The 141996-nt window shown below is 37.6% G+C and overlaps 11 protein-coding genes and 1 long non-coding RNA gene across 20 annotated transcripts; 8 read left to right on the forward strand and 4 right to left on the reverse strand.

The window, feature by feature from the left end:
* The first annotated feature begins 5593 nt into the window (after positions 1-5593).
* On the forward strand, positions 5594-13653 carry LOC116266008 (calcineurin B-like protein 1). Of its 4 annotated transcripts, none has more exons than XM_031647044.2 (10): positions 5594-5835; positions 6384-6443; positions 6520-6686; positions 8978-9060; positions 9837-9896; positions 10131-10239; positions 10359-10411; positions 11133-11213; positions 11660-11772; positions 12879-13653. In XM_031647044.2, exons 3-10 carry the CDS (start codon positions 6608-6610, stop codon positions 12940-12942), a joined length of 642 nt encoding a protein of 213 aa, XP_031502904.1. In that variant the 5' UTR covers positions 5594-5835; positions 6384-6443; positions 6520-6607; the 3' UTR covers positions 12943-13653. The 4 variants fall into 4 exon arrangements, with proteins under 4 accessions (XP_031502904.1, XP_031502907.1, XP_031502908.1 ...); XM_031647045.2 differs by lacking the exon at positions 5594-5835 and adding an exon at positions 5877-5958; XM_031647047.2 differs by lacking the exon at positions 6384-6443.
* Positions 13654-16918: 3265 nt separating this feature from the next.
* Positions 16919-17600, reverse strand: LOC116266009 (cysteine proteinase inhibitor A-like). Its single transcript, XM_031647049.1, has 2 exons — positions 17374-17600; positions 16919-17265 (listed from the first exon to the last, which is right to left on the reverse strand). The coding sequence occupies exons 1-2, from the start codon at positions 17584-17586 to the stop codon at positions 17080-17082; spliced, it is 399 nt and encodes a 132-aa protein (XP_031502909.1). The 5' UTR covers positions 17587-17600; the 3' UTR covers positions 16919-17079.
* Positions 17601-28075: 10475 nt separating this feature from the next.
* Positions 28076-31972, reverse strand: LOC116265177 (rac-like GTP-binding protein RAC2). 4 transcript variants are annotated; one of them, XM_031645723.2, is made up of 7 exons: positions 31461-31969; positions 31198-31285; positions 30095-30204; positions 29919-29982; positions 29265-29329; positions 28717-28782; positions 28076-28426 (listed from the first exon to the last, which is right to left on the reverse strand). In XM_031645723.2, the coding sequence occupies exons 1-7, from the start codon at positions 31566-31568 to the stop codon at positions 28328-28330; spliced, it is 600 nt and encodes a 199-aa protein (XP_031501583.1). In that variant the 5' UTR covers positions 31569-31969; the 3' UTR covers positions 28076-28327. The 4 variants fall into 4 exon arrangements, 2 of the variants coding, with proteins under 2 accessions (XP_031501583.1, XP_031501582.1); XR_007574831.1 differs by lacking the exon at positions 28076-28426 and having other exon boundaries at positions 29265-29982; positions 31461-31972; XR_007574832.1 differs by lacking the exon at positions 28076-28426 and having other exon boundaries at positions 28728-28800; positions 29265-29982; positions 31461-31972.
* A 2788-nt stretch (positions 31973-34760) lies between these two features.
* On the forward strand, positions 34761-47317 carry LOC116265176 (NAD-capped RNA hydrolase DXO1). The gene is made up of 13 exons (XM_031645721.2): positions 34761-35413; positions 36277-36527; positions 36621-36686; positions 36938-37016; positions 38220-38299; positions 39241-39264; positions 39440-39564; positions 41792-42008; positions 42076-42129; positions 44595-44641; positions 46528-46612; positions 46814-46877; positions 46969-47317. The coding sequence occupies exons 1-13, from the start codon at positions 35038-35040 to the stop codon at positions 47070-47072; spliced, it is 1572 nt and encodes a 523-aa protein (XP_031501581.1). The 5' UTR covers positions 34761-35037; the 3' UTR covers positions 47073-47317.
* Positions 47318-49898: 2581 nt separating this feature from the next.
* On the reverse strand, positions 49899-54216 carry LOC116265360 (uncharacterized). The gene is made up of 3 exons (XM_031645924.2): positions 53948-54216; positions 50920-50996; positions 49899-50270 (listed from the first exon to the last, which is right to left on the reverse strand). The coding sequence occupies exons 1-3, from the start codon at positions 54093-54095 to the stop codon at positions 50223-50225; spliced, it is 273 nt and encodes a 90-aa protein (XP_031501784.1). The 5' UTR covers positions 54096-54216; the 3' UTR covers positions 49899-50222.
* Positions 54217-57715: 3499 nt separating this feature from the next.
* Positions 57716-59349, forward strand: LOC116266459 (uncharacterized). Its single transcript, XM_031647695.2, has 2 exons — positions 57716-57933; positions 58349-59349. The coding sequence occupies exons 1-2, from the start codon at positions 57792-57794 to the stop codon at positions 59125-59127; spliced, it is 921 nt and encodes a 306-aa protein (XP_031503555.1). The 5' UTR covers positions 57716-57791; the 3' UTR covers positions 59128-59349.
* Positions 59350-59639: 290 nt separating this feature from the next.
* LOC116265330 (pentatricopeptide repeat-containing protein At5g48910-like) lies at positions 59640-61427 on the forward strand. The gene has a single exon (XM_031645879.1). The coding sequence runs from the start codon at positions 59640-59642 to the stop codon at positions 61425-61427; it is 1788 nt and encodes a 595-aa protein (XP_031501739.1).
* Positions 61428-68163: 6736 nt separating this feature from the next.
* On the forward strand, positions 68164-79713 carry LOC116265554 (putative casein kinase II subunit beta-4). Its single transcript, XM_031646234.2, has 6 exons — positions 68164-68318; positions 68552-68945; positions 74991-75209; positions 77833-77942; positions 78357-78522; positions 79271-79713. Exons 2-6 carry the CDS (start codon positions 68684-68686, stop codon positions 79399-79401), a joined length of 888 nt encoding a protein of 295 aa, XP_031502094.1. The 5' UTR covers positions 68164-68318; positions 68552-68683; the 3' UTR covers positions 79402-79713.
* A 1261-nt stretch (positions 79714-80974) lies between these two features.
* LOC116265555 (gluconokinase) lies at positions 80975-84380 on the reverse strand. Of its 2 annotated transcripts, none has more exons than XM_031646235.2 (4): positions 84196-84380; positions 83922-83964; positions 82531-82610; positions 80975-81694 (listed from the first exon to the last, which is right to left on the reverse strand). In XM_031646235.2, exons 1-4 carry the CDS (start codon positions 84212-84214, stop codon positions 81303-81305), a joined length of 534 nt encoding a protein of 177 aa, XP_031502095.1. In that variant the 5' UTR covers positions 84215-84380; the 3' UTR covers positions 80975-81302. The 2 variants fall into 2 exon arrangements, with proteins under 2 accessions (XP_031502095.1, XP_049936734.1); XM_050080777.1 differs by lacking the exon at positions 84196-84380 and adding an exon at positions 84071-84168.
* An 18249-nt stretch (positions 84381-102629) lies between these two features.
* LOC116266261 (uncharacterized) lies at positions 102630-108152 on the forward strand. Of its 2 annotated transcripts, XR_004175307.2 has the most exons (4): positions 102630-104070; positions 106138-106396; positions 106520-106859; positions 107846-108152. XR_004175307.2 is itself a non-coding variant. In XM_031647407.2 (3 exons), exons 1-3 carry the CDS (start codon positions 103019-103021, stop codon positions 106685-106687), a joined length of 1479 nt encoding a protein of 492 aa, XP_031503267.1. In that variant the 5' UTR covers positions 102630-103018; the 3' UTR covers positions 106688-107077. The 2 variants fall into 2 exon arrangements, 1 of the variants encoding a protein (XP_031503267.1); XM_031647407.2 differs by lacking the exon at positions 107846-108152 and having other exon boundaries at positions 106520-107077.
* Positions 108153-116239: 8087 nt separating this feature from the next.
* LOC126410641 (uncharacterized) lies at positions 116240-119007 on the forward strand. Its single transcript, XR_007575080.1, has 2 exons — positions 116240-118042; positions 118542-119007. It is a non-coding gene; the product is annotated as an uncharacterized LOC126410641 (long non-coding RNA).
* Positions 119008-128007: 9000 nt separating this feature from the next.
* Positions 128008-131998, forward strand: LOC116265966 (metacaspase-1-like). Its single transcript, XM_031646987.2, has 5 exons — positions 128008-128979; positions 129292-129622; positions 130413-130533; positions 131366-131572; positions 131665-131998. The coding sequence occupies exons 1-5, from the start codon at positions 128592-128594 to the stop codon at positions 131722-131724; spliced, it is 1107 nt and encodes a 368-aa protein (XP_031502847.1). The 5' UTR covers positions 128008-128591; the 3' UTR covers positions 131725-131998.
* Positions 131999-141996: the final 9998 nt, after the last annotated feature.

Below are 141996 nucleotides of genomic sequence, written 5' to 3' on the forward strand. Positions count from 1 at the left end.
AAGGTTACAGCTTATCACCCTTCTCTAAAAAGGTAAATCAAAGGCATCCTTTTTTCTAGAAGTTATGTAATCATGTTTGTATTATCTTACACTAATTGTGATGAACCTTACTTTTGTTTGTCTCCAATGAGGTTGGTGCAACGGACAAAGAAGTGATTTATAGGCAATCAGTTTGAAATTCTCGAGGTGTCAACTTTCTATACTGCAAAAAAGGAGTTACTAACATATAAGTTGAAGGGTGGCGAGGGTGACACCACAAGACACTTAAGGTTGACCTAACTTTTTTTAACAAACAAATGCCTTTAAAATGTTTTCAAATGTACACCACACACACACACACACACATATATATATATGAGACCCACAAGGGGTGACAAGTCTAACTAAATTCCTTTGAATATGTTATTGAATATTAGTTGTATAAATTGTAGAATGTTGGTAATGAAGTTATGATCTCATTCAACTTAAAAGTTATTTAACTGACAATTTAAGTGTTTGGAGGCTTGGACCATTGTAAAACATACAAATAAAATATTGTGTTCATATTTCATAACAATTTTAAAGTGTCCACAAACAATTTCTTATTCCAGAAAAAATATGGCTTGCAAGGCGGAGAAAATGGCTTGTAGATTTTGCTAACAAAGGGTTTGTTACTGGTCATTCTCTTTTAGCAGTGGGAACTCTTCCAGGTACCTCCCTCTTTTCCTCTGCTTAGGGCTGCAACTTTGAGGGTTGGGTGTAGTTATAGAGCATCTTCAGTTCACCACAGAGGCTGACTTTAGAAAGGTAATTTGATAGTATGAATATTGTGTAAGTGTCTTCAGAATCTGTCAGAAACGCGGCAAGTCATTATGAAAATTAAAAAAAAACAAAACAAAATAGTGACCTAATAAAAAGGTAAAAAAGTTTGACAAAAGTTCTTATTTTTTAGAACATTAGCCACGTGGACTATAATGGTAGCATTTTATATGTCTTGTTTATTTTATTAGCATCTATAAAATGATCATAATCTGTGTTTTTAACTTTTCTGCTGCTGGTAATATTGATCGAAGCAAATTGTTTGTTATGTCATTTCCCATGTGATGTGACAGTGAAAGAACAAAGAATAATTGATCGAAGCAAATTGTTTGTTATGTCATTTCACCTGTGATGTGACAGTAAAAGAACAAAGAACAAGATGTTTTTCATGGTCAACCATTTTTATCAAAGCATAGAAATAATTAAGCTCATCGGCCTTTCTTTTAATTGGGATCAATTGGACTCTACGCAATCTGTTTTAGATTTGGATTCTAGCTTGAATTGATATTTTCATATGACTTCGGCTTGATTCGGATATCATATACTCAAATTCGAACTTAAATTTGGTTATTGAATTGCTTGCTGAATTTTTTCAATGATTAGGAGAAGTATTTCATCCTACTGCTTAAGAAAAAAACCGAAACTTATATCTAACCCCTTGTCTTCCTAAAAAATAAGATTGCTTATTGAATCTCAATTCGATGAAAAATTGGATCCACAGTTCTTCATCAAACCTAACTAAGCAAATTTCAAATTAGATCGGCAAACGGATAATACCCAATTCATTTACATATTTAACACTATCCAGTTTGGACTGTTTGATCACAAAACTATTATTTTGGGGTTAAGTAACCTCAGTATTAGCTTTGTTAGTAACTTCATATACACGTCTAAATTATTTTTTAATATTAATAAGTCTTGCTTCTTAGTTTTGCCAATTTGGAAGAAAAGAATCTCATCATTTTATAATGTTTTATTGAAAGTCAAGGATTTTTAGTCCACGTATTTGAGCTTGCTTGATTGCACAAGAGCTAAAAACTGAATCTGTTAATTTATTAAACTAAGCATCTCAAGTCGGACCTATGGCCATGCGTGCTTAAAAATACTTATTTTCTCTATGTTTTAAAAAGTCTTAATCTAAGAGTAGAGGGAGAGCGCGTGACAATGAATAATTGAAATTTTTAATATTATTTCAAATTGGAGATATCAAAATTCCTTTTTCTTTTGAGAAAAAAAAAAGAATTTTTTTTATTGTCTTGGACGTCTTGAATTCTTAGAGTTTTAAGATTCAGTAATTATTGTCTCCAAGAGCATAGCTCAATCAAGCCGTCGTGATCATTGTTATGCTCTGGTGTGTTACTCTAATTATATATTGTAAATAGTAGCAAACACGACACCCAAGTTAAAAGATATACTATAGATCCATCCAAACTCTGAAGCAAAAACCTTACATATATATAATGGTATGGCTTTGGGGGTTTTACTTTGAAAATAGTTTTCCTTAGTAAACATTAAAAAAAAACACCCAATGATTATTTTTAAAGTCAAAGTCATGTTTAATTGAGAAGAAGACATTTTTCACTTGAGTTTACCAATGTCTCCTCACTTTGAATAAGTTATATGCTATGTCCTCACATGACTATGACAAAAATTTTCTTCACTGTTAAGTTGTTCATTGTCTTATGTCTCATGTCTTAGACCATTAAACGGTAGTTTGACAGTAAGGACACTATGCAACTGCATCATGAAAGAACAATAGTTCTGGTGTTCTATGAACATACCTTAATCTTTAAGACAGATTTATGGGATACTCACAAAGTGCTCTGCTACCAAACAACCCTTAAAGTTAAGTTTGTGTCCCTCGTACAAGTGATCAGATATCCATGCATGACATGCATCATTTAAATTAGTAAATTGTGGATTTCAGCTTCTCACAACATCAATATAGATCTTAGATCCAAGCAGCTTCTTAAAAACCTCCATGGATTTTGAGGTTGGATTGGGGGCGTTCAAACCTCAAATATGTGGAGTTAACATCTAGGATAACGTAATATGAGGTGTTCCATGAATTTAGTAAACTCTTTGAGACAAATTCATCAAACACTTTATTAGTGTTCCATACCCCTTCAAAGATCTCATACACATGAATGTAAGGGTCCGTTTGATGCGCAAGAATTTTCATGTGCATCGGTTGAAATCTGTACGGGCGGGTGAAATTTCACCCGCTCGTCTCACGCCGTATCAAATGGCGTAAAATTTCACCTGTTTAAATGTTATTTGATCGGGTGAAATTTCACACGCTCAAAAGTTCAACCTGTGAGGTCAGACTTTTGAGCGGGTGAAATTTCACCCGATTGACTGCTCTCGATTTTTCCCTCTCACGCATATTTTCTCCGCTCGCGTCTCCTCCTCCCTCGCAGTGGAGAACATCTCCAACAGCGTGTGTTCATTGGCAGCATCCCATCGCCACTGTCGGCGCAGGGCCAATCCGCCACCGCCACAATTGGGATATTTCGAAAGTGCAAGCTCTATTTAGGGTTATACCCATATTATATTTGGAAACCGAGCTTAAACTCATAGGAAGAAAAGCCTCTACCACGGAACAGTGGGGGCCTGGTGCTGCATCACTGTGTTGTCCATGCCATCCTTGTCCAAATCCTTCTTCTCCCTGCCCACCCACACAAACACGGAACGCCGGAAAAGTAAAGTACGACTCCTTTCCACAATTTTTACTCGTGGACACTGCACTCAAACCAAGAGATTTAATTGTTGGCTCACTAATGTAAAGCTTTGGGGTTAGTACTCTTGCCTTTAAGATCGATGTTTGTTTCAATATGTATAGCTTGAGAGATGCAGTATAGCTGGTTGGTCCGAGTAACATGTAAGATTCTTGTTGATGCTATTTTTTGAACTACAAAGCATGTGCGACACTCTAATCGAAGTGTGTAGTGAAAGATCACCCAAATCCTGAAACTCTCTTGATCTTAAAGTTGGAAAAACTACTTTCCCACCTTACATACCATGATTTGTTTGAACATGGTGGAAATCCAACCTGCCTTCATACTAGCCGCCGTTCCACCCAACTAAGTCAAACTCGTTAGGGCGCATAGGAGAGTTGACCCTTCTATAATATATATATTTTTTCTAACATATAGTGCCCATTTGAGATACATATCGTTGCCATCCACTATGTCATGCACAATGTGAATTTCAAATGAAAGGGCACTCTTTTGATGCATATTGCGTACCTAATATTGGTTTACGTGTCAACTGAAAGTGCAATTAATAGGTCATGTTTGACACACTCTAGCATGCCATGTTTGTGTTTGAGATAGATAATGAGTCAGAAACTGAACCTCCTATTCACTAAAATTATCAATACTCATGTTCCAAATCTCTAAACTAAACCTCATGGGTGAGAGAGAGGGTCAATCCCACCGCCCGAAGCGAAGCCTGAAGGCCCCCCATTCCCCCTGCCTCCGATGTCCTGAGTTGCGTCGATGTTAGTGATAGAATGAGACATTCTTTCAACTTGGATACCGCGCTCTATCGCCTTAAGACACAATAACATAACATCCACGGGAATCGAACTAGAGACCTGCCTTTTACAAACCTCTAGCCCGACCAGCTACATTATGCCCCTTGAAGCTATACGAGCGTACTTAAACTCAAAATAAATTGCTTATTTATATATTAGTATTTTCATAATCAATTAGTAATTTAAATATTAGTTTTTCTTTAAGAAAGCCTTTGACAGATAGAATATGATGTGAGTGTTTCATGATTCTGCTCTGAGCCTTAGAATAAATTCATGATTCATGATACACTCACATCCAATCTATAGGATTAGTGTTCCTCATCTCCACTAGAAAACAAGTAAATATTATTTTGAATGTATTCAAGAATCTTAGTTTACAAATTTTAGATTAAAATTTTATCAATGCTAAATGAAGATCGCATAAAATTCTTAACTTGTTTAACGTTTTATCAATGCAAAATCAAGATCACACAAAAGTCTTAACTTGATGAACAGTAAATTTTAATAAATGAGCAATTAGGCACAAGGGCATGCTGGGTGTCGGGTTCCAACCGTCCATCCACCTGCATGTTCGGCCCCTTCGACATTGCATGAGGATTGTTGCTGTTTTTTTTTTCATTTTTCATTTTTGCCCTTAAGCCACCTTTATCATGCAAGGTCATTTTAATATTTTTAAACTTTGAAAACACATTTTCAAACTCAAACATATGATCACCTTCAATTAAGCACATGCAAACACATTTAGAAAATTGAATCATTTAAAAACAAAACTTATTAAATAGAGCCCATGTACAATATCAGAGCTACTTAAGTACTATCAAAAGTAGGAAGAAGAAGAAGTTGTATCTTAAAAAGAGGAAGAGGAAGAGTTAGGTGACATTTTGAACTCTTTTATGGACAGTATTATTCTGTTATTTATAAAAATTTTATTAATTTTTAATAAGTTCTCTTTAAAATTTGAAATTTAAACTTAGAGTTCTAAATATGTACAAGTTTTTCGCCAGTGCTATTATTTTATAGAAAAAATAAACAAAAAAATAACACATACAAACGCCATTTTGTTAAAACGAGAAAGTAGAAGACATTGTAGAATATGCTTAAGCTGGGAGGGGCTAATTTGAAAGGAAAATACATGAAATTGACGCGTGGACATATTTGTCCTTGTTTCTTTGCTTAAGGACGCAATGGTAATTGCTCGTTTCACCCCCCTCGTACTTAAAGGCGCGATGGCGGTGTCAGCAGCATCAAGAGCGAAAGGCGGAAGGTGGCGAATCGTTGCTGCCTTCTCTCTTTCTCCCTGATTTATTTTAAAAGCCGAAATCTCGCTTTCCCTTTTGAGTTTGAATCCAAGGAGGAGGGAGAAAATTTTTTGGCCCGGGAATCTCGATCCATGGCCTGCTGATTTCTCTCTTTAGAAATGTAAAAGAAAAACTGCGGGTCGAAGCAGTCGCGTCGCCGACGAGTCCTGTTCGGAGTCCATCATCGTCTTCTTCTTGTCGGTGAGCCTTTCCCACCGTCTTGTTTTAGCTTAGCGTATCATTTCGAGTAGTTCCTTGGGCGGATTGGTCGTCTCGGTTACGAGGAGACCTGGTGTGCGAGGGTGTGGGTTTTCGGGTTGTCTTGTAAGTGTCGCTTGCTTCTCGTTTCTTTCTTGTTTCGTAACAAACTGTGTTAGCTTTTGTGAATTTTAGGTTTTCATCATACATTGTCCGTTCGGTTGGTAGTTTTCTTTGAACGGGGTGTTCAGTACTTCTGTCTTTTGTTCTTTTGTTACTCATTCGGTCCGCATTAATCAGGCTCGAAACGTGTTCATCATTTGGTTTCGGTTGCGGGGTTTCATTTCGTAGATCTTCCTTTTTCTTCCAAGAATTTTAAGTTTATCTTTTTAGTGCTTCTTACGTGAGCCTAGTCGATATAATTTTCGTGGTTGCTTTCGTGTATTGGCTTAATTGTTGCCGGAAAATATTTGTGGTTGAATTTTATTTAAAACTGCAGTGAGTATAATCATTACAGTTTTCTCTTTTTTTTTTTTTTTGTTGATTCTTAGGTGGATTTTTTTTGGACTGACTCTACGTGATCTTCGTTGATTGGTTTTTTCGTGATGATGGTAAGATGATTTCTTGCTTCGTTCGGAAACTCTCGTTCTCTTTTATCATCTGACTGTTTGCTGTTCTGTTTAACAGGTGGAGATGTTTTTGGGGCATTTTCATGTTATCTACGTCTGTTGGCCGCTTCGAGTTATTTAGGCTCTAAGTCACTTCTTTACGCCAAATGGGTTGCTTCCAATCAACGGTTAGGAGACAATTTCCAGGATATGAAGACCCCACGGTTCTGGCGGCACAAACAGCTTGTGAGTTTATTCTGAGCGATGTTTTCCTTCCTTTTATTAATTTCATGGCTTATTTGGTCTTCTTTGTTTTTCATATGAAAATGGTCTTTGACCCCGCGCTATAGATTTGTCGTGAGGTGCTTCCTACCTATGTGACCAGTTCCATCTATAGAGTGAAAATGAAATCGTAAGTTTAGGGGGTTCTAATGACCCCGTGCGGTGCAAGAAATTAAAGGTTTTGGTCCCAGGCATTAAATATGGTAGTTAGATTGAATTACTGAATTCAAAGAATGACGCTGCCTTACCTAAACCCCATTAATAGCAGGAACAAAAGAATAGCACCTAATTTGTTATCTGCTTTCTGATTGGAGTGATTCAGATTCAGCGTCTATAGTTTGTCTGTCCAGTTGATCATGCAACTTAATAGAACTGAAAAGTATGTGATTTTCTTAGCTCAATAACCCTAAATTAGGATAAATTTATTCAAAGGATTCAGATGGTTCACATCATAAAGCGTTGTGTATAATCTTGTGGCTTTGCAGTTTAGACCTAATGAAAAAAATAGTAAGAAGGAATAAGCAATGTTTGTTGAACTAGATGAACCTGGAGTTGATATCAGCTTTGGAGAAGTGTTCTATGTCTGTACAACAACGATGTATCAAATCCGTAAGGACCACTTATGAAGTTTCTTCTTTAGGTTTTGGGCCAGTGTTAGATCAGTGCTCGTACAGAAGTCAAGAGAAGTGTTTGTATAATTGTCACTTGAGGTGCAGGAAGTCTGTTTTTCATAATGGCCGCAGGACCCATTTTATAATATTGGCCATATGATTATTCCGTTAATCCTTGTATGCTTAATGCTTTAATTATGTTGTTTTGATTAAAACAATTAATGTACCCTATTGTTGTTTGTATATATTTTAGTTGGATATTGTGATCCATTACTAATCGGTCTTGTCATGTCATTGTCTATGGTATGAGGGGATTATTTTTATTTATCTGTCCAACTATAATGATATGCTTCCTACTCAAATTGTTGTTTATTTTGTTTTCTTCTGTTTTGCTAGATGCGGATATTTTACTTAGATTACCTTTGATGCACGTGAACAATATGGTGAATGCATTCAGTATGAGGGAATAGCAACTGACAAGCATGCAACTTACCATTCACTTTATAATATCTCCATGTACTGCTAGTTTAAATTATGATAATCCTAATGCAGTTTGTCACAACGATTTTCATTGAGATTATCCTTTGGTGAAAGCAATACTTTCTTAGTACGCTTGATTGGCTTGTGAGATGTAGGATTGCTTGTAAACAAAGAACTTAACAAAACACGAACTAGTATGTTGGTGCACTTTACTATAGAGAAGATGACATTACAATATTACATCTTTCATAAACTGATATGCACTTCCATGTAAATGGGAAATCTAAGGGGTTGTGCCCTCATATTGAATATTGCTGTCTGACAAAGCCACGACAATGTTTAAATCATGTTCTGGGATGTGTAAGTCGAAAGCAATAAGGGGGTGTTAGTCGAAAATAATAATGGGGCTACCAAATATATGAGAGAACAGGATTAATTGGAAGTTGGTAACACATATTTGCGCTTATTTTCAGGTCTGTTTCCTGTTTTTCATTTTGTTTTTATGATGAACGAATGGAAAATAATACTCTTTTTCTTGTTATTTACAGTATCAATTTCTCTGGAAGCTTAGATGGAAGCATATCACCTATGACCGATATTTTGAAAATTCCATGATATTATCATCATTTTCAAGCTGGCTGGAAACCCAAACGAAAATTTGAGCATGAATGTTGCCATTATTAACATGAGATAATCCTGTAGCTTTCTGTTGTTTTCTAAAGAACCCACGTTCATATTTTTAAGCACGTTATTTCTTTCTTTTAGCTTCTTCTATGTTTTCAATCCTTTGTGCTTGTTTCTTTAGAATTTTCTTATGACAAAAATACTAGAAAAAGTAGTATTTTGTGAATGTATGACCTGTTTTCATATTATTTGCATGTTAAACTTTTTTATTTATCTTGGAAAAAGAAATCCTGAAACAAATCTTGCCTAGAAATTGCCAATGACAATATTTGTCTGCTGTTAGAAGTCCATGTTTTCACATGAAAATGCTTTTTCTTTTAGGTGTTGCTCCAAAATTCTCTACATTTGGTATTTTTTATTTCAGTGGATTTCCTTGTTCGGTATTTTTTATTTCAGTGGATTTCCTTTTGCAACTTTTCTCTGTGACTTGTGCCTGATGCCTTGCTGGTGATAGCTGATGTTTCATGTTCTTGTTCACAGTCAGTGTTAGTGAAGTGGAGGCTCTTTTTGAGCTGTTTAAGAGTATCAGTAGTTCTGTTGTTGATGATGGATTAATAAACAAGGTAATCCACCAGCACTTACGCCATCTTATTTGGACATTTTGCTTTCTCTTATATGCATCTTTTACTAATCATGCATTTGGAAATTCTGAATCGCATGTTTCATGTGATCTTACCTGTTTGAGTACTGTTAACTTCATTTTTACGCTTTTGTCTCTGGAGCATTTATACCTTTTGTATCCTTGGATGCTTAGAAAGGCATTGTGGATAATGTCAGAAAGATTCTTGAAAGACTAGAGATATGGCCATGGGTAAGGTTGTATGTACTACATAAGCATGTCCCTTGCGTTATTGGGATCTCAGTGGTCTAACCTTAATAAAGGATCAAATATGATATGCTCTGTCCAAGTGATGTTGACAGTTTAATGTAACTAGGGTGCTCAATCTGCTTCATTGGTTGGTCTGAGACTCTGAAGAGATATGTTTATGAGCCCATCAGCAAGAAATCTAAAATCATGTCAGTATCCACATGATTCCACAAATGTTTGCTTAGAAGTTGTGAAGTGGAACTGCTTCACATCCTCAAATTAATAACCTTTGTGCTAGTCTAACATGTGTCCTCGGTCCTTCTAGTCAGGTGGTTCACTTTATCAGAGGTTGCTTCTCTTTTCTTTTCCAAAACATTTTCCCTGGTTTGGTGTTTGTGTGGTGCCATTTAGTTCTTCAGAGGTCTGCATAATCATTCTACAATATTCTTTTGTCCTGTTTAGCTATAAGCAACTAGGCTGATCTCTTGATAAATGTTTCTTTTACATTACCTTATTTGTGTTTGAATGTAGGAAGAGCTCCATTTAGCTCTCTTCAAGAACAGAAAGAAGGAGAACCTATTTGCAAACCGGGTAACCTTGAATGTCACTTTAATTTGTTTAATTCAAATTTTATTGCAACAATTGTCATCCATGCTTGATAAATATTCTGCACATTTTACACACTTTGTCTCCCTTTTTGTGTGGGTGTGGGTGTGTGCTTTGAATGCTCCTGTCCCACTTTTTCTTGTTGATTAGTTACGTCTAGTGCGTTTCTTTCCTTGTACTGTCCTATGTTCTGAGGTATAGTTGCATTGTCTGGAACAGATCTTTGACCTGTTTGACGTGAAGCAGAAGGGGCTCATTGATTTTGGTGACTTTGTTCGCTCTCTCAGTGTCTTTCACCCAAATGCATCAGAACAGGATAAGATAGACTGTATGTTGATCGCACGTCTTGATACATCTGTATCTTTCTTATTGTGCCACTGCTGCATTTTTGTGTCCCATTTTATTTTCAGCTTCAGAACTCTTTAACTTGTTTTTATCATGTTGCAGTTTCATTTAGACTTTATGATTTGGATGGTAGTGGCTTCATCGAGCGGCAAGAGGTAAAACAGAAGTTTTGGATTTGCAATTGACTGAATGCTGTTTTTTGAAATAACTTAAGACTATCGATTTTGTTCGTAATGCTTCTTGTATGTTCCTGCCCCTCTTTTCCAAATTTGGTACAAAGGAATAAATTTGTATTGATGAATATGTGATGCCTGACCTCTTGACTGCAAAAGCTTTAGAAAATGAAAGTGCAAATCTTTTATGCCCGATGGTATGTATTGAATATGATAAGAAATTCTTCCCCTTACGTTCTTGTTTATCAGAATATGTACCTATTAGTTGGTTTATATTCGTACTTTCTTTTACACTTACTGCACTAATTTCACTACATCCATCCTTTATTCGGCAAGCAGATCGATCTTACCAATGAGTAGCTACTATTTTTGTAGAGGACCTAATTCTTTTAACATGGGCCCTGAAAACCGCTAAAGCAATGGCAATGAAATAGGAGTGTCAGAAAAAGGAAGTTGGCTTTGAAGTACAACCTTGTACTTTGTGTTAGCTTCCTTTTCAGTAAATGATAATGAAATTAAAGGGTGAAGAATGTCTCTTTCAGGAATATGAAACTTTTATGCCAGAATGCCAAATTTCCTACTTTTTTGCTTTGCTTCTGTATTGAAGTATGTCTTTGGAACAAATTTTTGTGTAAGGTGTCATCAGTTATCCATTCTGCTGTGTACAGCTCTTTACATTTACATGATTCATCTTCTTTTGCAGGTTAAGCGAATGTTGATTGCCCTTCTATGTGAATCAGAAATGCGATTATCTGATGAGACAATTGAAGTAATACTTGACAAGGTAAGCTTCTTTCTGTTATATTATCCGGTCATAAACTGCTCTATTAGAGTTAAGGAATTGCATAATTGCATTTTTGTCCATATGTAAGAGTTTGGAATGGATAGCTGATCCATATTCATTTCACGTGTGCAAGTTGATCAAAATGGCAAATGTTGACTGATTGATTTTTGCAGTAAAGAAGCATCCGGATCCTGTTTATCAATTTTCCCTGTATTCTAGTTGAAATGGTTTTGTATTCAACTGTGTTATAGGTTTATTCAGTGCTTTAATGTAGTAATTGCTACCACCTAGTCAGTTTAAGCTTTCAAGCTACAAACACAATAACAAATTTAAAACTATTTGGAGCTCCATCTTGCATAAGCTTTTCCGTTTTTCTTTCTGGGCTTCTCACTGCAATTATGTTGAACAGTTCAATAATATATCACTGTCACTCTTAAAATTGCCAGACATTTTTGGAAGCTGATGTCAACCAAGATGGGAAGATTGATAAATGTGAGTGGCAGAACTTTGTCTCTCGGAACCCATCACTGATGAAAATCATGAATCTTCCTTACCTCAAGTAAGTATTTCTTCCTAGTTTAGTCATGGCTACATCCTGGTTTTGTGTGCTTGTTTTCTTGCGTTTGCACAAATATGTGTATTTCTATATTCAAGTGGCTCTCATCGTTCTTGCTTAGCATGATATAACAGTTTGTTCATGGTTGTGATGTCGTATGTGTTATGTATGTGGCGATGAACTTTCTTCAATTTGGTGGAATAAAAAATGTATGGAGGATGCAAAGTATTGATTTGATAATGTTTAGAAATTTTAAAAAATTGCAGCACCATAATCAAGAGATCTTGATCAAACCTTGGGTTTACGGGTATGCTGTTGTCTCCAAATAATTGCCTTGAGGTAAATGCCATGGTATAGATGAATCAGAATCTGCTAAGAACTGATTAGTAGGATTAGTAGGTACTAGATATGTCGAACTTGAAGAACATGCCCAATCAAAGCTGCTTAAAACTATTCTGTCAAACAAAACAGAGATTTTCTGTCAGAAACAAGTACTAGGTCAAAGGGAACCATTGGAAGAAGCATCTTGTCTTTCTGAAAGCATTTTTTCCCTTTTTTTCAATTGGCAAACATGGTTAGGCAGATCTTAGCAGATTCTGTTGATAACCTCACCTGAGTTAATCTCACCTGATTGTTGAATTCTTGACCCCCTTGAACTTAAATTGTCTCAAACCCAACCACCTATCTATTAGCCAAGTGCATGGAGCTGACTACTAAGTTACAAGGGTACTAGGGTGATGGAGTTCCCTTATCTGGGTTATAATATCACAGACCAGAATTTGGATATGGAAACCAGTCCTTGAACAGTAAAAACTGTTATTTAGCAAACAAAACTTTGATGCACGTCAGCACTAATTCAACAGGTACTATGGGATGCGCTTTGTCTCACTCTCATCTTATAATTTTTTGCATTCCAAAATCTATGCATTAGATTGTTACTGATAGTGCATAACTAGAATCTTTGAGGAATGGTGATGCTAGGAAGAATTTTAACCGTCTGATGCTCTTGGAATAGAGCTAAAAGACCATTTCTTTCATGCTCAGAATTCTTTAAGTTCCTTTTCTTACCCTTTAGCTTCTTTTGACTGATATTTTTCTTTCTCATGCAGGGATATAACCACTACCTTTCCAAATTTTGTGTTCAATTCTGAAGTTGATGAAATTGCAACATGAGTATTATGCAAAAGCTACTTTCAAGTGTATACTCTTATTTTTTTCCCCCTTTTCACAAAAGAGAGAATGGCTTGGAGGGAGTGAGAGAGAGGGAGGGAAAAGTTTTCCGATTTATTGATTCGTAATATTTTGTGATTCTGGGTGGCAAGTGATTGTATTCTGTAACAAGATTGTCAAGGGTTCTGTAATTGATCAGTTCTTATTGTAAATGTTTTTAGAAGTTCAGTGTGTTCAAACCATGGCCATGAAGATGAAAGTTTCTGAACTACATCCGCCCAAGCCTTTGTTCTCTTGGATTACTTGAAGATGTACCCTGTGCTACTTGCCCACAAGGACTCTTAATATCTGGCTGATGAAGCTTCCAACTTAAAGCGGCCTATTCTTAGATACCTTCGATGTGTTTGCCATGACATGGAAGCAGTAGAAAGAGTTCTCACAGAAGGGGAATGGGTACTTGGGGTTTTGCAGTGTAGGACAACCATAACTGGATGTGGTAAATATGGAGCCTATTGCCTGCTCCTATGATGCTAAAACCGTGTAAAAAACATGTTCAGTCTGGAAAATTTTCTTTTAACTAGTTTTGATGTATAGGCTTCTATGATTTTTTTTTTTCAGGCGTGTTGTTCCCAATCTCCCCTCCGCCTGTTTTCCTTTTTTCAGCTACCTTCATGCTACAAGCATTGTTGATCCGACTGATTGAAGTCTTCTTCTTTCCTAGACTAGAGGGTTGGGAAAAGGGGTCGTCTTTCTTTCGTTGCCAGCAATTCGTATTTCCTAGTGCTTTTTTAAAATAGGCCTTTAATGGTCAACACTGGTATTTTTAAAATTGGCCTATCAAAATGATCCGCCCAAATGCGTGTGACAAATCAGGTGCTGTAAATTTATGCGTAAGTGAATATGTACGCCGGAGGCAGGTTTCACTTGTACAATGGTTCACAGCATTGAGATCGACTCAAGGTCCAAACATATAGGCCTGTCAAGCGATGACTTGCAGCAGGAGACGAAGAGTAAGAGAGACATGAGGGAGATGGGAGAAATAAGCAGCGGAAGAGACAAAAGAAAGAAAGGGAGTATGCCGGGAGGTGATTTTCCCGAATTTATTGACCAAAAAACGTATTTACAGAGGCAAAAAAAAAAAGAATGGGAGAATGCAAAGCAAGAGTAAAGATAAAAGTTTGTGCGCCTGTGTCATCTTCAGTCTGTCTTCTTTTCGTTTTATGAACTTTTTGGGAAAATATGTTAGGGCCAGATGTCTATTTTGTATAAGTGGGTCCATACATATATGTGTTGTTTATAATGAAAATAAACAGTCTAGTAGTGTTTTATGTGGTTTGTTCTAGTATTATAAACATCTCTTCTGCCTATTGTGCATTAAAAAAATTGAATTAAAATGTGAAATGTGACAGTGTTGGTATCAGTTCTCTTTGATTGGCCCACCACTTGGGCTGTATATTTCAAGAGTGACTAGAAGATATTTGTTCTGCATACCAGAAATCCTCAAATTTAGCAGGTTTAACTACTTCCGGTGCATATGTGATGGTGGAGTGGCACCTAGCAGGTTCAAGTATTTGATTTTGGTCACGCAACGAGGCCCACCTGTAATGCCAAGGATCAGCCATAAGGTCATTTACATACTTGAGACATATTTGAGAATCATTGTTCTTCTCAATAGGCCTGTTCTTTGAAAAACTCCATGCAAGCTTTGACTACCATACTTCACAACAACAATGCAGTTGGAAAAGATTGAATGCTGTGATAGATTTGAAGGCTTGGCATCATTCAGTAGATCTACAAGTACAGAAACTTAGAGACCGGTGGGTAACAAAGCTATAGATTGGGGGGAGCACGTAAAAGAAATTGAGTTAAAGTAGCAAAGGGAGGAGCATGTAAACGAGGCATGCTCATTTTGTTCCTAAGAATAATGTTAAAAATCAAATATTTGTTGGGGACTTGTATATTCGTCAAAAATTGAACCTGCCAAACTCATGAAAAAAAATGTGTTTATATGTGTGTGTGTTTGGGTGGGGGGTGGAGCGCACACACACATACATCTGGTATCATCAGTAACACTGGGAGTGAGATGATCATTGGAAAAAATGCCTGGAAAGGGTTTTCGTATGTAAATAAAGAGTTTGGTCTGACCTAAGTGTCGACTATATATGTAGCGTCGAATGGTTAAAAATTAGTTTGCTAAAACAGTTAATATATGATAGTGATATATGACAACAGTTTATGATGCGGTTATAATGCTTTTACCGTAATTTTTAACCTGCATCTAGCGTATTTGAATCTTCATAACAAACATTCATACACAATCTTTTTTAGGACATGAGTATGATTTGCTTTCCAGTGAATGGCCCGGCCAACATTTAAAGTTGGTCAAACCTCGCGGTGGAAAGCTTAGCTCTAGCCGACAGGCTACCTGTGAGAGAGGCTGCGAAACAGCAGTTGCCAAGCGCGAAAGAAATGGCTTTCACCAGCCACTTGATCGTTTCTCGATTCAGATTGTGGCGCAACGATCTCAAGGAAGTTGGCCTACGAAAAGAGTTATCCACAGCGTCTTGAGATGCCTTCTGTGCTGACTTTGCGGGGATGGAGGCTCCGCCAACCTTGGCACTGATCGACGGCGGGAGAGAGTTGCATGTCGGAAGACAATGTGAATGTATGCCAAAAAAAAAAAAAAAAAGGAGCGGTTTAACTTTTCAGTTTTCATTTTTCAACAAAAACAAAAAGTGACATTTTAGTTATTAACCATACTGGCGCAAAACAAAGTGTGCATCGGCAACCGTGCGTATAACCAGCTGTAATCGAAAGTAGACCTGGGCAACGGGCTGGGCCGGCCGGCCTAGTAAAACCCGGCTCAGGTCCCCGTCCAATAGCCCGGGTCCCGGCCTTGGGCCCAATTCGGTTCAGCCCGTTTGGTAATCAAATTTATTTTTTTATTATAAAATAATTTTTTAGTAATATAAAATATATTTTTAATAATAAAATACATATTATTAAATTTTAAAAAATTTAAAAATTTATATTTTAAATTATAAACGGACTGGATCGAGCTGAGCCGGGTCACATCAGGCCCTGGCCCGAACCCGGGTACCCGATGGGTACTTGGCTGCCTAGGTCTAATCTAAAGCAACTTTGGTGAGGGCAGCAATGAAGGGATCCCTGATCAGATATTGAGTGTCTTCACCCTGCGATCAAGCATGCCATTCATGGCCGCAACTATTTAAGTCTCATTCTCTAGGAATTTTTCTCTAGACTAACTAAACTATAGTTTCAAATTTTTAACAGGTATTAAAATATAATTTTTAAAAGGCAAATGAAAATGTATTAAAATTGCATGTAGTTTTTTTTCTTTTCTTTTTTTTTCGGTCGGAAAATTTGAGGAGGGCCATGGCCCCTGGTTGCTCGTTCTCCATGGAGGCCGTCTTTGGTGAAGCTCCAAGTGGGTTCATTGAAATGACTTTAAATATGAACCATCGTCTTTGGTGAAGCTCCAAGTGGGTTCATTGAAATGACTTTAAATATGAACCATGTAGGAGAAAATACTCCTAGCCTAAGTGGGTTCTTTGGAATCATGAAAATACAAACCATGTAAGACATTAAAATGGTCTAAATCCAAGTGGTCCTTTGGAACCATGGAAAATGAGAACCATGTAAGAGAAAATAGTACGACACCGAGTCGTGTTCTGGAATCATGAAAAATATGAAACTAGAGAGAGAGAGAGAGAGAGAGAGAGAGAGAGAGGGAGAGAGATCTATCCAAAATCGTGAGTTCTAACTTATAATTAACTATTGGAAGTAAAAATGCGGCGAACTTGATGTTTCAGTATCTTTATTAAAAAGCTTCAAATGCATCTGAATATGTCATTGCTGCTTATGATCGATAGCCACAAACTATTCCAACTACGATTCCTCAACTCGTAGGCATTAAATGAATCCTACAATAAGATATACAAAAAAATGTGCACAAAACTTGCAGTTAAGATCTATATCACTTTATTCTTTCCAAGTAGGAGATAGGGCAACAGTTATTTGCTTATTATTAGATCTCACATTGAGATCTTTGAATTGGCAGCTTCTTTAACATAAAAATCTAGTGTTATAAACAACTGATTCTTCACCATATGTGTTGCACTAGATCTGCTTGAACTCCACAATCTGCCTGAAGTTCTCCCAGGGCTTGACCCATATCATGGCTTCAAACTGCTCTATTTCTCCTTTGTTGTCAACCGCCTCAATGACCAAGTAGTATATGATTCCTTCCACCACTTGAGTCCTTGCAGATACGACCCTCGAGAACTTGATTGGTGCTGCAGGCGTCTACAAGAACACGATAATGATCAATGAAGTCTTCTCATGATCACCCTTAGCCTTAGGAAGAAGATTTGCTGAAAGGATAAACGATTTTCTGGAAAGAAGATCAATTACCTGCTGGCAGAATTGTTCAACTGCAAATATAGCAAGCTGTATGATTTCCACGTCATGAGTGGGATCGTCGCCGTCGCTACCGGAGTCAGAAATTCCTCCAGGAGTATCCATCGCGGTGGTAGTATCTGGATGGAAAACCAAGAGCATTAAGTACGTGAGCACGACCATCTTGAGAAGAAACTGCAACCATTTTCCCTTCCACATTGGAACCATTTTCCTCTCTCTAGCTTGCCACGAAGAATTGCTTCTCATAGGATTTTTATAAGCTAAGAGACCTCCCTCTCTCTCTCTCTCTCTCTCTCTCTCTCTCTCGTAACCGCAATACTTTCTCATGAAACATGCATGAGCATTAGAGTCCTTACCAGCAACGAAATCTCTCTTTCTTGTATATTTTGAATGTCAAGGGCCTAGTGCTTGTGTTACTATTTCCCCAACAAGTTCCAAGGAAAATTCGGATGGAGCTCTCTTTAGAACAGTGACCGAAACTCTATGTCTGCCCCAAAGACACATAATATTACTTGGTTTAGAATATGTTCATTTGTGATTTAAAGCAGATCATGGACAGTATGTTAAGATAATAGATTATCATTGAAAAAGGAAGGAGAAATGAAAAGAAGATGACTCAAAAATTAACGTGGTTCAGAATTCAAATTTGAATTCAGTCCAACGTTTTCAATTGGATCACAACCTTCGCTCCTTTTGTTCAACGTCATCCTTAAATCTCTCATTTCTATCAAGATTCGTTTTTTCTTTCTTGCCTGATATGTATCCTTGCAATATTGGTGGCACCTGATTTTATGGAATGATGAGCTGCTATGTTACCATGTTCTGAGACGTTAGCTCTCCTTACCTAATTAGTTCCCCTTTAATATTGTTGACGTAAGCCAAGGTAAGCGAAGGTAGCGAATAAGGAATGTGAGCTGGTGCTGAGGTAGTGGTTTGGTAAACATATCAGCGAGCTGACCTTCGATTGTCACAAATTGTGTGTTCATATTGCCCAGCGCAGCTTGCTCTCGAACGAAATGATAATCAAGTTCCCAATGTTTCATATGTGAATGAAATACTGGCTTGATAGTGGTATGTAATGCCGAAATATTATCACTCAATAGAATAGGTGCTTTGGAGAGATAGACGCCAAAATAAATGTAAGCCACTGAATTTCAGCAGCAGCCCCAGCGAGAGCCCTATATGACGAGCGGGCAACAGTTGGTTGCTTCTTTGAACTCCAAGATATACAATTTGGACCAAGAAATGTACAATAGCCGGAGGTTGATCACGAGTATTCGGGCAGCCAGCCCAGTCTGCATCAGAATAAGCCTTGAGAGTCAAATATTGGGATTTGTAAAACTGAATGCCACATTGACACGTGCCACGAACATATCGGAGAATCCGTTTCAAGAGCTGGAAATGTTTCATCATTGGAGCATGGATGAATTGGCATGCAAAGTTGACTGCATATGAGAGATCTGGCCATGTAAGGGTCAGATATTGTAATGCCAGATATTGTAATGCCCCTGCTAGACTTTGATATGTTATAGCATCTGAACAAGGAGGATCAGCTTGTGCAGAAGATTTTGATAGGGCAGTAATAGGTGTGGTCACCGTTTTACAATGTTGCATTTGTGCTCGAGAAATAATATCTTGAGCATATTTAGACTCATGCATGAATAGGCCAGCAGAAGTGCGTACAACTTGAATTCCCAAGAAATGATGCAGATCACCTAGATCATTCATAGCAAATTGTTGTATGACAGTCGTTAGAAAAGATGATATGAATGAATGAGAATTACTCGTAAGAATAATATCATCAATGTACAATAACAAAATAGTGACAGATTTGTCATGTCTGCGAATGAAAAGAGAGGGATCGGTGACGCTAGCAATGAAATCCATAGAAAACAGGATGTGAGCAAATCTGTCATACCATGCCTGAAGAGCTTGTTTTAATCCATAGAGAGCTTGATTCAAACATGATGTGGCTTGGATGGATCCTTAAATCCAGGAGGCTGCTCAATATACACTAGCTCATGTAAATGACCATTCAGAAATGCATTCTTGACATTTAATTGTTTGAAAGGCTAATCAAATGCAAGGGCGAGACTAAGAACAATTCTTATAGTAGCAGATTTTACCACTGGAGAGAAAGTTTCCAAGAAATCCAGACCTTGAACTTGACTATATCCTTGTGCTACAAGTTGGGCCTTAAGACGTTCAAGCTGTTTGTCACCTTACAGTTTGGTTTTGAAGACCCATCGGTTGCCAATCACATACATATCTGGTGTAGGAGGCACAAGATCCCAAGTGTGATTTCCCTATAAAGCAGCCATTTCCTCTTTCATAGCTTGATGTCACCCTAGGTGCTTGAGAGCAAGAGTATAATGTGACGGTTCGATTGGAATGGGTGAGACAGTAAATACATACTTAGGATTAGGTTTGACAATGTCTGATTTGGATCGAGTAGTCATAGAATAAGTGGAAAGAGAGGGATTCGGGTTAGGGAGAGTGAGAGGGGAAGGTAATGGTATTGATGAAGGTGGCGGTGAAGGAGGTTCTTCGAATGGCGGTGAAGGAGGATCTTCGAGATTGTGCATTTGGGCTAGACGTTGAGATTCATGATGATAGTTAGTGGACGAGTCTAAAAATGATACAGAATCAGCATTGGAGGTGATGGTTCTAGGAGTTGGCATGGTATTTTGGTAAGGAAAAATGGTTTTGTCGAATATGACATGGTGTGAGATGTATACACGTCCAGTGGGAAGATACAGACATCAATATCCTTTATGATGGTATATCCGAGAAACACACATGGTAGAGACTTGCGCTCAAATTTATGATTAGTATATCCTCTAAGATAAGGATAGCATCTAGATCCAAAAGTGTGAAGACAAGAATAATCAGGTTGTTTCTTGAAAAGCAGTTCATATGGACTTTGCATGTGTAAAATTTGTGAGGGAAGTCTGTTGATAAGCCATACTGCAGTGGAGAAAGCCTCGACCTAATATTGAGTTAGAAGATAGCTATGAAACAACATAGCAAGTCTCAATTCAGTAACCGACCTATGCTTGCGTTCCACCGTTCCATTTTGTTTGGGTGTCTTAGGACAAGACTTTTGATGTTTGATGTCATTCTCCTTTAAGTAATCCATGAGAACCAAACTATTAAACTCACCTTCCTCATCACTTTGAAATACCTTGACCTTCGCATCAAATTGAGTTTGAATCATTTTATGAAATTCAAGAAACTTGGCAAAAATTCAGATTTTCTTTTCAAAGGATAAATTCAGGAATATCTAGAGAATTGATCCACAAATAAAGCATAATATTTGATATTCTGACAAGAAACAATAAGAGTTGGTCCCCATAAATCACAGTGAACTTTAGCAAATAATGAATCACACTCATCTTCAACAGAAATAAAAGGGAGTCGGCACGCCTTCCCCATCTGACAACTAGAACAAGTAGAATGTTTAGGCACACTTTCTGTCATAGCAATCAAATTATTTGCAGTCATGAACTCTAATATTTTATGTTGTTGATGCCCTAGACGTCCGTGTCAAACTTCAAAGGGAGCTGATCGAAATCTCGTTGAAAAGAACACGTTCTTTGGTTTTGGCTTGAGGGCACACAGATCACCTTCTCTGGACCCTGTTGCAGTCACTTCCTTGGTCTCCTTGTCCTTAATAGCAAAGAAATTGGAAGAGAATTCAAATATGTAAGGCATAGAAGAAGTAAGTTGAATGACAGAAATAAGATTTTTTTTAATATCAGGCACTACAAACACGTTGTCGAGAACAATCGTTTGGTTCCCTATATGAATGTCAGCAACTCTGATATGTGTAATATCAAGATATTGGCTATTTCCTACCATAATTTTTTTTGTTTTTCTATATGGAATACAGCTTTTGAGTTTACCTGGATCATCGATCACACGAGAGCTTGCTCTGGTGCTAGGGAACCAATCTTGATAAGTAGGATGAGCAATTTTCATAGCAGCAAATGCTTGTGGCATATCACGTGGCTGATAAGTATGATCAAATCTGTGATAACATTTAAATGCACTGTAATTATTTAGGCCACAAATCTGACACGGTACCTTAGGTTTATTTGTTTCTCCATTGGACGATCCTTGTTGATTTCGTGTCTGGGTTGCAGGATTGAACCCATGTCCCTTAGAGTTGAACCGACTATTGTTGTTATTGATATTGCGCCCATTATTGTTGTATCGTTTTTTGTTGGTTTGATTGTTGGATTGTTGTGTGAAGAAGACCATTTGGTTGTTCAACTCCAGCATATAAGTCCTTCATCGTTTCATGTCCTTGAAGTAGTGACACTGCATCAAGATATGAGGGAACCTTCGGCTTGAGGATAGAAGTCATGAACAACTCATATCCTAGTTCGAGACCATTAACAAGCCAAAAAACTTTGTTGTCATCCTCAAGAGGCTTCCCAATCACTGCAAGTTCATCAAATATGGCCTTAAAACCAGTAACATATTCAGTCATAGGTTTATCTTGTTTGCGGTGGAGTTGTAGCTTTCTTGTCAGCATGATTTTTTTGTCCTTTGACTCACGAGCGAATGCTCTTGTCAAGGTTTTCCATACTTGTTCAGAGGTTTCAAGTCCCACGACAAGTCCAAGGACTTTTTCTGTGAGAGACCCAATGAGCCATCCTCTTAGAAGATAGTCTTATTTTTTCCAAGCAGAATAATCAAGGTTTGGTCGTCTCACAATTTCACCATTCTCAATGGATTCAATGGTAGAAGATGGCATGAGAATCGTTCCATCAATAAACCCAAGCAGATCTTGGCTTTCTATGAGACCAAGAATTTGCGTTTTCCATAACAAGAAATTTTTGTGTGACAGTTTGATTGAAACAAAATTAGCCACATTCACGGTGAAGGGATAGGGGTACTTAGCTGCAGATGTCGACATGTTGAAGACCTGCGACACTTGTAAATCATGTTTCTCTTCAAAGGATTGTCCAAAAAATCTGAAAATTTGTCCAAAAATAGTATACACTTGCCTGAATCCAACGCCACCTAGCTCGACCTCTGAATCGCCTCCAATCAAAAAAGTGCCCTAGAGAAAGTCACACCTGGAAGACCCTTTCTGGCGAGTTTGCATGGGGCGACCTCCTTTGACAGTAGCTGTGGCACTTGTAAAATGTCGGCTTCTCGACGAGCTGACCAATTTCCGGTGAAAGCTTCTACAGCTCTGATACCATGAAAAAAAGAAGGAGAAAGGAAAAGAAGATGACTCAAAAATTAATGTGGTTCGGAAAAATCCTACTCCACAAAAAGAAGGAGAAAGGAAAAGAAGATGACTCAAAAATTAAAGTGGTTCAAAAAAATCCTACTCCACAACTCAGTCATCAAATCTTTGATGATTGGTTCCCTTACTCAAATACGATTTTATACATAGTTTGGATGAATTCAAATTTGAATTCAGTCCACCGTTTTCAATTGGATTACAATCTCTTGCCTTGATTCTCTCCTTTTGTTCAACGTCATCCTTACCATGTTCTGAGACATTAGTACTGGCTGGTGGTGCATTATCTCCTTGCCTGATTCATTCCCCTTTAATATTTCTGATTTCTGATTTGGAGACGTTAAGATTGTTGATTGCTGATTGCTGATTTGGGCCAAACTATAGTTTCAAAATTTTAACAGAAATTTTCAAATTTTTTATATATATTGAATTAGAATTTTTTAGATTTACATATAAATTTTTAAAGTTTATAAATTATGAGGAGGCCAAGGCCCCTGTCGGCCCCCTTCTCTCCACCCCTGCCTACATGTTATGTTGGAGATTTGAGTTTCACATCAATGGCAAAGCCAGAAGCTTTTAGCTGAGGAGCACTAATTTAATGTGGTTATGACCGAGGCAGAATACTTAATAACTTTGAGCTAGATCCAGGGAGGCATGTTCTCACGAAACATTAGAACAACTATTGTTCCATTAATCTACTCCAATCATTAAGACAAATTCATGGACTCACATAGTATTTGTGCTTCTTGAATTGATTCCTTGTGGCTGAAGGCAAGGCCATTGCGGGAAACATGTGGGTCTTTGTAGGCAGATTTTTACACCTAGCTTCTCAGCCACTGACTCAAATGATATATGCATAAAAAACTAGTGAATGAGATGAACTGAACTGCCTTCGCGGCCTGCTCCATCATCAACATGTAGTTAAAACATATCAATTAAAAATGAACCTTTCCTTCTCATTGTCACCATATGGTTAGGGGAGGAGTCAGAAATTTTGTTCCATACAACACTAAATATATGGTTAACAAATTTTTAATTGATCATGAGACAATGACCCAGATCTTGTAGGGCTATCCCATATAACTAGACCCAAGTTTACCCTAACACTAAATTAAGCTTTCAAACAGTGGGCTATGTGGGGCATATGCCCTAGGGAGACCCCACCGACCTGCCGCAGCCCCTGCATATGGCCAGTGCTCATATGATTATGTGAAGGGATGTAAAAGTTGGTTCACTTCTTTTTCAAGCTTCCTCATGAAAAAATTTGGCTTAGTTGCATCCATGGGACCATTGTTCATAGTATCACTGTGTATCGGTGTGTATCAATCTGTACTAGTCTTCGACTTGCATATTTGCCCCTCATTGAAATGAGCAGGGGCTGATAAATATTTTACAGACCTGCCGACAGGGGCGGAGCTAGGAATTTTTTAAGTTTTTAAAATATGAGGAGGCCAAGGCCCCTGCCGGCCCCCTTCCATCCACCCTTGCCAAAATGTTATGTTGGAGATTTGAGTTTCACGTTAGTGGTAGAGTCGGAAGCTTTTAGCTGAGGAGCACTAGTTTAATTTGGTTAGGCCCCAAGGCAGAATACTTAATAAGTTTGACCTGGATCTAGGGAGGCACAATCTCATGAAGCTTTAGAACAACTATTGTTTCATTAATCTACTTTAATATTTAAGACAAATTCATGGAACACTCATATGGTGTTTGTCCTTCTTAAAATGATTCATCATGGCCGAAGCCAGGCCATTGCGGGAAACAGGTGGGTCTTTGTAGTAGATTTTTACACCTAGCTGCTCAGCCATTGACTCAAATGATATATGCATAGAAAGACTAGTGAATGAGATTTACTGAACTGCCTTCACGACCCGTTCCATATGGTTAGAGGAAGAGCCAGAAATTTTCTTCCAAAGATACTAAATATATGGTTAACAAATTTTCAATTGACCATAGAGCAATAACCCAGATCTCGTGAGGCTGTTCCATATAACTAGACCCAAACTTACCCTAACTTAATTAAGCTTTCAAACAGTGGGCTCTGTGGGGCATATGTCTCATGGAGACCCCACTTATGACCTGCCGCAGCGCCTGCATATATATGGCCAGTGCTCATGAGATTATGTGAAGGGATATAAAAGTTGGTTCCTAAGTTGAACTTAAATTGGTTCACTTCTTTTTCGAGCTTTCTCATGGCAAAATTTGGCTTAGTTGCATCCATGGGACCATTGTTGATAGTATCACTGTGTCTTGCTGTGTACCAATCTGTATCCGCCTTCGACTTGCATCTCTACCCCTCCATTAAATGAGCATGGGCTGATAAAAATTCTGCAGACCTGCTGCCAAGGGCGGAGCCATGAATTTTTTTATCGCAGGAGCCAAACTCTAGTTTCAAGATTTTAACGGGGCCGAAATAAAGATTTTCAATTTTTTATTTATATACTAAACTAATTTTTTTTAGATTTATATATAAATTTTTTAAGTTTTTAAAATCTGAGGGGGGGAACGCCCCTGTCAGCCCCCCTTTCCCTCCACCCCTGCTTGCCGGCTGATTTTGTTACAGTGTGTAATGTGTTTTTAATAAACTAATAATACATACATAAAAATTCTATACATTTAGAAAAAGAATTGTCGGAGTTGACACAGTAGATTGACCTTGTGTTGGTTGCCGGTCGCTTTTTTTCGAATTTCGATGCATCAAATTTTTTTGTCTTGGTCACCGATGCACAAGTTGAAGCATGGCAAGACACTGAAAGTACTTTAGAAAACGGAGGGTTGGGTAATGGCCTCAGACTTCAGCATTATGGTGGGTCTCTTCCGCTCACCCAAAAAGAACAAAATCATGATATTTTGAAAAGATCATCATGCATGATCCCCTTATTCCTGTTATCGGTACGAAAACACAATTTTATTAGAACTGCGTTAGAAATGTAAGAAATTCATAACTGAATGGTGTCCATTTAATCCATAGACCAGTTGCAAATGGATCGGATTGGAAGGTTGGATTAAAATCAGATCCCCTGCAATTGGAAAACCGTAAACAATATCCGGCCCATGCTGCTGCTAGAGGACTGCCAATGAAACAAAACGAGAAGCATGCGAGAGAGACTGGTGGAAGACAATAGAAGAATACTTAATCTTACATTGGCCCATTAAGGTACAAGTACAACATACACGGCTGGACCGAGCCATGATTAGCCCAGATCCGCACCTGGCTTATAAAGCAACAAAACTGAGTTCAAATGTGAATCTGTGTAGATCCTAGAAATTGGAGTTAGATCTGAATCTAAATCTATTGTAGTAATAAGGCCAAAGCTCGGAGGCTAGAAAAGAATTTTGTGTACCCAAAAAAGTAAATGGTTCAGATGTTCATAAGACAAATTAAAAGAAAAACAGTCTTTGTCCCTGAGAGGCTTGGTGGAACTGTCGAGACATGGCCTCGCAGGCAACCAGTTCTTGTTTTGAATTTTTGGGGTGTCAACTCTTTATGTTGCTTGACGCATGAAAAGAGACCTTGTACCCAAAAGGACAAGGGGTTAGGTGAAGGCTTGGGCTCTCATCTAGGTAGTAGGATGAAATACTCCTCCTATTCCTCCAAAAACAGTCTTTAACAAATCCAATCCTGATCAATTGAAATGGAAATGAATATTAGTTTGGACCCCCTTATAACATCCATATGATTTGAAGACCCAATGATTAGGCTACAATGTCATAACCCTGGGTTGAGACCACTGAACTGTAAAGCCCCAACTTACCCATCTGAAAAAAAAAAAAAAGGAGGGAGGGGAGAGGAAAAAAAAAAGTAGGGAGGGAAGAGAGAAAGATGCCTCAAGGAGGATGAGCAAGGAGGATGAGCTGGACATGTTATGGAGTGCTTCTCTAGTTCAACCTCAAGGGGTTGTGCTCCTGCATTGTAAAAGGGGGGTAAATCCTATGTGCAGTTAAAGCACGTGGAATCTCACCGACCCAACTCTGAACCCTAAAACAATGAGCACTTATTCCGGTAGTGGGATTAATCCTCCTGCCCACCCAAGAAAGGGAGAGACAGCCATATGCCCAATTGCATACTTGGTAAGGACTCAATTGTCAGTATACGGATGAAAGCTATCATGGTTAGGCGACACATGAAGTGAAATGAGTAGTGCCCTAATCGCCAATCTCTACCCTCATTCCTAACTGGATCCTAAAACTGCCAACCATAGATGCTGCTAGACGGGCCCAATCCAAATCCAGCAAGGCCACACTCAGTGGCAGACCTAGGTGTTGAGCTTGGCTACCGTGACCCACATCATTTAGTTGATTTACATATTAGTGCCGCTATATAATTTAATTTATTTTTTATTAATACCCTTTGAATATAAGATTTCGTTCTTAAGCAATAAATAAAATTTCTGGCTCCGCCACTAACCACACTTCATCATTCTACTTATCATAAAAAATTGACTTTCTTTCATGCATGAGTTAAATGTAATGTAAATTTAACTTTCTCTCATAATGTAATATGAATTTGCCAATGTTAATCTGAACATTTACCTAAATATTTGTGCATGTGTTGGCATGCTGATCACAGGAGCACTCGTTTTACGTGCACTCCTATCACGTGGTTGGATGGATTCTTGTGACAATGTGCGTGAACATCGCTTTGCGTACACTGGGGCCATGTGTAGGGACATACTTGTTTGACTGCGTGCATGTGCAGCAGTGTGTGAATGCCGCGACTTTTAGACATGGCCGAGTCACGGATCAGCAACAGTTTCAAGTAGGACCACTGCTCACTTGCTTTGAGCTCACTCTTGTTGATTACTCCCCATGTTGGGGATCTTGTTCTTTCAACAATTTGGGGGGACAAGCAAGAATGATGGCAAAGAGCAGGACAGATACCTCTTTGTCATCATTTTACTTTCACAATTTACAAAAATGATGGCAGATCATGTGCCTTCACACTGCTCAACCACCCACAAGTTTGAGTCAGTGGGAGATCTTACAAGCTCAAACAAAACCTACCCACTGCCATGGCTTGCCTTCTCTTTTCCTTTTTCCCCTCTTTTCATGTGATGACTGTGATAAAGAAGACCCTTGTACCACTTGGTGCAGTTGGTGAAATCCATTAATGTCCCACATGCAGATCTTAGTACTGGATTTTAACCTTGAGAACAGGAATGCCTCTTACGGATTTTGAACAATGGGCCTCCTGTGTCAGGTCATAGGGCCAAGTACTCCTATGGACTGTCATGCAACAAAGGAACAGGAGTATCGAGAATGACCAACGAAGACAACTCATGCCCTGATGAAGGACGGAGACAACTCATGGCCTGGAGAGAGGAAACGACATATACTAACCAGGTTGAGAGTATCAACTTGGCAAAGTGGTACAATGTAATTTTCCGAAAAAGTAAAACAAAAAAAGAAAACATTCTGAAAGAATTTGATGACATTAAGTTAAAAAGGAAAAAAACACGACCTTGGCATTAATTACTCATTCATTTAGAGCTTACAAGCAGGATATGTCTCAGAGCAAAAGGAAATTATTTGAAAAAAAAAAAAAAAAGAATCTTCATATAGATTTTGTAGATCCAAGCACATAACGCCTACAATAGTTAATATTAGAGCCATACTGAAGGACTGCTGATTAATCCAGGGAAAAGCACAAGCATTAAAGTTAACTGATTATATCATCCATCCTCGACCAACCTAGAGAATACGGCAAAACCTTTGGCGTTTCCTCTGTTTCATTGGCTTTGGTGGCTGAAGAACTGCTCTTATAGCAGCATCAAATACACTTTTAACATTCTGCAGCCAAACAAATTTCACATAATTATGCCCTGCAAAATTTTTAGCCAACAAAACAATGCACCAATTATCTCATTAATCCATTTCTCTACAATGAGCATTGGGCATACTCCTCTTATGAACAACAATGGCTATCACATATTAGAATGAGCTTTTAATGTTTGAAAGTTGCCTCTTTTACCATGCATTGTTTACCAGTTCTTATGCGTGCCTCTCTATAATGCAAGACACACAGACACACACACAAATGCTCCTTGGAGAATTAGAAACTATGTCAGCAACAGTAGTACCTGTTGAGTCTTGGAGCTGCACTCAATGTATGCCACTGCACCTATATTCTTCTTGAGCTCCTCACCCTAAGACAAAATTGCAATCTGGTGAGCAAATAAGATAGCACAATCAGGGGACAAGCATCAGCAGATCTCATCACATAGTAGACTCATGACATAATTTTGCAACTGAGGAATAGCTGGCAAGATGACTGTGATAAAGATTGTAACAACCCGACCCTCGAGCCCCTGGTTCGGCGGATCCCAACCCGCCTCCTAGCAGTCACTGTATGTAAGACTAGTCCCTGGCTTGGAGCAGCTGATGGTTACTCAAGCTACTAATTTACTTAAAGCAGCTCATGATGGTCAAATAATGACTGAAAACAGACACCCATTCAGGCTGAAGAATTCACGCAGTCAATCAATAGGAGTTGTTAGAATCTGCAACCAGGTACACAATTTTTCGACAGATGTTTCCAGCTTTACAATGGGATTCTTGTTTTGGTATTGGCTGCCAGAGCTGAGAATGCAAACTCTCAAGTTGGCTTATGAAGATTTCAAACACTAACCTGCACTGTAGAGATAGTAGCTGCACCAGGATGATCAATAAGGAACTGCTTATCATCTCTTAGGTCTGTTCATCCACATAAGTCAAGGTATCAAATGGTCATTAATGCTTCAGCTTGAGAACCTATTTCTTCAAGAATCGCCAAATATTACTCAAATTTCCTGACTCATCAAATGTATGTTATTTAAACTTTTATCAGGATATCACTGCATCTAAGCGAAAGTATTTAAAGACATTTTTTATGATATCATATCCATGCAACACAAGCCATGTTTGAAAAAGTATCAGGTTTAGACATGTTCGTATTACAAAGAAAAATATATATATGAATTCATGTCATTCAAATTAAGCTATTGAAACTGTCAAATTTAGTCGAATGTCTATTTGGTTGGAAGCTTAGAACATCAAGGTAACAAGAATTTTGATGCCTCACACAATGAGAAATCTTCCAACCTAGCAAAGAAACTGCACCTTTCCGTGAAGAAACAAAAGGGAAACAGAAGTTTGAGTAGGACAATGAAGTCCTGGGTTTCTATGGTTAGATAATAGCCGTAAATGAATCTCCAGTTTGTGCAGGCATCAACATTAGTTCTCCAGCAACATTCTATACCCAACATTCTGGGAAACTGCTCAACGGAAAAGGAAATAGTAGAACCTTGCTTGGTGCCCACCAAAACAATTGGAACCGTTGGAGCGTAATGCCTCAGCTCAGGAACCCACTGCTCACAGCAAGAAGGAAGAGAGGGAGAAAAAGGAAAAAGACTTTAAGAATAGCACTTACCTTTAGAAGGGGAAAAAAAGGAAACGAAATTCATAACAACTTCATAATACCTTCTTCATCACATTCTCAAAACTTGGACGACTGATGAGAGAGAAAGCAAGAAGAAAGACATCCGCTCCTCTGTAACTAAGTGGCCTGAGCCGATTATAGTCTTCTTGGCCTTCATCATGAAGTTCAACGCATTTCATTCAGTTTCATTGCAATGAGAAATAGAAAAATCAAGAAAACGAAGGAGCAAAAGAGTACAGGCTCTTGGACTAGGTCCAAGCGAACAGCAAAAAAGAAGATGTTAAAGACAACTACTTTGCACAACAAACTGGATTATTGGAACGAAAGAGACAACAACTACCAAGGGGGAAGCTACGGTAAATTTGCAACGTCAGAGAAGTGGTCCTATCTTTGGTCTACAAAGACATCTAGTAGAGGCAGTTGCCTAGTCACTGGTGCCTGATCCTTCACTAAAAAGCAGGACTTGAGAGAGGAAAAAGAACAGAGTAAGATCCCATTTCTCCTTGTATATGTCTTGAAGAAATGTAAATTTTACCTAATGATTAAGAAAACAAAATTAAATTGCTCTTGTCAGTTGCAACAGGAACTCTAGACTTACAAAATTAACCAGAAAAGAGGGATAAGCTAGGAGACCGTCCTGCTCCATAACCGGATACCACAAAATCATCTTTGATTTTTCTGAATGAGTGGAGAACTAGTGACAAGGGAAGAAGAAACACCTCAATGCAAAACTTCTTCCAACAGCAAGTTCTTACTTCTCGATTCACCATTAAATTCGTTAAACTATCTTCTGTTTTCATGTGAAAACCATAAACAGATGGTGTTTCCACCAATCTCCACACTGCAGAGCCGCAAGCCAAGAAACGAAGTACGAACCATCTTCCAAAGCAAGAGAACTAACATACTTTTTATCACCTATTTGAACAGCCAAAAAAAAAACAAGAACAATTTGCATGGTGCTGTCCAACGTTCGACATAATACTTTCAAGTTTTTTTTTAGATTAATTTGATACCCAAAAGACTCAAAAAAAAAATCCATCCTTTCCAAGCACAGTCATAGTCCATTAAATAGTTTAGAATAAGAACACACTGTGATCAAGCAATAGCAACAAACAGCCTGAACAAACAAGAGGACGATCGCCACCTGCAGTGTCCCACAGACCCAAGTTCACAGTAAGCCCATCTACCACCACATTTGCACTGAAGTTGTCAAAGACGGTGGGTATATAATCCTGCAAAAGAGTCCTTTTAATTGCTTTCAAGAGACACAAAACGCTGAAAACACAACAAAGTAAAGAACTAGTTCCTTCCTCCAAAGTACATTAGGAAATACTAACGGAGCACCAGCAAAATTAGCAACTTGCAGTATGGGCAACTATAGAGAGAGAAAAAGAGAGAGAGACGTACACTGGGAAAGGTGTTGCTCGTGTAGGAGATGAGAAGGCAAGTCTTGCCAACAGCTCCATCACCAACAGTCACACACTTTATGAACTTTGAATGGTTAGAGGTGGTCATCTGATATGTTGGGGGAGGAAAGGCACAGAGGGCCAGTATACCACTCTACCTAGAATCCCCAAAAAGCAACTCTCTCTCTCTCTCTCTCTCTCTCTCTCTCTCTCTCTCTCTCTCTCGCTATGTGCGTGTGTCCGAGTGTGGTTTGACAGCAGACGCTGTGTGTGTGTGTGTGTGTGTGTGTGTGTGTGGTTTGACAGCAGACGGAGCGTATGGAAGGAGGAATATGAAGGGAAAGCAAGCAGCTTTTCCCTCAATGGGTTTCTGAGACAGAGAGGAAAACGAGGAGTGGGAGAAGGGAATGAGTCATCGTTTTCTTTTAAGCTGTCTGTGACAGGAAGGTGGAGGCAAAGAAATCCCCCATTTTTTCCTCTCATGCTGCAATGATAGCTCCCGCTTTTTCCAAAGCACACGCTGTTCCATGTTTTCCGGTCGCTGCGTGAATTTAAAGTTTTAACTTCGAAGCTCCCGTTAAATATCTTTATCTACCAAACCGAGTACCCGATTTTCAAATCCAAAATTCAAGGTTGTCATCATGGATTTCAAAACTTTGGATTTAAGATCGGATCTCTTTTCATCCGACCTTTTACCGTATATTTCAAATCTGTAAGAACCTAATCTGCAGTGATTTGAGATCACTACAGATTTCAAATCTGCAGTTTTCAAATCCGAACCCCCTCCCTCCTCTTCCATTTGTTTTCAAATCTACACTTTTTACATTAAAGAGTGGATTTGAAATCCATGTTGAGGCAGAAGCTGAAATCCATAGTTTCATACGTCTGTGGATTTCAGCTATCACATATTTGAGATTTCTTCGGATCTAAAATCTGTGGGGAATCAAACGTACCCTAAATTTTAGGGTTTTTTTATGTGTAATGTAGATTTTAAGATCCATCCTCAGACCTTAGATCCAATATCATCAAAGGCCAGATCCAAAACTGCTGAAGACGTGCAGAGTATGATCCACATTAGTAATTGCCAATGGGATGTCAATGGTCTGGTGACATTTATTATGAAATTCAAGAATTCAATAAGAAACTTTATATCTGATTGACAACTGAATTTGAACTCGGTACCAGGATATGTGAATGGACCTAAAGCCAAAGAATCCGACCATATCAAAAGATTTGGATTTAGTATTCGGGTGATCGAATATGGGATTAGCTGCATTGTTTCTGAATCCGATCTGTTTGCGTCTATTGATGTGAAATCCGCGCTTTATGGGACCCAGTGTTTGTTTAACTAATGGATTTTGGCAATATGGATTCCAGATCCATATTAAGTAGAAAAAAACCTCGTGGTCACCCCAGATCTGAGATCCCATGTAAACAATAATCTATTCAAATCCAGGACAGATTTAGTACACCAAGTCCGATCCAGTTGGATCTCATGTAACCGGGTCTAGTTTAAATTTCAGACTCAGACTAAAACCTAATATTTGCATAGTGTCGGATCTGGACTCAATTTCAGTATGTGCAGGCATTCAAATCTAATTAATAACTGGATTTTGTTTTCTTTATCGGACTCAAGTAAATGGACCATAATTCAAATCGAGAAATATATCCGAACCATTGACAATGGAAAGACACAGCCCCAACCCCACATTTATCTGTACTTATGCTTGTGATTGTTTCTAGGAGGCCAAGTTTTGAATTTGTTTTCAGTTAATGTAACTTTTTGTAGATGAACATTTAGTCCATACTCAGATAATTTCTATAAGAAATCTACTATTTTTTGGGACTGTACATTTAAAGTTTGTGAAAAATAAAGAAGACTCAAATTTTATAAACTTATTAAGATATACTTCACATCATACCTTATTGAAATTCCATTATATAAGTTAATTTCGTATAATCAGCTCAGAACAACATTTTTTGCTGAAACATGTTTTCTCATACTTTGTTTCAAATCATCTAAGTAGAATGATAAAACTACCAATTTGACAAAAAAGCCAAAGTTTGACTAAATCTGCATGAAATGTGATTTAGTGAATTTTAAGTGATCAAATTCTGACATTTTAACATATTTATATCCATCTCTTATTGGAACAATGTCATGTTTGATTCAATTTTTAAACTTATTCATAAGATTATTGGGCGTCGTTCGGCCACAATAACACATTGTTATTGTCTCATGAATATGTGAGATAGATTTATTAAATACTTTTATTGCCAAAATACTCCTTAAAATATCAATTTATTCACATAACTATCTGACCCAAATCTTGAATTCATTCAAACTAAAATATAATCTTATTCAATTTTAAAAATGTAGAGTTATTATGTTCCAAGCCTAAAGTAAATTCAAAACAATGAGGACCCTGCTAAACTTAAAACCTTAATAAATACCCAAAAGAAAAAGGTTGAAGGATTAGTAAATTGCTGTTAACGGTTGAATTATTAACGAACTAATATTAAAGTAATATATTTGTTTAAGGCACGCTGTCTTTGCTTGTGACACAAATCCAAAACTTATGCATCACATTTTTTGAATGATTCGGAAAATTTATTTAAGGTGCCAATATTATTTTGTTGAAATCTGTTTGGATTTTTTTAATATATTATTTTTTACTTTACCAAATTTTGTGAGGCAACGAGTGAAATGGTATGGTTTATAGATTGCTGATGTTTAGTCCACTCGGCAATAAGTTGATCTTGAAAAATCACTACCATTAATTGGTTTGAAACTAAATTAGTTAAATAAGTTATTTCCATAAATTAACTGCAAAAATGAATCTAAAATATATAAAGAAAATATAAACAATCACAAAAATGTAATGTTTAGATTGGATCTAACACCATTAGATTTTAAAAACCTTATAAAATATAATGGTTTCATTTTACCTTCTAACAATTTCGGTAGAAAATTTTATGAATAAGAAAACCAATCATTTGAATGTCTTCCTTATAAATTTTTTTATAATTTTTAATAAAAGACCAAACTCTCAAAATGGAGTGTTACGGTTTTTAGTATATAATAATACAATTCAGATTCAGTTGGTATATTTAAACATCAGATCCAAATTCAATTGTAAATTTAAAAGTTGAATTCATAGCAGATATGAATTTCGGATTTGAAATGATTTGCAGATATGATATAGATTTTTATTTTATTCACATTTGGATCCTTTTGGAGAAATTCGGCTGAAATGTTAGGGGGCATCAATTTGTGAACCATCAAAAGCGTAACAGCGGCATTCTGTACTCTCTTTAATTTTCGATTTTAGGAACACTGGCGGCCCGCAACTGCAGTCTCTATCCTCCTCAACCGGAGCGTGCCAAATCGGTGCAGTTCGCGGGTTCACCTCTCTATCTCCCTCCGTTTCTCGATGAGGAGTGATCTGCTAGGGGTTTACTGATTCGGGCCAAGATTTTTCCGGTCTAAATTCGACTGGTTGCTTCTTATTGGGAGAAACTGTAGTGCAGGGCATCGCTAGATATCCCCTTCTTGTTTTGAAAATTTCTGATAGTAGATGGATTTCTCGGAAATGGATTTGTTTGGTGAAGAATCTGAACGCGAAAACGACGGAGGGGGGCAAAGCGGGTCATCTTCACCATCTTCATCATCGTCGTCATCGTCCTCTTCTTCTGGTGATAGAGAATCCGGGAGTGGCGAGAGCAGCAGCGGCGAGGAGGCCGACCGCCGTGGCGGCAGCGGCAGTGGCAGCGGCGGTAGTGAGAGTGAGGGTGAGGACGAGCAGGACGGGGATCGGGATAGGGGGAGCCGAGGTGATGATGACGATGAGGAGGAGGAGGAGGAAGAGGAAGAGGTGGAGGAGAAGGACCTATTTGGCTCGGATAATGAGGAGTACTGTCGCACGAAGGCGACTAGCCCGTTCCAAGTGCCAAGTAACTTTCCGTCGCTCCATGAGTAGTGCTTTTTGGTACTAAACTATAGGTCATAGTTTGGCCTTTAGTCATCATCTTCTTCATACTGGTTTTTTGCAATTTTATTTGGACTATTCGCTAGTTTGATATTTACGTAGTTTCACGGCGTTTCGAATAGTTCCTCCTACATATCAAGATTTGCTCTAAAAATAATGCTGCACTCATGGTGATGATTATTCTCTTGTTCTGGCAACTGAAAGCGAAGCTGGAAAAATGTGGTACATAATGTCAAATCCAGTGCAACCGGGCAAGGTTTTAAGAGTATTGCGGTTTCTAGAGTGCAAATTATGCCTCTAATCTAGCATTAGAAATAGTAATACGGACTGCGCTTTAGCTAGGTTTTATCTAAATACTGTTTGCTAGAGCAGGAAAGAAAAGGAGAGGTGGATATATTTATCAATGGATTCCGGAAGTGGCTAATGCAAAAGGAGAGGGTGTAGAAACTCACGTAAGACGTTTGACCTACATGGCTACCGTAAGAAATATACGTTGCTACCATAAGAAAATATGCGTATATGGAATTTCAGTCAAGAGGTCTGCAAATTCATTTTAAGGATATTGAAGGTTATTTGCATATGTATGAGATCAGTTATTTGTGTTCTCTGAAGGTTGTGATTTTAAATTTTTTGCTTGTCTCTATATGGTCGTGCGTTTGTGATTGCCTGTGTCCTTGGAACCTGGGCATGTTCGTCTTGTGTTTGTACTTTGTAATGTGTATATGCTTACAGTTCATATGTCTGCTTATTTATGATAATATGTTTAGATGCATAAAATTTCTGTGAATATCAATATTCTCAAAGAATTTAGTATTGTAAAAACTGCAGCATGTCCAGTAATTCGGCAAACAAAAGGTCAAAATAGAGGGGGTTTTGGTCGTGGCCACCGCCAGTCTGGCCACGCAAGCGATGGTGTATTGCCTTCACCTGTCCCTTGGCCTGGACACATTCAACAACGGCATAATCGTGGTGGTTTTGGATTTATAGCAAATGGGCGCTCCGATGAACGCTTTATTTCAGATTTGAAGCTTCCTAAGAGTGAAGAGACTTTGTCTCGAAAGTGTGTTGCGTTTCAGGAGGTAAAGAATACTATCCATATTTTGAAGGGTGAGATTGTATTTTTTTTATATAGAATTTCTGTATGCCTGATTATGTGGAACTTGCTCGATCAGCCTTGTGAACTTGCATGTTATAGCCGAGATGAAAGTGGAGAAGTCTACTTTGATGATCGACGCCTGGTTAGTAATCCAGCATGTCATGCTGCCATACTTCAGTTACTCATGGTTGTTCAATGTCTTGGCTTTTGTAAGTCATAACATTTGTGTCTGCTTGTACATATTCATGAAAGACTATTCTAGCTTTTTTGTATTTGTTTTTGCTTCTACATTTCTAATTTGATGATGTCTTTAAAAATCCATGTAATACTTGTTCCTGTTTATGTTGATACAAGTTACGAAGTTTTTCTTACAAGTTTGGTATGTTCTGCCAGAGATTGTTCAGACATGCCATTTTTCGAGAAGTTGGAATTGATCTAAATGCAGGCTTTGAATCATTTATCAGTAAAAGAGGTAAGTTTGGGGTCTGTTCTTTTATTCTTGCTTGGGTTGCTAAATTTCTTGACGGTTAGAATTTTGCAGAATAATGAATATGTGCTGCATTATGTTAGTGAACTGATGCATCATTTTTCTTCCTTTCTGTACAAGGTTACTGTATTGTATCAAAGTATTCTTTTGTTTGCATGTTTTTTGGCAGTCCTTGTGATCTGTTTATTCTCATGTAAGAACAACGGAATGTGAATGTGGATAGTCTATGTTGCATCACCTGTATTGACTTTTTTCATGCATCTAAAATGTTGGTCCTACCAACAGTCATTTATCTTGGCGAGATCCCAATATTATGATTTTGTTGCAAGATATAGAGGAAAAGTATAAATGATAAAATTTTGTGACACAGAGAATTCAGAAATTCAAAATTGTTGTGACAGTATCTCAACAACTTCATGGTACTTTTATAAAACTTTCATTTATTTTTTAATAAATAGCTTATTTTCTCCAATTTTCAATTTCTTTTCATGCTATCAGATTTTTAGATACCAAGATTTTCATGAGATTTATAAGAAACCTTTAATGTTTGCTTGAGGTAGATATAGAAGAGACTGATATTTATGATTACTGTACTACCATATATTCCTAGAGAATCCTTCTTTTCATCTCATATGGGAAAAGTCATGTTTCATACAAAAGGATGGATGTCCCTTTTCATTTGAAAGAGTGTGAGTATGCACCCATTTAGGTTCGTTCTTTCTTCAACTTTGCCTCTTTTGTAGCTAAGAACTAAGGCTTGCGTTGTGAATTTGATATTCCTTCATGAATTCCCATTTTGGTTGCTGCAAATACTTGAGAGTCAAGTTGATTCTACTGGCTTTTTAAGGATATGGTTGTCACGGGGGTTCAACTCTTTAAAAGAATGAAAAGGTTAAGCCTATTGAGACATGATGACATTGCACTTTTTTCTTTCATACTTCTCATTTCCTCTTGTTGTGCACTTTGGGTTCGTTAAGGCATAATATACACTTTTTAAGATGTGCTTTTGCAAGTCCTTTTTCCTTTCCCTGCTTGAGTTGACAAAATATTAGGATAACTCTTCTTTCATTTGTTTGTGAGTCTTCTTACCTGATTGGTTGCGTCATTCTTTTATTTTCACAATTATCTTTGTATGTGGCTGCTTGCATGAGAACTGATTCATGTGGGAAATCTGTGTTTTTAATCCAGATCAGGAATCTCAAGGATTTGGCGATCTCCTTGCCTGTATAAGAGACAAGGGAATTCATCTTCAGAATATTCATTTTGTAGTAAGTTGGTCACCTTTATCAAGTGCTTACCAATGTTATACGATACGTACGATACGGGGCCGATACGTACGATACGATACGTATCTTTTACAAAATACGATATGATACACACCCCGTATCGTACGATACGGGCTGATTTCAAAAAATGGGGGCTGGAAACCCCCTTTTTGAGTTTTTTTTATAAAAACCCGGCCCTTCCTCATTTTTAACTTAGAGATTGTGCCACCGTGGAGGGAAATCATCGATTTTCAAAATGAAATCATCGATTAAACCATGGATTTGTGCATGGGTGGTTGATTCTCGTTGGGAGGAAAGAAGTTTTTTTAAATCGTGAACATGAAAATGAAGAAGAAGATGGAGATGAGGATGAGAATGAATATGATGAAGATTATGAATGAGAGTCGAGAGTGCTTTCATTTTATATGTATTGACATTGAACATTTTCACAATTTCATTATCATCTTCTGATGTAATACATAACATCTAAAACTTGTTTTTTGATGTGGTATCTCATAGACTTATGGACCTTATGACTTCTAAATCTATGTGTTTTTCATGAAGAACATATTATTCTTGTTTTTTACTGATTTTTTTGATTTTTTTTCCTATTTTTTCTGATTTATTAAAAAAAAAACGATACGGTTACGATACGTTACGATATTTTACGATACAGCGTATCTTAAAGCCAGACCGATACGGCTTACGATACGCTTTTTACAACATTGGTGCTTACCAAGAGATTTTGGACTTTGGAGCAGTTCAGAGCTCTTAGTGACAGGGCTCCTTCTCAGCCTATTTTCACTTTTGTTTTTTTTTTGTTATTATATAAGCCATATGATAATATTGTGAAGTTATAGTGTCATACTTATTTAAGATATTGGTACCTTTTTTTTCACATTCCAAGGCTGTTCTTTAATTCTGCATTCCTCTTTTTGTCACAGACTTTCAGAAATAACCTTAACAAGGTTAGTCTTCAGTTCATTCATGCTCTTCCTCAAACTTTGCAGTTTGTATTATCATTGCATTTTTCCCTATAATTATTCTATTTTTCTCTTCAAAAGAGCATTCTATGTTACGTTTATCTTTCTTAGTTGGTCACACTCTCTGTTCACCTTTCTGTTCCATACTCATGATTTTCAGATACTAGGAACTATTTATAACAGATATGAGCCATGGGAAATGGGAGTGCACAAGAGGAAAGGAGTTGTATACCTTGATGTTCATAAACTTCCTGAAAGGCCACAGAGTGAAATAGACCGACGAAGGTACTTATGAGTTTCACTTGTCTGTTCCTTCTAATTAGTTTTATGAAGTTACTATATTCTCTCTCTGAAGTACTGTCTTCCCTTTCTGATTTTTTGAAAGAGAACAAGTGAAACAATGGAAAGCATGTATTATCTTTTTCTAATATCAGATTTTGTCGTGGTACTTGCTCTAGCTTACATGTATTGTGGTAACTGGTAACTTCTGGTTTCTTTTGGGCTAAGAAGGGAAAAATCCTCTCCAGCAGAAACATATTAAATACAAAGGGCAATATTTAGCCGGGATATAACAGGATGTCCTGAACTATATTGGAATGGCATAACAGGATGTCCTGTGCTGCGAGTGATACTTCAGTGCACATCTTGCATGCAATTTGTGATCTGCAACTGCAATGCACAATACATAAATGCGGTAACTTTTTTTAACAGATCCAGTAGTTTAATGCTTTATGCAATTGATCGCACAGGAGACAATATAGTTTACCAGTAGCATTGACTAGTTATCTAAGTCACATGGGTGCTTCAATAAGGTCCACGTATCTGTGTTGCCATGCCTGTACCTAAAGTAGGTACTTGGACACACTTGGGTACTTTTTAGCTTGAAGCTTACCCAACTACTTAATTTTGCCTGATTTAATTTTTTTCTACCTCAGTTTTCATTCTGTTTTTTAGAGTTATTATTCATTAACGTATAATTTATACCACTTGTTTATTTAATGTTGCTTTCATTTTGATTTTTTGTAGTATTTTTCGTACATACATATACATATCTTTCCGTATCCCCCTCCCCGCTTTTTCTTAACTTATTGTGTCCATACCATATTTCCATACAGATACCCAAATCATACTCGTATCCCTGTGACTTAGCTAGTTATTATACAAAATTTCATGGTAATCACATGTGGTTAAAAAAATCCATTTTAGGAATATATTTGCTGCTTAAGTGGTCTGTGAATTTCTTTAGAAACATGAATATTCTGGTATGTATCAAAACATGTGTCGAGTTATGAAAATGTATGCAATATATGTCTTAGTAATCAACCATACATAATTATATTTACTGGCTAAAATGCCTTTCCAACCTTTCTATTTGGTCTTTAAATATGAGTCAAACTTAACCCAGTTTTCATTTTTTTGGGAAAGATTGTTTTGTCTGATAAAGTTAAAATATTGGAAATATCTCTTTCCTTTTGTTTTTCCCGAAAGTTAAAATAGATAAGAGTTTGATGCTATCTCTCTGCCAATAAAAAAAAAAAACTACAGATTAGGATAAACAAGTAATTTCTCCTTGTCTGTGATTTGTACTACTACATTTCCAAAGAAGCATTGATGCAGGTTATGTAAGAATATATTGAACATCACAATCGAAGATAGTTTTCATGATTCAAAAAGTTCTATAATAAAAGTGAAATTTAGCGCCAAATTGTCAGTGATTTTAGTAGGCTCTGGTAATATAGTTTTAAAAGGGGCCAGGCTAAAAAGTTGGCCCAAGAATTTGGTGTCCAACAAGGACTGTGTCACAAAGCCAAAATAGTGGGTTTTCTTCTCATGACCTGTATACAATTGGTTGTGTGCTTTTATACACATGCACAAACATGCATGTTTGCATCCACATTGACATACATATAGGTATGTGTGCCTACACAGTGTACACACATACGGAATGTCATGTGTTTTCAATGTATTTCATCATTAAAATTCACTTTAAAATGCAAAATCTCTAAACCACAGGAGCTGAGACATGGATGGTTCTGGAAAGTGATATGGTGAATCATATAGGTGAACATTCAATTCTATATCTGCAACAAAAAATAAGGTTTTGTTTTTAAAGTGGCTAACTTGTGTTGCATAAATGGAGTTGTCTGAATGCATAAGTTCTTGTTTTCTAGGTTTTGAAACTTCTACTGGATTATTGACAGAGGTGAAGCTGCCTATTAGATATGTCCATGTGGCAAGGGTAGTGCCTGTGGACCGTTGCTGCTCACATATTTCATGATCCAAACGTTTTGCCTTTTATTGTATGTTGTGCACGAACAATCATCCTTGCTGAAAGCCTGAAAGTATGTTAGTTTCCAGGCAGGATGAGATTCTCTCTTTACTACTGTACACTTCTATTCTCATTTTGTTCCCATGCTTAGTTCCTATTTCTTAGTTTAAGAATGGTTGGCGGCATTAGCTTACAGGTGACTACAACTTGTGCAAATTATTAATGCTCTTTTCTTTCTTGTAGATGCTATTGGGGATATTCATTTGAAAGCATTGCCACGCAGGACCCTAAAGGGGCTGATTTTGATGAGCCCCAGCCAGTGGACGCAAACGTTGAATTCTGTTCTATCATTAAAACCAAATTAGGTGCCCATCGCATTATTATGGGGGCTGAAATGGACTGCTGTGATGTCTCTGAAAGTGGAAAGAAGTATTATATAGAGCTGAAGACAAATCGGGAGGTTGGTTGAAAAGGCTAGTATTATCTTCATGTGATGCCTCAGCTAACAACTATTTATGTGGTTTTAGTTGGACTTCCATACTGAAGAGAGGTTCGAGAGGCAGAAACTGTTGAAATTCTGGGTATGCAACTCCTAAAGACATTATAGATATTTTTAAATGTTTTCCAACTTTTAGTATGAAAACTTTTGGTATTCATTCCTCTACACATGAAGAAATTTGCTTGTCTTAAGGGGTGGGGAGATGCGGTTATTTCTTAATTTCAGTCTTTCTCTTGCACTTGGAAAAGTTTTTCATTTTTTCCTGTATTTTTTTTGGCTTTTCCTTTTCTGAGAATACATAACGAGGTCGGCTCTTTTGTCTTGAGATGTCTTTTTTATTTGGTTGAACTTTTTATTACAAACCCTTCACCATGTACAATCTTAAATCCCCTGAAAGACACCTTTACGTAGATCTGTGCTTATGCCATCCTAACTCTTAGGTAGTCAAAATTGGAAGTGAACTGCAAGTTTGGTTTGTAAAAAAATATAATTAATAAATTATAAAAAAACAAAAGTAAGTTAGTCAATGACTAAACCAACACGGTGAACTAGTCTATGAAATGGGCCCTACTGATTTTGTGCCCATGGATAGTTGACTGACTGCCGACTTGGTTGATTAGTTGAGTAGTTGATGGATTGACAACCAAGTTGTCACCTAGAGAGGAAATAGGGATCTCCTCTTATGCCTTTTATGTTCCTTATGGAAATTGCTAGCATTATTTCAGATTTTTAGGACAACATTAAATGCATTTGTTGTGTACAGCCCTACGCTTGCCTTTAGCCAAATTGAGCTCAAGTTGGGCCAGCCCTGGCTACGCTTGACCCATATGTTACTACTTACTTGGCTCGAGCATGAGTCAAGCTTTACAAGGTAACCTTGAGATCGACTGTGTTGGAGTTCGACCTTGACTTGTTTAAGCTTGTGTCACTATTCATACAGTGAATCTTAACCGAATAGAAACCCTCAGCTTCAACCTTAGGGAAAACAGCTAGGGAAGGCTATGGGGCGCAAAAGTCATTGGGCTTACCAGCATCGTGCTGTCACAGCTGCGTACTGGTGGGTGGAGACATTAGTGGCCTCACTGGGCAGGACCACAGATAGTTTGTTTCTTTCACTATTCGCTGTACCCATCAAAGGAGAAAATGAGAGAAGATAAAAAAAAATGTAAAATGTATAATGGGAATGAAGTAAAGTCACCAATGTTATCCGTATCGTACGATACCTATCGTATAGGTCAAGAAAACCTATACGATATGTGTTTGAAACACGATACGCGTCCGTATCGTACGCGTATCGCCCGTATCGTGCGATACGGGGGCCGTATCGTACAATACGGGCGATACACCCCTGTATCGTACGATACGGGAGAAAACACATATTTCTTTATTTTTTAAAAGTTTAAACACTCCTCCCCCTCTCTCTTCTTGTATTTAAAGACTCCAATAGACGTAGGAGAGAGATTTTGCCCATTTTCATAAAAAATAACCAAGGATTCATCAATTTGGGAGATATTGTCGTTGAATCAGGAAAGATGATAACTATATGTTTTGAACTTATAAAATTATGATGTAATCTAAGTCCTAAAACTCCAAGTCCTAAGACTCTAAGTCCTAAGATTCTATAAAATTTTCAAGTTTAAAATCGTGATGGATGCTTATATGTTATTCTTGAAGATTTGATTTCTTATTTTTGAATGTGTCATTGATACACATGAATGTTCCTTATGTATGATGATCTTTTTTATATTTGAATACATTTTTCTTAATTTCTGATTTTTTGTTCGTTTTTTCAGATTTTTCTCTATTTTTTATGATTTTTAAATATTTTTTAAAATTAAAAAATTAATTTTACGATACGCTACGCTACGTTTGCGATACGTTACGATATGGCGTATAGGTCGGCCCGACCAATACGCGATACGCTACGCCTTTTATAACATTGAAAGTCACTGTGAGTTGGCCATCTTCATACTATTGGGTGGCTCACCAGAGACAGGAGATTGGCTGGGAGGGGCCATGGAACCCATGACCTAGGAGAGAAAGTTGAGTGAGGAGGGGGACATATAAGGAAAAAATAAGGGTCTTGGATAAAACTGGCGTTTTTGTAGAGACTATTTTGAAGTCTAATCCGTATCTTTGCCTGACAATACATTGTACTGAAATTAATCCTGCTAATACCTGATGTGTAGCTTGGTCTGAATTCCTATCCTTTATATGTATATGTGTGTGTGTGTGTGTGTGAAACTGTGAGAGTGATTCTTGTAGTCATTTTCCTTGAGAGGAGCTTCCATCATGGTCCACCTAACCAGCTGATCTTTCTTAAGAGAAGAAGCAACCCAAAGAACTTGTGACATGCGCTCTTTGCTCAAATTATGATGTGAAAAGTGCTAGTACGAAATTAGGTTTATGTTTCGTTTTATGTTTCAAATGATATCTTATTTCATAGGAGAAAAATTCCTATCACCTAATTATCTTCAAAATCTGATGATGTTTTTCCGTTGTGGTGTATGATTATATCTGATGACAATTTCGTATTAATTTTGGCAGATCCAATCATTCCTAGCTGGTGTACCTTTCATTGTCATTGGCTTCAGGTATATATGAGGAGTTATAAGCTGATTGATTCCAAATTGAGAGCACAGGATGTTCTGAAAACTGTTTGTAGTTTCTTGGTTTATCTAGTATGTATTACAGGTAACTACCCTACATGTGTCCTTAAGTGAGGTGTTGTGACTTGTCAATTCTGAGTTCTATAATATTGCTAACTCACCTCATGTTCAGAGCAGAAAATGATTAAAATAATACCGAGAATGTCTTTTGAAATGAAATATGGTTTAAAATGGGTATTGAATTGTTAATACAGCACAATGTTGAATTAAGGGCGTTAAGAAATGGTGCTGCATTGAAGTTGAAGGCATATAAAAAGTTTATATTGTGAGGTGATTTTTATGATTTTGTATTCTCCTTGGTGTAGCCACGGTTCTTGTATGAACAGTTGCATTTTGTTGGTTTGTTGACATATTGAATACTTGGTAAGGGTGATCTTCAAAATTTAGTCATGTATTGGAAAATGCAGCTGCTTATGTTTGATAAGAAGGTTTGCATGAAGCAACAAGGTGAGCTTCTTCACAACCTTCCAAGAATTTGTGGTAAAAGCTTTTCAAAATGCTAGTGTTTTGCTGCTGTTCTATATATTTTTACATGTTAGTAACAGCAGGGAACTCCATAAAATAGCATTATTCCCCTTCTACATCTGTGTCCATGTTATCCATCTTTGGGGCAAACTTCAAAAATTTGCTATTCATTTTTACGAGCTGTTTAAGGGAACCTAGTAACATGTACATTGTCAAAGACATTGTGTATTGGCAATGAAAAGCACAAATCTGAAAATTGATACACAAATAAGTCTATCCAAGATTTATCAAACTACTTCTATGACAATGACTTGTTGAAACTTTTGTTACTACTAGAGGATGGTAAGACATTTTTAGTGGGGAAAACTAAAAGTTGATGGATGAAATGCCACCTTTCTTGAAATGTCAAGGGAAGTTCACACACTTGAAAGTAATGAAAGCTTTTCCGAGCATGACACCAGCTTAAGATGGTCAACAATTTATGTTAGAAAACAACCTATATTCAAAAATTTGCTTTTCACTTTTATGAGCTGTTTAATGGGACCTAGTAACATGTACGTTGTCATAGACCTTGTGTATTGACAATGAAAAGCACAAAACTGAAAATTGATACACAAATAAGTCTAGCCAAGATTTGTCAAACTACTACTATGACAATGACTTGTTGAAACTTTTGTTACTACTAGAGGATGGTAAGACATTTTTAGTGGGGGAAACTAAAAGTATCTTTCTTGAAATATCAAGGGAAGTTCACACACTTGAAAGTAATCAAAGCTTTTCCGAACATGACCCCAGCTTAAGATAGTCAGCAATTTATGTTAGAAAACAACTTATCTTTAAGTTCAAAAGGATCTTTGTAGTTGTTGTTCTTTTGGCACATGGGTCAAAAACAGGCACCAGCTTGGCTTGGGGTGTGATGATTTGGTAGCGCTAGGACAGTATGTTTGTTAAATATGATTACTGCATAGGCTACAGCATGTGTAAAGCCTGAGGTTGGGGTGGTACAATTAGGGGGCTTTACCAAAGATGTTTCAGGTTTGAGTTTCCCTTTGAATTTGTAAAAAAAAAGGGTTTGAACCACAGTCAGTTATAAATTGGAAAGCACATGACCAAGGCTTGAAAATATAAGAAAATGTCAATAAAAAAATTTCTTGTACTGACACAACTCAGATGCTATCCATCCTGAAGTGGCCACAGTCCACACTACCATGTTCAAACGGATGTTGCCATACAAAGAGTGATCACTTTGAGATGGTTTCACTTTCTGCTTGAAACTAGTTCATGGATTAGGCATTTGGGACTACTTTTTTCAAGTAATATGGACTCTGATTCGCTGTTTCTTGCAGGGATGATGCTGGACATCTTCTTCGTGTTGAGAGGCTTAGCACCAAGGATATCACTCAAAGGGTGAAGATGAAAAACTATTGGCAGGTAAAAATTCACTTGCTGGTAATGTGGGAATTGGAATCAGATATTGGGTGTCCTTAGTGTTCTGTTTCACTTTAATTCAAGTCTTCCCTCTCAACTTTGATGTCATCATAAATCCAAATTTAGGCAAAATAACCAGGTTAAGATTTATGTATTCTACACCTGTTTTCTTACCACTGAACAATGCTTTTATGAACATGTCAGGGAGGTGTCTGCTTGGCCTTTGCAGATGAGGTGTTGTGCTGGTTGTATGGAACCGTTAAAGAGAGTTGAGTATCATTTTGTTTTTGAGTAAGCGAACATCTGTATATGTTGGATTCAATCAATTATGCATGTAATTTGTCTTTGTTTTGTTTCAGATGAAGACTATATACTTCAGTTCTGCCATCCATTTACTCGGTTAGAGCTACTGCGAGCCCATTCATGCCCATCTGTAGTCACTAATCATGCGGAACAGCTTTAGGTGTCTTGTGAAGCCATAGTTTTGAATGGATAGTTTCACAGTGGGATATTTATAACAAATGATTATAGGGTTCAAGTATTTGATCCGTATTTTGCAATCAAGATAGGTGTCATACTTTCTGAAAATACAAGTGAAATTACAGAATATGTGCAGAGAACGTACATGTGCTGTTGTATGATGAAAATTGTAATCTTCATATTTATAGAATAATTGCTCTCCCAGGGATACAGTATCCTGGTTTTGCATGTTGATTTTTCTCATTTGTCAGGAATGACAACTTGTGATGTTCGTGCCGGACATGTCTTTCTTAGGGCTGTTCTGCTGCCATCAAGTGTAAATTCTCAAAGATGTCATGCAAATACAAACTGTTTATTGGTCTTTTTGTTCGGAATTATGATGTCTGCTCTCATCTTTGATCGGCTTCTGGATTGCAAGAACCTGACGTCCACCAGCTTCCGTTTTACTCTTTGATTCATCGGTCGTCTCCAATAATGGGTTCATCTTTGCAACCTACAGCCGAAGTTGAGCATTTACTTCTGCTTTCTTTAATTTGCGTTTGAGGAGACGATATCCTTCCGGAGACCTGAGCAATTGTCCAGAGAGCTGTCTGTTCCGTTCTTGGAGGTCTTGTATTTTGATCGTTCCATTGCCGATCCCCTTGCGCTTGCTAACGCTCGCCCGGACCTTAGAAATAAGCGTCATTCTGTACTTTCAAGTCGTGCAAATGCATCTCGATTTCAGATAGCTCATTCACAGCTCTGCTGCCATTATCTCTTTCTTCCCTTCCGAGGCTCTAACATCTCCATGTTCTTGCATGATGTGATACTTGCTGCAAGCTTTTTCCTCAGCCTCTGGTTATCTTCACACGTTGCCAAGTAATCGACTGTCGGAACAACTGATACCATATAGTCTGCCTCCTGTTCGTCGTGGTTAATGGCCCTGTTTGCACCTTTCTGCATCAGACCTTTGCCAATTTAGCACTACCCTCCTGCTCAAGCCTGTACTCTTTCTCTCTCATCAACTTTACATGATCTGCCAGCCTCAAACCTGTTAGCAGCAATAGAATTTTGGATGCTAAGTTCCTTAATCAAGTTGATGATGCCAACAACTTTTCCGCATTTCTTAATGTCTTCCTGGTGTAAGCGCCCATACGTATCCATCCAATATCCATCTCAATGTCAGCTTTCCTTTCATATTCTCTGCTGTTGGGTATCAAAACGAAGTTGTGAGAAGGCGAGCTACTGTTGCTAATAATAATGCTGGAAATCGGACCACGATAAGAGCTTTTTACCAGAGACTTAGCACCTCCCTAATTCCCTAATTTAAGTTGCTAAATATAAAACATTCAATTGCAAGTGTGCTGTTGTTATACTTAAAAGTTAAAGCGTGTTCTTGTCAAAATGTTCACGACGTTTTTGGTTGTTTGGAGCAAGTGGGGAGTAGTCCATTTAGGACAAGTGCATGAAACTTGAGCTGTTGAAAGCAACGGAGTGGCGGAAAAGCTAGTCCATCTTGAGTGGCTGTTGGATTCCCGTTCTCTTTTGCCTCTCTGGACGCTCGTTGAGCATCCCTGTCAACAAGGGCGGAGGGAGGGGGGGCTGCCTAGGCCGTGGCCCACCCCGAACTAGCGGAAAAAAAAAATTTACATTAGAAAAATAAAAAAAAATTAGTTATTCAATGTATTTTTTTTACTTAGGTTCAGTTTGGCCCTATCCAAATTTGAGGTTGGATTATTTAGCCTGTCCCTAAACAAAATCCTGGCTCCGCTCATGCCTGTCAACTTCCAATGAAAGTCGCTCATTTAGGTAGAGTGAAGGCTAATGGCCGCAGGCGAATGCTCGTATACTGAGGGCCTGTCAGGATCTCCGATATTTCATAGATCATTCAAGGGTAATGCTAAAGGTAATACTCTCTCTCTCTCTCTCTCCGCTTTTGCTGCCATATGCTTGGAGATCCACCGTGGGCATTGATTTCGATCTCAATGATCTTGAAAGTCAAGCCCAGCCCCCCTTAGCCAATCATTGGAGTTTTTGTTGGCAAATTGGACTAGTTGGTATCCAAATTGGTCCAGGCCCACCATATGTTTTCTTCCTTCAACTCGAGAATAGCGCCTCGAGGTGTATTTACTGTTTACATTTGTCTTATGTATGAAAGGCATATCTTTACAGGAAAAAGGCAGTTGCAAGACAGCAGGAGTGTTTCTTTCCATGGAACCCGTGACCGTGCATCAATCGCTGTTTTCTCCCATGGCAAATAAGTGAATAGGAGGTTCAACTTGGACTTAGTATCTCAAACATGGCCTGTTAGAGTATGTCAAACATGACCTATTAATTGCACCTTCGGTTGACACGTAAACCAATATTAGGTACGTAATATGCGTCAAAAGAAGTGCCCAATCAAATTTCATTTGAAATTCACATTGTCCTGAGCCAATGGCCAAGGTATCACAGGGACATAAAACGTTGGCATGGCATAGAAACTAATCCAAGGGTTTGCCTTCAAGAATTTCACCAGTTCATGAATATCCATTAGAAGATAGTGACCTGAATAATAATACAATCATGATTACAGCCATATTATTATCATTGCTGCTGTTATTATAAATGCTAGAGTAAGGTAATTGAATGGGAGGGGAATGTGAAGGGGGTTCAGCTGACGACCTTGATCAGGTCTCAACTCTGCCACTTTGTTGCCTGAGCCTTTTCATGGTGTCATCCTTATAAAGCCTGGGTGATCAGGGCTGTTGCTATAAAATGAAACCAAAAAGAGAACACAGAGAAGACCTGTCTTGGTTTATATGCAATGCACAGTAGAGATGCAAAGAAATGGAAAAGAATGCCAAATTTAAAGAACAAACTGCAAGATTCCGTACATTCAAATAGCACGCAGCCCTTGCTCTGTAGTAGAGAAAGCAGTTCAAGATAGGGAAGCTTGATATCCTTTTACCAGAACAAGACCCATCTAGAAATAGAATCAGACACTTTAAAGACTCTTCAAAGAGGTGTACACGCTAACAAAAAACAAACTCGTTGGTTTCCCAGGAGATTGGTCATGGAGTTTATCGTTATTATTTATTGTTTCTATACAAGGGTTTCCAATTATAGTTTTATGGAACTAGACAGCTTCACCAAAATGTTTGCTTCTCCAACTTCATTGGAAGAATGACCTCTTCCTGTTGCGCTCCAATCGCTGTTCTCTCTGTGACCAAAGTAACAAGCAAATAAAGAACAATGAGGTTAACAACCAAGACAAAAGAAGTTTATAAAGGCAATTAAAAGTAACTGAGATGTATATTGTGGTTTTTGCAGTATACTGATCTTTGTAACTTTCTGTAGTTCATGTAAACTAACGCTAAACCAACTACATCGTAAGAGAGAAGGATGATCTTCGACTTAAACTAGGTTGCTAAGGAATGACAATAGACTGTGTCATGCCAGCAGCCCAGCATTTGCTACTATGGTTTCAATCATACACCTATAGCCTACGAATGCAAATGACTTGCAAATGCATCAGTAACTAGTTTGAGTCAGATTGGATTTAGATACGGCGCATCTGGCTACACACTTAACTCCTCAACCCTACCACAGTCAAATTTGAACTCCAGTGGAAAACCATTCAAGTAGCTGCATCCAATCTCCGCAAAGTCCCAATTGTTTCAAACTTGAAGAAAATCACTACTCACCCAACAAGATGAGAAACAAAATATATGTTTTTCCATATCATACACTTAGTTGGCCATAGTAGGTCGATCTTAATTGTTACGTTAAATGATGTGAAGAAACAAAAAAGTAGGTACATGACAATGTGAACAAGAAGTGACTCTGCATTGGGTTGAATGAACAGTCACCTCCTTCTTCCTGCATTCTTTGTAAGCATCAAACTGTTGTTGGCACTTACTCTTGTCATAATTAAAATCATCTAAACCTGCAGTCCACACCCAAAAGATTGATTCAGACCTTCAGAGAGACGAATGTAAGTTAAAAAGCATAACAGAACAAGCTGTACTTATTACATAACTAGAAAAACTTGCACACTTTTCCTTTTTCAAGATGCATTCAAATCACCAGATTTTCAATGTTTGATGTCTTATTTACTTTGGTATATAACTGTATCTGCATTTGAGACATCCCAAATCATATGCACCGTAGTTGCCAAAGTGGGTAGGGCTGGACACAGGAACTTGGACTGGAGCTTGAGAAACCAAGCACTATCAATGTGTGATCAACTATACGCATATGGGAGACTTTCACTTGTAGGGATGGTAACACTTCAAAATGCTTTACCTAATTTAAGAAAGAAGCCAAAAATTGGAGATGCCTAAAGCTTGCTTTGGAAAGCCAACCATGAGCAGAACTCTCCAGTGCAACCACACGGCACATATGTCTGTGCATAAGAGCCTTACAGCTTGTAGATATGCAAGCAGTAAAAATCTTTAAAGACTGCTTCAGTTCAAGGAAGATAACAGTTTTGTGATTATGATCTCCAGGAGACATAAAGTAGTCACTTGTTGGTCAGAAGGGTATGGTATAGCAATGAAGAACCACGTAATTAGGAACAAAATACCATTTAGTTGACAGCAGCTAACCAAATCATAATAATCTGAGCATCAACCAGGTCGTAACTTGGATCAAATTGAAGATGTCAGTGAATATATATCAAATCCATAAAATGCAATTGCCACAACCTCAAGAACACAAATTATCTTTCGCGATTTAGAGTGAGCTAGAGCTTCCAAGATGAAGAGAATTGAAAGCACACAGATCACTCAATTTGTTGCATCTTAATGATAATAACATTAGTAAATGTTAGCCAGGCAACTTTAGGATGACAGATTTTCAGTAACAAAGTATCATTTTTTTAATTCAAAAAGATGGGAGGTAATAATTTTAGACTACTGTCTCTTCAAATGCTTTCGCCCTTCAATTGATGATGCAGAGAAGAGTTTTTGAGAACACGCACTCGGCCCCTTAGTCCCTGACTCAGTTCTTTCGGCTGACAAGTCAGTCACTTAGCCAGCACATTACTTATAAATTTTCAGCTGTTAAATCTCATTGGCAGTTCTCCAAAGTCATGGCATTAAAACAGAATTTACCAGTGGAAGGAGATAGTACAGCCAAAAATGGCAAAACATGCACATCATGACATGGATAAGGAAGGCAGCTTAACCATTGCAGGAAGCACGCTGAGAGAATAATGTAGCAGCTTTATGGTGTAAAGTGTAAACTGTAAAGTGATTGCTTGGCAAGAAAAAAAAAAGAGCATGCCATTGAGAAGCAAATCTATAAGAAATTATAGATACAAGAATAATAAAAGGGAATGAACGAATGTTGTTCAAGTTTGCATAACCAATAGCTCTCTGTAAGCTCCTCTGGCAGAATACTGCATAGTCAATAGATAAAGCAATACATCATCATAATTTTCTATGTACACCTGGTGGCCCTCCATTCCATAGGCTAGCTTCCATGGGAAAAACCACATCAAGCATCTCCTTTTGCTTCCCTTCAGATTTTGACTTCAGAAATTATGGAAAATTTTTCTCCTAGGAATTTAGTCCTTGGTTGCATGAATTTCAGGCTAGGAAGGTCATTATCCTGTTCAATTATTGTCCATGGATATCTTGGCAGCTATGTGATTTTTAACATCAAAGGATCACTGACAGAAGTTTGTGATCTGACTTTAGACCCTCTGGATTATATTCGACCAGGTTCCATCAAGCACAATGACATGAGAAATCCAAAATATTTACCACTAAATTCACTTGATTCGCAGAAGTTTAACGAATACGGAATGGTCTGCCTCTAGTATCATTTGGGTTATGAACATAAAAGAGAACCTACTACCTACCTAACAATATCATGGCAAAGGAATGTTGACATTGAGAAATTAGGGCTTCTCCAAGTTCCAAATGATAAGGTTCTTGACAAATCGACTAACCGATTTCCACGTAATGTAGCTTATACTATAGCATGAGAACTTGTGTCCCTGTTTAAGACACATGATTGTGGAGCTCCCATTTTTATTCCAACTTACAGGCATGTGCTCTAAGTCATTACCAGCTCAACCCCTTAAAATGAAAGTGGTTGCTATAAAGGGAATGGAAATATAATACTGTAAAATACATTCACCTAGACTGGTCACAGATATTCCTTTTTTTTTCCTTCTCTAAAATTGGAGTTCTGGAAACTTCTAAGATTTTAGATTTGCCATTTGCCGAGTCAAACCCAAAAAATTTGACACAGCTAACTGCCTGCTTTTGCGTGTTACTCAGACATAATTGGGATCGACACAGGATACAGAGTGCATAATTAATGTATGGGACAAGGAGTAAAAGGAAGAGTAGCCACACAGTTGGCAGCCAAAGTGTCACTTTGCTGCCTCTACGAAAACGGGGAGTTTTAGGATTGAACACAAACGGAGACATCTAGCCAAGTCTTTTGCCAGTTCACAAGAAATAGCCGTCAAATGTGAAGGTTGTCAGGTAAATCTTTTCCAGGAAATGAGCATTATTTGGGGAGTCGGAGATGCTAGGAAAATTATCATACACCATGAACAATCTTTTACCACAAATCTATGTCAAACATAGAATTAGCAGAAATCAATTTCAGCACAAATAAGTAGGGGAAAACTAAAATTAGGTTAAGCATGATTCACGAGACAACCCATGTAAAAGCTGAACGGATCGACCACCACCCATTGATAATATAGCCCGCATATGCTCATGGAACCTTCCAATTGTAAAGGCACCCACCAAAGGTCAGAATAACGTCAACAGAAGGCTATCAACTATGTTTTCTCCAAGCGAACAAAAAATTTCACCAAATTACGGTCAGCAAAAAGAAGACAGAGAGAGAGAGAGAGAGAGAGAGAGATCATACATTTGAGAGAAGCAGAGTATTCCGCGTAACAGTCGGAGTCCGATACCCTGGCAAGGCCCGGGACGGAGCTTGTAGAATTGGCAGCCATGCCTCTCTCTCTCTCTCTTTCTCTGTTATATATGCAGAGGAAAAAAGATCCACAGCCCATAATCCATACAATATAAACCGGCTACTGAAGTACCGTTTGAACTTTTGGGGTGGACAACTCTTCCGATAAAGGGCTGCAGAGCTCCTTTCTCCAGACGAACCTGAACGGAGTCAGATGCATCCGTTAACTACATTGTCTGTTGATTTTACTATTAATTATTAAGAAGTGTAGAATCAAACAAACTACGCCTCTTTAAACTTTGAAGCAATAGAAAATTCTCCAGTAAGCAATAATTTTTTCTCTTCATGTCGCAAATGAATGTACAAAATTTAATAAATGTTTGGCACATTTGATTTGTTTTGAAAATCTTTTTCTCAGGTAAACTTTATCATATGATAATTTTCAAATCAATTTTTAAAGCTTCATAGAACACCATGAAAGTGTTTCCTAATAACAGTGTTCTTAATCTTCTAAGTTCCAACTTCCATGTACTCCGCTCTTAGTAGTTCGCCTATATCTTTTAAATAGGCAAGTTGGCGTCAAATATAGTTTTATTAATCACCAGGTTATTAAAATAAGTCCTGTTTTCCATGGTTTTCCCACGAAGAGAGTAGTAAAGTTAATTAAGATCAAAATTCCTTTAAAAACACTTTTCTAAATGATGTGTTTAAGGAAATTAAATAAAACGTTGCAAAAATACTCAAAGTTAGGGTAAATAACCAACTTTTAAAAGTTAACAAATAAGTGCTTAATTTCGTAGAGAAATTCCGAAAGAGCTGCCTATTAATAAATAACTACTAATTTTTATTATAAAAATAAGAAATTACACCCCCCCCCCCCTTTAAAGTTAAAAATGCTAACGGCCGAGTGGTTTTTATGAAATATACTTTACCATTTTATATTAAAAATAATAATTTTTGTTAGCAAGCAGTTACTTGAAAAATTGTCCCAAAGTTGAGTCCCTATTTGTTAATTTTAAAAAATAAATGATGATTTTGCTATCTACACAAAAGTTATGCTCCTTTCTAGATTTTTTCATAATATTCGTAATCTCTTAATTAAGTTCTATCATAAAATAGTGTTTTCTCTAGTTACACCTTTCAAAAACTGAGTAAAGAAAAGTCAGCCTTCTTTTTCTTTATCATGTTCTTGGTCACTCAAATTAACCTTTGAACAACCACACATGCCTTTAGTGTAATTTTCTTTAACTTTTTTTTAAGATCTTTATTAATTTAAATACTTATAATTCACCGAAAAGATACTGGTAACTCTTAATAGATTATCTTTCCTAACCAAATACCTTTTTCTCCCTATTGTTGAGTCAAGATGAGGCCAACTTGTAATCAGTGAAGATATAAATAAGAATCTTGCACCAAAAAGTTTGATGTATCATTATTATATATATGCAATACACATGCAAGTCCAAAGTACGTGTCCTAAAGATGATGATGATGATGGCGTAACTCAGTTCAATTCTCATGAGCGCTATATTTTTATGCCGCAAATGAGGTCAGTTCAATTCTCATGAGCGCTATGTTTTTATGCCGCAAATGAGGTGAAAGTGTTGTGGTAAGTGGTAAGGCACACACATTGAGCTCATTTTTCAACACCAATGCAGTCATGGACCTTAAAGGCAAAAGAAAAAAAGGAAAGCAGCGGAGGCAGCCTTTAATTCTTGCTTTGTTCATCGAAGTACTTTTTTTTAGTTATTTTATTTGTGTAATATTGTACACATTCCTTTCAAAGTTTTACAAGTCTAACTTTTTTGGAAAATAAATATCAGTCACAAAGGTAGCGTCTCTCGAGAAAAAAGTTATTTAAGGGGACTCATGTAATTGAAAGTCTAACCAATATGTAGGGATGTAAAACATCTTATTTTTATGTTTACTTAGGAAAAACCACGTTCGGTGTAAAAGCCCCAAGGCTATATTGTTATACCTCCAAGGTTTTGGTTTGCTTCGGGACTCGGGTGAACCTATAGTATATCTTTCAACTTAAGTGTCACTTTTACGACTGTTTACAGCTCAGAGAAGTAACACACCAGAAATTGAACTTGACTACGAGATTCGACTATAACCCCATAAGGGACCGTTTGAGGGTTTGGAATTTTGTTTCAAAAATGAAAATTACAAGATCATAATTCCTCACCAAACTGGAATGAAATCAAAATTCCATGTTGCAGTTTCCTAATTTGGAAACAAAAAGACCCTGTTCAATAATTTCAATTTCTTAAAAAATGAGCATTTTAATTCTAAATTTTGATGATTCTCAGTATATCAAACGTAGAAAGAAAGGCAAAGCATGGAGCTGCAAAAGAGAAGTGCATATGAAATTTCTTAAAATTGCATTGGAGTAGGTGGGAGAAGAGTAGGTCTGGACATCGGGCGGACCCGACATCTGAAAATCAAGTTTCGGCTTGGTTCGATACTCAACACGACCTGACTAAAATATAAAAACAATATTTTTAATAATAAAATGTATACCATTATTAAATAAAAATAATATTAAAAAATAAATTCAGGCTGACCCGGGCCGGACCAGGCCAATCTTTTTTTGCCCGAACCTAGGCCCGATGCTCAGGTGGGAGACATGGTTGTGGTTTCTCCATTTCTAACGGGTCTAATATTTTTGCTTCAACCTAATTCTTTACATCGTTTATATGATTAGCTAATCTAAGTACGACACCTTTGCACTTCTATTAATGGATCTTGTGTTCACTAAATTTAGAATTTTTTTTTTACCCTTTTTTTTTCCTTTTCTTTTCAAAGGTTTGGTGGTTGGTTGGTTAAAGGCAAACAGGTATTAAAGCCATAACTAACAAACCTCTTTTAGAAGGGCTCACGAAAATAAGAATGGTGTTAAATTTCCATAGTACCCTCAACTATCTTTCTTTCCAACAAAACTGTCCCTTTTTTTCAAATCCACCAATTTTATTTTATTTATTTACTTTTTGAAGTGGATGTGACAAGAGGATAAAACGAGGGTGAGCTGGCTTTTTAATGTGTTGAGTAGATTGACGAAATAATAACAAATAGCCCTTAAAACAATAGGGACACAAATGATTGAAAGTTTAAAATTGTGAGCAATAGCAAATGAACCAACATTGATAAGTTTATTTCCTACCATGTTGGTTCATTTGCTACCGCTAGTAGTTCAAGAAATCGATAAGTTTGATGGCATCATTAAAGTAATTTGTAACAATTAAAGTTTCATTTAAGGATGACCCAACGCCTGAAGTGTTTCATTTGCGCATTTCCTAAAGTTTAGGATGGCTTTGATCCCATGATCCCATTTTTGTTGTCTTTATTTTTTGTTAATAAATTTCAGAGGCAAACCCCCAACATTTTTGTTCTAGAAAGTCAGTTGCTTTTTTTTTTTTTGTTTACCACCCTAATCAACCGCTATTGAAAGCAAATCCGGGGTTTTAGCAATTTTTGAGGCCTTCAGGCATATTTTTTGTTATGGCTAAACTTTGGATGTGATTTTGATAATTCCTACTTTCTTGAACGGAGGAATATAACGGCTAGCGTTGGTTTTTCAAAAGGTCGAGATTTTTATTGTCGTTAACTTAATGCGTGGTACTTTTGTAATATGTGTAATAAGGTGGACGTTTTCATATTCGAGGGGCAGGGAAACTGAAAAACGAATCCGGTCCCTTGTCTTGTCCTTTTTTACTGCGCCTTTTCCGAAATCCTTCCTTTTTACCGGCCTCGTCGTCCCAACTCCCTACCCTGATCGTTCGGCCACCCTGTGCTCATGGACGGAATGGCGCCGGAGAATCCCCCCATGCGCCGAAAACCAGAAGCTCTGGTGTTAAGGGGTCTCCGTGCGAATTCTTCTCCGGAGCTTCTTCCTGTCTCTCCTCGGTTCCAATCTCAAGAAGACGACGCCCTAGAAGGTAAAAACCAAACAAGGATTGATTTCTGAAGGGAAAGAGGGAAAATGGGGTCAGATCTTGTTTTTCTCTTCCTCTTTTCTTCGGACACAATTCTATGCTTGGTAGGAAATACATTTTCGAAGTAAAAATGATAAATCTTTTCTTTTTTTTGCACTGCTTATCTTGAGTTTCATCAATAAGATTCTGAGACAAAATTAACTAAATTGCATGGAAGTTGTTGTTTTCCGATTTGGAAGATGGAAAGTGTCTCCGTTTTTTTTTGTCCAAATTAAGCAAAAAGAGGAGAAGAGGAGAAGAAAATCAGTTAGTTTCTGTAATTTTTCCTGAAGACGTTGCAAGATGATCTGAAAAACGAAAAATCAGCGATTTGATTCGCCTCACTAAATTTGAGCTCTCTGTTGTCCGTAATCTTCAGTTATAACGGCGAACGCCAAAGCATTGCTCCGGCTTGTGGACAAGTTCACGTTCTCCGGTGATCTGAACACGAATGATAAGCGGAGCTGCGGCCGAGTCGCCCCGGTCTTAGCGCTAATGGACGAGGTCAAAGCACGGCTCGAGGCCCGGACGGCGCCGTCGCCGAGGGGCGACGAGAACCAGAAAGCGCGGAAGGAGCTCACCGCAACCCCTGCGGCGAGGAAGAGCCTAGAGAGGATGTTCTCGAGCCTCGGCAAGGAGAAGGAGATCATGGCCGGGGAATTGGCGCGGAAGGCCCGGGAGCTCGACGAGATGGAGGAAATCGTCGCCGATCTAAAGGCCCAAAACGAGAAGCTCCTCGCCAGAGTTCAAGCCCTAACCTCATCCGACCGGACGACCTCTGCCTCACCGCCGCCCCCTGCAGACGGCGGTGGTACCGTACGCACGGCTGCTCTCCAGGAGCGCAACAAGGTGCTCTCTGATCAGCTCCTGAAATCGATTGAGAGCTACCGGTCGATGAAGCGGAAGTACAAGGACGCGCAGGAGGCTAACGCGGCGCTTCACGCCAGCGTTGGGGGGTACGACGAGATCCGATCGTGTATCGCCCGGATCCGCGCATCGCGCTCGCGTGACGGATGGTCGGCCGACTCCGCGGACTTTGAGAACATACTGGAGGCGATCGAACGGATATGCCGAAGATCGAACAGTCGGCACGATCGCAAGGCGAAGGAGGAGGCGGAAGAGGATAAGATGAAGAAGGCGGCGGCGGTCGTGGGTTGAGCACCGCACCGGTTGAGGAGATACCGGCGATGACGCGACGCCGGAGAAAAAAGGAAAAAGGGGAGCGAGGTTTCATGGGGAACCCGGGAAACTCGAGAGCAGTGCGGCTTTTTTAGCCCGTGACTTGGCGCCAATTGTTGGTAGAAATTGTCTGAACTACCCACGATAATTTTCGAAAATGTCGCTTACAAATTTTAAGTTTTTTGGGAAGGCTTTTCATTGTATGTCCGCCAGCGTATTTGCGCATCTTAAATCTTAATACATTAGTGATACCTTCCATTTTCTGGTCCTTTCTGAATTCTTGAGGGTGTCATTGTCATTTAGATCAAAAAACATCTGGCACCTGCTTAGTGACAGTTCTACCCCTTTCCTCAAGCTCGCACCTTCGAAGCTCTCGCGCAGCTGCGCTGGTGCTCACGAACTTTTCAAATTTACTGATCAGTGCATCCATGTACTTTGTGTATGCTCGGCCATGAATGTTACCGTCGGCGTTCATCACCTTCAACTCATGTATGCGATCTTCAGGCTTTGCTCATTCTTCTGTTCCCAGTTTCCTCCGTAAACTTCATATGACTTCGAATGTTTCTATGCTTGAGAAGGCGTCTACAATCAAGTGCTTGCGTGAAATCCATGCTAGGATGATCAGAAACTCTGAGGTTGAAGACATTCTAACAGTGAGCAGGCTTGTCGCCCAGTGTACTCTTTCAGAATTTGGAAACATGGGTTATGCTAGATTGGTGTTTGACCAAATAAAAAGACCAAACATTTTCATCTGGAATACCATGATAAGAGGCTATGCACAGAGTGACTGCCCGCATGAGGGTCTTGCTCTGTATGATGAGTTGCTGCAGAGAGGTTATGTCCCCAATAACTACACTTTCCCTTTTGTGCTCAAGGCCTGTGCTATGACTATGGACTTCAGTTTTGGGTCAAAGATTCATGGGGTCGTGTTAAAATTGGGGCTGCATGGATCTGATGCTTTCGTCCAAACCTCCCTTCTTAGCTTCTATGCTGCTTGTGGTTGTGTTGAAGACGCAAGCCAAGTGTTCGATGAAAGTCTGGAAAGAGATGTTACTTGTTGGAACGCCATGATCAATGGGTATGTTAAGGCTGGCCAGTGTCGCGATGCGGTTCAGGTGTTCAGAAGAATGCAGCTTGCGGGTCAGGTGAGGCCTGACCAGATCACAATGCTTGGTGTTCTTGCAGCTTGTGCTCAGCTGGGTGCGCTGGATTTGGGTAGATGGTTGCATATGTACATAGACAAAAATCAAATTAGATGCAATGCTAGTCTTAGCACTGCTCTTGTGGATATGTATGCAAAATGTGGTAGAATAAATGTTGCACTCAGTATGTTTAATGAGATGCCTGTTAAGGACGTGTTCTCGTGGAGTGTGATCATTGGTGGGCTTGCCATGCATGGTCTAGCTAATAAGGCTCTTAATATGTTCTCCGAGATGCTAAGGACAGGGGTGAATCCAGACTCAGTAACATTTACTGGAGTCTTATGTGCTTGCAGCCATGGAGGACTAGTGGAAGAAGGTCTGAAACATCTTAGTTCTATGAGTAGCATGTACAATATCACGCCTACAATTGAGCACTATGGTTGCGTGGTTGATCTTTACAGTCGGTCAGGGCGTCTGGAGGAGGCATTGCATTTCATTGAGACAATTACAATGAAGCCAGATGTGGTTCTTTGGGGTTCTCTTTTTGTTGCTTGCCAGGCTCGCGGAAACACAGAGATTGGCAAGTTGGTTGCCCAAAGGATCCTGGAGTTGGATCCCTGCCATGGTGGTGCCTATGTCTTCTTATCAAATATTTATGCCTCTTCCAGTGAATGGGATGGAGTTCAACAAGTGAGGACCTTGATGAAGGATCAAGGAATCAGGAAATTTCCAGGTTGTAGCTTCATAGAAGTGGATGGTGTGGTTCATGAGTTTATATCTGGAGACACATCTCATCCTCAGATGGAGAACATTAAGATGATGATGGATGAGATTGCTAGGCTTCTACGCCTTGAAGGTTACACGCAAACTACCAAAGGAGTGTTATTTGATATAGAGGAGGAAGAAAAGGAGAATGCTCTTGCACAACATAGTGAGAAACTGGCAATTGCATTTGGTTTGCTCAGCACTAAGCCAGGGAGTACCCTTCTTATTGTGAAGAACATCAGAGTATGTCCAGATTGCCACTCTGCAATGCAGTTGATCTCAAAGATATTCCATCGACTTATAATTGTCAGGGATCGGAACAGGTTTCATCATTTTAAGGAGGGGTCTTGTTCCTGTGGGGGGTACTGGTAAAGTTCTTCACAACAAGATTCGCAACTAATTCAAGCAACTAAGAATCATCTGTTCACTTCATCATTGCCAATTTACCACGTAACTAAAACTGTGCATGCATATGTCCGTGGGTGTGCATTAACAAGCCTTCTTAATGCGGAGCTAAATTGCATTTTCAGTTGCCTGGACTGTTGAAAACATATGAGTTCAGAATCAGGTGAGGCCATCTTTCCATCAAACAGGCCTAAAACCTTAGCTCAAGGTCGCTCTGTCCAGTGTGACAGAACCCAGATTATCATTTTCTACAGGCACTCTGAAAAAAAAGAGGGTTGAGAAGATGGTTTTACTTTTACATGCAAAAGGCTATAAGGTTTCTAGATTCAATTCAGACCCAAACACAACTCTGGCAGAAAACACTGACTTTCTGGCAGAAAATGTTGATCTACTGTGAGTGAACTTTGTCAAATCCCTGGACATTCGATTCTGAGACGGTTGTGGTGCTTATGTAAATCTTATTTCATGGTCCATGAATGAGAAACGTGATCTGATTTCAGTTGGAAAGTCTGAGTGAATTATGTTCATTTGTGTCCTTGCGAACAAGCACCATTACCAGGCATGGTTTCTTTAAAACTTTAAACACAAGGGCGCGTACTTACTCGTGGAACGCTATGATTAACTAAATGGCTGTCACTGATTGGTATGCTAGTCAAACTACGAAGAATATCGAGAGACCAGTTCTGTCGCCAGCAAAAGCTCCGGTTAAGACCTTCAAGTTGAAGGAGGACAGGGTATCATGTATGGCACCTAAGAGAGAGAGAGAGAAGAAACAGTAAACAACTGTTCTTTAGTTCCTACCCTGTGGGAATAGTCACTACATGCTTAGGCGTCTCTTAGAGGACGGGGAACTTGGCAATAACAGATCATAACAATTAAAAGTGGGAACAGTAAACCAGAGGTTGAGTTTTCAGATACACATATTTCATTACAGTATCTTAAAGAACAAGACAAATATGAACTCACTTGATTTTCTTTTTCTGAATGTATTTATAGATGGTAGGAGAATTTCGTTGAAAGAGCAGTTCACAATCGTCTGGTTTTTGAGACCTTCCTCAGGTGATAAGGGATCTTACATATTAGATTATTCCATTTCCCCCCCTATTGCATAGCACACCCTACTTGAAATTTAAACTCCCCAGCATTCAACTAGCTGCCCTTGGGATCTCAAAATTTGGATTGTTTAATAAAATTTGTTCATCCACACGTGGTCTACATGATTTACCAGAAAATAAGAAACCTGGTATTTTTATTCTTTGTGTAAATAATCTGTTATTAATCTTCAAGTTTTAGCATTTTGTGACCATAAAATCTGACATTCGAAAACATTGAACTTTGGGCATTTGACGATTGATTCATATTAATCATATACCACATCTACTTAGTCAAAAATTGGCAAAACCTACCTACAAATACTTGTACCTTAGCTTGCAGACAACGCCTAGAAGAAGATTAGCACCAGCACATGAGAAAGAAGGTGATACACCAACCAACTGATGAAACAGGATTCGATTTTACCAGAGCTTGAATTCTTCCTCTCTTTTGCAGAAAACATTTTATGTGATTATTTGATGAAGACTTGCACATTCTTTTGGTAGGTCCTGAATAAGCCCTTGATGGAGACACCTGCAACCCAATTGCAGAATTCTATGTATGACAACTGTGAATGCTTATTATTCATGACAGCTAGTTAGAGATGATGAATTTTTTTATGCTAAGTTACAGTTAACAACAGTTGAACATCATCAAACTCTGCTTCAATTATAACCCAACTCACATGCGTACAGGTACTAGTTTAGGTACAGGTCGGGGGACAGGTGCAGGTATGACAATTTTGCAAAATCAGATTACTAGGCATGGTAGAGTGTATTTGTAAACATAATATATATATATATAATCTACAAAAAAATCAAAATTAAAGAAAAATGAGCAGAAAATGTAGAAAGTGGGTGGAAGGAAAATAAAAAAAAAGAACTCAAATTAAAAAAAAAACAGCTTTTATATAGCCATAACAAGCTGTACCCACATACCTATGTCATTGTACCTACATACCGATATGGGCATAGTTGGTAAACTTGAGAATCAGACTTGGATTGATAGATGTTGGTTGATGGGTTATTGAGTCGACTAGTCGTAAACCATTATAGTATTTTTTTATTGTAATCTTGTAGTGTAACCTAGTGTTATCCGTATCACCGATGCACTTGTCTATCGTAGGTATATCTCCTGTATCATGCGACACAGAGCCTGTATTGTGTGATACAATCGATACATTCTTGTATCATACGATACAAGAATAAAATGAATTTCTTCTTATTCTTTTTACAAAAAAACTTCTCGCTTCATCTTTCTAAATATATCTACAAGTTGTGAGAGGAGGAAGTTTTATTAGTTTTTCTACAAAAAAAATGCCCATTTATGTGATAAATCATTAAGAAGGTTTACTCATAGCCCCATGGGGATGATGAAACCTGAGTGATAATAATCATGATATATTATATGTTGTGAACTTGTAATGTAATTTAAAACACTTAAAATCGTCATCGATGCTTATTATGTTATCATGAATTTCTTATTTTTAATTTCTAAATATGTTGTTCATATAATATGACTTATGAATGATGTCATGAGTTTTTTTATATAGAACACATTTTTTTCGAAACTTTTTTTGCTTTTCTTGATTTTACCTATTTTTTAGAATTTGTTCTTTATTTTTTATATTTTTTTTAAAAATTATGAATTAAAAATTAATTTATGATATGTTACACTACATTTATGATACGTTACCATACACTGTATAGGTCGGCCTAACCGATTAACGTTATGATATGCCTTTTACAACATTAATGTAACCTGTTGTCTCCTACCAAGTAAAAATAAAGAGGAACATGATCTTTGTTATGATTTGTCAACAACTCTAACAATGTCGGAGGTCATAAATTTGAAAACACATGTGGTTTATATATATATATATATATATATATATATATATATATATATATATATATATATATATATATATATATATATATAGCGATCTGATGAGCTCCGCCTGCTCACCGAGTTGGTTAACAATTAAGGTTGGGCACCGGGCCAGGCCACCACTGGGTACCTAGTACTTGGCCTGACTCGAGCCCAAGCCCAGGCCCAAGAAAAAGGGACCCGGGCCGGCACGACTCATTATCGGGCCAGCCCGGGGGGTCCCGATAAGCCCATAATTTTTTTTAATTTCTTTATTAATATATATATATTATAATTAATTGTATTTATATATTATTTTATATTTAAAATATATTTTTAAATTTAATCAAGTCGAGTCCAAGCTTAGATAAAGCTCAAGTTTTTCGAGCCAAGTCGAGCCTGAGCCTCGTTTTTAGATATGGGGCCGTCCCGATGCTCAGGCTTACCAAGAATGGATACCAGCATTTAAGCGTATCACACTTCTAGTCACTTAGATTATAATTCACGGGTGCCCAATTGATGTTGATGCTTGGATGACATGTGCCTACCATGACCTGAGTTTTAAAACTAAAGTCGAGTTTGTTTGTCTTAGCTTTTCAAAGGAGAAGTCAAAAAAATTCAAAGCAACAGCCAGGTGAAGCAAGAAGTTTCTACTGAAAGTCAGAAAATTTATATTTTCAGAATCTCTGGGGGCCCTTTGATATATATATATATATATAACCGAGTTTGAATGGTAATGTTTTTTACACAAATTATGTATAAAATTGCTCATTTTAGAATTTGTTGAAACCTGTGTCGTAGAAAATATTTTTTTCTTACTAAAACATGAAAAAATATTAAAAATAAGTCAGCCGCAAAAAAGGGGTTAACGTGTTTGTTTTTTCAAAAAGGAAAAACAATAAAATGAAAAGCAATAGCTTTTTCTTGTGTTGTCCTTTTTCATTTTGTGTGTTTTTTTAATTTTTTTCGTATTTGTTTTACATTTTTTAGTTACCAAATTTCTATATTCACATTTTTCACATGTTTATTTTAGGATCTTTTCTTTTACCTTTTTAAAAAATTGCCAAGACTTTGTCAAAAAAAAACAACTCATTTCCATTATATCAAAGAAAAACCTCATCATTTAATATATGATAAAATCATATTTATGATAATAGGAAAAATTATACATTCACAAACTTTTAAAAGGAACATTGCTCTCAACAGAGAAGCTGACGAGATTAAATGATTCGGTTCAGCTCGGGCTCAGCTTGAGCTTGGAACCGATGTAATTGGACATGAGTTGGAGCCTTACCCAACAAAAGTGTGTCCAACATAAGATCCAATATTTATATATAATCAGTCAGAACCTTTTTGGCACTAGCGAAGTTAATAATTTTTTTGTTTAGTTGGGGGCACTCATTCAAAATCTTTATTTTATTTGAAACACTTATTTGTATAATAATAAAATATATCAAAACATTAACATATATATTAAACTAATTTTGTGAGTATGATGTGGGCAACTGCCCACACCAATCGGCTCCGCTACTACTTTTGGATATCAGATACAAAGTAAACTCACATTCTGATTTGGTTATGAAACTGCACTCTGAATTTAAATTTAACTATCAATCACATTCTTTTTTCTTTTTTTTTGGTCGATCTGGCTTTCAGGCCTTCAAATTTTGTTTAAAATTTTGATTATATATATATATATATATATATATATATATATATATATATATATATATATATATATATATATATATATATATATATATATACCCACTTGATTCAGTTTTAGCTCCAGTCTTTATCTCCGTCGTAATAGTCTCGTAAAATGTTCGTTAGGGAAAACGGGTCGGATCCGGTCACCTTGGATCCAGATCTATTCTTGTTCCTTTTTCTAAGCACAAAAAAATATTTTGGACGTTAAAATGTCACTTGAATTTGTAACCTACCATTTGTTCTATATTTAGTATTTATTTTTGCAACATGGACATGGTAAAACGAATAGAGAAATACAGTGAATAATTTTTACACGAAAAGTTTTCATTTATGGCCAATTTTCTGCCATAAATTTAATGATTAAGTTGCTTTTGAAATATTTTCCTGAATAAATGATGTACTTTTCATGAAATAGCAAGTTTTAAGAAAAACATAATCCTGAATTGCACATAGACAAAATTTACCACGTACTTTTAATAAACAAGTTAACAAACACGCTAGGGTTTTGGACGAATGGTTCAATATAGACATGTAGCTTACATGTTGAGACCTTGGGATTTGATCTTCTTAAATTTAAAGTTCTTGGTTTTTAACCTTAGTTAAGTAGATGAAAACACTAGTAGGGGGAAATTTTACCCTGTATTTATTTCACCGGGTACTTTAACTGCCTTCTGTTTTTTCCCCTATTGGTAGACCCTTCCATGCACAACCCAGCAAAATCTGGGCGAATTTCTTTTTCAGAAAAATTTGTCGCGCCCTGTAACTAGGTAACTAAAAGCCTTAGTGTGTCAACTAAAATCATGCGGTGAAATTTGTCTATTTAAAATTTTATCTGGATACTTGTGCAAAAGGGAAAATGTCTTCCGTAAAACTTGAAGCCGAAACTTTTACGGATGTTTGATGGCCTTGCAAAAGTATTCAGGCGGAGTTTTCTTTATTGGGAACAAGTTTTTTACGACAAGAAAATCTAACTTAAAATTGAGAACTGAAACATTAAAAAAACCATAAGCCTTCTTGCATAAGGAGATTGCAAAGTTTTCAATAATTTCTTTTTGCCAAAATAAAATTATTCTAAAAAATATGTTCTTGGAAAAAAGTTTTTAGTTTAGATTACCAAGCTTCCGCTTTGGTAAAATTATTCAACTGCTCACAAAATAATCTTGAACTTAGTAAATATTATATCGAGGTAGCTAAAACAATATAATTTGATTTGGGTATTATCAGCATAATAAGGGAGGGGGAGTATGATATGTAATCCCCTTTTATTTTATAACATATAAACCATTGTGAGAATAATTCAATAAAGAAAATGTTTGGTATGGTTGTTTGGTAGTATGAACACTGTAATTATTTCATGAATTTGATACATTCATGAAATATTAAGATAAATAAGACACTGAACATAAACCCATTTTGCAAAAGGGAATAAAAAACATAACCAAGCAACTTATCCATAAATAACCAGGTTTTGAGTATGTCACTTAACAAACAAAATATATTTTCAAAAGTTATTGAAAGCATGGTTTTTTTTCAAAACCAATCATTTTCAAAACTAGATTAAATCCAAACGCTTTCTTAAAATAATTATAAAAAATATTAAAAAAAGAATATATCAATTGAACAAATATCAATTACCATATTGGATCTTTGGTTAATCATTTTTATCTAACCAATTTGAGTGAGTTTGCGTTCGCAGCTTTATAGTTAAGTATAGTAAAAACAAAACAGGTTATGTAAAAGCAGCATAGCACCAAAATCTTTTTTTTTTTTTTAATAAAATAGGTAGAGTTTGTTGTCATGTCATTTCATTTGTGACCGTAAAAACATTTAATTGCTATAAAACGTGCGTCACAGTACGCCGCGTGTCAGAAAGTGATTGTGCCTTGAAAGAGCATAAAAAACAAAGAACCCCACTAATAAAAACCTTTAGTTGTAATATTAAAATATAACTGTGCGGCTTTGTGTAAATCATGAATAAAGTAGGCATCGCTAGAAAGAATTTGGTGAAAGAAAGGAAAAGGGCAAAAAAAAAAAAAAAAAAAAAAAAAAAGAAAAACGTGAAGAGGAAAGGGGGGAAGGGTGTTTGTTTGTGGGGGTGCTCTCGCCCCTCGTCCTGCGAATCCTTCTTCTTCTCACTCTCTCCTTTTGCTTTTCGTTGTTCCGTCCCCGGAGAGTCTAAGGGAAAAGGTATGCTATTTATTTAATTGTATAAATCCTTCGAACCGAACGATGGAACCAAACAGAGAGGAGGAAAAGCATCGTCATTTCCCCCCTTTTCTTATATGTAGTTGGCAGCTAGGCTTCGTTCATTGCGGTGGAACCTGGCAAATTTCTTGCGTTTTTCTGAAGTGGGTCGCTATTATTTTCGTGGTTTTGGCGTTCTGTGCTTGAAATTTTTGGTTTGGCTGCATCTTTTGTAGGTGGGTCGGATTCAGGTGACGTTTGGGAAGAAGGGGTTTTCCAGTTTTACGGCGGGGTTGATGGAGGTGGGGTTTCTGCGAGTGGCGGATTAGAGAGGGAGGGAGGCGGAGAGGGAAGAAGGAGGAGGGGTCATGTACAAAGAGCGGAGTGTTGGATCCGAAGCGAGAACGGGGGCGTCGAAGTCAGACCTCACTCTGCGTGACCCGCTCGACCGGAAACGGATCAACGATGCACTGGACAAGCACCTAGAGAGGTCGTCGCCGTCGACTTCGAAGGCAGGAGCGAATGGGAGTAAGGATCGCATCTCAATACCTTCGACGTCCGGTGGCAAGATGAACGCCGATCACAAGGACGTCCGGTCGGGCTCCCTCTCGAAGAACAAATGCTCTGATGGTGTGCACTTTATCCTTTCTTTCTTCTATTTTCCTTTTTTCGAGATCTTTGTTTACGTTATTTTGAACCACGCAGTGCTTTACTAGGCAGGATACAACCTTTCTTGCACTAATTGCAGTTTTTATTTGTTTAATATATGTATGGAAAGATTTTGATTCTTCCACGAATGGCCATCTTGGGGTTTCATATTCCTGTTGATTTATGCCGGAATATTAGCCTGAGATGGATGTGAACGAAGATCTGTTGAAATCTTTGATGAATTGCGTTTGCCAGCTGCATGGCATGCTGTTCACTTTGGGCAACTTACATTTTTCCTTATATTAGCTGCTTGCTTTGGCTTTTCAGTATCCGTATATTGTCTGGTTTATGCGACATTATTTAGATTGTGGATGCTATGACACATTTCTTACTTAGTTGCTAGGAAGCTCTGTTTTTGTCCACATGTCATATATCTAATAGTTTGAGATTAGCATCCAGCAACGTAGATGCTAATGCTATTAATTTTTTCACATATACCTGCATATGCGTGTATTTGTGTGTGGATGAGGGAGAGAGGGAGATGCTTTCTAATTTCTAAAACATGAACAGTGCAAGTAGCTGCATATGCTCATGTCCTTGGTAGTCCTTTCTTAGTTAGTTTTCTTATTTTTATATATATTTTCTTGTAACTACAACGCTTTTTAGATTATTTATCTTTAATGGATAAAATCTTTGCTTCAAGTGCATTTGTTTGCAGTTTTGGTTGCTATATCTGCGTTCTGTTGTATTTCTTATTTTCTTTTCCTTTTCCCTTGGAATTTGTTTTACGTTCATGGTTGTATTATCATGTCAACATATCAATCAGAATGGAAGTACCAATGCTGAGCACCACTGTATATTGCGCAATTTCATGGTGCTGAAACTAATGAATTTTCTGCCATTGAACTTTTTCAGATTGTCTGCGGGCTTGTGTTATATGAGAGTTTATTTTTTTCTGCATTGGGATGTTTAGTGTGCTCTACTGTTTTTTGTTCCAAGTGATTGATTGTGGCAAACTTTAGGCTTGGAATCACTGTTTTGACATTTTGAATGATGGATCTCACTTGATATAATTCTCATATATATCACGATATTTTTGAAAGTATCGCTATATTAATGAAAAACGAGCAATTTTTTTTAAATGTGAAAATATATTTATCACGTTTATATCTCGTTTTGTCCCACTTTTTTCCCATATTTTTCTTTTGTATCCTTGTTTACATCAATATCATCATGAATTCAAATTTTAGCTTAAATGAAGTTATTTATCAATCATTTTTATCATCACTAAAACATTATTTATATTATCTTATCTAGTTTTCCTAGTGTTGTTTATTAGTTTCTCATTTTCTAACTGAAATTATATATATATATATATATATATATATATATATATATATATATATATATATATATATAAAATTTTCCCAAGATTTTCTTGAGATTGTCCTAAGAAAAATAACTTCGCCGAAAAATACCCAAGAAAACACTTTGCTGTTACAAAGCGCGAGAGCGATATTTGTAACAATGCTTGATATTCAATGTGGCCAATAACTGTCCCCCAAAGTAGCCAAAGGTGCATATGGCTTGAATAGATTCCATGTGAAGGGAAATTTCAGGGGTTTATACTAGTTTTTGATATTCTATTGGCATTTCCTTGGCTGGGGATAATAGACAACGTGTTCTGTTCTGGTTGTTTGAATCTCTCATATCTGGTCCGGGGAGATCCAAATTTTTATTGTCAAGATCCTAGCGTCTTTCTCTCACCCTTTACAGTGATTTTTTTTTTGGATTTCCGAGACAAAGTGCAGTTTTTGCAACATCTTAGATATGGTGTGTCGCTCACCATATCAGGTAGCATCTCATTCTATAATGAGATTCTTGGGCTGGAAATCCAAGGATTTAAAGTTCTTCATAGTGCTGGGAGGGTGGAGTTGTGGAAGAAGGATTACCATCTATATCCACATGAGTGATGATCGCTAGGTAAAGCCTTTGGTTTAGGAATCACTGATGAAAATTTCGGGATCTTGCCTTGGCACACACTGTAAATTAAACAGCACTTTGGTGTGGATTTGCATGCATGCTTGTTCTGTATTATGCATACGATAGACTACATTTTGAGGGCTGGTCATGAAATGAGTACTATCAGTAGCTGACTCATGCATTGTGTGATGTCAGAGCAGCTTCCAGCTCTTCATTGCTGCTTTCTAACTTCCCCCTTAATTTGACATTCGTCTGTTCCTTAAAATTTCCATTTTTTGTTACTATAGATTAATGGTTTGGCAAAAGTGACCATGACAAAAATTATCTATCATCATTAACATGAAGAAAAAGCAAATATTTAATCAATTCTGTTATATTTTCTGCACTACTGATTAAAATAGTATAAGTTAATAAGACCTATCTTTGAGCAATGACAAAAGCCAAGAATGAGAAATGCTTGTTGGCAGTATGGATAATGCAAAGGCACCAACATGCGAGGGATTATTAGGATTCTGAATATGTTTACAGGGCCCGCTTGACATAGTTGACTGCATGATGAATCAAACTGTGAGAGCTGTTGTGGTGCATAAATTTCCCTGCTTTTTCATTCTTTATGTTGATGGGTTGTTTAGAGCTTCTTGTATCATGTACCGCCAATGCCACCAGGAAGCTGAACGCAAAGTGAGGTGATCCATGTTTCATTTAAAAATTTATGGCAAAATACATGGAATTTTCTGTAACAGGAATGGTGAATGATGCTGGTAGATGGGAAACAACTGCATTGCAACCGTTTGCTTAGTTAAGGAAGCAAGAGGTATTGTTAATGGCAGTGGTATTGCAGCATGTAGTCCATAGGGCTGGGGATAATGACAAGTTGCATGCGCTCATGTAGGTTGATTTTCTCATAAAATGCTTGTTCAATCTTTTAAATAGGATTTACATATTTAACATAAATGAGAGGCTTTTTGTCTTTTTGGCTAGATATTTGGGTACATATAACTTGTATCACAAAGCTTAACAAACATCGGAATATAATTTGGTGATTTACAATCCCATGGAAGAGCAAGATGCAGCAGAGAAAATAAAAAAATCCATACTGGACAGTGGATCACAAGTAGATCCTCAAACGGCAGAGTCATGGTAACCAGAGGACAAGAGCATATAGTGTGTGGTAACAAAGCCCTTAAATAGATAATGTTTCTGTCGCCAGTGAGAACCATGACTTTATTTGGAATGCTGAAATCACAGGAAAGATGGAGAAGTCGAAAAGCATGCCATTAGTACTGATCATACCAAAAATTGTATGTCGATACCCAAACTGGGCGGTTGGTTAGAAGGAGAACTCGAAAGGGAGAAGGTTATGTATGGAACACACAAGTTGCTCCTCAATACCTCCACCATCTCTATCTCTCTTCTCTCTCACTCCTGCAACATCGGCTTCTTCTTCTTCTTCTTCCTTTTTCTGATATGGAGAACCTACACATGGGAGGAAGATGGAAGAAGAAACTTTGAAGGTAGCGATTTGGGGGTTGGGCAAGGGTTTGGGATTTTATGGTGCTGGCTGGAATGCAATGCAAGGGGCCGAAATCTGACGCTGGGTTTTCTGGCTTATCCATAGCACCTGGTCTTAGTGGGCACCAAAGTCCACTTGACCTTTTACCTTCTTTCTGCTCTCTTGTCATACAACTTGAAGCTGTGGAGGAAGCAGCCCTGTGCTGCTGCTGAGAAGGGAGAAGGCGGAGGCCGCCTACTTCGAGCAAAAGAAATGGGACATAGTCAGGGGGGTGAGAGAGAGATGGAGGAAAAAATAGAGAGAGACATAGATATAGTGAGAGAGGTTAGACAGCACATACCTGTAGAAGCACATTTATGCTGTGGAGAAAGCAGCCTGGCACTGCTGCAAGGGAGGAAGCAGGTGGAAGAGCCAATGAGCTGCACTTGTGAAAGTCGATCCCACCCCTAACGGGCAAAAAAGTTATCCACAGACAAAAGTCAGACCTATAGAGGTGCGACTTTTCTCCTTGGATAAACATCCGTGCTTGGCATCCAGTGATTTCTTTACTTATGCGTGATGGATCGTGGATAAAATTTGAAAACGCACAAACAAAAGTCTTCCTTCTATAGTGAAATCCTTGGCCATAAAATAGGCCATTACATTTACTATATTTCACATTAGGCAAGATCATCTGATAGCTGTTGAAATTTACAAAAAAATGCTCAAACAAACTTATCTCCTTGCCTTGAACCTCTTAATTCTTGAGGCAATTGATACCTATGTGTCCAGTTAGACTGAAAATGTCCTTTGCTTTATGAAGCTTAACTATACTTAAAACCTATGCTTGGGTTGGTAGCTCCCAGTAACTGGGATTTCATCCTAGAGTTTGTTCCTATCCATTCTCGAAAGGCAGTTGTCTGGTCTTCATCGTATTTTTCATGTTTTTTTGGTCCTATCAACATACTCCCAATCGCCAAAGCCTTTTAGAACTGCCTTCATGTACTCAGTCCAATAAGCATAATTGGTGCCATCAAACTTCACAACCATTACATGCGTCATTTCTTTCTTCTCTGTTGTTGATTAACCTGGTACAATCAGCAATGCTCCCTGCCATCAAGATGAGCCCCGGATAACTCAGACTCTGGTGCTGAAAAATGTTAAACACAAAGCAAGAAGTTAGTAACAGATTCTTTTTACTTTTAACAACCACAGCTGGTGTATTAGGATATAACATGAAATTCAGCTACTTATTCTCACTTATTCATCCTGTTGACTTTCTTCAAACAACCCAATGTCCCAATTTTAAAGGCTACTGAATTTGGCTCATGACTGATGCCCCTTTGTGTAGCTTTGTACCATCGTCAGATTGGAGGAGCTCAAGAGGGGGGAGCACAGACAAGATGGAGAGAAGAAACTGTTTGTAATATAGGCATAAAAAGATACAAGGTTTTATGTATAGATTGACTTTCTCAGCAAAAAAAAAAAAAAAAAAAAAAAAAAAAAACTGGACTAAAATAGCTGCTGTAATCACTTCTCAGCAGAGAAACCAAAACAACGTAATGTTTTTATTTTCCTTTTGATGCGTTGTGCTTCATTGTGCCTTTTGCAGATAGGAGATGGTTTGCCACTTTGCCTGCATATGTTGATTGAAAGTATCTTTAAGAAAATTGTGGACATGATGAATTTGAAGCATGTAAAAAGAACCACATAGTACGAAGAAACTCATTCAAGCTTGTGGCCCAAACCCAATATTGTAGAACTAAAATCCAGGGGGTGGTTACTTTTTCAAGGTAATCTTGAAAGTTGAAACATATTCACGGTGCATGAATTGGCTTTCCTGCTTTTCCTGGTCTCTTCTGTGGTTTTGAATTTATCTTCTCCACATCAATTATTGCGCTATTGGCACCTGTACTGCTGGCTTACCTTAGAGAGCAGCTTGCAAATAGTTTGGTGAGAAGGACAGAAAGCAACACATCATATTTGTCCTCACCATTTGTTGTGAGATTCCTATCCTGTCTCTTCTAGAATGTGCATTAGGAATGGAAATGTATGAGATAACTAACTGATCGTTGATTTGTTATACTCTCTTTCTGTGGAGTAAAGCATCATATTTGTCCTCACCATTTGTTGTGAGATTCCTACCCTGTCTCTACTAGAATGTGCATTAGGATGAGAGATGTATGAGATAACTAGCTGATTGTTGATTTGTCACACTCTCTTTCTGTGGAGTTACAAGAAAGTTTGTGATACTGTGGCAGTTGCAACTTGCTTTTAACCTTCTGTTTCATTTCTCTCTCTCCCTCCCAGTCTAATATATATATATATATATATGTATACGTAAATATATGTATGTATACACATAACTGAATGGTACCTACTATTGACCACAAATCGTAATCATGGGCAGGGCTCACTTTTTACAGAAGAAAAAGTGAGTAATGGTGAACATGGTGGTATATCATTTTGATGGGCATTGATTGAATTAATCCAAAATTTTCTTTTTCTCTCACTTGTTGTCCTGATATCTTTTCCTGTTTAACGTTTTGCAGAAGAATCAGAAACAGATAGTGAAGAGTCTGATGTTAGTGGTTCAGATGGGGACGACACATCTTGGATCTCATGGTTTTGTAGTCTTCGAGGCAATGAGTTCTTCTGTGAGGTTGATGATGAGTACATCCAGGACGATTTTAATCTTTGTGGATTAAGCAGTCAAGTTCCATATTATGATTATGCCCTTGATCTAATCTTGGATGTGGAGTCCTCTCATGGTAAGCTTTTGTATTGTTCTTAGACTGGTTACTTTTTCTACTTTTTTTTTTCATAATTATGCAATGTTGTAAAAAGCGTATCGTAAGCCGTATCGGTCTGGCTTTAAGATACGCTGTATCGTAAAATATCGTAACGTATCGTAACCGTATCGTTTTTTTTTTAATAAATCAGAAAAAATAGGAAAAAAAATCAAAAAAATCAGTAAAAAACAAGAATAATATGTTCTTCATGAAAAACACATAGATTTAGAAGTCATAAGGTCCATAAGTCTATGAGATACCACATCAAAAAACAAGTTTTAGATGTTATGTATTACATCAGAAGATGATAATGAAATTGTGAAAATGTTCAATGTCAATACATATAAAATGAAAGCACTCTCGACTCTCATTCATAATCTTCATCATATTCATTCTCATCCTCATCTCCATCTTCTTCTTCATTTTCATGTTCACGATTTAAAAAAACTTCTTTCCTCCCAACGAGAATCAACCACCCATGCACAAATCCATGGTTTAATCGATGATTTCATTTTGAAAATCGATGATTTCCCTCCACGGTGGCACAATCTCTAAGTTAAAAATGAGGAAGGGCCGGGTTTTTATAAAAAAAACTCAAAAAGGGGGTTTCCAGCCCCCATTTTTTGAAATCAGCCCGTATCGTACGATACGGGGTGTGTATCATATCGTATTTTGTAAAAGATACGTATCGTATCGTACGTATCGGCCCCGTATCGTACGTATCGTATAACATTGTAATTATGTGTTTTAGTCAAAACATAACCCAGTCAATTCTTATTCTGTTGAAGAAAAGGTTTTAGGGCTCAACCTCAAGTCTGCTGGCGGCCTGACCCTTATATTTAGATGTAAAATTTGAGCGTCTTTGCAATTTGGTTTCTTCATTTTTTCTGATTGTCTCCCTCTTGTCTGTGTGTTGTACCTTCATCTTACTGCATTGCAATCTGGTAGCTGAAGCCTCTTGTGGTTGGACCTTTCTATGTACTTTTGTGCATCTTAGCTCACTTTTTGTTTATTCCTTTGTTCTTTTTTTTACTGTTTCTGAATCCTGAGCACAATCTGGTGTTTCTGGTCAGCATGATGCAATCTTTGTTTAGTGTGATGCCGATCTGGAGCCAAGTAGTAATGGTTGTGTTTGAGGACAAGGAAACGATTGACGATGTAATTTTTGGTATTGTTCGTTGTTCTTTGAATATTCTTTTCAGGTTGGATCTATTTTCTGGGTGCTACTAATCTTTTCGAGCTGAAACCTTGGTTTTTTCCCCTTTTCTGGAAACCACTCAATCTCCTGGTACATGTACTTCTACAACTTGGTTGGAGCTGGCAGTTTTGAAGTAGCGAATACTATAGTCTGTATAGCATGGTTCTTACGGCATACAGCAATAGATAACGCTGAATGTCTAAGTGGGAACAGGAAGATAAAATTTAGCTTTTTTTGCGATGATTGTTTCTTTTAGCTAGATGTCAGCAAAAAGTTAGCTGTGTGAGACAGCAGCAGCTAGGACAACAGCTGTGGAAGGGTGATGGGCTTACAAATATCTCTTTAGATGTCAGGTGGGTTAATTATATGGTCAGTCTTGAGGTCATCCCCTATGCTATGTGTTAGTCCCTGCCACAGAACTAACTCACGCACGCAGACAGAAGCCCAGCTTCAGCCAAGTAATCAGACTTTCATTAGGGTAAACCTCACTTTGAGGCAGTATGGGTAATTGGGCATATATATAGGCTCGGTGGTTTATTACATGGGTTCAGCTATTGACCCGCTAATCCACCCACTTACCTGTAAAACATTACCTGTAAACAGAAAATAAAGCCGCAGGAAGTAAAGTAAACTCTTCTGTAAAGTAACTTTCGGCCTGAACAGAATTCAGGGCCTAACACTATCACATGCGAGAACAGCATGTTATACTTTCCTTCCCAACTGTCAACGTCTGCTTGGGTCATTTAACACCTATGCTGAAAAGATGAGTCTTTCTTGGATGCAAACATGGCACCTCTTCGAATCGCCTGATCATCCACCTGCTTTTTTCTTGAGTTTTACAGTTTGTTGAGAGAGCTATTCTCATAAACAGAATCTGGCTGTAAACCTGTGCCATTGGATGAGCCTTGAGTCAGATTTTTTTGATATGTTTAATGAGTTGGATTCAGATTAAGTCTCAAGTTTTCTGACACCAGAAGCGCTTAGGAATCCATTTATTCACTTTTGTAGTGTGTAAGTGCAATAGGAATTTTACCCATTTATGTCTTTATCTGCACATGAGATGTCAAAATATAAAACTGTTTCTCTTTCCAGCTTTTACTGGACATTTTAATGTGCCCAAGCAGCTCATGTTAGAAAGGAGCTGAATAGAGTGGAGCTTTTTTCCACAAACATAGTTCCGGGAGGTGTTTGGACAGACTGTCTGTTCTGCAGCTTCTATTGTAATGGTCAATGTAATAATTTTATTCCCTGTCTCTAGATTTGCTCCTCATCCAATACCTAAATGGAGGCTTTATTTTACAATGGTTCTGGTCATCTCCTTTTGTTTTCTGAGCATGTCAACTGCATTTATTATAAATAAAACAATGGGAAACATGAGCAACATGTTTGTTGTATGCAATGCAGGTGATATTTTCACCGAGGAACAAAATGAGTTGGTTGAATCAGCTGCTGAGATGCTTTATGGCCTGATCCATGTCCGATATATCTTAACTAGCAAAGGAATGTCTGCCATGGTGAGTTTCAATTTTTGCTTATCTTTTAACGTACTGTAGATTTTCGAAAATCTTGTGATATTTACAAGAAATTCAAATAAAATGAAAAAAAAGGGGAAAAAGTAGATTTTGAAAATCATGCCTAAAATGAAAAGCTCATGAATTTATCGTGATTTTTCACATTTTCCCGAGATTTTAAATATTTTTTAATATTTTGAAAATTTTGAAGTTTTTTATTATTTTTTTAGTTTTTTAAAAAATATCAAGATTTTCCCGAGATTTACCCAAGAACAACTTCTCCAAAAAATACCCGAGAAAAACCTCGCCGAGATTTTCCCAAAAATGATATTTGTGACCATGCTTTTAAGTAACTTCAAAGAATATTCTTTTTTACATCTTCTGATTTTTTCTTCCAAAATTTATAACGTTTAACAGCTTGACAAATACAAGACTTCTGATTTCGGAAGATGCCCAAGGGTTTACTGCTGTGGCCAAGCTTGTCTTCCTGTTGGTCAGTCAGACATCCCTCGGTCAAGCACAGTGAAGATCTACTGCCCAAAATGTGAAGATATATATTACCCCAGGTCCAAATACCAGGGAAGTATCCTTTTTTTGGTTCTTTCCTTTTGTGGTCCTCTTCTAGGGTTAGTAGCTCGCACATCTGGTCTACACCATATTACAGGGACAAAAGCCCGCTATCTGTTCTACATCATTCAAAATAAATCTGCCAAATAAATTGTACTTCAGCATAGCATCACTTTCCTATTTTTATAATCCAATGGAACATCATTGGATTTGGTACTTGCTGCTGGTACTTGCTTCCATAACCTGTAGGGGTCTCTTGGACAAATAGAGGATGTAAAACTAAAGTTCACCAACTGCAATTTTTGATGTCTCCTGTTTCTGTTTCTTGAAGCATAAGCGTACTGTACTAGAAAAGGGGAGAAGAAAGCCCTCAGGTTTCTGCTTCTTGAAACAAATGTTTGCCTAAGATGCAAAACACGAAATACTTTTTGCAGCTTTCGTCGAATTTTCAAAGAAATTGTCCTCATCTTTGATCTTACACATTTGGTTTGAGATTGAAATTTTCCTTGTCCTTTGATCTTTACACATTTGATTTGGCAATCCTCAATGCCTTGTTTTTTTTTTAATGTTTTCCTCTTCAAAATGCATGAGCTAGCATATGAGATTTTTAATATGATTACCATGGAAGGGGTAGATATGATGGGGCCTGAAAAGGGTATCCTGTTACACAGCCTGGACAGGAAGGAGGGGAAACCTTAAACACTTTTTGCACCTGTTAATTGTAGTTTGTTTTTTGTTAGTGGAATTTGCTTAACCAAATGCAGACATTGATGGCGCTTACTTTGGTACGACATTCCCTCATCTTTTCCTGATGACGTATGGAAACCTCAAGCCACAGAAGGCGTCACAGAGCTATGTCCCAAAGATATTTGGTTTCAAGATCCACAAGCCATGATGATGATTGCATGTTGTCCAATTTGCCAGCTTTTGCGGCGATGATGAAGCTTCCATGGAGCAACAGTGGGAAAAGAATTTTTCCTTGGGAGAAAGGTCCTGCCAGATAACATTACAGAAACGCCAAAAAGAACGCAAATCAATGTCTACTGTTCCTTCTTTATATATATTTCCATCAAAAAATGTCTAAAAGCAACTGACCTGATCATGCTTTTGTTTACTTTTAATTTGTATTGAGAGAGCCTATTTAAGCTGTAAGCTTTTTTAATGTTGAGAGTTTGATGAAAAATGGCTTCTAGCCTCTTTGATGGCAGGGCCTTCCGCTTTCTCCCTCGTCCTTTGGCGCTTTGTGTGGGCTGCATGTTGACTGGCACCTTCTGATTGCTTCTCTTCGTCTTTCTCCTTTGTGTGATGGTTGACAGGACCCAATGGGTTCCGTTCATTCCCTTGAATCTGTGGCCTCGTCTGTCATTATTTGAGAAAAAACTCCAAATGGGCGGATTTGGACTTTTAATGGCTTGCAATGATTTTCTGACGTTCACTGGATACATGAAGCTGAATCATGTTTCTTTTATACTGAAATATGCTCTTTCTACAAGTAGTTGAGTCAACGCCCATATGCATTTTCTCTCTGGTCGATGTTTCTCTCCCTTCTTTTGATTGGCATCTTTTCCCTATATTTGTAGGAAAAAAAATAAACGTTTTAATAAGGGAACCCCGTTCGGATCTAATTGCAAGAAGTCGCAGCCTTATTCTACGGGACGGATTGATGGTTTTCTGTACCGTTTATATGATAGTTGCCATCTGCAGATCGTTAAAAATGCCAAAATATCAAACCAAGCTAAACCAAACATGATAACAAAGGCCAGAGTTTTAGCTAGATATTTCATGGTATAATAGTGTATCCTTCATGCTACTGGATCCAGGAAGGAATATCCTTGAAACGTTGTGTAGCATATCTGCCCACCTTCGCACACGCTGTGGCAAGCGAAGCAAAACCTATAACAAACTAGATAGGAGAATTTTTGGATGAAATAGGAAAGCTTGGCGACAATATACTAGCCTTGACAATTGAAGAACACATCCTGAATCAATTTTTTTGGGTAGAAATCATGAAGATAGTGCTGCTGCATTTGTTTTCTACTTGCTGGTTGGCATCAACCTGCAGTACTTCGGGTTATCTCATTCTAATATTATCAGTCATGGTTCTGCCGCTACACTGCTACAGTTCGCAAATAAGGTCTATTAGAGTAGCTATGGCACTTTCCAAAATCTGATCTGCTGGATTTAACGACGTGGAGGTTGAATATTTACCATATGATATTCCGCTTTCTTGATGGTCAGGGACTCAGGACATACTGTTTCAGACATTCAGGCTTGTGAAGAATGACACGCACCCATTGAACTACAGATCTCCTGAGCGCTTGATTCTGTCACTAAAAGATGGTTTCTGCAGGATGTCGTAAGGTTCACAGAACGCATCTATAATCGATCTTTTGGCAACAGCAGTGCCATTCCTCCTAAAGTAGTACTGAGAACTGAGAAGAAATAACGATTACACAGTCGCCAAGTAGTAGAGGGTGTTTGAAAAACCAGCAAACACTACCAATTTAAGGGTTCAAACGACAGACTAGTTGCATCACACTGACTTGAGAAAATTCAAGAAACAAACACGTCAAATTGCCAAGAAGGCTTTCGTCTACCTTGCTAGAGCAGTAGCACTAGATTTTGAGACCCATGGGTTGAGGCTAGTTCAGAGTTCCATATGTTGGCGCATCTTGTGGCAGAAATTCTGGTGCTAGTCTGACTAACCCCAGCTTGCTAATCTCAAAGAAACCAACAGTCGAAAAAAAAGGACACATCGTATATTATTTTCATTTAAGAAAATAATATACGATGTGATCAAGAAAGTGAAGCTTGAATTCTGGCTACAATGGCATCTGGGCTCAGAGTTGCATCAAGAACATGTATACCTTCATCTTCATGGATCTCAAGCAAATCAACCTGTGATTGCAATAAAGCAGCAGGCATGAAATGATTGCCATCAGATTCACGTTGCTTCATCCGACCTTCAATCACTTCTATTGGTGCCATAAGGCAGAAGAACTTGACACAGTCAGAACCATTATTTGGATCTGCTTTTCGAAGAATTTCTCTATATCTGAACTGTAGAGCAGAGCAGCAGAGGACAACTGTTTTTCCACCACTGATCTTTTCTGTGAGTGCATTAGAAATAGTCTCTAACCATGGAAACCGATCTTCATCTGTAAGTGGCACACCATTCCTCATTTTCTCTGCAGAAGTCCAGAAATCTCAGAGTAAAGATTCAACAAGGGAATGAGATGATTCTGATGCTATGGCTTCAGTCTCCATGCAACGAGAGGGCTCACCAGCTCAGGCAATAGATTTCAAAAGTGATAAAGAGATTTAATATATTATGACCACTATTCCAGGATAATCACTAGAAATTGAAGTTAAAGACTGCACAAGGAATTGAGTCACTAGTCACTAAATGTCTAAAGTTTTGCTTGAACTTGCTGGTTTGCATAAATGATCAAGCTCGAAGAAAAGCCTAAGCTCATGGGAATAAGCCAAACAAGCTCAGCTTGGTCAAGCTCGAGTAAGCTTGTACAACATGCTAAGGTGGGAACTCATTACACATTCAGGACAAAACAAAAGCTGGATTGGTTCCTAATTAAGGTAGTAGGTTCGAGGCCCACAATCTTCAAGTGATGATTCTGGGGAGTGATCCTCAGTTTCAGGAGAGAACGATTCTTTCACCAGGATATATAGCAAGCACCTAAAGGCATATCGGTTGAAACAAGTTCTTCAATCAAGAAACACTCCTGCTAAATGGGTTCAACTGTATCAGCTAAACCTAGCCCCTTCATAATAGTTAAGCTTGTCCCTTTACATAAACAAGCCAAGCTTGAACATACGCCATCTACCGCACATGAGTCAGGCTCAGTTCAAGCCCCATTTATGTGCATACCTGCCTCCTTTCTAGTTAAACCTGAGAGGTCCTGACCCAAAAAAAGGAAAAACAACTTTGGTTATGCTGAATGGCACAACACAAGCTGGTTTAATAGCAACAAAAAGAAAAGGTCCTTTCTGTATGTCTTCTTATTACCTTTGTTTTCTACTGAATGAAAATCATCAGCATCAAGAAAATCACAACAGACGTTTCTCGCCAGCAGCCCACCGATTGTCCTATTAATCAAGCAGGAGAGCGAATTAGTCAGTCTCACAAGGGAAAAAGCTTCACAAGTAAAAACACTCAATGTGAACACAGAGGGACCATCTATTCCTTTCATGTTTACTGGTTGCAAAGGAGTTATTAGGTACGGACATACAGTACTAAAGCTTTTGCCATTTTTTGTGCTATACTCCATGAGTCTATCCAATCTGAATTCCACTCTATGTGCTTAGCCGATCCTTATCTTTTTATAATATTGGTGAATGATGTTATTAATGAGTAACAAAATCGCAGGAGAAGCTCAACATTTTGTTCTTTTTATTTCATAAGGGACCTTAGTAGCGTCTTTATTTTTGCAGTATGGTTAAGTTCGGCATCTTCTCTGGTGATCCAAAGACCTGGAAAGAGTTTTGCCAATCAGATGCCCTCGAATAAGTTGGTGATGGAGATATCTGAACCAGCTTGGCCGAAAAGGAAAAGGAAGATGAAAGTTCCTGGCAAAGGAACCAGTGGACTTTCGGTAAAGTCTTTCAAGAAAGGGCATACGTCCAACTAGAAAAAGACGACTGGTAAAGTTCAAACTCGTCAGAGTAGTGAGAGAAAACTACATCATGTGGTTGTGAAGTTTCCTTTTGCTTTTCATAATTCCACGTTTCTTCTCCTCCATATTGGGTGCCCATTGTAGATTCCTTCACCCTAGTGATTATACTGTGTGGTCTCACTTAGCTTTCTTATCGGCCATTTGATTATCCATGCTTAACCTTGTCACCAAGCGTCAAATCTTTTCTATCTCAGCACACCCACTTTCACCATTATAGTTCTCCAACTTTCTTCACTCGACTTTAAGCGATAGTACACCATCATAATACAGCAATGGTTCAGAGACCGAACAATCAAACGCGCAGTTCTACTGTCTTGCCCTTTGTCTAATAGAGGCCGAACCAGTAGAACCAGAGAAAGGCCAGGTCAGGACTCTCGATTAGTTGCCTAACCCCTTGAGTTCCGCACAGTTTTGTCCTCTGCTGGTGCCTACAAAGGACGAACTTAAACTGGGGGTCCACGACCCCACATAGGTAGCAGTCAAGGTCCCAAAAGTTCCAAAAGGAAAGGTTGGATCATCGATGGTGCTCTTGCAATGGCGACCATTCGCACAAGGACTAAGGACCGTTCAGCCCAGCGGAAGCACAGGCAGCTTAGACCCTGACAGAGAGGAGCCATGAATCCCAATTCTAAACTCGGGAGCCCAATCTAGATTAACATACGAAATCATGGTCAATCTACAACGAGAAGAAAGAAAACCAGAAGAGAAGGACAAGAGAACTCACGATTTGCCGGAGCCGCTGACGCCCATGATGACAATGGCAAGACCTGAGATGTCAAAGAAGGATTAGAGGAAGACGAACTGGAAAGTGATCAGAGGAGGAAGATGAACGTGAAATTTCCTTAATCGAGATGCCATTCACATCAAAACAACCTCACAAGGATTTGCCTTGATAAGTTTTTGACCAGAAATCTTTTCTCTGCATCGCTCCGAAACACAAACAAGAATGAAACTAAACGAGAGAAATGGCAAGTAGGGACGATCCGAAAATTTCTTACCCCTGAGATCACTACCCATTATTGGTACTCCTCAAGAACTCTCCCTCTCCTCCATCTCTTAGATGTAACTGTTGTTTATCCATGAGAAGGCGTTGGGTCGTCAACAGACGGCAGAGAGGTGGAAGTTTCCATATTTTCATTTGCTTACCTCGCCATCAGTAGCTAAGCAGATTCGGAAATTCATATCCAAAGTTTTCATCCTAACTTTTTTAGTTCTTCTTCTAAAGATATCCGACAGAACATCATTAATGTCGAATATAAATAATTATTTATATTGAGGATGCTGCATAATTTTACGCTTGGATTAGACAAACCACCTGAAATTATTTATTATTAAACTTGAAAGTCTTAAATTCAACTCATTAGACGCTATGAAACTTTTAGCTAACGAATTATTTTATTTTTTATGCAATTGATAACAAATATGCAACAATTTAATCGTATGCAAAAATGCGACTGAATATGATAATGTTGATAACAATTGGTGGCAGATGGTCTTTTTCTTTGATTAATAGACCAAGAATTGTAAAAGATTACCTTATCGATTGTCTTATAGTATTTATTTGCACAAGTGGCATACGTGAATGACTCAAATATACATGAGACGGATGGGGCGCACGCTACAAACTCTCTTGTTACTTGCTCATTTTTTATTCTTTTCTTGTCATTTTTATTGGTCCATGTTCACATGAAATGGCGTTTGTAATTTTAATTCCAAAAAACAATATTAAAATGTTTTAAAATTAATTTGAAAATGAAAATTTAAGTTCACTTATCCCATAGTTAAGCTTGAGCATCGGACTGGGCCATCAGCAAGTACCCAGTATTCAATTCGACTCAGGCTAGGGCCCAAGCCTGGGAAAAAGCACATCGGGTTGGGCCAATAAGCCCAATTCAGCTTGGTAATATTTTTTAAATATATATTTTTATTAATTTTTATATATAATTATAGTATTTTATTATGATTAATTATATTTATATATTATTTTATATTAACAATATATATTTTTTAATTTAATAGGGTCGAGATCGAGTTTAGGCTCAAATGGTTTTTTTGAAAGCTAATTATGAAAACTATTTTTTGTAGAAGTGGTGGCTAAAATCCTCTTTTTTAAGATCAGGTTGGTGTGTCGGAATGATGAGACAAAAACTTAGTGGAGGGAGCAAAATTAGTTTTGTTAGAAAAATCAATAAACAAATTTTGTCAAAACTGGATTTAAGGTATGTGGGCGAAAACCTACTTTTGATGTCTTTCAAAAGTGCTTAAAATAGAGTCTAGACGTTTTGAGCCCTCAACCAATGCCCCCAAAAAATATGCTTAATTGAGTCTGGTCATATCTTAGCTAAGAAGCTCTAGGTACAATGAGATTCATCTTATTGCCTAATAACAAGATCGGAAGTCCCACCATTTTACTACACCCAAGGGTATGAATATGCTTTAGTGTTGCATGACATTGGATTTGAAATTGCATTGAAGATGGACAACATAAAAGATAAAGTTATTGCAGTGAATAAGAAGTCTCGAGATATAGTTATCATTCCACGTACCACCTGAAAGCCATATTTTGATCAATTAGAGGAAAACCAAATTAAGGGGTGGTGGTTTTGTAGAAATGAAAGTGGCGAGTTTAACTTTAATATCATCATGTCATTGTTTTGATTTTAGTGTAGTTAAAAACAATATTTTTTTTGTAAATTGCATGAATCTATCAAAACCAATATCTCTTTTATAACCGTTTGATTTAAGTGCTCTTTGCATGAACAGTAAATCTCTTCAGTGGTTCAATTATAAATAGGTGAGTTTTCTTTTAATTTTTTTTGTCTTTGTTTCTATGTCCCCTTCGTTTTTTTTTTCTTTGTTTTGTATGTTGTTTTATTTTCTTTGTTTATCTGTTTCTTATGACTAGCAGAAACACTGAAAGAGACAAGAAAAAATAAGTAAGTAGATTATCTGCCTTCTATCTTGATTAATCTGAAGAATTTTCTAGATTTAAATGTATAGAACATGTAGTTTTTATTTAAAAAGAAACTGACTCAATCTAATGTTTGTTTCAATTTTACCTTTGAGCAAGCACGTATAGAAGGATAACTATAGATTTAACTCTCTAACAACAAGAACAAGTGCAGTGCAATAGATTTGAAATTGCATTGAGGATTGACAATAGAAAAGATAAAGTTATTGCAGTAAAGAAGAAGTCTCGAGATACAATTACCATTTCATGTACCACCTGAAAGCCTTATTTTGATTAATTAAATAAAAACCAATTAAGTGGTTGTGGTTTTATAGAAATGACAGTGGTGAGTCTTGCCTTCAATATCATCGTAAGATTGTTTTGATTTTAACATAGTTAAAAATGATACCATTTTTGTAAATTGTACGTATGTATCAAAACCAATATTGATTTTGTAACTGTTTAATTTAAGTGCTCTCTACATAAAAAATATAAATTTCTTGAGTGGTTTGATTATAAATTGGTGAGTTCTTTTTTAATTTTTTTTTCCATTGCTTTCTGTGTGGCCATCATTTTTTTGTCTTCGTTTTGTGTGTTTTATTTTCTTGTTTATCAGTTTTTTATGGTTAGCAAAGACATTGAAAGAGACATGAAAAATATGTAAGTAGATTATCTTCCTCTTATGCCGCTTAATGTAGAAATTTTTCTAAATTTAAATGTGAAGAACATACTATTTTTATTTACGAAGAAGCTGACTCAATCCAATGTTCGTTTCCACTTTGCCTGTGTGCAAGCAACATATAAAAGGATGTCAATAAATTTAACTCTCTAACAACATGAGCATGTGCATGACAATGGATTTCAAATTGCATTGATGATGGACAACATAAAAGATAAAGTTATTACGGTGAAGAAGAAGTCTCGAGATGCTGTTACCATTCTACGTACCACCTGGAAGCCTTATCCTAATAAATTAGAGGAAAACCAAATTAAGTGATGGTGGTTTTATATAAACGACAGTGACGAGACTTGCCTTCAATATCATAATGTGATTTTTTTTTATATAAACATAGTTAAAAAGAATACTTTTTTTGTAAATTATACGTATATGTCAAACCTATATCAATTTTGCAACCATTTGATTTAAGTGCTCTTTGCATGAACAATACAAATCTATTTAGTGGTTTCATTATAAATATGTGAGTTTTTTTATTTGTGTTTTTTGCCTCTGCTTTCTATGTGCCCTTCGTTTTGTGGTCGCTTTATGTGTTGTTTTATTTTTTTTTTGTTCATCTATTTCTTAGAGCTAGTAGAGACACTGAAAGAGACATGAAAAATAGGCAAGTAGATTATTTGTCGTTTATCCTGCTTAATGTAAATAATTTTCTAGATTTAAATGTGGACAACATGTGATTTTTATTTATGAACAAGCTGACTCAACCTAATATTCGTTTCCACTTAGCCTTTGTGCATGTTGTCTTTGTTTTTTCACTAGTCTTTTTTAAATGGATATATCATCTTAATCTTGCTAATTATTTTTTTATTTTTGTGAATCAAACTCTACTGTTCAGGATCATAGACGGCGGGCTTTTGTCACGTGCCTTTGCAGAAGCTAAAACATGGGATTCTGTTCAAAAGCTAGTGAATCGAGACACAGTAAAGAAGGCAGTAAAACGATGAACCATCGCTCCAACCGGTTTTATCCCTTTAAAGGTTAAAAGAACCCTAAACTTTTTTACATCAATTTTTTAAAATAAATGAAAAAACTTCATAAGTAAAGGTTTAAAAAATTACCCCATATCTAAGCAATATCATCATGTGATTGTTTTGATTCTAATAAAGTTAAAAACAATATTTTTTTTGTGAATTGTACTTATCTGTCAAAACCAAAATATTGCTTTTGTAACCATTTGATTTAAGTGTTTTTTGCATGAATACCAATCTCTTGAGTTATAAATAGATGAGTTTTTTTTTTCCATCTTTTGTCTGTTTTTTGTGTGCCTTTCATTTTTTTTTCTTTGTTGTATATGTTGATTTATTTTATTTGCGGAGACATGAAAAATAGGCAGGCAGATTATTCTCACTTAATCTGGAGAATTATCCTAATTTAAATGTAGAGAACATGGAGTTTTATTTACGAAGAAGCTGACTCTTTTATTTTTTTTGTCTTTGTTTTCTATGTTCTCTTTTTTTTTTGTCCTCGTTTGTGTATTATTTTATTTTATTTGTTTATCTGTTTCATATAGCTAGAAGAAAAACTGAAAGAGACATGAAAAATAGATAGGCAGGTTATCTATCTCTTATTCTGCTTAATGTAGAGAATTTTTAAAATTTAAATGTAGAGAATATGCAGTTTTTATTTACGAAAAAGCTCACTCAATCCAATGTTCATTTCTATTTCGCCTTTATGCAAGTAGCGTAGTAAAGGTTGGCTGTAAATGTAACTCCCTAACAACACGAACAAGTGCACAACAATGGATTTGAAATTGTAATGAGGATGAACAACATGAAAGATAAGTTATTACAATAAAGAAGAAGTCTCGAGATACTCTTACCATTTTACGTGCCGCCTTAAAGCCGTATCCTAATGAATTAGAGGAAAACTAATTAAGTAGTGGTGGTTTTATAAAAACGACAGTGGCGAGCCTTGCCTTCAATATTATCATGTGATGGTTTGGATTTTAACGCAGTTAAAAACAATATTTTTTTTGTAAATTATACATATTTATTAAAATCAGTATCACTTTTGTAACCATTTAATTTAAATGCACTTTGTATCAAATCTCTTAAGTGATTCTATTATAAATGAGTTATCTTTTTTTGTCTTTATTTTCTTTGTGTCTTTCGTTTTTTATCTATCTTTTGTGTGTTTTATTTTTTTTTGTTTATGTGTTTCTTATAACTACGAAATGTATTGAAAGGAATATGAAAAATAGGCAAGTAGATTATCTGTCTTTTATCCTGCTTAATGTATTTTTAGATTTAAATGTTGAGAACATAAAATTTTTATTTACGAAGAAGCTGACTCAATTCAATGTTTGTTTCCAGTTTTTCCTTTGTGCAAGCAACGTAGAGAAGGTTGGCTACAATTTTAACTCATTAACAACATGAACAAGTGCATGACAATGGTTTTAATTGTACGTACCACTTAGAAGCCTTATTCTAATGAATTAAAGGAAGATAAAATTAAGTGGTGGTGGTTTTAAAGAAATGATATTGGCGAGCCTTGCCTTCTATATTATCACGTAATTATTTTTATTTTAATGTAGTTAGAAACAATATTTTTTTTTGTAAATTATACATATCTATCAAAATAAGTGCTCTTTGCACGAACAATACGAATCTCTTAAGTTGTTACTTTATCAATAGGTGAGTTCTCTTTTAGTTTTTTTTGTCTTTATTTTGTATGTGCCTTCGTTTTTTGTTTACGTTTTGTGTGTTGTTTTATTTTCTTTGTTTATCTGTGTTTTATGGTCAGCAGAAAATTGAAAGAGAAATGAAAAATAAACAAGTAGATTATCTGTCTCATATTCTGCTTAATGTAGAGATTTTTTTAGATTTAAATGTAGAAAAACATGCAGTGTTATTTACGAAGATGGATAAATATACGACAATGGATTTGAAATTGTATTGAGAATGAATAACATAAAAACTAAAGTTATTATAGTGAAGAAGAAGTCTCGAGCTGTTACCATTCTACGTACTACCTAGAAGCCTTATTCTGATTAATTAGAAGAAAATGAAATTAAGTGGTTGTAGTTTTATGTAAAACACGGTGGCAAACATTGCCTTCAATATTATCATGTAATTGTTTTGATTTAAGAAGACGCTGACTCAAACAAATGTTTGTTTGCATTTCTCTTTTGTGTAAGCAACACATAAAAGGCTGGCTGTAAATTTAACTGCACAACAACATTAACAAATTCACAACAATGAATTTTAAATTGCATTACCGATGGACAATATAAAAGATAAAGTTATTGTGTTAAAGAATAAGTCTCGAAATTCTATTAGCATTTTACGTACCACCTAAAGGCCTTATTTTGATCAATTAGAGGAAAACCAAATTAAGTGGTAGTGGTTTTACAAAAACGATAGTGGCGATCATTGCCTCAATATCAATTGTTTGGATTTTAATGTAGTTAAAAACAATATTCTTTTGGGAATTGCACTCGTATCGCTTTTATAACCATTTAATTTTAAGTGCTTTTTGCACGAATAATACGATTCTTTTGAGTGGTTTTATTACAAATAGGTGAGTTTACTTTTATTTTTTGTCTTTGTTTTTTATGTGCCCTTTGTTTTGTGTCTTTGCTTTGTGTGTTGTTTTATTTTATTTATTCATCTGTTTCTTCTGTCTATTAAAGACACTAAAAGATACATAAAAAATAGGCAAGTAGGTTATCTGCTTCTTATTCCGCTTAATGTATAAAATTTTTCTAGATTTAAATGTGGAAAACATATAATTTTTATTTACGAAGAAGCTGACTAAATTCAATCTTTGTTTCGAGTTTTCCTTTGTGCAATCAACGTATAGAAGGTCGACTGTAAATTTAACTTTGCAACAACATGAACAAGTGCACGACAATGAATTTGAAATTGCATTGACGATAGACAACATAAAAGTTAAAGTTATAGTGGTGAAAAATAAGTCTTGAGATATTGTTACAATTCTACGTACCACCTGGAAGCCTTATTCTGATGAATTAGAGAAAACTAAATTAAACAATTTTGGTTTTATATAAACAACAGTGGCGCGCCTTGCCTTCAATATCATCATGTGATTGTTTTGATTTTAACGCAGTTAAAAATAATTTTTTTTTAAATTGTACGTATCTGTCAAAACTAATCACTTTTGTAACCATTTAATTTAAATGTTCTTTGCATGAAAAGTATAAATCTCTTAAGTGGTTCCACTATAAAAAGGTGAGTTCTCTTTTAATTTTTTTTTGTTTTTGTTTCTTATGTGCCCTTCATTTTTTGTGTACATTTTGTGTCTTGTTTTATTTCCTTTGTTTAACTGTGACACTGAAAGATACATGAAAAATAGACAACTGCCTCCTTTTCCGCTTAATGTAGAGAATTTTTTAGATTTAAATGTAGAGAACATAAAGTTTTTATTTGCGAAGAAGCTGACTCAATCGAATGTTTGTTTACACTTCACTTTTGTGCAAACAACATATAGAAGACTGATTGTAAATTTAACTCCCGAACAATAAAAAATAAGTGAACGACAATAGATTTGAAATTCCATTGACGATGAACAACATAAAAGATAAAGTTATTATGATGAAGAATAAGTCTCGAGATACTGTTACTATTCTACGTACCACTTAGAAGTCTTATTCTGATTAATTAAAGAAAAACCAAATTAAGTGGTGGTGGTAGTTTTATATAAATGACAGTGGCGAGCCTTGCCTTCAATATCATTATGTAATTGTTTTGATTTTGATGCATTTAAAAACATCAATGCTCTTTGCATGAACAATCCAAATCTCTTAAGCGGTTCCATTATAAATAAGTGAGTTCTCTTCTAATATTTTTTGTCTTTGTTTTTTATTTGCCCTTCGTTTTTTGTCTACGCGTTGTGTGTTGTTTTATTGTCTTTGTTTATCTGTTTCTTATGACTAGCAAAGACACTGAAAGAGACATGAAAAATAATAAGTAGATTATCTACCTCCTATCTCGCTTAATGTAGAGAATTTTCTAGATTTAAATGTAAAGAACATGGAGTTTTTATTTACGAAGAAACTGACTTAATCCAATGTTAGTTTGTACATCGCCTTTGTGTAAGCAACATATAGCATGCTGGCTGTAAATTGAACTCCTCAACAACATGAACAAGTGCATGACAATGAGTTTGGAATTGTATTGAAGATGAACAACATAAAAGATAAACTTATTGTAGTGAAGAAGAAGTCTTGAGATACTGTTTCCATTCTATGTACCACCTGAAAGCCTTATTCTGATTAATTAGAAGAAAACCAAATTAAGTTGTGTTGGTTTTATAAAAATAATAGTGGTGAGCCTTGCATTCTTATGAAAAAAAGTCCTTTGCCTAAAAGCCAGTTTTACGGCCTGCAATTCCAGAACAGAGAAGAGCTACAAGATGAAGCATCATCTTTGCTACACCTAGCTAAGTTTTTCCTTTTTTTTTTTTCTTTTTGTGTTGATTTTTTTTTCCGTCTCACCAATGTAGTAATTTCCTTTCGAATTTTCTTTTCCACCCCCGCCCCCTTGTTAAGGCTTCTTGACACAACACAAAAATCCAAATAATTCGATTCCTTCGTGGGTAACTTAGGTTTTTTATTAATAAATATTTCTTGGAGTAACGACAAGGAAATGATACATATCGGGTTTGTACTAGTGGCTTGTGGGATGGTGGGATCGGGTTTTTTTCGAGTTGGCTGGAGAACAGTCACTTTTTTGAAATCTTTTCTTTAAAAGTTAAATAAGAAGAAAAAACCAACTTGGCTGGTGGGTTTTCTGAAACAGGGAGAAGAGAGCATTTGATGATGCAGCACATGGTGTAGACGAAGACAAATAGAGGTAGCAGCGGCTGAAAATAGATAGAGAGAGAGAGGGAGAGAGAGAAGAGAAAGAGAGAGAGAGATGGTGGTGGCTGATACAGAGACTGCATGATTCAAAAAGCGTGAAAAGAAATTGCAAATAAAGTTAAGGTGGAAAAACCAGTTTTAACGTCTTATTTTATTCTTGTATTCGAGGAGTTCTAAGCCTTGTTGTGATCATGATCAAAAGGAAAGCAACTGTAAAAGCCATAAATCTCAGAGCTGCATAACCAGTTCTGGGCTGAGGCAGAGAGGTAGACTCCCCTGTGGACAGGGTTGCATAGGTGCAAGGGAGCCCGTAAACAAGGCCAAACCCCCCTTAGTTGGTAATATGTCGAACACCGAGTCTTGGTTGCAGTGGTTGCAGTATTCCAAACTAAATGTCTTGTTAGGCTTATGGTTGTCTTTGTACAAAAAACTGGTTGCCTACCAGTTCTGCCCCGCCTGTTGTGCCAACTCCTTTGGAAATACTTACCTCTAAATGGATGTAAGATCCTAAATTTATAAGACTCTAGATTGATTACCAATTTAAGGATATGAAATCTTAAAAAATTATACTATAAAAGTGTAAACTTTTTAAACTTGAAGTCCCTGGATCTTTAAGTCAAACTCCTCTTCCCTTTCACTTGAGCAAGGTTCTTAATAAGCGGCACAAGTCTGAGATCCATTATTTTTTAAAATTGTCGTATCCCTGATTTGAGATACCCCGGAAACAAATGAAGCTTAAGTTGGTGCTTATCAAAGCCAACTCCTTCTAAGTAAGAAGCAAGTACAAATCTTTGACTTCAACTTTTGATAAAACAAGATCGTAAGAGTCTCTCTACATAAATTCTCTTGGTTCGGCCACAGTTAGACATGGGCTCGGTCCATGACGTAAGTTGACCGGCTTCACCTGACTCAGACTTCAGCCAGGCCTCCCGCCCATCAAAGGGGGACCCTATGACCAGAGCTACATGAGGGCTGGCATGAGCCACTGCCTATATCAAGCCCTTCTAAAATCTCCTTAGGATTATGCTTGAGATGGGTCAAGCCACATGCCATACCCACACTAGACTCGGGTCGGTCCGCTAGAAAATTCTTGGCTCCACTATTGCCTATGGTCCTTCTTGGAAATGAGCCTGATACATTTTCTTGACAGTACTATGCCAGTGTGATTGAGATGACCTTACCTAAAAGTTGAGGAGTTTCTTTCATGTCACTGCCCCATGGAGATATCCCTTTAATTAGCCCTCAATCTGGGTCAGGGCCTTATTGTAGGTTAGGGATCCTAACGAAAAAATAGTGACAAGGAATCGATCATTATCTTTTATCATTGTACATGACAAAGGCAGTAGAATAATATACTCTATATGTTCCATTTTAAAAGATATGAGGCATCTTTAGTTGAATTTTAGATTCATAGAGATTACTAGAACAAGCTGATGGAATCGCTTGAGACACAGAGAAAATAGAGATCTAATTGAACCATGTTTGACTTGTGGTGAAGGAAGACGGCTTTAATAGCTTCAGTTGGGGCAAGTGGGGTAGACACATATGAGCTTGTGTGGGCAATTGCCCTCAAGACCCAGATTAATTCTATGTCTATATATTAGTGGTGCACAATTATCTGCTTACCCATTTACTTATCTACTTATTGATGCTCCTCAACAAGTTGCAGAGCCAGATTTTTTTTTACTGAGCCATACTATTTCAGAACTTCTCATTCCTTAAGTGGCACCAGCATATATAAATAAGCAAATGTTTGAAGGCACCTGTATGAAAATAAAGAAAAAATTGCGGGGCTAGTGAGGACAGTTGCCTATACCATCTAATACGTAGCTTCACTACCATCTTCAACCAACCATTTACTTTTTGAAGGGTCAGCCTGCCTACTCCTCAGCTAAGAATTTCTAGCTCCGCCACTTGTTGGGGAGTCCGAGTTGCAAGGAGAAATGGGCATGTAGGGTAGTTGAGAATTGTCGGGTCGGTTCCAAAGAGACTGGATCCACTGTTGAAAATAGACTGTTCCGTGTGGTCAGTTGCCCGCACATGCCCACACCTGGCCAACTCTGCAGCTGGATGTGGTTCAAGCTGCATCAAAAACTCTTCTCTTTTGCTTCTTTCAGTAGTAATGAATTGGCATATTTTTTCATTAATGGGAATTGATACAGATATTACTTCATTTTGGAAACCTCTATCTCACCATAGCCTATGTTTGTTTTGACTCATCTCTCAATCTTTTCAGTCCAGCCAAAGCTAAGACTATAATTTGGACGCCAATTTTGACTGCATTTTGGATATTGTTTTGTTGTTTTTTTACACTTGGCAACAAAGGTATAGAAAGTTCGGATCCACGACAGGAAAATATGTCCAATTCTGCCTCAGAATCGAACCCAACGCAGCCAAAAGTATGACAAAATGTTCATACTAGATCCCACCCATTTACTACCTTCTTTGGGAGACAGATTGAGTTTTTAGGGTATCAGGGCAACAAGCTAAAATTAGGAGCTACCTTTTTACTTTAGGGTTCTAAAAAGAACAAGAGACTACTATAAAAAAATAACAGAAAATAATACAACCAAATAAAAACACAGATAAACGTAAGGAGTGCTCCGAGTGAGCAAGAAGTTAACAATTTAGGGCTCGAAGACTACCTAAGGCTTTTCATTTTTTTTTATCTCTAGGTTCCTGGGTTGTGTTGGGACTTGGTTGGAGTACGGTACATCGTTCAACTTGAGTGTCATGATCCCACCTTTTACGGTCCATAAAAATAACATTTATAAAAATCAAATAAGCAACGCGCCTTTTATGCCCCTGCTGTCTAACCAGCTAATGCTGAACTGACTTAGTTTATAGGGAAAAGAATAGAGTTGAGATATGGACCAAAGGAAGAGTTGTTGAAACTCATACGAATGAACGGAAAAAGGACACATGGATGCCGAAGACCTTCTCGGTGTAAAGTCATGCCAATTATTGAAGTAATTTTCTTTTGAAAACTGTTCAACACCTTTTAGTGCATATCCCTTTGTCCTTTTGAGAAACTTGTTGGCCATTTTCATTAATATTTTGAATGTTCTCTCACTATTGGATAATTTGGATTCATATAAGGCGTGAGAGAACACAAGAACTTGGCCATTGAATGGAGAAATTTTTTTCATTTTTAATTCGATAATCAAGTTATAAAATCCTAAATTTTGTCTTGGCTTCTTATATATGTTTTGATAGAAATTTTGCTGTCGGAAAGGCTTACTTAGCTAGCAGCACGGTTAGAAATAAATAAAGGCATATTTAAAAATGGGTTTTTTCATTCAATGATTAAGGGTGTGTCTGGTTTGGATGACAGTGGAATCTAGGTTTGTACAAAACGATATGCTTTCAAAAGGGCAAAGATAATTGAGTAAGGGTGTTTGCTTACCTTCGGATTTAAAATTCATGGATTTGATGTCGCATGCTTTTGGAGATGTAGTTGAAGGTCTAAGACAATATTCATGGTTTACCAAACTAACGGTCTTGTGTCAGACCAAAGATCCGCATTTGAAATTCATATTTTACTTTTTACATTGAGAAAAAAGTTAAATTTAAATTAGAATGGGATCAAGAGCTTCCAAATCTGGAATGTTTTAGACCCAAGGGCAATCAAATGCCCCCTTAATGGGTTCTTCCAGCACATGCTTTTAAAAAAATATATATTGATTTAAATTCTCTTAAAATTCATAAGAAAAATGTAGACAAGCTCCCCCCAAAATTGTAAAGAATATCAGTTCTTTTCCAGGCACGATCACTAAATGGTCTAGTTTGCAGAAGATTCGTCATTAAAAAAAGAAAAATAAGCATTTTTTATTATTTTAGATATTTATTGGAGTGTCCATCTATGTTCAACTTTTTTTTTTCTTTATTTGTTAATTAGGTAGCATTGAAAGACATGTATAAATTTGAAAAAATCAATATGAATGTCTATTAAATGCATCTGGGGATCCGAATCTAAGCATGCTTGGGATATTCCATGAACATGTTCTAAATAATCTATTGCAAAGTGCATGCCACTTTTACAGGAAGGAAAAAAACAAAGAAAACGTTTAGGAGATAACTATTTATTAATTTCAAAAACTTACTTTAAATTTTTCTAAAAAGACTTTCTTCAAAGAGCCTGAGCTTGACAGTTTAGTCTCTTTATTATCCTTTTGAGTTTTCTACCTCCCAAAAGAAGGTTGAAGCTCTCACCCAATCTCTTATCCTATCAAGATGTAAGAGATTATTTTTAATAAAAATATACAATTTGATTAAAAAATTATTTTTACATTACTTACATGCACAGACATTGGAGAAATTCAGAATGAGATCCTATTCCATGTATTACTTTTTTAAATAGGAAATTATTTTAGATATTTCCAGCAAAATTATGTCAAACAGAGATGGTAATAAACCTCGATTTTCTTCGGCTGCAAGATTTGGACTGGTTGACAAATATTATAATTTTCATCGTCATCAGACTTATCCGATCATATGGGGCTCCAATTTGCACGTTTCGTGCACTCATTTATAAAGATAGTTTACTTAATTGTCACACTAATGAATAATTTTAATTACTAACGTGCATTGATTAATAATAAAGGTATGAGCTTGGGATTTGGTGCATATTAATTATTTGATACATATATTTTTTGATTCACGCATGTACATTATTTGAACCATATCACCTGAATGATGATATAGGTTGGCATAGGTTGTACATAAAATCATCATAATAGCAGGTGGTACAGATCAGAAAATGAATAGAGTGACTTAAATGAAGGAAAAATTAAAGATGAGAGAGAAAACATAGAGACATAAAGATGTAAGAAGACATGGCCAGGTTATGTCATTTTTTCTTATTTTAGTTCAATAGATTAATACATGGGGCATTTAATATACCCAGAATCATGAAATTTTTGAATCTAAATTCTCATTTTTTTAAGAAATATGGAATTAGTAAACAAACAGGGCATTTTGTTTCCGAAGCTTGGAAATTGAAACTTGGGATTTTGATTCCTTTCCAGTTTGACGATGAGTTATGATTCTCGAATTTCGATTCTCGCATCCAAATTCTACCTCCTAAAGGAAATCCCTCCAACACATAACAAATAAAAATTTCACGAATAAAACAAAAAGCCCACTTGTTTATTAAAGGATTCTATCTATATACTATACAATTGAAAATCTGCAATGTTCTTGAATATTAGAGATGTCAATATATCGGATCCGGACTGGATATCTGACTGAATTGCTTTAAAAAAAGTCATACAACATGGGTGGGTGGGCAAGAAAATTTATGGAGGGGGCTGGGGCTTATTATGTTTTATAAAAGGAAGAACATTCTAGCGGGGCTTGTTGTCTTAACAAAAAATATCGTTATATGAAAACATATAAAATTTTTAAGAACCTTAGGGTCTACCAGATTCTCATGCCATATGAATGATAAATACAATAAGCAACATATGTATATATATATATATATATATATATATATATATATATATATATATATATATATATATATAAGAAGGCAATTTGCACATGACTCAACTTTAAGGGACCTACATCCATTTAAGAAAAACGCTTAAGCATTCTCTTCAAGCTTAATTTACTTTCATTTAGTGATTGAATTAATTACATATCTATAGATGATAAGGACATAACTAATAGGAAATGGATCGGCTAACTGATATAATAAGCATCTTAAGGAGGATAAGGATGAGGGAGTTCTTTGCTTTCTCCGAGACAAAGACCAGATAAATTCTTTGCCTTCGCATCTCAAACAAACTAAATGTGTAATCTTCCTCGATTCTCTCTTCATTTGTCGTAGATTTTAGCACCGGTTGCCTTGAGAAACCAGGACGAAGCAAAACTTTATTTTATTTAAAATTAATTTCACAATATATATATATATATATATATAGACACACACACACACACATACATAATCATTTATTTCTAATGCTAATATGTAAAGTATATATATTTCAAAATTTCAGCTGACCTTGTTCTTAAATATTTAACTTGCAATATTTTGGAAATATTATAACCAAGCATTCAATTTTGAGTTGGGTCAAATATTCTGAAAAAATCCAACCCATTGGCACACTTACAATACCCTAAAAGCAACAAAGTTCCCAAGAAAAGGTTCATGCTAGATGATGTTTGATTTAGAACTTGAGCCCATCTAGTGTATTGAAATTGTTCAAGTTTTTTCGAATATTGAAATTTATTTTTACTTTTTTTTTAAATTTAATATTTTGTATCATTTGGGCTAGAAGTTTTCAAGAAAAAGAATTTTTCAACATCCAACATGTTTCCAAATGTCCATTTAAAACCCTTACTGGGATTAGCCTGATAAGGTTAAACTTTGTTGATATTGTTAAAGAAGGGTCACACACTCCAAAAAAAAAAAGAAAAAGAAAGAAAGAGCGGATAAGAAGAAATCTCTTGTAGTCTCATTGGGAAGTAGGTTCAAACTTACTTTTCATATATAGTTCACTTTGTTGCTTAATGTAGAAGTTGCTATCTTATAGTTATGATCAATAAGTCCCTTTCTTAAATGCCTAACAGTCATTCCTATATATAACTACTCATCTCCAATTTTGGTGCTAATTAGGTTAACTTTTTGGGTGTGTGTAGATATAGTGAAGTGCAATTCACTCTACCATAATATTTTAGATATGAGTGCCTTTCCCATAAAACTAACTCTATGTCTATGTCCCATTTTTAAAACATAGGGGAAGAACTAATAACATGTTACTTTGAGCCATAAATCTGGCTAGTTGAGGATCAATAGACAGTCAACTATGAGCAAGATAAGATCTCTTAATAGTAAGAGTAAGAGGACAAACTTGTGGATTGGTTGTAAATATTGGTCACATGGAAAATTTTATTTGGCAAATTTCAATTGTTTAGGGTTTAGGAACAAAAAAGATTCAAGTTTGTGTAGAGAGCATTTAACAAGAGAAACAATATGTGAGTGTTTAATGTGCCTGCCCGAACGATCGGGACAAATGCATAGAATATAGAGTTCTGGTATTTCATTAATTTTTTTGAAGCAGATTCATGAAACACTTATATATTGTTCCTCTTACTAAGTGCTCCCATAGTTTAGGAAAAGTTTATGCATTTGGTGAAGCTTTGGGACTTCATGTACATGACTTGAAAAGATTCATGGACCCGAGGGATGTACTATAGCGAGTATGATTGGCAGGAGATAAAGTCCTTCATCTTAGTTCGATTCCTGTAAATGCTATGCCTTTTTTGTCAAAGAGGCGGGAGCATGATACGAAATTGATCACACATTGGGCCTACACCAACACAGATGAAGGGGGGCTTCGGCACTTTTTCCGGGTAACAGCGTAAAATATTCTTAAGCTAATTTGGATTGGTAGCATAAAATATTCTTTTAGTTCATTCCGGATTCATATCAGCTAAATGCATAAAAAATTTGGGTCTTGATAAAAAAAAAAAATTTGAGGTGCTTGTTGTGATCTGCGAATCTCTCAAACATGGGATCTAAGATTTTTGATGAAATATGTGGACTTTAGATCTTACGATCTAAAATCCCAAGATCTAAAATCGAAGGCATGGGAACACAATCATGGTAAAGGCAAACAGAGGTATAGTATAGAAGGGCGCTTATGGCAAGTGAAGGAGAGGAGAAGATAATGAGACAACAGGGTATCCTTGCAGATATCCGATTCTAAAACGTATCAGAAATTAATAAATACTAATGCGCGTTGCCAACAGAAACCAGTTCAAAATAAACATTAGTTATTTGTCATTATTTTATTATGTTTTATTAATACACTTGCCGATACAAAAGCTGTATAGTATCGGCCAATATTCTAAAAGAGTTATGTCCTTTCCTTATCTTACTACCACACCAACCTCAGGGAGTTACCGTTACTAAAATCCGATTCACGATTCGCCGATTCAGGTAAATGGGTAATGAATTGGCTAACAATACTGAAAAGTTCATTTTCTCAAATATACTAAAACTGAATTTCCTACTTGACACATAGAGGTATCTTGACTACCTCTTCCTCCCTTCGTTCATCCCGTCCATAAAGTATAAAATTGTTTCGGAACCTGAATGCAAAGGTAGATAATCGTCAACTAAAGTGTCATGCATTTACTGTTTACAGTTGAAAAAAAAGAGCATACATTAGACTAACGACTTTTACCAACTCGATTAGTTCCTCGAAACAATTTATGATACTCTTGAATCAGTCACTAAAATGAATTAATTTGCGAACTTGGATGCAAAACAAGATAATCGTCAACTAAAGTGTTATGCATCCATTATTTGCAGTTGAAAAAAACTGCATGGACGAGACTGACGACTTTCACCTGCTCGAACAATTCTTCAAAACACTTTACAATACTCTTGAATCAGTAACCAAAATGAATTTATTTGTGAACTTGGATGCAAAGCTAGATTATCGTCCGGTGTCGTGCATCCGAAAAGAATAGCATCCACGAAAGTGACTGCTTTCACCAGCTCGACATTTATGATACTCTTGAATCAATCACTAAAATGAATTAATTTGTCTTCGATTGGATTTGAATTAGCCGATGGAGCAATTCTTATAATACCGTTTCTGACAACATTGGAACCAGTATTAGATGATTCAGCCTTTATTATGGAGCATAATTGCTGGGATCGTGAGATCTTCTTGTTTACTTCAATTTTATACTCACACAAAAACCTGTCTTCTTATCGTTTTTAAAAACAATTGGCTGTGGAATTCCCACTTGCACACATCCAACAACAAAAGGTTAAAAGTTAAAACACTAAATTAAAACAAAAAAACAGTCAACGATTGAGATGCGTGAAGATCTGATCTCGTGCAAAAGAAAAAAAAAAATTACTTTAATTACCATGGCAGTGAATACGTGATCAAGCTCCTTCATTGTATATATATTTAATTAGCCTGTCCCCAAGTGCCGCCAACGGCTACCAAAAAACTTGGTTAATAATTTTTTTTTTTACTTTAATTAAATTGGCAGAGGCAGTTTCCTCGAGTAAAGAAAAGGCTTTTTTTTTTTATGCTTCAACGTTCGAATCCCTAAGACGAAACTGAAATTCCAAATATGCCCTCCAAAATTGCAAGTTTGACCTTTTGACTGGATTGACATCACTAATGACGAACCTGTCCCTCCTTTTGGTTTCTAGGGGGTCAACAAAGGGACGTTACATGTTTCTCTCTCTTCGACCAACTATTAAAATTAACCAGGGATTTTTTGGGTGAGACTTTTAAACAAAGTTTTAGGAGCAAAATTTGGTTTTTCAAATGTTGGAGTTCTGTCAAAATTGAATTCGAACCTAATTTTACAAACAGAAGTGAAAAACAAAAAGTCATTTTGTAGATGTGTCGCTAAAAAAAAATATGCTAAAACTCTTTAAAAAAATTGGCTTTTATAAATGATATTAAAAAAAGAGGGTGTTTTTTAGAGCACTTATATTTTATAAGGATCGCTAAGTCATAAACGCAACCAGTCAATAAAATTTTGAAATAATAATTTGTCGTCTTTTTTGAATCTTTATAGAATTATATATACGGAAAATGAGGATGGAGCTATGTAACCTTAAACAGGTTTTTGATTGAGTTTGTTTGGAGATTTCTTTGTCTCTCATCTCAAGGGCAATTCCGGAAGAGTTTTTGAGATCCTTGTTCTATGGGGAAGGGAGTGAAGGGTGACGTTGCAGCAGGAAGTGGGGCCCACGTGGGGGGAAGAGTGTGGAGGGGGAGGGAGGAGGGAGTGGAGGGTGTGTGGTCCTTTTGAATGGCCATCCTATCGGGGGGGGGCAACTTGCCCTCCCTTTTCTCTCTCTCTAAAGCCAAAAAGTCTCACGCTTTCCTGCCCTCTTTCTCCCTTCCTTTTTGGGGGCATACCCTCCAAAGAAAGGCGTTGAAAAAGCAAAGCCCTCCCCCCCTTTTCTCTCTCTATCTCTATCTGAGGCGACCCAAAATAAGAGGGGAGGAAGAGTGAGAAAGTGGCGAAAGAAAATGGTTGAGAGAGAAAGAGAGGGTGATGCTGATGATGGGAGAGAGGTTGATTGAGAACGATAAGAGTGTTGCCTAGGAAGGAGAAAAGGAGAAAGAAGGTAGAGTACAGATACAGGGACGAAGGCGAAGGGAGTTAGTCTGGTAAACCAACCAGTTGAGAGAGAGAGAGAGAGAGAGAGAGAGAGAGAGAGGTTGGTTTCTGCCAAGAAACTGAGAAGGAAGTTTTTTTTTTTTCTTTTTTCTTTTTGTGGTGAACGAGAGAGAGAGGGCAATGTGAAATTTGGGGCCTGGAATGCATCAGAAGAAGTCGGAATTACAGATCGGAACCGAAAGCAGAGGTGTTTCCTCCGGTTTCAGCCGAGCACCGCCTCTCCACCACCACCATCAGCAGCAACAGCCGAATGATACCCTAATCTCGACAACCCACAAGCGGGCCATGACATCCACGCCTTCCTCCCTCTCCCGTTCCCCGACCCTCTCCTCCCTCCCCATCACTCCGGCCGGTGCGACCACCTCCTCCGCCTCTCCCGCCACCGCCTCCAGCGCCACCACCAACACCGCCGTTACCTCCTTCCGTTCGCCTCCATTTGCGGTGGCGCCGTCTGCGTCCTTCCTGCGATTCCTCCGCCGATTATCCTTACACCACCACTACTACCATCACCATCTCAAGCCTCGGTTCCTCCTCCCACCTTCGCTCATCATCGCTGTCCCCGCCTTCTGGTGGTTCTTCAAAACCTCCCCGTCCGAACTCGGCCTCTGGTTCGATTTCTTCTCGGCCCTTGCCTTTGCGGCCGCCCTCCTCCTCTCCTTTCGTTTCTCCTTCCCTCGCCTTTCACTTATCCGCCTCATCAAGCCAGTTTCTTCCCTCCTTCCTTCCTATGAACGCCTCAAACTCAAATCCTCTTCACACTCCCACCATGTTCAGTGGACCATCGGCTCCAAAGCGAGGCCGGAGAAGATGTCCGCCATTAACGCCAGGGAAGGTGTGATTGTTTACAGCAATGGGGACGTATACGAGGGTGAATTCCATAAGGGGAAGTGTTCCGGCAGCGGCGTCTACTACTACTGTATGAGTGGTCGCTATGAGGGAGATTGGGTCGATGAGAAGTATGACGGCTATGGTGTGGAGACATGGGCAAGGGGAAGCAGATACAGAGGGCAGTACAGGCAGGGATTGAGGCACGGTTATGGAGTTTATCGGTTCTATACCGGCGATGTGTATGCCGGGGAGTGGTCGAATGGGCAAAGCCATGGATACGGAGTTCACACCTGCGAGGATGGTAGCCGGTATGTCGGGGAGTTCAAGTGGGGGGTCAAGCATGGTCTCGGGCATTACCATTTCAGGTACAGCAAGGAACTGTTCTTTCTGTGGGCAGATTTCTCAGTTTTGCCAATGTTGCTTTAATGCTTATTTTGATGTTTTGCTTCATTTCATCAGTCAATCAATTGAACTTTCTTGCTGGCATAGTTTCTTTCTGTTATTTTTTCGGTGTGATCTTCTGCAAGGGTCTTCTTGGAATCTTGAATCTTGCATCCAATTTCGACACTTTCACATTGGATTGCTTATGTGAGACTTGGAATTCCGTAGGATATAATATTGAGCGTTGGCTTTATGAAATTGGAATTTTAAACTTCCATGGATGTTGGATCTAGTTCGATACTTGGAAGGCATGTTCTGTTCAATATATAAGAAAAGAAAACCCCTCTCCAACACAAAACACAAATATTCACATGTCAAGGAAGACTGAGTATGAATAACTCCAGAGTTTGTTTGTTTGTTTTGTTTTTTTTTTGTTTTTTTTTGTTTTTTTTGTTTTTATCATCATCCATCATTTAGACTTTAGGAAACATGAAACTATCCCAACATATCAAAGATATTAGAAAATAAATAATCAGACTAAGTTTTTTTTCTACGTTTCTTAGTTTATCAGCTATATGCTTCATGGGAACCGGGCACCACATAAATAGTGGACTTGATCCATCGTTGTTGTATAACCTTGATGAAGATAAAACTTGCGTTAGTTGCTTTTTAGAAATTTAAGAAAAAATTAACAAAATTTTTGTTTTTGACTTCGAGAGAACATCTTGAGCAGGCAGTTTCAAACGCTAGTGCTTCAATTTTCCATCACCAAAATTTCTCACATAAAATTGTGTTTGATAGATTTGGTTATGGTTATGTAAGGACCACACAGGTTGTGTCAAAACTGATTAATGTGGGTTCAGCGTATTTCAGCGACAATGGTGAAAATGATTGTCACACAAATAGAGATAGATAGACAAAATGACTTAGCATGTATTGAACCTATGAATAAGCATTGGTTTGAATGGATTCAAATACTGAGATGTTTGGCAGAGTCGTTGTTTGTCTTGATGCAGATATAGTGGTCCTGCATTTGGGAATGAGCTACAAAGACCAGAATAGGATATCAGTTTCTCTGCATTTCCAGTCCACTATGTTGAGATGGATCGCATCATGACCTTGTATGTGGTACAAGAGAAGAATAACTTGTTTCTGTGCCTATGTCATAAACAAGAAATAAATTTTGAATAGTTATTGTATGCCAATAGCATTTTTACAGTTAGTTTGTCAGTGTGTATTCTTTTGCAATGGTTAGGTGACCATTGAGCATGAGTGCTTCAGAAATAAATTGATCAACTGAAACACTTAAGGAAAAGGCCTGAGAGATTTGTTGCCTGCATAAGTGCCTTCATTGAGGTGTAACCTTTTTTTATGATGACAGCTGGCAGAAACAGTTAGCGTATGAGTTGCAGTTTTGCATGAGATTCAGATTCAGTTTTTCTACTGTTTCTTGTTTTCTGCTTTTGATCCTGGTGATTCTATTAGCACTAGGGAGAACAATGTACTTTCTACAAATTCGAAGGCAAGCAGGGAATGCATAAGATCTAGGACTACAATGAGAATAAATGGTGGCAGACATGAGTTTTCCTTTTGGTTGGTCTCAATCTCTTTATGTATATGTAAAACTTCCTCCACTTCTGTTGGTTGTTTTACCTTTATCTGGCTTTCTTATCTGTTCATCGTTTTGGAAGTCAGAAATACCTCTCAGATGTAACTCCACAGCTTTTCTCATTTTGTCATAATAGGGCTTCTTCTCTCATTTCTTGACATAATGTTTCTGTTAAGTTATTTTATTTTGCTTTTGTTGCAGCTGTTACTAGACGGTACTTTACCTTACTATTAGCTTTTGCAATATGTGGTAACAAGTTGATTATTTAATAGTATGACAATGTTAGAATCTGCCAAAATTTTTCAATTCCACTTCTTGGCCATGTTGTTGCATTATCTGTAACAGAGGACATTATAGCGAAACACTGTATGCCTTTGCCTGTTCATGTGTGTGTATTTCTTTTTGAATAGTAGTTGAATGATAAGCTCTCTCGGTCATGTAGGAATGGAGACACATATGCTGGAGAATATTTTGCAGACAAGATGCATGGCTTTGGAGTTTATCGTTTCGCAAATGGTCACAGATACGAAGGAGCCTGGCATGAGGGTAGGAAGCAGGGGCTTGGGATGTACACATTCAGGAATGGCGAGACACAGTCAGGCCATTGGCAGAACGGCAACCTTGAGACACCAAGTACACAGAATACCCATCCGGGGTCTCCAATTGCTGTTAATCATTCAAAAGTGCTCAATGCTGTCCAGGTAAAGAAAGTGATTCACATACTAATGGAGAGAATTATGATGTCTATTGAAATGAAAAAAATTGGTCGGCATTTTTCCTTGTACTGTTGAAGATGAACCTAAGCTGCACTCTCCCATTTTCAGGAAGCACGGCGAGCAGCAGAAAAGGCATATGAGGTGCCAAAAGTAGATGAAAGAGTGAATAAGGCAGTTGCAGGAGCCAATCGAGCAGCTAATGCTGCAAGAGTGGCAGCAGTTAAAGCTGTTCAGAAAAGAATGCACAAGGATGATATAGCAGCACAGATGGTGTGAATTTTTTTTGTTACACTGTCACCAGTTCATTCAAACAAAAAACTTGGTCGAGGCTACGTTGTAGACGGAATGTGGCTACAACTTACAAGGGTTTGGCTGATGCTCTCACAAGCCTTTTGAGTACTCTAACAAGTGGCGCTGCTAGTAGACAATCCCATCTTGGGTATGGCAGGTTAGTGTCTTCTCTCTCTGTAAATAGATGGATGGAGGGACTGAACCAACAGCTTGCGCGAAAGTGCAAAGTTGGTGTTTTTTTGTCTTTGGATTTTTTTTTCTTCTACTTGTAAAGGGTAGTAGATGTACTGGCGCCAGGTAAAACCTCACCCAGTAATTATGTAATGTGTACCAAGCTTTTCTCAAGAAGATCAATGGTAATGACACTTTTACCCATACATGGTTTCAGTAGTGTTCAACAGCAGGTTTCGCACTTGAACATTGAGAGAAAGAGAGGGTGAGGTGTCTCATAACCAAATCCTATAGAAAGCTTTTCCTAGCTTGCCATTAGGCCATTTTCCATGAACAAGCAGAGTATGAGAAACTAAAGTCTGATCAGCTACCCCAGAATCTAGTTAGCTTTATCTAGACACCCAAATGAGCTAGTTTTCTGCCAAACCAACAGCCTGTGAACACTCTTGCCCTCAAAGGAAAAACAAACGGAGACAGGATATTGCCTCCAGAGCAGCATTAATTCATTCGTTGTTCATTCAGAGAATTGCAGTAATATAATACATGGAAAAGAATAGCTAGGACCATGGGAAAACTGGCAACAAGAAGAGCAGCGACCAGCGATCAAACTGTCCGGGAAAAAATATACCTATATCGCAGGCTTGTTCCAGGCAGTGATGTTATACGAGAACTAAACTGAAACTGCCAGTCTGGGAGCTGCATTTAAGAAATTTAAATATCTTCCGTTATGGGTTCTGCGTTGAATAACTGTCGTCAATGCTAGTGTTTTATTTTTCAAAGAGAGGTTGGACTTCATTTTCACGGCCTTTTATAGCACTTTAAGGTCCACACACGTGGGGGAAGATCATTGTCATGGCTCTCCTCAGATCTTATTAGCCATTATTCCACTGCAAGTTCTTTTTTCCTTGAGAAAGACGTCGAAGTGACCACCATAATGACAATTCCTCTCTTGATTTAATTATTACTTGTCAGTTCCGCATGGAGAAGCCCCCAAAGCCTTCTATTCAGTAAGAAGTGCCAAGCAATTCATGCACCGAGGAGAGCAAACAAAAATAGCAGCTACAAGACAGAACCCAAGGCGGGCAAAAAACCGCTACTAATAAAAAAGAAGGAAGCATATAAATAAAGCTCTAACGCAGTCTTTCTTCCGGAGTGATGCGGAGTTCAGAGACGAGCACGGAGAGGCTCTAAAGAGTTCCAAAAGGAAGCTCTCCCTTCCAGCATGCATTTCAATCTTCTAATCCAATCCTTCCTTCCTGTTTGAGCCGATTATATCAGAAACTTCTTTCACATTTAAGGGCACGGTTTGATGGTTTTGAATTTTGATTCAATATAACTGGAATGGAATCAAAATTCTGGGTTTTAGTTTTCTAATTTCGAAAACAAAATACCCCATTTGTTCAATAATTCTAATTTCTTAAAAATGAGCATTTTGATTCTAAATTTTATGATTCTGGGTATATCAAATGCCCCCCTTAACAAGAACTAGCATCTCAGTTTCAGGCAAAAGGGAAAGGGAGCTCCTGCAAAACTTTGAATCCCTACGAGTCATGTTTGTTCCAGCTTTAGTTTTAGCTGCCACCCAACAAAACAAACTCCTTGGTATGACCTTGAAGCGATGTGGATACAGATTTGCTTGGAGCCTAGGGCAGGCCAATCGCCTTGCACCAATGAAGTCAACAACCACCCTCTCAAATTTTCCAAGTCTCTTGGTCTACTTCTATGAATTGCTTGAAAGTTGAAACTGCTCCACACAAGGTGTCTAGACCTCTTCTTAAGGTCAGCATAAGAGATCCTATTTTCACCATGGATGATAGCATTTGTACTTTTCCAAATCACCCATGTTGACTGTTTGAAGAAACCCCTTCCAGCAGAATATTAATTACTCATTTTTAAAACTGTGGCCATGTCAACATTTTAACAGTTCAATAATGGATCCACATGATGGAAATTTCTTGTTGAACTTTCTAGCAACACTGCTTGTACTCCAAAAAGTTCAATAATGGATCCAAATGATGGAAATTTCTTGTTGAACTTTCTCGCAATACTGCTTGTACTCCAAAAAGATGTCAAGAATGCTCCCTGCATTCTTTCAAGCTTCAAGCACAACAATTTGCAAGAGCCACCGCTCTGCGTTGAAGGCTGCAATTGTCATCACTGCTGGTGTTTTGTTTTTGGAAGAGAGGTTGGATTTAGTTTTTGCGGCCTTACATAGCACTTTAAGGTCCATGTAAGAGAAAAAGGTTGCTGCTGTTAACACTATGAGATCTTCTTGGCACGGCCGAGAGGCCGAAGAACTCTCTTTCCCCCGCTCTCGCGCATCAAACTTGAATGTCGCTAGTATATTTTCATTTATTATGAACTGAGATGACAGATTTGGTGATTGCCAAGAAAGCTCAACCATTGATAGCTACTGAAGTGTATTGGAAGGACTCCGCCTGCTATTGGTAACTGTTCATTTGTTTGCCTTCATGATGAAAAAAACCACTTCGGGAAGAGAGAGACTCGGCTGCACTGGTTTAACTTGCGACACTTGCAATTACGGTAGTCGTCTCTTTAATGGTGTGAAACGAAAAGGCGAACGTTTTTCTGGAGTCCTTCATCCCGGCATGAACAACTTCTGCGTGCAGGAGGTCACGCCGAAGTTCTAGTACTGCAAGTGGAAATCAAATATCAATACTGCAAGAGTACTGTACATCCATAATGAGGTCTTGGAGGGTGTAGCTTCGGATACTCTGCATATTTTAGTCCTCCCTCAATGGAGAGCGTAAGCTAAGAGTTGCTTGGAAATGTGTCAAAAGAGTGGCTTGAAAACAAATGTTTACTTCAGATATTCGCTTTAGTGTAAACACAATCAGACAAATGAATGTCATACGTACAAAAATGTCTTATCTATAATAATCTTAGTGATAGTAATAATAACAATAATGCTAATTGGTTTTCTTTTTCTACCACTATAGGCGTCTCTTGGAAACATCTGATAAAATTGGAACCATACTACTGTTGATAAAACATTAAAACATTGGTGTGTAAAATAAGTGAAAACTGTTCTTGATAACATCTTTAGAGTGAAAAGGAGAAACCCACCGCCTAGCTGAAGGCCCAAACCATCACTCAACCCCTGGTTCTCTTAGGGCGGCACGGCGGCACAAGGCATAATGCCCTCAGTGTCTTATAGTATTGCACCTGCTGCACTTCAATCTGTGCATCAAGGGACCCTTTTTACAACATAAAAAGTTGATATCTCAAAGATTTCTTGTATGTTAACCCCTGCACTATCTTGCCAACCCTTCTATCTGTTTTGCCAACCCCTCGAGAATGTTCTTCGTAACATCCTCAATACCCAAAGCATAAATGAGTTCAAGAACTTGCTGTGATAGGCTAGAAATGCATCCTCAGTTAAGTCTGGACAACCAGCTCGGGTACTCGATACTCGCTCAATCGGACTTGGGCTCGAGAAAAACTGGCCCGGGTTAGCACAATGAGACTCGATTCAGTCCGATTAATTATAATAACAATATATATTTTATTATTAAATATTGAAAAAATCTTTTTATTTTAATTGGGCCATGCCGGACCCGGGCTCATGTTTTGGGCATCGGCTCTTCTCCAGTCGAACCGGCTCGATGCTCAGGTCATATAAAATTGGACACCATTGAAGAATTTGTCGGAGCAACTGAAGGTTGTTTACCACGATGAACGACATACAAGCTGTAATGAAAATAAGAATGTCATGAGTTGGCCAAGGTTAGAGAATGACCTATCCTCATCTATCCTCATCTGTAAGTAGTTTCATGTAATAAATCGGGAAAAAAAGTTCTTGAATTAGGGCAAGGTACATCCAAACAAACAGATTACAAGTTGTTTTCACATGTTATTAGTAAAATAACTACTAATAACATGTGATCATCTTCCATTTTCTTCTCGGAACTTGATCACATGAATGAGAATGGAGATATTTTTATCATAGGGATCCACGACCGGTCCATCCACACGCAACACGTAGTGTCCATTTGAAGAATTTCAAAAATCGATAACTCACACTTACCTACATCTTCAAGCCAATCATGTCTGGCTCTCTTTTCTTGCGCCTAGCTTCTATAGCATCGTGGGATTTGTTTTCTCACAAATCCAGATACATAAATAAACGGAAAAACGTTTCATCTTTTATGTATGTACATTCAAGCAACTTATTTTTTATGACAATTTTTTTTTTACTCCAGTGTAGTTAATGATGAAAACATCTCTAATTAATGAAAAATAAAAGTTTTTATAAAAAGATAAAAAACAGACCAAGAAAAGAAAAAAAGATTAAAAAATACATTGCTTTTAGACAATGACCAAAATGCCCTCCTTTTCCTTGAAGGGTTGGAGTGTTGTCAGGGTTTGTTTGCGCCTTGTCCCCACTTCAATTTTTTTAAATTTATATATAAAATTTAAAATTTTTTATTTATTATATATAAAAAATTTGAAAAAAAGATATTTCAACCTTATTCAAAATTTTTAATTCCTGGCTCCACTCCTGGGTTTTATTTATTTGCCATCTTTAATTAGGTAACATTGCGTTCAATACTGTTGCTGCCAATGCATTGCAGATCAACACACATTCTCTCCATTTATTTTAGCCTGCCTTGTTTATCAAGGCTGTCCACTTTGTTCCCCTTTTACTATTAATAGTCATATCAAATTCTACTTGGTACAGGGTATAAAATGAACGAAGTCGACTCTGAGGTACCTTTATGGTTTTCTTTTTTTGAAATTCAAACGGTGAGACATTTTTTAGTCATTGAAAAGGCACTTGTTAGACATGCTTGATCAATCTGTGTTCCTAAGTCTGGAAAAATGCTTTTATACTTCTCAAAAGGTTTAGGTCGATGCAACTTATTGCTGAGGTGAAATTTTCTTTCAGCATGGTCACTGATCTCTGTATTACTGTGCATTTCACTGCTTTGATTTGTAGGTGGGAGCTGAAACTGCAACAGGCCATCCGCAGTTTAATTTCTTCTTCTGTTCTGTTATTTTACTTCTTCTTTTTCTTCTTTCTCTTTTTATATTGATGACTTCGTTTATCTTCTTCACGTTTTGCTACTGTATACAGGATGTGAACCAAGCGGTTGGCACAACTAGAATGAGAACAGGCCAGCAGGCAGCAGCTCAAGAGCTCCAGCCTCCTCCACATCTTGTGGGATTCCTTGCTTGCCCAGCTGAAGTTCCTAGAATTAAAAATATATTTCTATTTCTGAGATTAATACTGCTGGGAAGTGGCGCGGCCATTCGTACAGCGGGTGACATTTGCAGAAGTTTCTTCTTCCACGCTAAGCATAGGTTCTCTATGTTCAGTATTTGTTCTGTAACGAGACAAAAAGGAAGAGAAGTGGATGTTTGTTCATGAAGGTACTCCTTGAACTGAACTTTGATTTTGTTTAGATAGCATGGGCATACACGTAAGGTCTTCAATGGATTATTGTCTTGTTGCGGCACAAATATAAGTATGTGCTCTTTCAGAATTTTTTGGAACTGTCCTTAGAGGTGTTTGAAGATGATCTAGCTATTCCAAGAGGTAACTATTAAGGTTCATGGTGGAAAGCCGCCAGTGACGGTTGTTTCAGCATGCTGAAGCACTAGCTTACTCCTCGATCTCATTCTATGAGGATTGCACTTTGGTCTTATTTAGTTTCTTATCTCATGACTTAGCTATTAAGTCAGTATTTTTGTGCATATGATGGCTAAAATTTTCTGTCACTTTCACTTTCAGCAAGATATGTTGAAATGGTCTATTGCAGATTTTCTTGGTTATATGCACAACCTGAATAAGATGATTGGCAATGGCTATAGGGTGTTTTCTTGTAGTGAAAGTGATGTTTATCCTAGAGCTTGATGAGGACATAAGGAGATTGAAGGGCAGGCCTTGAGAATTCTTGAAGGCGGATCCCAGCAGAATTGCAAGATGAATGATATAAAGGCTCACTATTGATTGACATATATTCATTGGTATCATTGGAAAGATCGACGAACAAGTATTGATCGAGCGAATCTTGAAAATGGAACAAGAAGCAATTACAAGGACGGCATCTGCATATAAGAAGGCAGAGCTGACTCTGAATCTTAGTACACAGTAAATATCTGTCTGAGAACTCCATCTCAGGCTACTTACATTAGCCATTGTCATTGTCTTGAAGAGGACAATGGGAACAAAGACTGGCTCCATTCATCAAGGAAAAAACGAAAATGATATCGTGAACTAAGAGCATGACATTTTGCTCAATACCACAACCAGTATACGTCATTGACATTGGCTTTTGGGTGATCATTCTCTTTTGTAACCACATTAATGCATATGTATGTTCTTGGTAATTGGTTTCAAGATCTGTCACATCCGACATGTTTGCTTTCCCAGTCTTGAAGATGGTCATTTTTGGATAACTTAGACCTTTTTCTCAGGAAGAATGTGCCCAACATACAACTGAGCAAAGTTACAAGAGAAATTCACTAAAGACATGCATCAGTTTGCACTTTGCAGGTAGGTAGAAAAACCAAAACATTGAGCAAGACAAACCCCTGCGCGGAAAGTGGATGACCTTTTGAAGTTGGATTGACAAGTTTTTTATGAAGATATTGTGTTAAATAAGTTGAAACGACAATGAAAGCCGAAAGGTAATTTCTGGTCTCAAAATACATGAACAATCTATAATATCTAAAAAATGTTGCACTCGTTTTGCTACAAAAAATGAAGAGTACATTGGAAGATGATACGAACCTGGCGTGGCCTTCCACTAAACGGAGGGCAGAAAAACCTTATTTCTTCTGAAAGAAGCCGTCTGCCAATGGTGTCATTCCATGCAAGCCAGCCATTAATATTAGACCTCAACTCCACTTGCTCAACCATGCTTTCAAACTTTCCACCTAGTTTCCACCATGGATGGGCTTTTGAACGAAAGCACAACTCTGCGCAACCCTTTCGTTTATATATACCGGTGCCTCCCCTTACTCCCCTATATACCTTCCCCCTCCCCTCGCCATGGCCACTTGCTAGGGTCTTTTATGCCTCACCATATTCATATTCTTGGTTATCTCTTATCTCCCTGTAGTAGGCGACGATGGAAGTCTTCATGGTTCAGGCCGGAGCAACCCCCGACTTAGTTCTTCGCCTGTCACTGTCAAGTGGGTGCACATATCCGTTCCCCTGTTTCCAGATTAGTTTTATGTTTGAGAAGAACTTGATTTCATGTGATGCAATGGTGGATGGTTATGTTTAAGAGTCAAAGAACAGATGAAGCTTTCATGCTTGTCTAAGAAATCCACGGTAACGGCACATTCCCTACCCTCTTGAGTCCAGCTGCAACTCTTGGTGCAATTTCAATGACAGCAAAGTAGTGCATACCTGTATCAAACGAAACAGAAAGAAAAAGCACTTAAAGGCAGCAGTAATTCAGAAGCAGAGTTGTATTTAGCCCTTCACCTGTCAATATTGACATATGAGCATAAAAATTGAACAGTAAATTAAGCTTTACCGTCGATTTTCGTGGACAAGTGAATGAGTACTCAAAGCCATTCTATCTTTGATAATACGTTGCTGAAAGGCTTTAATGCCATCGTTTTATAATCAGTCAATGGCCACGCTTTCTGTAGCTTCTGTTACGAGTCTGAATGTTCTTCTGTGAACTGATATTCTACAAACTCTACGCTCATGCTTATCTACATGCAAATTTATTGTAGTTATGGAATCGCCAATCTCTTTGGGAGCGTTGCGTTCTGTATTACGGAACTCAAGGAATATCAGATACAATGTGCGTAATTCCTTTGTCATGTTTGCATTTCTATGAGAGTGTTTACACCCCAAATTGTTTGCAAATCTTTTCAATGACTATTTTGAAAAATTTCGATATAATTTTCAGACTGGAGTAGATGTCCGCCCAATCCAATTCCAAATACAAGTTTAAGAACCACTTGCAAAAATTCAACGAATTGCAAAAATTAAGTTTTTTGTCAAATTCAGGTAAAATTGAAAGATTAAGTCTGAGATTGATGCAAATCAAGATCTAAAACTCAAATTTTCAAACAAGATTAAAATTCTCATTAGTGAGAATTAAAATCTTCTTTAAATCATATTCCAAAGCAAAGAGAGAAAATAAGTGGGTGTGACTCGCTCGCTCTCCCTCTCTCTTTCTTTTTATTTTCTTTTGTGAGAAAAATCTAAGAATGAATCGCCTAGAGCCAAAAATTTCTTCAATTTTCCTAAAAACTTTTGTGGAAAACAATTCATAAGAATCCCAATCTGGATTTAACTCGAACCAAACCCGATTGAGTTAATTCATTTGAATGAAGAAAAAACCAATCTTAATTCGATTAAACTGGCAGATGTTTAGACCAACTTGATGTTTCAAACATCGTCTATCAAAGAGGGGACTACCTTCAGCGAGCTGTTCATGAATACCATACTACTTCTGTAGCTCTCTGTAAATTTCTCTCGGAATTTGGAACGGTGAAGGGAATGAACGATGTCCTTGTCTCACTTGGATTTCAAATCTTCACCGAACACGACACCTGTGGAGTCGAACCCCTGCGGAAACTCCCGACTCTTTAGCAGTGACAGTGAGCAACAGAAACAGGGGGGGGGTGGGGTGCGTTCTTCCTCCCTCCTACTGACCTCTTCCTTAGTCGTCCGTTTTATGCTGCCACAAATATCACGGCAACTCTATCTCTCCCTCTATCTGCAATTACCACAATTCCCATCTATTTGTCTGTCATTGTCCATGGCCACCCTCACCACCGCTAAAAATTACCACCATTCCCAACCATTTCTCTGTCATTGTCCATGGCTACCCTCACCACCGCTGCCATCTATCCACCTGCTCACTCTAGCATAAAAATGAAGAAGAAAGAAGAGCAGTGAGGCAAAGGGCATGGCACAGGGGCGGAGAGAGAGAGAGAGAGAGAGAGAGAGAGAGAGAGAGAGAGAGAGAGAGAGGGAGATAGATGATGCCAGTGGTCAACTGCCCCAAAATACAGGAAGCCGCTGCGGCAGCCGGCGGCGGCACAGTCCATCAGGTACACCACCTGCAATGCCGTCTCTAGAATCCCGAACCCCACGTACCTCCCCCTCGCCCTTCTTCCTCCTTGCCTTCGCCTGGTCCCCGTTCCTCCACGCTCCACCACCGCCCCCAACCGGAGTTCCCAGTTCGATGGTGTACTCTCCGGCGCTGCCCTTGGCGCATGATCCGTAGAGAGCTGTTATTTGTGCTATATCATACCGTGACTCCTGCTACGAGCTCGAGGGGTGCATAAAGGATGCCAAGTACATGAAATACCTCCTCGTTAACAGATTCAATTTCCCGGAGTCCTCCATCTTAATGCTCACCGGTTCCTCTCTCTCCCTTTCTCCAATGGTCCATGACATTGGCTTTGTGATCTCTTAAATATGTCCTCGGTTTTTCTATTCGATCTGATCCTAAGAATGTTCCCAAATAGTTCTTCCTCTTTCTCTTTTTCACATTTGTAGCATTTGCTTGCAGCAAATGGCGTCGGTTTTTCTGTTCAATTTTTAGTATGACAGTCGAAGCATCAATCAGTTACTCTATTAATGCTTCCCTTGTTTCTGTCTCCAAAGCATTGTATCTTTTATGGTGAGCTCTTGTATGTTCTCATATTTTTTTTTTCTGAAAACTGTTCTGCACATGAAGAAACTGATCCTTCTAAAATACCAACCACCTGTAACTTGGGGAGGGCAATGACTTGGTTCTGCTTGGCTGCCAACCAGGAGATTCCTTGGTATTTTACTTCTCTGGTCGTGGTTCACAAATCTGTGATATTGATGGTGATGAGGTTGATGGATACGATGAAACAATGTATGCTATGGACATAAACAGAAGCAATGCTTGTTGATGATGAACTCAATGCAACTCTTGCCATACCGCTTCCTTGTGGCGCCAGGCTTCCTGCAATTGTCGATTGTTGTCACAGTGGCACGGTCTTGGACTTGCCTTTCGTTTGTAGGATGGGTAGGTCAGTCTGAATGGTCTATAGATATTTTACCTTTTCTTTTCAGTGAATCTGAAGCTATACCTATCGAGAGACTTGTTCGAGTGTTTCATCTCATGAATTATCTATTAATTACATTCCATCAGTCTGCATTTCATGCTCTTTGAAAAACAGTATCCTACTTATGGTTCAAAGCCAGTCCAAAGTTTTCTGCTCCTGACAGTAATAACAGTTAAACATCAAATTTTTGAAATAATAATAGACTATACCGTATCTGTTATTATGGTTTTGGTTATGGACATCTGGTAGATGCAGAAATATTGTGTCTTTCCATGTCTTAGATCTTGATTGAGTTTCCCATGGTTCATTCTCTATGAGGTGCTACTTCTTATTTCTGGTGTAAATTTAATTGCTTGCCTAACGAACTGGAAAATAGAATAAATATGAAAAAAAATCATCTGCACGGTTCTCACACGGAAACATCAACTATGCAAAGGAAGCAAGGATTTTCAGTTCATTGCATTTGTGGCCCTTCTCTGGATTTTACTTGTACAATATCTCTTTATTCAGTTTCTGTGTGACATGGGCGGAAGAGAGAGATTGTCTGGCTGGTGTGGGCAGTTCGTAGACACAGCAGATCATCTTTTGATCAGACTATGATCAAATTAAGTTCGATCCAAAATTGATACTTTTTCCTTTATTTTGTCATTGTTGTAACTTTAATTTAATAATATTACATGTATCGGTTATTGAACTCAAATGCTTGTGTGTGTTGGGGGAGTGGAGGAGAGATAGCCTAATTATCCGACCGTATATTTTCTATTTGATTTACCATCATGCAGGAGGCAGATTTTTGCCCATAAATTGCAGAATTTGCTTGTTTTATTTGCAGGTCATGTTTTTATAGTGTGTCCAAATATGCTTGACTAGACCTTAGGTATTTGAATTTTTCCACGAAAAGCTTTGTGTTCCAGGTGTTAGCTGCAGCTTATGTCAAAACCTTTTAGAGGTTTCTGCTGGATCAATGAATTATCAAGTGTCAGCAGCCTTACTTGCATGATTACAAGAATGGACGGTACCGATGGGAGGACCATAATCTCCCATCAGGTATCTGGAAAGGAACAAATGGTGGTGAGGTTATTATTTCAATTAGTGGCTGTGATGATCATCAGAACTCTGCAGATACTTTCGGTAATTTCATGCTCGTCACTTTCCTTGGTTCTTGTTTCTTGTCCATGGTTTCTGGTTTCTAGGAACTCCACTAGTTAAAAAGGGGCTTGCAGTGAAGAAAATCTTGTCAAAGAGAGACAAATAATACATTGCACTAAGCATCGACACAGAAAATGAAGACTACATTTGGCCTTCCACTAAACGCAAAGCAAAAAACCTCATTTCTTCTGAAGGAAGAAATCTATTAATGGTGTCATTCCATGCAAGCTAGTCTTTAATGGTATATCAGACCTCAACTCCACTTGCTCAGCCATGCTTTCAAACCTTCCAGCTCGTTTCCACCATGGATGATGGGTTTTTGAACGAAAGCACAACTCTGCGCAACCCTTTCTTCTATATATACTGGTGCCTGAAGTTACTCCCCTGTATACCTTCCCCCTCCCCTCGCCATGGCCACTTGAAAGGGTCTTTTATGCCTCACCATATTTATATTCTTGGTTCTCTCTTAATCTCCCTGTAGTAGGCGACGATGGAAGTCTTCATGGTTCAGGCCAGAGCAATCCCCGACTTGGTCCTTTGCCTCTCACTGTCGTCTTCCTCAGTTTCTTTCTCCTGCTCTCATTTGTGCGACATCGTCTGTGATTTGCCGATGACAGCCCCTCTCTCACCTTCAGAAGTGCAGCACAGCAGCAATGAGGCGACTAGAATGACAAGGAGTGAAGGTGGTTAATGAAGCTTGAAAGACACTGTTTTTTTTTTCTGTTTTCTAGTTTGATTTTTTTTTTTGTTTTCCTTAGATTTCAGCTGTCACCGTCCCTGCAAAATAGTGCATACCTGTATCAAACGAAAAAGAAAGAAAAAGCACTTATAGGCAGCTGTAATTCAGAAGCAGATAGTTGTATTTAGCCCTTTTCCTGTCAAATATTGATATATGAGCATAAAAATGGAACAGTAAATTAGCCTTTACCGTCGATTTTCTTAGACAAGTGAATGTGTACTCAAAGCCATTCTATCTTTGATAATCCGTTGCTGGAAGGCTTTAATGCCATCGTTTTATAATCTGTCAATGGCCACGCTTTCTGTGGCTTCTGTTACGAGTCTAAATGTTCTTCTGTGAACTGATATTCTACAAAATCTACGCTAATGGCTATCTACATGCAAGTTTGTTGTAGTTATGGAATCGACAATCTCTTTGGGAGCGTTGCGTTCTATATTATGGAACTCAAGGACTATCAGATACAATGTCCATAATTCCTTTGTCATGTTTGCATTTCTATGAGAGTGTTTGCACCCCAAATTGTTTCCAAATATTTTCGTATGACAATTTTGAAAAATTTCAATATAATTAGTCGATATCCGCCTAATCCAATTCTGAATATTAGTTTAAGAACCACTTGCAAAAAGTCAAATGAATTTTTTACTGTCAAATTCCAGCAAAATTTCAAGATTAAGTTTGAGATTGATGCAAATTAAGATCTAAAACTTAAATTTTCAATCAAGATTAAAATTCTCATGAGTGAAAATTAAAACCTTATGTAAATCAAATTCCATAGTAAAGAGAGAAAATAAGTCGGTGTGACTATCTCTCTCTCTCTCTTGCTCTCCTTTTCTTTTCGTTTTCTTTTGAGAAAGATCTAAGAATGAATCGCCTAGAGCGAGAAATTTCTTCAATTTTCCTAAAACTTTTATGGAAAACAATTCATAAGAATCCCAATCTGGGTTTAACTTGGATAAAACCCGATTGAGTTAATTCATTTGAGGGGTAGGGTGCCTTCTCCCTCCCTCCTATTGGCCTCTTCCTTCGTCCTGCCACAAATTACACGGCAACTCTATCTCTCCCTCTATCTGCAATTACCACAATTCCCAGCTATTTGTTTGTCATTGTCCATGGCCACCCTCACCACCCCTGCCATCTGCAATTACCACAATTCCCAACTATTTCCCACATTGTCCATGGCTACCCTCACCACCGCTGCCATCTATCCACCTGCTCACTATAGTATGTCACACTTCAATCTTTTGACACTCAAACAATTTTTTTTTTGTAAGCATAAAGCATTAAGGTGCGACCACACAACAATTCAAACAGGAGGAAGCTATGCCATTAAAAACATTGGGGCAAACTTTCATTTATATAACAATTTCAGTTGATACAAAATTATATCAATGTGTATGACAAAAATGCTCAAAACCATATGATTGATACCTAACAACAACAAGACATCAATATAACTCAAAACACGATGCGCCGGCACTACAAACGACCCAAAACCTCCTCAGTATGACGTGAGTGAAGCCATCTGATCAGCCTGCTGCCCCTGGTCCGCCAAAACCTGAAAAAAAGAAACAACTGAAGGCTTAACCTTCGCAGTATAGCAACAAACCATGAAAATTCTAAACACTCAGGTATGATTCAAATATGAGAACAATCATAAAAGCAATATATCATCATGTCGTGTCAGAGCATAGCTACATCATTTACCAAGAAGACCCCTCACATATACCATGACATGTAAAGACCATTCAATGGCCACGATAACACAATCTCAATTCACATGCAAGATATGCACAAACATAACATTCTCATTCATTTCATTCACATATTTTTATTTTCATTAACTTCAGTGAATTGAGAGTTCCTGTGGGTGCAAACACAGACACATGCACACCGCGGGCGGTCTACAGCCGAGAGACAACCCCCAAGGTAGCCCAGAACAGTATGGATCCTTCACCCGCTGCAGCGGTAGAGCACTCATTCATGAGTGTGTGAATTCCAGGGAGAGATACTCAGGCTTCTCTAAGACACTCAGGTTGGGAAGGTGAGAGCCCAACGCTCCAAGCACATCACACAATAGTACCCTGGAGCGAAGGCGGAACAACTCCCAAATATATAGTTAGATCCCACTGACCTCTCATCTCTTATTCTTTCATTATTATCATTATAATTACACATTCACAAAATGACTAACTAGCTCACGTGGTTGGTACACTTCACGAGTGCACCCACACCTCCAATTGCCTCAACATGAGGGCCACACATATCATTACATTCCTAGCTAACCGTCATACAGTAAGGGTACACTACCATCCAATTCATTCATTTGCATCATTGCCTGCGGTAATGTATATGCAACAAATCACAACATTCACATTCATAAGCATTCACATCATATCAAATACATCATTTATATTTTTCAAAACTTAGCCAAATCCCGGAGAGTAGTCTCGAACTGTGTGACTCGTAGCTGTCTTATGCAATTATCATTCTATGATGTTCTCTAATGCACAATCGAGATCGAGGAGACACTCGACTCGATACTCTACGTCATCTGTCTTAAACAATTATCTATTTTAGCATGCACTGCATACATAACATGTTCAAAATAAGCTTCTAATATCTTTTCAAAACAAATCTTATTATATATCAAAACTTTGTGTTCCACGTGTTAGGTGTAGCTTATGTCAAAACCTTTTAGAGTTTCCTGCTGGATTAATGAATTATCAAGTGTCAACTGCCTTACTTGCATGATTACAAGAATGGACGGTACCGAAGGGAGGACCATAATCTCCCATCAAGTATCTGGAAAGGAACAAATGGTGGTGAGGTTATTTCAATTAGTGTGTGTGGTGATCATCAGAACTCTGCAGATACTTTCGGTAATTTCATGCTCGTCACTTTCCTTCAATCCTTTTGTGGTTCTTGTTTCTTGTCCATGGTTTCTGGTTTCTAGGAACTCCACTAGTTAAAAAGGGGCTTGCAGTGAAGAAAATCTTGTCAAAGAGAGACAAATAATACATTGCACTAAGCATCGACACAGAAAATGAAGACTACATTTGGCCTTCCACTAAACTCAAAGCAAAAAACCTCATTTCTTCTGAAGTAAGAAATCTATTAATGGTGTCATTCCATGCAAGCTAGTCTTTAATGGTATATCAGACCTCAATGCTCAGCCATGCTTTCAAACCTTCCAGCTCGTTTCCACCGTGGATGATAGGCTTTTGAACGCAAGCACAACTCTGCGCAACCCTTTCTTCTATATATACTGGTGCCTGAAGTTACTTCCCTGTATATCTTCCCCCTCCCCTCGCCATGGCCAGTTGCAAGGGTCTTTTATGCCTCACCATATTTATATTCTTGGTTCTCTCTTATCTCCCTGTAGTAAGCGACGATGGAAGTCTTCATGGTTCAGGCCTGAGCAATCCCCGACTTGGTCCTTTGCCTCTCACTGTCGTCTTCCTCCTCAGTTTCTTTCTCCTGCTCTCATTTGTGCGACATCGTCTGTGATTTGCCGATGGCAGCCCCTCTCTCACCTTCAGAAGTGCAGCACAGCAGCACTGAGGCGACTAGAATGACAAGGAGAGAAGGTGGTTCATGAAGCTTGAAAGACACTGTTTTTTTTGTTTTCTTTAGATTTCAGCTGTCACCGTCCCTGCAAAATAGTGCATACCTGTATGAAACGAAAAAGAAAGAAAAAGCACTTATAGGCAGCTGTAATTCAGGAGCAGATATTTGCATTTAGCCCTTTTCCTGTCAAATATTGATATATGAGCCTAAAAATGGAACAGTAAATTACACCCCAAATTGTTTGCAAATCTTTTCGAATGACAATTTTGAAAAAATTCAATATAATTCTCAGACTGGAGTCGATATCCGCCTAATCCAATTCTGAATATAAGTTTAAGAACCACTTGCAAAAATTCAATGAATTGCAAAAATTAAGATTTTTTTCAAATTTCGGCAAAATTTCAAGATTAAGTTTGAGTTTGATGCAAATTAAGATCTAAAACTTATATTTTCAATCAAGATTAAAATTCTCATTAGTGAGAATTAAAACCTTATGTAAATCATATTCCAGAGCAAAGAGAGAAAGTAATTCGGTGTGACTATCTCTCTCTCTCTCTCTCTCTTGCTCTCCTTTGTCCATATTCGTAGAAGCTACAGAAAGCGTGGCCATTGACTGATTATAAAACGATGGCATTAAAACCTTTCAGCAACGGATTATCAAAGATAGAATGGCTTTGAGTACTCATTCACTTGTCCAAGGAAATCGACGGTAAAGGCTAATTTACTGTTCAATTTTTATGCTCATATATCAATATTTGACGGGTGAAGGGCTAAATACAACTCTGCTTCTGAATTACAGCTGCCTATAAGTGCTTTTTTCTTTCTGTTTCGTTTGATACAGGTATGCACTATTTTGCAGGGACGGTGACAGCTGAAATCTAAGGAAAACAAAACAAAACAAACTAGAAAACAGGAAAAAAAAAAAACAGTGTCTTTCAAGCTTCATGAACCACCTTCTCTCCTTGTCATTCTAGTCGCCTCAGTGCTGCTGTGCTGCACTTCTGAAGGTGAGAGAGGGGCTGCCATCGGCAAATCACAGACGATGTCGCACAAATGAGAGCAGGAGAAAGAAACTGAGGAAGACGACAGTGAGAGGCAAAGGACCAAGTTGGGGATTGCTCTGGCCTGAACCATAAAGACTTCCATCGTCGCCTACTACAGGGAGATAAGAGAGAACCAATAATATAGATATGGTGAGGCATAAAAGACCCTTGCAGGTGGCCATGGCGAGGGGAGGGGGAAGGTATACAGGGGAGTAACTTCAGGCACCAGTATATATAGAAGAAAGGGTTGCGCAGACTTGTGCTTTCGTTCAAAAACCCATCATCCATGGTGGAAACGAGCTGGAAGGTTTGAAAGCATGGCTGAGCAAGTGGAGTTGAGGTCTGATATACCATTAATGACTTGCTTGCATGGAATGACACCATTAATAGATTTCTTCCTTCAAAAGAAATGAGGTTTTTTGCCCTCCGTTTAGTGGAAGGCCAAACGTAGTCTTCATTTTTTGTAATAAAACGAGTGCAACATTTTTAGATATTATAGATTGTTCACGTATTCTGAAACCAGAAATTACCTTTCATTGCTGTTTCAACTTATTTAACACAATAAAACTTTGTCAATCCAACTTCAGAAGGCCCCATCCACTTTCCACGCAGGGGTTTGTCTCAATGTTCTGGTTTTTCTACTTGCCTGCAAAGTGCAAACTGAAGCATGTCTTTTCTGGTTGATTAGTGTGTAATTTCTCTTGAAACTTTGCTCAGTTGTACGTTGGGCACATTCTTCCTGAGAAAAGGTTTAAGTTATCAAAAAATGACTATCTTTCTTTCATCCACACACACAGATGACTGGGAAATCAAACAACATGCCAGATGTGACGGATCTTGAAACCAATTACCAAGAACCTACATCCATTAATGTGGTTACGAAAGAGAATGATTACCCAAAAGCCAATGTCAATGACGTATACTGGTTTTAGTATTGAGCAAAATGTCATGCTCTTAGTTCATGATATCATTTTCGTTTTTTCCTTGGTGAAAGGAGCCAGTCTTTATTCGCATTGTCCTCTTCACAAGGCCATTTACTTCAAGACAATGACAATGGCTAATGTAAGTAGCCTGAGATGGAGTTCTCAGACAGATATTTACAGTGTACTAAGATTCAGTGTCAGCTCTGACTTCTTATATCCAGAAGCCGTCCTTGTAATGGCTTCTTGTTCCATTTTCATGGTGCACTCAATCAGTACTTGTTCGTGGATCTTTCCAGTAATACCAATGCATATATGTCAATCAATAGTTAGCCTTTATATCATTAGTCTTGCAATTCTGCTGGGATCCACCTTCAAGGGTTTTATCTCCTTATGTCCTCATCAAGCTTTAAGATAAACTTGACTTTCACTATAAGAAAACATCCTATAGCCATTGCCAATAATCTTATTCAGGTTGTGCCGGTTGCTAACCTCTATCTCACTCAAAAAATGAGAGTGAACGTAAACCATGTGCACTTAAAGAATAACAAGAGCAGTAAACTTAACCAAGGGTCTATAACAAGAAGACTCGTTTGATGCAACACATCCTTAAAAAAAGGAAGTTGCAGGAGACATGTGCTACCAAGAAAATCTACCAATCTAAACAGCAAGAAAATCTAACACAACCTTCACGACGAGAAAAAGACATGGACGACCCCAAAACAAAAGGCAACCACAAAGCCAGATGATAGATCCGCCTAGGAACTACAGGAAACAACACGCACGCTAAAAGAGATGGCAGGAGAGGAAGATAGGACTCCTTGGCGTCGCCATTTCTTCTGACCCGCACCTTCATTCCTCTCAATATATAGAGAAATCAATAGGTCACGGATTGAGAATCGTTGAAAATTTTGACCTTTTTTTGCCTTTTTTATTTATTAAAATTCAAACATAACAAGTAAAGGAGCTCCTTGTCGAGATTTTTGCTTTTCTAATAAAATCCAACAAAAAGGGGGCAAAAGATTTGCCAGCTTTCCATATTGCTTTTCCTTTTTTGTTGTTGATGCTAATGGCATTACCATTAGGCAATTGGGGGTTTCCAAAAAGGGTTGGTGCAATGGTCAGAATGAGAGTAGTAATAAGTCAATTCCTGTTTTAAATCTATAGGATATCGATTAGAGGTGGGCATCGGATTCTGTTTTTCAAATTATAAAATAAAATTTTAATATGAATTGTATTTTAAATAATAAATTATATATTATTAAGTTTAAAAAATAATAAAAAGTAATTTTTTAATATTATCGAGCCTAGGTTGGGCTCCTGCATTTGTGCTGCAAAAAAGAAGCCTGCAAAAAAGAAGCCACTGTTGAAGCGCAGTCAGAGCGAGGCCATATGATATTGAAACCAGTATTCTAGAGAGAAGAAGTTGATTGAGAGCTTCAACTCTCTTGTAGACAATAAGATGAAATATTTCTTCTACTCACTCAAGTGATTGGAGGGACGAACATGCAAAAATCGAAAATAGACTTTTATTTATAAAAACTTTCAAAAAAGAGGGAAATATTTTTCTCTGCATGAAATTCTTGGCTTGTGACTTCCTAATCTCTCTATGTTGATTCTAAGTAGCTCTCACTGTCACACATAAACATATGGCAATAAGACCAGTATTTAAAACAAAAAAGAAAGACAAAAATCAAGAAACACATTCAGCCTCCGTCCTCTCTGCCATCCAGCTTTCCAGATCCGTTGAGAAGTTCTACAGCTGCTTTTGTGGGCTCAACTTTCAGGATATCCAAACTTTTTACATGCTGATTGCCAACGATTTGGAATATTCCTTCTCACTCTGATCATAGAATTGCCGTGCTTTCTACAGTCTTTGTTTTGAAAGATTTAACTTTTTCTGCACTTATCCGTAGGAATTACCTTTGTTCCTTTCCTCTGCCTTGGTCAATTTCATTTGACTTCATCATGACTCCAACTATTAACTGAGTGTTTCATGAATAAGTGAATTCATGAAATACTAGAATTAAGCATCTATGAATATATTTTAACTTAAGTGCTTATGAATATGCTTTATTTTTTATGAAAGATTTATAAAATACTTATTAATATTTTATTTGCCAAATGATCTCATGAAGAACTTTCTCCAGATTTTCATTCTTTTATCTTAGCTGACTTCAACCACGTATATAACAATTTCCTCTTCCTTTCGTCCAATTTTAGGCCTCGATAGCTGTTGATGCAAGCCCTCCACACAATGTTTCTCACCTTCCACAGCTGCCAGAAAACAATTTTGAAAAGTCACTTTTCAGCATTTCCTCAGCCAAATTGGTGTTATCCTTGTGGTTTTCCCCTGTGATTCATTTCCTCAACAATTGGTATCCACAGTTATTACATCTACTAACCACCCGGCTCCCATATCTTCTAGGCCACCGAGCATGATAGAATTGCATGAACGTTTGATTCCTCAAGTCTCTCATAAAGCATACAAGGGTTCGCTTATTGACATCTCCACTTTTTAATCCTATCCAAGGTGGGGATTTGATTTTGGCAGGCAGTGTAGGTGAACTAACATACCTTTATATCATTCCACACCTTTCTACTTCCATTAGCCTTGTTTGGATGGAGGAAAAATAAATGCAAAAGACCGATGAAAAATAATATAGGAAAGGAAAGTGAGGGGAATGAAATTATGATTGAAAAAAAAAAAGGTAAAGAAAGAGAAGCAGGGATGGGCCTCAGGCCAGCTTAATTCTTACAACAAGTCAGGTTGAGCTTGGGCCCAATACTTGAAACTTGGGCCCGATGCCCAAAACCCAAGTTGGGGCCGAAGCCCGATTCTAATAGAAAATTATTTTTTAAAATATAAAATATGTCTTTTTGAATATAAAATATAGATTATTATTAATAAAAAATAATTTAAAAATTAATAGAACTGAGAGAAAAAAATAAAATGATTATAAAGCTTGTTTAATAGAAAAAAAGAATTACCCTTTTTCTTTTCATATCACAATTATTTAGGTACCAAACGGAACCACGTAAACTTGTGTGTACATTTTTCTTTCTAGCAACAAGGCCCCAAGTGTCTGCCATACTCACAGAATGCCTTTGCATTCCATCTCGCAGAAGGGGTAGTCGAAACCTGCCAGATTCTATCGACGCATCGACGAAGAAGTTTGACAAAGCCAGTGGAGCATTTCCGACTGTCATGAATTGACAATGTCGTGAATTGACAATGGTGGATGTAAGGGGGATGCATGGCTCGAGAAGATTGAATATTCTCGTTTCACATACACCACAAAGCGATGAGCATGGATGGAAACGATCGGTTTGGGGATCTTGCTTGATTTTGAACCTGTTATTTTCTTTTGAAAGCCCTGAATCAAGATTTTCCAAGTTACGAAGGAACAAGAGTGCAGTTGGCACATAGACCTCTTCAACCCCATCAACTTTACTCCTTTTCGACGTCTTGTCTTTCTCTTCTCACAATTCATTTAAGTGAAAAAAAAAAAAATCTTAATTCGATTAAACTGGCTGATTTGGAGACCAACTTGATGTTTCAAACATCGTCTATCAAAGAGGAGACTACCTTCAGCGAGCTGTTCATGAATACCATACAACTTCTGTAGCTCTCTGTAAATTATTCTCAGTATTTGGAACGGTGAAGGGAACGCACGATGTCATTGTCTTGCTTGGATTTATAATCTTCACCGAACACGACGCCTGTGGAGTCGAACTCTCGCGGAAACTCCCATCTGTTCAGCAGGGGCACTCCGGCAAATGATCCGCCATTGACTTTAGAGAGAGGGAGAGAGAGCCCAGTGACCGTCGTCGACGTTCTGCCTATGTAGAGAGAGACTGAGAGGTCAGTCATGGACTCATGGTCGTTGTCATTGAGTTCTGGCAGTGACAGTGAGTAACAGAAACAGGGAGTGGTGGGGTGCCTTCTTCCTCCCTCCTATTGACCTCTTCCTCCGTCGTTCGCTTTACGCTGCCACAAATAACACGGCAACTCTATCTCTCCCTCTATCTGCAATTACCACCATTCCCATCTATTTCTCTGTCATTGTCCATGGCCACCCTCACCACCTCTGCCATCTGCAATTACCACAATTCCCAACTATTTTTCTGTCATTGTCCATGGCTACCCTCACCACCGCTGCAATCTATCCACCTGCTCACTGTAGTATAAAAATGAAGAAGAAGAAGAGCAGTGAGGCAAAGGGAAACGCACAGGGCTCGAGAGAGAGAGAGAGAGATATATGATGCCGGTCGTCAACTGCCCCAACTGCAGGAAGACGCTGCGGCTGCCGGCGGGGGCACAGTCCATCAGGTGCACCACCTGCAATGCCGTCTCTAGAATCTCGAACCCCACGTCGTTCCCTCCCCCTCTCCCTTCTTCCTCCTTGCCTTCGCCTGGTCCCCGTTCCTCCTACGCCCCACCACCGCCCCCAACTGGAGGTTCCAGTCCGTTGGTGTACTCTCCGGCGCTGCCCTCGGCGCATGGTCCGAAGAGAGCCGTCATTTGTGGTATATCATACCGTGACTCCTGCTACGAGCTCGAGGGGTGCATCAAGGATGCCAAGTACATGAAATACCTCCTCGTCAACCGATTCAATTTCCCGGAGTCCTCCATCTTAATGCTCACCGGTTCCTCTCTCTCCCTCTCTCCAATGGTTGATGATAATCGCTTTGTGTTCTCTTGAATATGTCCTCGGTTTTCCTATTTGATCGGATCCTAAGAATGTACCCAAATAGTTCTTCCTCTTTCTCTTTTTCACATTTGTAGCATTTGCTTCCAGCAAATGGCTTCTTTTTTTTTTCAATTTTTAGTATGACAGTCGAAGCATAAATCAGTTACTCTGTTAATTCTTCCCTTGTTTTTTGTCTCGGAAGCATTGTGTCTTTTGTGGTGAGCTCTTGTATGTTCTCATATTTTTTTTTCTGAAACCTGTTCTGCAGATGAAGAAACTGATCCTTCTAAAATACCAACCATCCGTAACTTGCGGAGGGCAATGACTTGGCTTGTGCATGGCTGCCAACCAGGAGATTCCTTGGTATTTCACTTCTCTGGTCATGGTTCACAAATCCGTGATATTGATGGTGATGAGGTTGATGGATACGATGAAACACTGTGTCCTCTGGACTTTGAAACAGAAGGAATGCTTGTTGATGATGAACTCAATGCAACCCTTGTCAGACCGCTTCCTTGTGGCGCCAGGCTTCATGCAATTATCGATTGTTGTCACAGTGGCACGGCCTTGGACTTGCCTTTCGTTTGTAGGATGGATAGGTCAGTCCGAATGGTCTATAGATATTTTACCTTTTCTTTTCAGTGAATCTGAGGCTATACCTCTCGAGAGACTTGTTCGAGTGTTTCATCTGATGAATTATCTATTAATTACATTCCATCAGGCAGCATTCCATGATCTTTGCAAAAAAGAATCAAACTTATGGTTCAAAGCCAGTCCAAAGTTTTCTACTCCTGACAGCAATAACAGTTAAAACCATCAATTTTTTGAAAGAATAATAGACTACACCATATCTGTTATTATGGTTTTGGTTATGGACATCTGGTAGATGCAGAAATATTGTGTTTTTGCATGTCTTAGATCTTGACTGAGTTTCCCAAGGTTGATTCTCTTATGAGGTGATACTTCTTATTTCTGGTATAAATTTTAATTGATTGCTTAAAGGACAGGAAAACAGATTAAATATGAAGAAAATAATCTGCACAGTTCTCACAGGGAAACATCAGCTATGCAAAGGAAGCAAGGATTTTCAATTCATTGTGGCCCTTCTCTGGATTTTACTTGTACAAATGTAACTGTACATTTTCTATTTGATTTATCATCATAGGAAGCAGCTTTTTGCCCATAAATTGCACCATTTGCTTGTTTTATTTGCATGTCATGTTTTTCTAGTGTGTTCAAACATGCTTGACTAGACCTTCGGTATTTGAATTTTTCCACGAAAAGCTTTGTGTTCCAGGTGTTAGCTGCAGCTTATGTCAAAAGCTTTTAGAGTTTTCTGCTGGATCAATGAATTATCAAGTGTCAACTGCCTTGCTTTCATGATTACAGGAATGGACGGTATGGATGGGAGGACCATAATCCCCCATCAGGTATCTGGAAAGGAACAAATGGTGGTGAGGTTATTTCAATTAGTGGTTGTGATGATCATCAGAACTCTGCAGATACTTCGGTAATTTCATGCTAGTCAGTTTGCTTCAATCCTCTTGTCGTTCTTGTTTCTTGTCCATTGTTTCTGGCTTCGGGGAACTCCTTGCTTTGGAACTCCACAAGTAATACATTGCCAATACCGTAGAATCACTACATAATATATATAGAACTTGGGGCAGACCATAGAATCAATATATATATATATATATATATATATATATATATATATATATATATTGCTAGAAACCAAACACTTAGGCCAGTGATAAAAACAAGACCCTGTTATTTTGATTTTTTAAAATTTCTTTTTTGCAATCTAACGTTATTGATATGATCTTAAAAATGAGTTGATGCAAAACATGTACTACTTTGATCATTTGTTAGACTTTAATGGTTTTTTATAATAAAAAAAAATGAGTGGCCCCAATGACATTATAATAAAAAAGTCAACATTTTTCATTAAAACTACTTAAATCAAGCATGTTTTATATCGAAATAGTCTTTATAAACATATTAAGATCTTTATATTTTATTTAAAATAGTTTTTTAACAAAAAATCAATGAGTCTGGTTTTTATCCCTGACCTCAGTGTCTGATTTTTTCCAATTTCTCACTCTCATATATATATATATATATATATATATATATATACTGTCTTTGTTTAATTATCATCTTGTGCTGCTCATAGATAGCTAAGCTTTTCCATTCTGCATGTATAATTCAAAGTGTTGAATCATATTTCTTGATCTGTTCATGGTACATTGTGCTGCTTGCAGATTTTAGACTAACTTGCATTTGATGTACATTGTGCTGCTTGCAAATTTTAGACTAACTTGCATTTGATACGGATTCAGGCTCTCGCCGAAGTTATCAGTGCTGGTGCCATGACTTACAGCTTCATTCAGGCAATTGAGCGTGGAGCCGGAGCTACATATGGTAGTCTACTGAATGCAATGAGAAATGCAATACATAATGCAGATACTGAAATTGATGGTGCTCCTCTCACAACCCTTCTCATAATGCTTCTTACGGGTGGCAACGAAGTTAGAAGTCTGACCCAGGTGATGAACCTCTGATGATGGAGTGCTCTTTCATTTCTCTCATTAACTTGCTTCTATACGTTGGTCAAATTTTTGTCATTTTTTCTGTGCAGGAGCCACAGCTGAGCTCCAGTGAAGCGTTTGATGTGTACTCAAAGCCATTCTATCTTTGATAATCCACTTGCAGGAAGGCTTTAATGCCATCGTTTATAATCTGTCAATGGCCATGCTGTCTGTAGTCTGTTTCGAGTCTGAATGTTCTTCTGCAACTTCTGCTGATGTTCTACAAAGTCCACGCTCATGCTTATCTACATCCAAACTCTTTAGGGAGCGTTCTATAAGGAATGAGTATTATGGAACTCAAGGAATATCAGATGTAATTTGCATAATTCCTTTGTCATGCTTGCATTTCTATGAGAGAAAACATCTGTGCAATCTGTTTTTTCATTGGTGACAAGCCGATCTAGCGGATTATCATAGTATATTTCAGGTGCCCCTTGTGTGCTTTACTATTACATGCTCAATTAGCACGCTTCTTGAAGTCGCCAATAGCTTCTCCTACCTGGTTATGCATTTATTGACAACAGCAAACCCATCAAATTCTAGAGCTAGGACTCCTGAGGGAAACTGACAAGCTTAAGTTAACACGGGTTCCCTTAAGCTTTTGAAAAAGTTCACAACCAAGTCGGTGTTCTTTCATGTTTCTTTATTTTCACATTAACATATCAAATATTTGCTCTGTTATATATATGGTCAGAGGCATCTTCTGTCTCCAATCTAATAATATCATCACGCAATAGCAACGGGATGTCGACACCTCATACCGATGAAACTGGTTGGAAGGTAACAAATACAGCGCAAGATTTGCCTGGAACTAGATCAGACACATAAAACTAATAATCCAATATGGAGCATGCTAACAGATCAATACGCAGCAGTTTCACCCCTTTTCATTGTTCCACCATGGATGTGCTTTTTGAACCAGACCACAAATTTTTTGAAAACCTTTCGTTTAATATATACCGGTAACTCCCTGTTACTCCCCTATATACCTTCGCCTCGCCTCGCCATGCCGCTTTCGTGCACCTTTTATACATATATCTCATTGTATTTATCTTGGCGCTCTCTTATCTCCCAGTGGTAGGCGACAATGGAAGTTTTAATGGTTTAGGCCACAGCAGCCACTGATTCTGTCCTTCGCATCTCACTCTTGTCTCTTTCCTTGGTTTCTTCCTCTTCATGCGACGACGGAAGTCTTGATGGTCCAGGCTAGAGGAGCTCCCATTCCTGTCCTTTGTCGCTCACTCTCGTCTTCCTCTTCGGTTTCTTGATGAAACTGAAGAGGAAGAGACAGGAGTGAGAGGCGAAGGACAGAATTGGAGGTTGCTCTAACCTGAACCATCAAGACTTTCGTCGCCGCCTACTGTGGGGAGAAATATGAGAGAGCCAAATAGGGGCAGAGCCAGAAAATTCGGGTTAAGCGGCAGAACTTTTGAATTTGTAAGGGGCGCCGATATGTCAATAAAAAAAAAATTTCCCCAGTTTCTTCCTCCCATGCAATGGAAGTCTTCGTGGTGTTTGCTCTCACATGGTGTTTGCTCTCACATGAAAGATTGACAAGAGTGAGAGACAAAGGACAGAAATGGGGTTTGCTGTGGTCTGAACCATGAAGACTTCTGCGGTTCCCTACTACATTGAGGTAAGGGAGAGCCAAGCAGGGGCATGAAGCATGCTAAGCAAGTAGAGTTGAATTCTAATACCATTAATTGCTACCTTGCAATTGGATGATGCCATTAATAGATAACAGATTTCAGAAGAAATAAGATTTTGCTATCCTCCACAGGAAAGTAAAATTTAAGCCGTCTTATGCACACAACTATTGACATAATAGCTACGTATTGGCACAAATCAAAATCCCAAAGGAACTCAGTAATCACAAACCTAAAACCTGTCCAAAGTCAATCAATATAATTTAATTGGGAAGAAGGAAAAGCCAACAAATTCTAAGCAACAGGTCCGCGGTATTGCCTGGTTGTGTTATGTCCCTTGAATCTTGTTCTTTCATTTGCTCCTTTCATTTGAATTTCGATATTGGTTGGGGTCTTGTTCTTTGTGACGAGGTTGGTTCCTGATTGTCATTACTTTTCGTTATTTTTGTCTAGATGAATCTATTATGGACTGGTGAATTTTACATCGAGGGATGCCAAGCTTAGATTTCGTTGGTTTTTTCTTTTTCCCGATTTGATACTGATTGAATTTGGAAAGGTTCCAGGTTTGAGATTATGGAGTTCTTTTGACAAAAAAAATATATATAAATATTTGATCAGATTTGGATTTGGATCAAATTTAGTTTTAAATGAATATTTTAAATTTAACGCTCTTACGTTTTGAAAATTTACTGCTTCAACCCAAAATTCGGATTCAGATTCAGATATGAATGTAAAAATCTGATCCCGATCGGATTCAAATTGTAAAATTAGAGTTCCAATTCAGATTGGGAAACGACTTTTTTCATCCGTATTTTAATCCAAGCATATAAATATTTGAAAAATGGACATTGTAAAGAGTATATATGATTCAAATCAGATCTATTGACAGCCAAACTGTGTTTTCACTTTAACATGAGATAAATAAAGTCAGACTTTTCTTTCTTCAACTTTTTCCCCCTCAATTTCATGGCCGAAAAAGTCCGAAATAGGGGCCAAGTGACTTGAATCTTGGGTGTTTAGTTCTTAATTTTTATGATATGGATGAACCATATATGATGCAAAGGTAATCCAAGCAATCAAACCCTAAAAGTCATTTTAGGCAGTCTTCCGCTTGCTTAGTGTCCTAAAGTGGCTCTAAGGCTGGTTTCAACCACACCTTTCCTTGTCTCTTTTTCTTTTCACGCATGTGCTGGGAGTGCCATTGCTTGAGAAAATACACATTTTTCCGAAAAAAATGTCAAACAAGGCAATAGAGATTTGACATTCGGATATGAATGTCAAAATACACATAGAAGTGCACCACAAGCTTAGTCATATTCATCTTGCCTTATTTCATGAACTTTCCTTACAAATTTCCGTTGCCATGTTTGGTTATTTCCTTTGGAAAAATATATGTGTTTCCTAGCAGGGGCACACCAAACACATACTTGTATGCCCTAAGAAAAGGAAAAGAGAGAAGGAAAAGGGTGGTGGAAATCCGTGAGAGAGCCACTATGGAGATTAAGCCAGCACAGGACCACTCTGCCCAAAATGACCTTTATTAATGGTGTGTTTGATTGTCTGGATTACTTTTGCTTTGTATATACATCATTTGCATGGTACAAAAAACGATTAAATGCACAAAAGAATCAGGCGCTTGTTTTCATCCTCGAAATTGAAGGCGAAAAAAGTCGAAGAACGAAAAGTCTGACATTATTTGTCTGATTTTAAAATGAAAATTAACGTACTTTGGTGATCAGAAAACGCTCAAAATGAACACTTTGTGCAAAGAAATGAGCCCTATGGTACATATATTTTTTAAAATATTTACTTGGTGGAAACCATCCTTAGTATAAAACCTTCAAGGCCATACTTTATACCTCCAAAGTTATCACTTGCTGAGAGGCCCAACTTGCACGCCTTCGTTCCTTCTAATATATAGAGAAATCAATGGGCCACAATCGAGAATCTCATGCCTAGCTAGGAAACTTACTCACTCTTTCCTTCCTCATTAAAATTCAAACAAGGAAAGGAAAGGATATTTTTTGCTTTAAAATTAAAATCTGATGGGGAGGGGGCAAAAGATTTGCCACCCTTTCAGATTGCTTTTCCAGATTTTTACTTCCAATGAAAAGTCTTCGTGGGAGTGTTCTCCCATTTCCAGATTTTTACTTAATATATATAGTCACTATAAAATTGTTATCGCAAACACGTATTCATAAGAATGAGATTTTAAGTATTTCATTTATACTATTATATTTTATTTAATGAGTTTACCTTGCAATTACATGTATAGAGATTCATTTAAATGATTGTATATAATGATACGAATGAGGTTTAAGTCATTCATTTACTCAATGGTAGTTTATTCAATGAGTTCAACTGGTAATTAAATGTACAAAGAGATTCATTTTAACGATGGTTATCAACTTATCATAATAGAGCTTTTGCGTATATGGTCGTTACGGCTATATACTCTTAACACATAATTGGATTCTCTATGAACTAGAATTGAAAACAGACAAGATTATCTTTCATCTATTGAAACTCCTTCCTTTTCTAGTTTTAGATTAGCCACTTTGTGGAATTTTTTTAAGTATGACATAAAATCATTAATTTAATGACTCATGACATCATGGTGAACGAAACTGGTTATGTGCACAGCTCCGTGTACAAAAAATTGTGTACATGGGTATATAATGACCAGAATACCTTTTGATAAACTAAGATAGGGAGTTTTTTTAAAAGGATAACAACGGGTTATGAAAAAGTTAAAAGCTTAAAATGTACATTTCCTTATAAAGATTTCCAAAAAATCCTAATCCCTCTTCTTTTTAAATTGAGCGTAAATTTGTAGGGTGCACACCTATTGATGCAACTTGATCTCCATTGTGGGTATTTGGTATGAAATCTTACATGCAACTGCGCTGTCAGTCTTTATAACTTTTGGTTCGTCTGCTACTTCTTCCAATTCGACAACAAAGTCCCCTAATGCAGTAGACAATAATTTGGGATCCTTTATAGAAGCTTCAGCAAGTTCCGAACTGCAAACCCCTGATCTAGAAGATGATGAAGAACGTGAACTTGCAGTTGGAACCCCTTCTGATGGAACTTGTACAGACTCAATCTTATTGGCACCATATCTTCGACTTGTATCATCAAGCTTTAATGGCATTACAGTAATGCTTCCGGTTACCACCAGAATCACAAGCTGCTAGCTGCAGTAGAACAAAGTCCATGAGTCATTAACAGTAGCTAAAGACAATAAAGAAAATCCTCAAAATAAACTATCCAAAGAGTAGAGTTTCATGAACATGAAGATACATGTACCTGATTCTCAGGTTCAAGGTGATGCTGCTCTTTCTTATTCGACTTCTGTTGACACTTAAAAGAATTTGACTTTTTAAGAGGGTCCCACTTTTGCCCCTCATGTATATTTACATGATCGACAGGTTCCTCAATCCTCAAGTAAAATAACAGCAGTAGCTGATTTTCCTTGTAGCCCAACAACAAAAGGAGGGGCAGAATGTTTAAGAGTGCCATGCAATGAATTAGAAATTGATGCTGCCGCATTAATAGACTTTTTCTGTTGATGCTCGCCACCACCATCTCCAACCGCCTCCCTCGCTGCCCATATCATCGTCTTTGTGTTGGCAGCAGCTACAGGTTGAGAGCAGAGAGAGTTGGCGGAAGAATAGCGTCGGACGATATTTCAATGGATCATGTGTTTTAAATTCATAATAGTTGTATTGTGAATATTACTAGTTAGAGTACATGTAAATATAATCTGAATCTTTATATTCATAATGCATTTGGGATTGGATCTATTTATTGCTTAAGATCCACCATGTATATTGCTTTGATTCAGATGATATATGGTTGAACATTCATATCATGTTTATATTATATCCAAACATGTTATCCTATTTCTTCATTTGTGGATTGAACTATGCTAGAGTGTTATATTGAGAATGAATTTGATTTCAATATTTATCATGAGGTGTAAGATAACACTTGTGAATATAAGGAGATCTACACTAGCTAGATTCATATTGATATATTTGGAGATATATAATGCATGCTAAGTGTATATCTAGAAATTGAATAACTTGTTTCTACATGCATATGTATTGAATACCCAAATGAAAGTAGGGTATATGATGTTTTTATGCATGATATTGAGGTGTTCGAATAATAATACCAAAGACAATGATCCAGTGATCTTTTGGATGATCTGATTTATTCATAAGATCAATCTGCCAATGAACCGACTGAAGAACAGTTTGGTAATGAACCAACTGAGCATGATTCATCTAAGGATTAGTTTGGTAATGAACCGACTAGTAATAAGTTCATTGATCATCTTGTAGATTGATTTGTGGATCAGTTAGGAAAATAACCAGCTGAGTTCAATTCTCTATTCTTCTGATAATAGTAACGAAGGTCAATAGCTCCTTCATCATATTTGAATCATAGTTGCATGCACCAGAACTGACTATTCATTTGATGTTTAAGTTTGATCGATTGAATATACTAATAAGTGGTCAGATAATGAACCGACTAAGAATCAGTTTGGTAATGAACCGACTGAAGCTTATTAGTGATTTCAATGATCATCTTGTGGAATACTTGAATAAAGATATTTGAATTGTTGATGCATACATTTGTTGGCGGGGCTATGTATCGAGCTTGATAAGTTAAATGAAATTCTTTCTATGAGAGACTACATTAATGAAAACTATACAAGATGAAAAGTGCTTGTATGATAGACTATGAGTTAGTTGCTCATTCTCCTAAATAATCATAATAAATATTAGGTGTTGCTAATTAAGTTGATGACTATGTAAGTATTTGATAAGTGGGAGCACACTTGAATATGCTCTTTGCTATGTTGGAAAGTTAATATTGTTTTGTCATATGATAATGTATTGCATGAATGCTTTGGAACTCTTGCTGTTAAAGGAGTTAAGTAATTTTGGAAAATATTAAAAGAAAATTATACCATTTGCTTTCTATGTATATTAGTTTATGTGTTGGACCTGATACAAGCTTTTAATTTGGCTTGTTAGTATGCATTAAGTTAGTAGTTAGTTCAGGTTGACCTTGTTTTATAGCAGTTAAATGTTTTTTAGATATATGAAAGAAATAAAGATATATTCATATAGTTGCTAGCATCTGTTAACAAAAGGAATTCATAATAATTGATTTTGCCAAGTATATAGCCCGCGTGAGGTTAAGAACATCCTGGTTTGCTTCCTTGTGAGGTGGTTGAAAAGTATCCAAGTTGACTTCATTGTTAAACAAGAAGAGGATATGCATATATGTTTCAAATGCTATATGATTGCTAGCATTTTGATCAAGAGAATTTTTGATGATTTTTTATATAAAGCTTGTGGTCCACATGAGACTAAGTTTTAACATATTACGATGGAAATGCTTGTGCATGAAGAAACCCTCGTAACTAATGTGAAATATATTGAACACTTGAAAGGCTACAATGGAAAACCATTGAAAGGAAAACCTCGCTACAACCCTTGAATGAAAATTCAAGTTACGATGGACAAACCAATTATGGAAAACCTCATAACTAAATATTAAGGAAACCCACGAATAGTGGAAGTAATTTGACAGACTCATGACCAAGTGGGAAATGTTGGATAGTCGCCAAGAGCCCTACACATTCATCTCGTAACTGCAAGGGGGCCCACTTGGAGTTACAAGCTTTAATTCTCTCCTAAGATCTTTCACTTGCCATAACCACCCATTGGGCTAAGGAAAAACCTATAAGGCAGCACTACATATGCCCAACTATTCTTTGATATAGGGTTAATCGATTGATTTCCCTAGACGGTGCCTCATAGAAGCAAACCCGTGAACAGATCACCTTTGCTTCTGTTTATATCTTCTTCTTCTTCTTCTATATTGTTCCCAGGTGCTGCCTCTTCAGGCTAAGAGGCTACTGGTTGACACGTTGTTGGTGGAGAACCTGCGCACAAGAAGAAAGCTTATTGCAGATGCCAGACTCCATTCCGCTGCATTAATTCCAACACCAGCAATAAAAGAAGGGGCGGAATGTTTAAGAGTACCATGCAATGAATTAGAAACTGATGTTGACCCATTAACAGACTTTGTCTCTTGGCTTAGGCTTAACAGTAGGTGCTAGACTAATTTCTTCTACCATGGGAGAGATATTAGCTCAACTTCCTTCTACAACTGCCTCTTCAGTAATACCTGGTGATGTTAAGCCTGAGCCTCATGTTCGCCTGTTGATGGGGCATAATAATCAGTTTCTAATTCATTGCATGGTACACTTAAACATTCCGCCCCTTCTTTTATTGCTGGTGTTGGAATTAATGCAGCGGAATGGCGTTTGGCATCTGCAATCAGCTTTCTTCTTGTGCGCAGGTTCACCACCAACAGCGTGTCAACCAGTAGCCTCTTAGCCTGAAGAGGCAGCACCTAGGAACAATAGAGAAGAAGAAGAAGAAGATATAAACAGAAGAAGAAGCAAAGATTTGCAACCTTTCCATATTGGCTTTCCCACTTTATATTTGTATATTAAGAGAGGTTTCCATTTAAAATAGTGTTTGTCTCCTTTAGTATGCATATTCTTTAATATCTAATATTTTATGTTTTTTCACAAAATGGGATTGTTTCCTTTCAAAATAGTACCTACAGGAATGCACTTTTTCATACCCTCCTGTAAAGGGTATGGTTGTTATCTCTGAACTAGTGGTATATATATATATATAAAAAATTAATGTGGCCACCTTTATAACCAGATAGTTTTTCTTTTAATTTTGCAATGTTAAAATCCATTGCAAATGGCGCATCTTATGGCTACAAACGAGGCCAATCAATTATTGTCATGGAATGCCTATTTGTGATGGTTTTCTGCCTCAAAAAATTTAAAAGAAAACAAAAAAAAAAACCGTCCAGCTAAGAAGGTTTGTTGGCTTATTTTTATTTTTAATATATCACACAAATATATATGAAAATTCTATGTTATTCCAATGGCTAAAGGTTAAAATTTGTTACTTACAACATATATCACAAAAGCACTAGCAATGGTTTACGATGCGTGAACATGTTTTTGAACGGTGCACGTAGGAGCCATGGCTGACCTATACAGGTGAGCTAAACCACCGCTATAGTTTTTTATTTTATCTCCCACCGGATTCACTAACTTTTAGACCGGTCCTCAATAGTCAAATTGGCAGTGATAAGATCTATTTCCAATGGCATGGCTTGTTGTGTGAAATGAAGTAACGAGTCTTGAACGAAAAACTCATTTATTTCCGCCGTTATTGGGTACTTCGGTTCCTCAAAAATGTACCTTTGCTTATATTTCTTTTTCAATTGCTTAATATCCACGGTATAATCAAATCAGTGGCTCAAAAAATTTCCTGTTCCGCCATATGAGATTCTGGTAGCTATTTAGTCACGTACATATTTTCATATGGCTAAAAATTAGAGATATATCAATAAAAAACATATATCACATGTGCATTAGCATTAACAATAGCAATAGTTTATGATGCAGTAACTACCTCATGGTGCTTTTAGGAATAGATTTTTAACTTTTAGCCATCTTGGTAATGTGTGTGTGTATATATATATATAATTTGGCAATGTGTGTGTGAATATATATATATAGATTTTTTAACTTTTTTTGTTCACGTTTTTTTGTTCGTATCCTCTTGACCCATTATGAGCCCAGCTAAAAAAAGCCAACGAGCAGGATTTAAGTTTGCTTATAAGTTTGCTTAGTGACTCAGGTAGCAGGTGATACATCCATCAACTAGAGAGAGTGTTGTGCATTCATCTTTTGCAGTCTATGCCAAAGTAGTTTTGTAGTCTAGACTTAAAAAGAAAATGATACATCCATCAACTAGAAAGTGTTGGTGCAGTAATCATCCAATCATACTAGATTGCAAAAGATAAATGCACAACACTCTTTCTAGTTGATGGATGTATCACCCGCTACCTGAGTTACTAAGCAAACTTAAATCCTGCTCGTTGGTTTTGTCTAGCTGGGCTCATAATGGGTCAAAAGGATACGAGCAAAAAATCATGAACTTCATTTTCTGGCCATAGTTAAAATAATATTCAACTACAAGTATTGCTTTCAGTTTGTTGAATAATTGTTTTGCAAAAATATTTATAGTTGAATATTATTTTAACTGCGGCCAGAAAATGAAGTTCATGAATTTTTGTTCGTATCCTCTTGACCCATTATGAGCCCAGCTAGAAAAAGCCAACGAGTAGGATTTAAGTTTGCTTATAAGTTTGCTTAGTGACTCAGGTAGCGGGTGATATATCCATCAACTAATCAACTAGAGAGAGTGTTGTGCATTCATGTTTAGAACAAAGTAGTTTTTTAGTTTAGACTTAGAAAGAAAATGATACACTCATCAACTAGAGTGTTGGTGCAGCCATCATCCAACTGGAGAGTGTTGGTGCAGCCATCGTTTGTAGTCCACATCACTAATGCAAATGAAAAATGTTCACGAAAGAGACTAGTATTGAATCCCTTACTTCTGAAAGGAGAAAAAAGACTGCGAAAATGATGCGAACAGCTCGGAAACAAAACGGAGCCACAAATCCAAGATGCTGCCTAAAGAACTAGGCGAAATGGCACACTGAGTTGAAAGAATACAGCAGGAGAGGAAGTATGAACTCAACAAATGACTAAATCGGCGGCGAACTGTTTTTGCCCTGCACTTTCAGGCGAGCGAGAGGTTCACCCTTACCGCG

The sequence above is a fragment of the Nymphaea colorata genome, chromosome 12 (genome assembly GCF_008831285.2).
Source record: "Nymphaea colorata isolate Beijing-Zhang1983 chromosome 12, ASM883128v2, whole genome shotgun sequence".
Classification (NCBI taxonomy): domain Eukaryota; kingdom Viridiplantae; phylum Streptophyta; class Magnoliopsida; order Nymphaeales; family Nymphaeaceae; genus Nymphaea; species Nymphaea colorata.

What these genes read in the sequence shown, in the direction of transcription:
- LOC116266008 (XM_031647044.2), top strand. Translation starts at nt 6,608, where the DNA reads ATGGGTTGCTTCCAATCAACGGTTAGGAGACAATTTCCAGGATATGAA. An exon ending in AGAACAGGATAAGATAGACT is followed by an intron (nt 10,240 to 10,358) that starts GTATGTTGATCG and finishes ATCATGTTGCAG; the next exon opens with TTTCATTTAGACTTTATGAT. An exon ending in GCTTCATCGAGCGGCAAGAG is followed by an intron (nt 10,412 to 11,132) that starts GTAAAACAGAAG and finishes CTTCTTTTGCAG; the next exon opens with GTTAAGCGAATGTTGATTGC.
- LOC116266009 (XM_031647049.1), bottom strand. Translation starts at nt 17,586, where the DNA reads ATGGTTCCAATGTGGAAGGGAAAATGGTTGCAGTTTCTTCTCAAGATG. An exon ending in TTGAACAATTCTGCCAGCAG is followed by an intron (nt 17,266 to 17,373) that starts GTAATTGATCTT and finishes GTGTTCTTGTAG; the next exon opens with ACGCCTGCAGCACCAATCAA.
- LOC116265177 (XM_031645722.2), bottom strand. Translation starts at nt 31,568, where the DNA reads ATGACCACCTCTAACCATTCAAAGTTCATAAAGTGTGTGACTGTTGGT. An exon ending in GGGTCTGTGGGACACTGCAG is followed by an intron (nt 30,205 to 31,197) that starts GTGGCGATCGTC and finishes TTCATGATGAAG; the next exon opens with GCCAAGAAGACTATAATCGG. An exon ending in TTGAGAATGTGATGAAGAAG is followed by an intron (nt 29,983 to 30,094) that starts GTATTATGAAGT and finishes TGCTGTGAGCAG; the next exon opens with TGGGTTCCTGAGCTGAGGCA.
- LOC116265176 (XM_031645721.2), top strand. Translation starts at nt 35,038, where the DNA reads ATGGATTTCTCGGAAATGGATTTGTTTGGTGAAGAATCTGAACGCGAA. An exon ending in ATCATTTATCAGTAAAAGAG is followed by an intron (nt 37,017 to 38,219) that starts GTAAGTTTGGGG and finishes TTTTTAATCCAG; the next exon opens with ATCAGGAATCTCAAGGATTT. An exon ending in AGCTGAAGACAAATCGGGAG is followed by an intron (nt 42,009 to 42,075) that starts GTTGGTTGAAAA and finishes ATGTGGTTTTAG; the next exon opens with TTGGACTTCCATACTGAAGA.
- LOC116265360 (XM_031645924.2), bottom strand. Translation starts at nt 54,095, where the DNA reads ATGGGCTGTGGATCTTTTTTCCTCTGCATATATAACAGAGAAAGAGAG. An exon ending in ATACTCTGCTTCTCTCAAAT is followed by an intron (nt 50,997 to 53,947) that starts GTATGATCTCTC and finishes TGTGGACTGCAG; the next exon opens with GTTTAGATGATTTTAATTAT. An exon ending in AAGAATGCAGGAAGAAGGAG is followed by an intron (nt 50,271 to 50,919) that starts GTGACTGTTCAT and finishes CTTTGGTCACAG; the next exon opens with AGAGAACAGCGATTGGAGCG.
- LOC116266459 (XM_031647695.2), top strand. Translation starts at nt 57,792, where the DNA reads ATGGACGGAATGGCGCCGGAGAATCCCCCCATGCGCCGAAAACCAGAA. An exon ending in AGAAGACGACGCCCTAGAAG is followed by an intron (nt 57,934 to 58,348) that starts GTAAAAACCAAA and finishes CGTAATCTTCAG; the next exon opens with TTATAACGGCGAACGCCAAA.
- LOC116265330 (XM_031645879.1), top strand. Translation starts at nt 59,640, where the DNA reads ATGCGATCTTCAGGCTTTGCTCATTCTTCTGTTCCCAGTTTCCTCCGT.
- LOC116265554 (XM_031646234.2), top strand. Translation starts at nt 68,684, where the DNA reads ATGTACAAAGAGCGGAGTGTTGGATCCGAAGCGAGAACGGGGGCGTCG. An exon ending in GGATGTGGAGTCCTCTCATG is followed by an intron (nt 75,210 to 77,832) that starts GTAAGCTTTTGT and finishes TATGCAATGCAG; the next exon opens with GTGATATTTTCACCGAGGAA. An exon ending in GCAAAGGAATGTCTGCCATG is followed by an intron (nt 77,943 to 78,356) that starts GTGAGTTTCAAT and finishes AACGTTTAACAG; the next exon opens with CTTGACAAATACAAGACTTC.
- LOC116265555 (XM_031646235.2), bottom strand. An exon ending in GTCAGCGGCTCCGGCAAATC is followed by an intron (nt 82,611 to 83,921) that starts GTGAGTTCTCTT and finishes CTTGATTAATAG; the next exon opens with GACAATCGGTGGGCTGCTGG. An exon ending in TCATTCAGTAGAAAACAAAG is followed by an intron (nt 81,695 to 82,530) that starts GTAATAAGAAGA and finishes GGACTTCTGCAG; the next exon opens with AGAAAATGAGGAATGGTGTG.
- LOC116266261 (XM_031647407.2), top strand. Translation starts at nt 103,019, where the DNA reads ATGCATCAGAAGAAGTCGGAATTACAGATCGGAACCGAAAGCAGAGGT. An exon ending in CTCGGGCATTACCATTTCAG is followed by an intron (nt 104,071 to 106,137) that starts GTACAGCAAGGA and finishes TCGGTCATGTAG; the next exon opens with GAATGGAGACACATATGCTG. An exon ending in AAGTGCTCAATGCTGTCCAG is followed by an intron (nt 106,397 to 106,519) that starts GTAAAGAAAGTG and finishes TCCCATTTTCAG; the next exon opens with GAAGCACGGCGAGCAGCAGA.
- LOC116265966 (XM_031646987.2), top strand. Translation starts at nt 128,592, where the DNA reads ATGATGCCGGTCGTCAACTGCCCCAACTGCAGGAAGACGCTGCGGCTG. An exon ending in AGAACTCTGCAGATACTTCG is followed by an intron (nt 130,534 to 131,365) that starts GTAATTTCATGC and finishes ATACGGATTCAG; the next exon opens with GCTCTCGCCGAAGTTATCAG. An exon ending in AAGTTAGAAGTCTGACCCAG is followed by an intron (nt 131,573 to 131,664) that starts GTGATGAACCTC and finishes TTTTCTGTGCAG; the next exon opens with GAGCCACAGCTGAGCTCCAG.